The following is a 119,188-nucleotide window of genomic DNA, read 5'->3' as shown; positions in this document are numbered from 1 at the left end:
ATCTTTCCAGCATACTCTTTTATTTATTTTCATTTACTATTTTATCAAATAAACTGGATCATTTGACTTGTAGAGTTTTCCACAGCCTTTATTTAGTTCCTTTTCATTTTTTAGTGCACTTATCTACTTATTTAGTGTGTGTGTGTGTGTGTGTGTGTGTGTGTGTGTGTATGTATTCACCCATGTGCATGCTATATGTGAAGGCCAGAGTAATTCCTTCTATTCTTCCACCATGTTGATCTCCAGTATTAAACTCCAGTTGTCAAGCTTGGTGGCAAGGAGCGTTATCCTCTGAGCCATCTTGCAGGCCAGTAATGTGATATTTTCCTGTCATTCAACACTTTATACCGAATTCTGTCTGTTTCATGTACATCTTTCATTAGATATAGAGACCTGATAACATTCAGAGATTGGCTTTTTTTTTTTTTTTTTTTTTTTTTTTTTTGCATCAAGGTGTGACAAGGCTAAAACAATGTAGGGTGCATCTATTTGAAGGATTAGATGTTTTGCTAGCCATCACTTATGGTTGATGTTACATCTGTCAATCATTAGAATTGTAAGTTGGTGATGGTCTAATTCTGTCATCTATTTTCTTTTTTCAGTTGAAATACTTCTTTAAAGGGAATTTTTCAGCAAGATATAGTGGCACATGTCTGAAAGTGCAACAATAGAAAGACAGAGGCAGGAGGATCAGAAGTTTAAGGCTAGCCTTGGCTATGTGAGACCCTGTCTCAAAACAAACAAAACAACTAGTCAACCAACCAACCAACCAACCAACCAACCAACCAACCAATCAGAAGAATCCCACGTAATTTTTCCTTTTATCAACTATTTTATTAACTCTCAAAATAGAGCACAAAGGAAAGCGTTTCTCTTTAATAGCCACAGTCTTAATATTTATATACGTAAAATACATGATCTATGAAATACATACATAGATATTTTTTGTGTGAGAGATACTGGTGATTGAACCCTGGGCCTTATACATGATAGACAAGTGCTCTACCAGTGATGGGCATCTCCAACTCGCCTGCCCTCTGCTGTAGTGATGAGTATTAAACTCAACCCTTTGCATATCAAGTATTCACGGCCGTGGTAGTTAAACTTCTATCACTGTGACCAAGCACCAGTCACACAAAACTTAAAGGAGGAAAGATTTAATTCCTAGTTTGAGATGGTTCAGTTCACAGTCACCTGGCTCCATCACTCCTGGTCCCTGCATGCTGAGGCAGAACAGCATGGTGAAGAGCATGTGGTGGAGGAAAGTGATTGGCCTCTCCATGGACAGGAGACAGAGTAACAGAAAGGAGCCAGAACTTCATTCTACACAAAGGCATGCTTCCAATGAATCACTTCCTACAACAAGGCTTCACTTCCCACAGTTCTACTGCCTCCCAATAATATATTCAAATTCTGACTCTATCAATGTCCTAAACCATGGGTAGGTGAGAGCCCTCATGATCCAGTTGTCTCTGGCAACTCTCTCAAGTATACATCCAGAGCTGTGCTTGGTAAATCTCCTAGGTGTCTCCCATTGCAATCAAGCGGATACCCAAGATTAACATCACAAACACCGAGACACACTGAGAACTGGCAACCGGTTTTTGAGTTCTGGTTCAGTTTTGTTTAGTCAGTTTGGTTGAATCAGTGAGTTGAGAGGCAGTGCAGTGGAGTTTGTTGGTGAGTGCGGTGCAGCACAGATCAGCAGAGGCAGTTGAAGCCAGAGAATGGCACACACAGAGAAAAAGAGGAGGCAGTTTTACCAGGAGAGTTTTACAGAGACAGGTTGAAGAGAGAACAAATTGTTGGGCTTCAGAACAAGCAGCTGAGGGGTGAGTTTTGATTCCCGTCTCTCTCTTTTCATCTCTTTTCCTGTCTCTTTAACACAACCACATTGTCCTCTATCGCCCCCGTTTTTCTGTTTCCCCCTACATGGCAACTTTGCTGACCCTGTTCTTTGGGACCAGTAAACCCTATGAGAGCTGCTCCCGATAAACCTGCATTTAAATACTTTAACTTGTCTTGGAATTAGCTTGTTTCGCTGGTAGAAGAATGCTTATCACAAGCTAGACACAGGTAAAGACAGAACAAGCCAGAGAATAAGAAGGAGCCAGAAGATTAGAACAGATTGCCAGAGTTAGTTTGAGGCCAAGCAGAACAATTCAGGAGAGGCGGAGAGAGAAGCCAGTGTGAATCAAGTCAGCTTGGAGAGGAGTTTGAGCCAGAACAACTGAGTTGAACCAGCCAGCCAGAGTCCAGAAAGAACAAGAAAGGGGCCTCATCTTAGATAGTTTTAGTTAGTGGGTTTTGGTTAGTTTATGTCAACTTGAAAACAAGTTAGGGTCATTTGGGAAGAGGGACTCTCAGTTGAGAAAAAACGTCTCCATACGATTGGCCTGTAGGCAAGTCTGTAGTGCATATTCTTAATTGGCGATCAACGTGGGAGAGCTCAGCCCAGTTTGAGTACTTCCCTACTTGGGCTCACAGTCCTAGGAGCTGTAAGAAAGCAGCCTGAGCAAGTCATTAGTAAGCAGCACTCCTCCATGGCTTCTATATCAGGTTTTGTGTCCAGGTTTCTGCCTTGAGTGTCTGCCCTGACTTTTTTCAGTGATGAAGTATGAAGTGTGAGTGTAAGTGAAATAAATCCTTTCTTCCCCAAGTTGCTTTTGGTCATGGTGTTTCATCACAGGAATAAATCCTAACTAAGACAGATGCTAATTCTGTGCCTCTGTGCTGACTCCAATAATGTGCTTCCTGGAAGAAGGGGGCTCCATGCATGCAGTGTGCTTGGAGGCCAGAAGAGACGGTCTGATCCCCTTGGACTGAAGTTACAGATGGCTGCTGTGAGCTGCTGTGTGGTGAATATGTAGCTGATATCTATGACAATGATTCTAACTGTTGATTAAAAAAACCCTCCAAAATGTATTGGCTGATAACCCATGCTTATTGCCAAATGTAAGATGTTTATTTCAGAGTTTGGCAAAAGGGGTTTGAGAGACGGTGCCAGAGCCCATTTGCCTCCTGCAGAGATGCCACCACCATGTAGAACCTTTTTTCTCAGGATCTCATCGGCCTCAGCGTGACTCACATTTCCAATTGCCTGTCTCTCCTAGTGAGAGCATCTTTGCCGCCTGCTCTGTCCTTTCCTGACAGCAGAAGGCTGGTATGAGATTTAATTTCCCAAGACAACTAAAAAAAGACACCAAAGTCCCCAGTCTGCATCTCTCATGGGCCCAGCTCTCTGGGTGCAGAAGGTCATCGCAGACAAAGCAGCTCCAATCATTCATGATGATTTTCCTCCCTCTAATTACAGAAAGCATTCATCTATTGTTCTCTAATTGCACATCACAATTGCGTTTGGGCATTGTTTTATTTTCTTTCCCCTCTTTCTTTTCTTCCTTTGGACAAAAGCCTGGCTTCTTTCTTCTTTCTTTCTTCCTTCTTTCTTTCTTTCTTTCTTTCTTTCTTTCTTTCTTTCTTTCTTTCTTTCTTTCTCTCTCTCTCTCTCTCTCTCTCTCTCTTTCTTTCTTTTTATCATTTTTCCCTGTTTTTTGAGATGGGGTTTCTCCGCATAGCCCTGGCTGTTCTGAAATTCACTTTGTGGACCAGGCTGGCCTCAAACTTACACAGAGCCACCTGCCTCTACCTCACCAGTACTGGGATTAAAGGTGTGCACCACCACTCCTCAGAAAAGCCTGGTTTCTGATGCTTCCCATGAAACACCTACCTTTTTTTTCCTCTCCCTCTCTCTTTTCTGCCTTGGTCCATTGCCACACCAGAGACTCATCGTTCTTTTGATGAACAGAAGAACATGGTGTGGCATTTTTTGGAGAAGATACTTTATCTCCTCTTAGTGATTCTCTGTTACTGTGATGGTTACTTTTGACTGTCAACTTGATAGGACTTAAATCACCATGGAAACAAACCTCCAGGGAGGGATTTTGTAGATTAGGTTAATTGAGGTGGGAAGCCCTACTCTAAATATGGGTGGCAGCATCTAATAGGCTGAACAGTAGTGGAAGGAGGAAAATGGGTGGCTTACTGTATTTCTTGCCCCCCCCCCCCCCCACCAGATGGTCATCTTTCTCTGGCATACGGTCCAGTTGCCATGATGTTTTTCATGTAGGTCCCCTACACTGGGAACTGTCTATGGACAGAAGTCTCCAAAATCATGAACCAAAATAAACATTTCTTTCCCTTTTTATGCCTTTGAACACAGCTGTGTTCCAGTTCCGCTCAGGTTTACACTGGACAAGCCCATTTAGAAAACAGAGTCTGCTGAGCCCTGGGCAAGGTGCCTCTATAGAGGCCAGCTTTTCTGGAGCACAGGGAAAGGAAGGATGAAAAAGCCCCTGAGATAAACACAGAGAATATTCAGTTCAGGGGCTTACTTGGCATGGACTCCACACTAGTCTCAATTTTTCAGTGTGTGGGCATCTACAGAAGATCAGAACTTGGTATACATTTGAAAAATCAAATCATGGACTATGAAGCTTGGAAGAGCCCTTAGAATTTTACCTATACAATCTGTTTGCTTTACAAGAGAATCCCCAAGACCCAGTGGTCAATTAGTAGTGTGGGGAGGGTTGGAACTGAATTCTTAAATCTCAACTTGTCACTTAATTTGGGAGATGTTAATGACTGGCTGGTTATAAAGAATTGCCATTCATTATCATCTGCTCAGTTCCTATTAAAATGAGCCGACAGTTACCCTAGGGTGTAACTTTCTTTGGTTTTGGATGTTTGCCTGAAATGTTTTTCTTTTTGAATCCATCACTGGTCCAAGTGGACTTCCCAGTTTCAGAGGGTAGCCTTGGAGTCAGGCTCATGGGGCGTGGCTCATGGCTCAGTTTTGTGTCTATGGCAGCAGTTCTTAACCTGTGGGTTGCTTACATTATGACTCATAATAGTAGCTAAAGTATAGTTATGAAGTAGCAAAATAATTTTATGGTTGGGGTACTGTAGTAAAGGGTTACAGCACTAGGAAGGTTGGTCTATGGGGTGATCTTGGACAATTACTTAAGTCTTTGGACCACAGTTTGCTCAACTGTAAACCCTGAGACAGGGTTTCTCTGTGTAGCCTTGGCTGTCTTGGACTTGCCTAGTAGACCAGGCTGGCCATGAACTCATAGCCATCTGCCTGTCTCTGCCTCCCTGAGTGCTGGGATCACAGGTGTGCACCACCGCTCCCAGCTTACTATGGAGTCTTTAAGTGTATTTTTGCATTTAATCTTCATGTTATATGCAATAGCTGGAAGCCTGTAACTGGGAAAAAGCAAAAAAAGAGAGCTTAGGTTCTCTGGATTGGGGTCAAATGGGGACCACAAGGTAGGAGAGAAAAGAGAAGATGAAGCTGAGGAGGAGGAAGTCCCAAATGGGCATTTTGAACCATGAGCACGTTGGCCATGAGGGCTAGCTTGATGGAACAGAAGCAGCCCAGGCATGAATAATTACGGCAAGTAACTTGGAGTGTGTAGCTAGGAAATAGCAAAATAGCTTAGAGGGTTGATATCTGTCCAGCTATTGTGCCTTAACGCTTTTATAAATCTAAAAGGTCTCTGTCTCAATCATTTGGGAACTAGCTGGGGTAAAGAAGCCCTCTAGAGTCTAATATCCCTTCCACTACATTATCGATCTTCTTATTTCAATGTATATAAACTGCAAACTTGAATTGGTGAGGACTATGTTGGTAAACTCCATGTCTCTGTGCTGGAGTCACCTTCTCTCTCTCTTTTTAGGGTAAGATTTATTTACTTTATTTTATAAGCGTTTTGCTGATATGTTTGTATGTGTATCACATGTATGCTTGATGCCCACAAAGGTCAGAAGATAGCATTGGAGTCCCTGAAACTGAAATTTCAGGAGGCTGTGAGTTGCCTTGTGGGTTCTGGGAACGGAACCTGGGTCCTCTGTAAGAGGAGGAACTCCTCTTGACTAAGAAGCTATCTCTTGAGACAGGGTTGCTTTATGTAATCCTGGCAGTCCTGGAACTTGCTTTGTACACCAGGATAGCCTTGAACTCAGTGTGCCACCACACCCAACCTTGTGGCTTTCTATGCCGCCTTTCAATGAAGCTAAGTTCTTAAATTTAATACAGTTCACTTAAGCCCTGTCTTGAGCTCATGGGAATGTTTTCCTTTATTTTCTTTTAAAAGGTACCTTAATTTTCTTGTTAGAATCTTGACTTGAAATTAGTTTCTACACGTGGAGCTCAAGTGTCCAGCAAATAGCTAGTGTTCAGCTCATGTCCTGAAACCCTCCACCTTCCCACAACGGTCTGGAATGTTTGCCTATCAAGTTTCCAAGGAGATCTGGAGGCTTCTGGGCTGTCTAGAACATTCCACTCCTCTACTCCAGCCTATGTCAATATCACGGTCTTAATTTTCATTGTACATGTGAAGTATGGAAGGCCAAGTCCTTGAAGCATGTTCTTTTTCCATAGTCTTGATTATGCTTTTTCCTGTGTTTCTTTTTAGATTAGCTTGTAAATGGCTAGGTAAAAGCACTGTTTGATTTTTCGATTAGAATTACATTGAACTGAAAGATGAATCTTCCATTCCACTTGTGTCTTCCCACGGCGGGAATCGCTTCTGTTGTTTCTAGAATGGGTGCCTTGTAAATGTTTCAAAGTACATCTTTTAAGTCATCATTTGGTTATTAGAGGTCAATACATCAGGATCATCTAATGCCTACTTACAATCTACAGGTCCACAGTTTCATCCTCCACTAAACACGAATTTATAACTTGACTCCTGAAAAACGTTCTGAGTAGGATTCTGTGTGGGTATCTTAGGCAGAGAAACAGCGAAAGACTCCTCTCAGGCTCAGGGACCTAGAGTGGTGTCAGCAGCTTAAGGAACCGAGAAGAACTACAAGTCCCGGCAGGCTACACGGCACCGGCTTCTGTAGGCACCCGGTGGCGGAGGCACGGTTTCCTGGAGTTTGGGTTCCGGGCTGCGGCGGGGCTGTTTTCCTTCACTCCGGGTGAGTAGCACTTGCGCACAGAGCCCGGGCAGACCCGGCCGCCAGATCGCGCAGCACGTGGAGCGCCGGGAATCTGGTGCAGATGAGCTTCACGCCGCCTGAGCTCAGGCTTTGCAGCTCTGGCGAAGCTGGGAGGAAACTCTGGCGTGTGACCTTGTCACCCTAACAGGCGTGACCACGTGGCTCAGGTGACTCGCAGTGTCCCGCCCTCTCCGCTGTGACTCTCCAGCTCCGTGCCCTAGCGGTTGTTAGCGTGGACTGGGCACTTGGGTGGCCCAATCTTGAGTGCACCGGAGTAGGCGGAGGTGGAGAGGGACTCCGGGTGGCTCCGCCAGAAGCCTTCATACCTTGGTGGCTTTGTGGGCTCCCACGCAGACCTCTGGTGCGGTGAGCGTGGAGTGGTGAAGAGGAGGGGCCTCCCCAGAAATCAGGTCACCTAGGCTTGCAACCGGCGCCAGTCTGCTTTTGATTCCATGTACCTTGCAGATTTCTGGTGCGTCCAGCTGATGTGAGGGGAGAAGCCTGTAGAAGACCCGTAATACAGCTGTCCTAGACTTCAGTGGCGTTTACTTGCCACCAAGTGGGAAGCAGCTTAATGCTTTGTAGGCGCTCAAGAAATAGCTGCTGAGTTGTTAGGAATTAGATTTTGTCCTGTCATAGTTTTTCTTTAAGCGTCTTCTTGTCGCCGCAGTTCTCAGGCTGTATAGTGGGAAGCAGAATTACGTGGAAGGGCCTGTTACTGTACAGAATTCTGCCTACTCCCCTTCAAACTTCTGATTTTAGTATGGTATTTGAACTCTGGAATCAGCACGACCAACATGAATCCAGGAGATGCGATGTAGCTATCCTGGGGACGATAATTTGAATGCTGCTATTTTATAAGAAAAACCATCCATACATTCTTCGTATTTGGTTATGGTTGTGGATTCCCCCCCCCCCCCTTGTTGGCCAGCTTCACCGTTGTAGCTGTACATCCATGGGAATTGCTTTACACAGTGGAACCCACAGTGGAGCCCATTACTTTATATACATCTATCCATGTAGTTTCATCTCTTGTGTTGTTTTGTTCCTGGGTTATATCATGGCTTATTTTGCTGTGTTATTTGATTGGCTGATATTCAACAGGCCTTGTGGTGTGAGATTTTACTTCTCTTGGAAGAATTTGCATTTTCTTTCTTTCCAAATACGCTCCCCCAGCCCCGGAAGGGATTGATGAACGGAAGGCGTGTCTTGTCCCGGAATACAACAGCGAGTGCACTGAGTCACCTAGGTCTCATTGTCCTTGACAGAGAACCATTGGCCTCCAATTACTTGTTCATATGCACCTGTTGCTCTGTTGGTGGCACAGACACACCTGGATCCAAGCAGTTGGCTCCGTTGGCTCCTTTGGGCTGTTCTAGCTCCAATGGTATGTGCCCGAGAATCTAGTTGTGCAAACTGCTTGAGCTATTCTTTTAAGAACTTTTTGAAATCTCACTCATTCATCTGCTGCGTACCCTTTGCTCTTGGCCTTAAGTTGTTAACACTTTCCTGAGATGAGCTGAATGAAAGAAGGTTTATTTTCTGTTCCTAGGTGAGGTTTATTGTCCTTATCTGCTGAGGAACCTTGCCATTGGTCTGGGATTCCTACTATTTAATTAGTATTGATCCGAGTAACCTCTGGCCATTACACACTAAGAAGTGTAGTTAAAACTCACTCTTGCTTTGAACATTACCACTCTCTGCAGGATGGGGAAGACTGTGAGCCTCTTCAGACCAACTGTCCCTGGGTATGGACTCATCTTGTTTACTCTTTCCAAGAGTATATTTGGGTCTTTTCTGGTTTGGAGAACATTCCAGGAAAAGAAATGGTCCCAGTAATCTCTGTTGGAAATGAAAGGAAACTAGGGTGACTTTTGGGGATAAATAGAATTTTCTCCCTAAGTGACTTTCCTCAGAAGTGTTCTCTCTTGTTCACTGAGGGGGTTGGGGTGGGATGTAATTTTGGGCATTCTCAGGAAGGGGCAGCTGGTAGATGGTACTTGGAAAGGCCATTTGCAATAATGCTTTATTTCATACTTAGTTCTATCCTTGAGATGGACTTTTTCTTTTTTCTTTATCTCTTTTTTTTTTTTTTTTTTCCTTTTACATTTTTCTAGATAGGCTTTTTCTGGCTGTCCTGGAACTCTCTTTGTTCCAGGCTGGCCTTTAACTCACAGAGATCTGATCCCCTCTGTCTCATGATTGCTGGGATTAAAGGTGTGCACCGGAACTCCCAGCTCAAGATGGACATTTAAAAAAAAATGATTTATTTATTTTTATTTCATATGTCTGTATGAGGGTGTCAGATCTCCTGAATCTGGAGTTGTGAACAGACACGTGGATTCTCTTAACTGCTGAGCCAGCTCTCCAGGCCCTGAGATGGACATTTTTTTTTTTTTTTTTCTGACCATCAGCTTCCACTTGTCTAGCTTCCTGATGCTCAGTTTCATGATGGACTGGGTGTCTCCTCTGGCCCAGAGACGAAGAGTTCATTCACACTGATTTGATTTGATTTGATGATTAAACAGCCGTACAGTTCTTCAGGCTCAAATGTATTTATTTCTAGTGAGGAATATTGTGTGATCTTTGACATGCTATTGATTTCCAGATCACCAGGCACTGCCTTCTATAGGCTTGGCTCTTCTGGGGCTTGGTAGCAGGTTAGAGATGATAGTTTTCATCTGCAGCAGCTGTATCTGTGTCAAGCCAGTAGTAAGGACCTTAGTGTCTTGACATCCAAGTCCCTTGAGGCCCCCTATCAGAGAGATGTCATTAAAAAAAGATGGTGGGCCTGGACAGATAGCTTTCATATGTGAGCTCAGACTTGTTGCTTATTCAGAGGTCTTGGATTTGGCTCTCAGAACCTAAATTGGGTGGCTCACAAAGGTGTAACTCCAGCTCTAGAAGATCTGATGTTCCCCTTCTTACCTTCATATGGGCACCTGCATATCCATGTGCACATGCATATACACATTTACACAGACACACACATATATACACACATACACATAGACACACAGACAGATAAACACAAATAAAGACACACAGATATAAACACATAGATACAGACACACACAGACACAGATACATGCACACACAGGCCAAAATCAATCTTAAAAAAAAAAAAGACTGACTAAACACTGGCAGTGGGAAGGCCTAATTATGTCATTCTTGGCCACTTTACTAGCTGAGCCACCTGGGGCTGACCACTCACCTTGGTGTCACCTTGGTGTCCTCATTTATACCCGAGAGGAGCATACTTGCCTCATCTCGCTGCTCCGTGTGGAATACTAACAAGGTGAGTGTACTCTGTGCTGGGACTAGAAGTGTGTGCCCCCAGACCCCACAGAGGCTTGTTGGCCTCTGTTCTGGGCGGAGAGACCAGCAAGACAAAAACTCCTGGAGCGTAGTATGTGGCATGTTGGAAAACTAGCAAGTTGGAGTAGATTGAGTAGAAGGCAAAGTGGAAATCTAGAAGGCAGATCTGTTAAGGCCTTGGCTCTTCATGAATGAGTTGACTTTATTAGGATAGCTGAGAGCACAGAGGTGCTTAGCTGGACTTAAGTTTCTACATTAAGAATCAACTCAGGAAATAAATATATAAATAAAATTAAATTAAAAAAAGAAAGAAAATCAACTCAGGGAAGCTGAGGGTGGTGGTAAGTTTGAGGCCAGCCTTGTCTACATAGTGAAATCCAGGCCAGCCAGGGCTATATAGGCTCCATCTCAAATCAGTCAGGCAAGCAAGCAAGCAAGCAAGCAACCAACCAACCAAAAAACCAATTCGGGGAAGAAAATTACTCTTAATAGCTGCCTTACTGTGCTTACCTCTAAATTGGTCTTGAGTTCTTAGAGGAATGTGTATATCTTAGGGTTTCTATTTATGTGAAGGGACACTGTGACCATGGCCACTCTTAAAAAGGATAACATTTATTTGGGGTAGGCTTACAGTTTGTTGTCATCATGGTGGGAAGCATGGAAGCATGCAGGTAGACATGGTGCTAGAGAGGTAGCTGATAGTTCCACATCCAGATTGGCAGGCAGTAGGAACTGGGCTTGGTCTGAGCATTTAAAACCCAAAGCCCAGCTGGAGAGATGGCTCAGCGGTTAAGAGAACTTGGCTGTTCTTCCATAGGTCCTGAGTTCAATTCCCAGCAACCATATGGTGGCCGACAACCATCTGTAATGAGATCTGATGCCCTCTTCTGGCATGTAGGTGTACATGCAGCTAGAGCATTCATATATATAAAAACAAACAAACAAACCAAAAAACAAACCCAAAAAACCCAAAGCCCACCCCCAATGACATACTTCCTCTAACAAGGCCACACCTCCTAAATCTCTCTTAAGTAGTGCTATTCCCTAATACCACACATTCAAATTTATGAGCCCTGTGGGGCCATCCTTATTCAAACCACCACAGGCTATATCATAATAGTTCTTTTCCTCAGTGTTATGTTGTCTGATATAAACAAAAGGAGAAGGAATTTATTTTGCCTATAGTTTCACATCAGGGTCATTTGGCCTCCCATACTCTTGGACAGAGCATCATGGCATGGTGGTAGGAACACGTAGCAGAGGCTGCTCTCCTCTTGGTGGACAGGAAGCAGAGAGTGAGACAGTTGCCTTACTTTTTCCAACTAGGTCCCATCTCCTTGCTTTTTTTAGAACCTCCCAAAATATTGCCGGCAGCTGGGGTCCAGGTGTATGACACATGAGCCTGTAGGGGGACTATTTCTTATTAAAATCCTAACGGTGGCCATAAATTCTACCTTTGACCTGATGGGCATCCAAGAGAGTTGGTGATGGATGTTAACCATTAAGATCTGCTTTTATCTCTAACAGCCTAGCCTCCATCTGCCTCTTCCCCTAGCGGCATTTATCAATAAACAAATTAATAACAAAGTGGAGTGGATGCCTGCACATCCGCTTGGAATGCAGGTAAAGAAGAGTGCTAACTCGAGCTTTTGAGTAACATCACCCACTATCTTATTCACAGACAGAATCTTACCTCAGAGTTGGTGATTTAGTGGCCGTAGGGTGGGATCCAGCAACCTGCTTTTTGAAATGTTACAAAGGCTGACTTTTGTTCAGGTGTTCCGCTGACCATACTTTACAAACGCTGCCCTTGGAGAGCAAGGCTGCTGTTGTGGTTTGAATGAGAACGTCCTGCCTCCCCCATGTAGACTTATCACTTTGAATGTTTGGTTCCCAGTTGGCAGATTGTTCAGGAAGGATTAGGAGGTGTGACCTTGTTGAGGAAGTGTGTCAATGAGGGTAAGCTTTGAGGTTACCCTCAAAAGCCCATGCTAGGTTTGGTCTCTCACTCCCTGACCCCTGTCTGTGGATCAGGATGAAAGCTCTCAGCTAGAGTTCCGGCGCCATGCCTGCGTACCTGCTGCCATGCTCCCAACTATGGTGATCATGGACTAACCCTCTGAAACTGTAAGCAAGGCCCCAATTAAATGCTTTGTCTGGAAGTTGCATTGGTCAGGGTGCCTCTTCACAGTAACTGAGGCAGCAACAAAAGGAAAGATAATAGATCTCAATGGAAAGTATCACCGAGTCCATGAAAAGTCAAGACAGGAGAGAAAGTGGGCTGGAGAGGTGGCTTAGCAGTTAAGAGTGCTTGCTGCTCTTTCAGAGGACTGGATGTGGTTCCCAGCACCCATGTCTAGCAGCTCATAACTGTCTGCAACTCTGGCTCCAGGGACTCTGGCATCATCTTTCGTCTTCCATGGGCATCTGAACACATACAGACTCACACATATATACATAAATAAAATAAAATCTTGAAAAAAAAAAGGAGTGAAGCAGAACAGGCAGGAAAAATAGGAGGGGTTGGAAGAAGGTGGTAAATTTCGATACAGATACATAAGCTATATTTAATATAAATCTAGGAAGCCAACTGCATGCTCTTTAAAGAAATGGTGTTGAAGGTAAAGGAATGGAAAAAGATGTGCTTTGTGTATATTTAAAGAAAAACCAGGTTCTATATTATGAAGCATGAGTCAAAATAGACTGCAGAGAAAATGAAGACAAGGCTGTTTATAGCAGTAGTTTCCATGCAGAGAGGAAATGAAGTGACAGAACAGGGCCAGAGCTGAAACCTCTGAGGTGATGCCCTGCATCTTGCTTGCTGCCTCTCTGAAGGCTTAGCACTGACAGGAGGCTTGGCGATGCTCCTTTCTTTCTGGGGCCTGTCCCTTGGCACTTGCAGCTGAGTCAGGGCTTTCAGTTGGAAACCAAGTACTCAGAGGAGGTAGCTCATTGGATTCATTGTCCCCAAGAATGTCTGTGTAGCCACCTGGTGTCTTGAGGAGGTTTGAGTAAGGAGGGCAGGGTCTTTCTGCCCAGAGGTATGAGTTTGGTACCCAGTAGGACCCCCCAGGACAGTATGTGGACAAAGTAGCATCAGTCACCTTCAAGGAGCACAGGCTAAACTGTCTGACTGTAGTAAACATTTTGACTATCAGCTAGATCCGGAAGAACTACTGGTTGCTTCTGCCCAGCTACCATTTGGTAGGGTCCTGCCTACTTTTGACTGTGTGTCAAGGCTCATGCTGCCTGTGGCTGTTGCTGGTGTAAAACTAGTTACAAGTGCCAACAGTGAGCATGCCTTTCACGCTTTTCCTCTCTAAAAGCACCCTTCATCTGGATCCTTTACCCTTTGACTCTCTGCTTCTGACCACTTATGATAGTGGTTATGTATCTTTTTGCTTCTCTGCCATCCCACCCTAGAGCGTAAGCGTCACATGGGCAAGAACTGTAGGTTGTTCACCTTCTCCACTCCAGCTAGAACAGCACCTGGTGCTGTTGAAGGAAGGACATTGGGAGTTGATTTGTACCAGGTGCTACGCTAAGCACTTTAAGTAATTATTTCACTTCATCTTAATTTTGAGGTAGGCATTATCTTGTTTTATAAATGAAGAAGCTGAGGTCCCATGAGATCAAGAAAATGACAAATGGTCATACCATCTGTGAGTGGCAGAGCTGGGATTTTAATTCTGGATTGACCCACTAGGAAACTCGTAATAGCTAACTTTCCTTGACCTTCTTTTCTTGCACAGGGCCTGGAGACATGGCCAGAAAGGCTCTCAAGCTTGCTTCGTGGACCAGTGTGGCCCTTGCTGCCTCCGGTGTCTACCTCTACAGTAACAACTACTTGGACCCCAATGACTTTGGTGCTGTCAGGATGGGCAGAGCTGTTGCTACGGTGGGTTTTTCTCCTTTGGGGGTGGCAGAGGCATCACAGCATTACCTGTAGGTGTTCCCTAGGTGCGGCAGGTGGGTGTGCTGATGGATATGAAGACACAGGGGTGTCAGCTCTGCAGAGCTGCAGGCACGGATGCACATCCTTACAGACCTTCACCTCTGTTGCCGCTCTGTACTTGAACACAGAGTGCAGGTCCCTGCTCTGAAGCCTTTACATGCTCCGTGTCTTACCGTAGCAATGACTCAGAGGGACAGTGTTCCTCGGAAAATGCCAAGGACGAAAAACTTTGTGGAAAGAAGACTTGGGCAGTTCAGCTCTGTGCTGCCTTTCAGCTTCCTGTCTGCTCTGAGGTGAACTCCTTGGGAGGCCGCCCCTACCACAGATTCCCACCCTCATGATGTTCCAGCAAGAGTATGGGGCTAAGTGAACTCAGACTGAACACTCTGAAGTCACGAGTCAAAAGAAATCCTTCTTTCAAGAAAAACTGTCAGCACACTTGATCTCGCTCCAGAGAGTTAATCTAGAGAGATCTGGATATGGCATTTATATGTGGATTGTCTGGGGCTGGGAGAACTCTGTCGAACTCCAAGTAGAGGATCTGATTTGAATATTTGACTTTAGATATTTTCTCCAGTGGTTCAACAGCAATATTGTCCTGGTGTTATGTCTTTTTAGAAAAAAAAAATTATATTTTATATTTTATGTCTATAAATGTCTTGCCTGCATGTATGTATGCATGCCTGTATATATGTACACCATGTGCATACCTGGTGCCTTTGGAGGTGAGAAAAGGATATCAGCTCCACTGGAACTGGAGTTGCAGATGGCCATGAGCCATAAGGTACGGGAAACTGAACCAGGTTCCTCCACAAGGGCAGTAAGTGCACTTAACTACTGACCATCTCTCCAGCACCCATCATAGCTTCTTTTCTTCTCTCTCTTTTTTCTTTTTCTTTATTATTATTCTTGTTTTATTATTTTTAAAATTATATTATTATTATTATTATTACTACTACTACTATTTTTTGGCTTTTCAAGACAGGGTTTCTCTGTGTAGCCCTGGCTGTCCTGGAACTCAATCTGTAGACTAGGCTGGCCTCGAACTCACAGATAACGCCTGCCTCTGTGTCCTGAGTGCTGGGATTAAAGGCGTGTACCACCACCACCTGGTTTATCATGGCTTTTTTAACTCTATTCACAACTCTTCTCCCAGAAGCTGCTTTACAGTCTTCGAAGAATAGATTGCCAGCCATACACATCATGGCTTCTCTCCATTATTGCTGCTGGGGGGTGGGGTTAACAGTTGCTGCTGGTCCCCTGCCCATGTAGGTGTGCGCCTGTTTACTTCATTTCCTGAGAACTCAGTGTCATCAAGTGTTCTCGGGGAGGCCACTGACACGGCACCTGCCCTTTAGGGTAAGCCGAGCTAAAGAATGGAATAGGCAGATGGGCTTTGGAATAACAGGATCGGAGGATGAAACGGTTTCTGACCACTTACCGGGTGCCTTCCCGGGCCCGCTGTTTTCTTCCAGCTTTGGAGGAGCCCCTGGGTATGGAGTACAAACACTCCATGTGCACACACAGGTGCATTCAAGAGCAGTTTAAAGCCAGACACATGTCAGGACTGCTGCCATGATCAGATGTAAGAGGGAGCACTGGGGCCTGGGAGTCAGGATGAGTATCCTAAGGGAAGCAGGCTTTGAGTGGACCCTTAAGGTCGACTAGCCGGCAGGAAGGCAGGAAGGTATCTGTGGGCACTTTTATAAATCAGTCACTAAGCTGTGATTTTTTTTTTTTTTTCCTTTTCAAGGATGGATATATTAGTGTTTAAAGGAAAAAGTTTGGGTCAGACAAGCTGCTAATCTCAGTAGCTGCCTAGAAGAGAGAGATGGAAAAGGGAAAGACAAACCCATTCCATCTGAGTTAAACTGGCACGGAGTTAGCTACATGGTGCGGAACGGTGCATTAGGAAAAGAGTGCAGTGCGGTGCACGCTTTGATCCCAACACCTGGGAGGCAGAGGCAGGCAGATCTCTGAGTTCTCGGCCAGCCTGATCTACAGAGTGAGTTCCAGGACAGTCAGGGCTATACAGAAAAGCCAAACAAACAAACAATAAATAAATGAGAGAGAGAGAGAGAGACCCCCAACTAACTGAGAAAGCATACTTAGGCTCTGGCTACCATCCAGAAGAAAATGGTGGTAGAGTAGAAAAAGGAAAAGTCTTGAGTTTTTGACACAGAAAGGCGGGCAGATCCAATAGAGGTTTTCCATTCTCTGAAGGCCTATGGCCCTGATCATCCTGGTTCAACACTCAGTGAGCAAACCTTGCTGATAGCTGGTGCTCGGCATGTACAGGTGGAATGGAATTAGGCTTTAGGGGTGCACAAATGAACATTTTTTAATATAAAACTCAGAACTTAGTTTCTAAGGTCCTTAGTTGCTCAGCACTGAAAAGGAAAGTTTGAGCTCAAGGCTCCTCCGTGCTGGAGAGATATGTGGGAAGCCTGTGATTTCTGTTTGACTGTGGATAAGGGTCCCTCACTGGGGTGGGGGTGGGGGGTTGGCTAGAGGATCTAGAATGGAAATTCATGTGTAATAGCATTCATTTAGTTAGTATTTATTGAATGTCCACCTGTTTAGTGTGAAAGATGCTGGAGAACAGTAATAAGCAGGAAGACCCGGTCCTTGAATTCAGACAGTTTACAAACAAGGAAGTAAATGGGAAAGATAAGTTTGGAGGTGTTTGGTTATGATCGATTATTCCTAGTGCATAAGGGCCACCTGAAACTGGGCCTCCCTGGAGGAGTGTTCCTGAAGGTCAGGAGGGAGCATCCAGGTTAAGATCTGGTGGCTGAGCATCCAAGGGGTGGGGCCAGCTACTCCCATAGAGCTTGCGTCTCTTGTATGGGTCTCCTGCTCAGGGCTTTGACAGAGGTACTACTGTTCTCAGTGCTGAACCTTCTCCTCTCTTGCCTCACAGACAGCTGTCATCAGTTATGACTACCTCACCTCCCTTAGGAGTGTCCCGTATGGCTCAGAGGAGTATTTGCAGCGTCGATCCCAGGTAAGCGACCCCCTGGGACCCAAAAGAGCTGGGCCAGAATGGGGCACGTCTGAAGAGCGGGCACAGCCGGTTTACTTCCTATGGAAAGCTGGACTGAGGACAGAGTGGGCACTGAGGTAGTGGCCACTGGTCACGCCTTAGTACCTGTGAGCGGGACTGCCATCTTATGTCAAACTGGGTCTCCTATGCTAGGGCCATTGTCTATGAAGTGCTCCTGGGAAGGCTGCGGTGTGTTTCTGATGGCAGGAGGGATGCAGGCTGCCTCCAGAGGGCTAATAACTTCTCAGCTGTATTGTTAGGCAGAGGTTAATTTTTTTTTTTTTTTTTCCTCTGAGGAGCACTTGGGGCCTCTTGTAGGAGTGCAGCTCTGGACCTCACACACATCCTCAGTCAGAATGTAGTAGTTGCTGTGGCTGCATGAGAGACACTGGGGAGATGGGAGATCAAACACGAGGTCGAACATGGGGAGGTTGACAGTAGACTGGTGCATTTTAACCGTCCATAAAAGTAACAGAAGTAGAGCGAGGAGCAGAGTGTAATGACACCCTTCCCCCGTACAACTGTCCAGCCTGAGGAATGACTGATGTCGTGTGTGCCACTTACTCCCCTCCTTTGTATGCTCCCTCTGAAGGGTCTAAAGGAAACCTCAGGTGCCATATTGTTTCATGTATACATTCTTCGGTTATGTCTCCAACAGGGAAAGGCCTTTGAAAAACCACACCCATGACGCTGTGGTCACATGTAACAAGACAAGCAATCCCACAGTAACTTCTCCCTGAAATGCCTTTTGAAAGTTTTCATTTAGTTGTGAGTATGTAGGAGCTGTGTGTGTGCAAACGTTGGGGTGTCTTTGTCTACCGCTCTCTCTGCTTGTTTTCCTTAAGCCGGGTCTCCCACTGAGCCTGGAGTGACGATGGTGGAAGGCAGGTTCCATCGGGCCTCCCGTCTCCACCACGCTCTCAGTGCTGGGCTTGTAGGTGTTTGACACCGCATCTGCCTTTTCACCTGGAGTCTGGGAATTTGAACCCAGGTCCTCAGGCTGGCCCTTTTACCGCCTGAGCCACCTCCCCAGCCCTGAGATGTTTGCTTATAGTTAGTTTGTCTCAGCCTGGATCCAAATGTGGCATGCGTATTACATTTTATTGATATTTCCTGAGCCTTTTAGAATCTATAACATCCTTCTCTCTTATTTTATTTTATTTTTTATTCAGTTATTCACTTGTTGGAGAACTAGATCATTTACCCTGTAGAATTTCCACATTCAGGATTTGGCTGATTGTGCCCTCAAAGTGCTATTTAATGGGAAATGCATTCAAGCGGCTCACAATTCAACATACACAATATCTGAAACAGACAAAGTGACCCTTGTTCCTCAGGTACCCAATTTCCCTGCCTGGAGACAATCATCATTTCTTGTGTATCTTTCCAGAGCGATCTGCCTGTGATTTAATCACCCTGTCTTTATTCCTGCCATAGATGATAGTCAGTTACACATCTTTCTCTCTGACTGTTGGTTCTCATACATTAGAGATTGGGGCTCTCGTTTTTATATATTTAATCTCCAGCATTAATGCCTAGGATGGAGAGGGTTTAGTGTCAGTTTCAATGTCAGGTTATGCCTTTGCCTTTGGAGAGGCCACAGAAAGAATCTAAGGTTTATATTCAGAAATCCTGATTTTGTGCCTTGGCTTTGGGAAGATCATCTAGCCCTGCGGAGTGGCTGTTTTCCTTGTCCTTGAACCATAGGGATGCTATTGTACTCACCGAGGATTATGTAGACACCACTGGAGTCAGTGAAAGATGAAGCAGATGGTCTTGAAGGTGTGCTTTCATGAGGACAGACCTGGTGTGTCCCGTGAGTTTCCAAGTCTACAGCACTGATACAAGTGTCCCATATGGCTCATACGGGACATAGGTGGTTCTGAATAAAGGCTTGCACAAATAAATGAACGGCATAAAGTGTTCGTTGTAATATCTCAAGGCCCTTGTCTTTGAGGTGTAGTTTCCCCCACCTCCTTTCTCCATATATTTTATGTTGTGGCCCTTGGAATCCTCCAGAGTGTGTTCTTTAGAGATTTCCAGGGCAGCACTAGAGTAAGGTTTGTCTTGGGGACTCTGAGGAGCTGTGGGGCTGTGAAGAGACTTGTTTGCCAGGTGTAAGTGATCTGAGAGGCAGTGGTACCTGGCCCCTCCAGAAGCTGACAGTTCTGGAGATCTGGTGAGGGAGGGCAGCACGTGGTGGCTGTATGTACTGGCTAACAGGGTGTAGGCTGGTTCCCGGGAGTCATGCCTGAGTAGGGATGGCCATTCAGAAAGCATTTTAAGGATCTTAGTTTGCAGAGGAGAACTATATTGATGTGTGGTTCTTCGTGAATACGCTATGAGATGTGGGCACTGTCCTGGCCAAATCATTCTTCTATTCACCCATCACTCTAGCTGACTTGGACTGACCTATGCCAGGTGCTGCATGAAGCTCAGGAGATGTGCAGGGAAGGAGGCAATCTTTGCCTTCCAGTCACTGCTCCTGTGTGCTTGAGGGAGGCGAAACAGACATGGAAGACAGCTTTGTCTTCTTTACAGCTCTGCTCTGTGGTTTGACCCCTGACAAGCCACTGGCTCCCAGCTAGGGGGTGCAGGAGCCCTGCATGGGGGCTAGAATAGGATGTGTGGAGGTGCGTGCTGGAGATAGCCCCATTTGGAGCACGGAGACTGTAATTGTACTGTTCAGTTCCTCCACACAGGCAGTGCCTGTCCACCTGGTGTGGATTGCTTTCAGTGTCTTTTCACACCCTGAACCCCTCAGCCCTCCCTTTCTTGCTTTCCCTTGCTATCATGAGCGTTTGCCTGCAAAATCCTGCATAGAGACGGGAAATTGAATCCTTGCTATCTCTGTGGCTGGCTTTCTCAGAGCCTGTGATAAAGTCTGCAGAGCCTGAGCTGCATGCAGTGTGCTGGGGTGGGGTCACCTGGGGATTGGTTCTCTGGTGTGAGGGAGGCAGTCTGTGATTGAGTTGGTACCTCCTTTCTGGCTGTCTGTGTCCCCAAATTTTCCTGAGCAGCACAAATATATACAGTTCTCTGCAGGAGCCCTAATCTGATTGACAGGAGTGGGCCTGGGTGCAGTCTTGGAGACTTAGGGGCCACTGTCCTCCTTGTGGGAAAGCATGGTGGGACTGCAGTTTTCCCCCTGGAGACTGGACTCCCCTGTGGTGGCCTCTCTGTAGGTCCAAGGACATGCCAGTACCTTCTTACTTGGCAGAGGCTCATTTGTGGCCTATGGACTGTGGCCATTAATAGTGTCCTTTTTTTTTTTTTTTTGTCTTATCTGCATATTGACCTTGTATTTTAAACATTTAAGAACTAATATTGGTGAAATTCCAGTTTTGAAATCTTTTTTCTCTTTAAATAAAATAATAGACATAATCACTTTATCATATGCGTGCATATTTTGCTCCCATGTATGTATGTGTGCCATGTGATTGGTGCCCACTGAGGTTCCAAGAAAAAATAGGATCCCTAGGACTGGTTTCTGTGAACCACCATGTAGGTGCTGCGAATTGAACCCGGGTCTTCTTTAAGAGCAACAAGTACTCTTAACCAGTGAGCCATTTCTCTAGTCCTCTCTTTAAAATTTTAAATAATTACATTTATGTGTGTGTGTGTGTGTGTGTGTGTGTGTGTGTGTGTTTGTGTTTGTGTTTTGCAGGAGTCAGTTCTCTCCTTTCACCATATGGATCCTGGGGATTGAACTTGTGGTCAGCCTTGGCAGTGAACATGTTTACCTGCTGAGCCATCTTGCTGGCCCTCTCTCCTCTTCAGTGCAATGCTAACAGCATTCTGAGCACTACCTACAACTGCCTCTTGCACCCTTTTTTCTCCCACATTGTCACTATCATAGCATCATATTTTGAGAAGCCGGCCCAAGTCATTTGTAGGTGATGCTGGGCCAGACTCTGGCTGGCACCCACCTACCGTGGCCATCTTCTCTCACCTGCTGAGTCTGGCCACTCTCTTTCGACTCTACTCCTGGCCCAGCTTTTTCTTTTTTCCTTTTTAATCTCCTGGGACTGCATCAGGCTCACAGAAACCTGGTGGAATGGGGTTTACTTCCACTGCTCTGAAGCAACATCACTTTCCAAAGGCTGTGGCTGTAGTGATGTGACCAGGTCCCTACACTTGTGGTGGGAAGAGTGCAGCTTCTTTATTACTTTATTATTCTTTATTCTGAATACCTGTATTTGTGCGTCTATAGTTCCACAGCCTGCACCCATGGGGCTGCTTTCAACTTGTCCCTGTCTTCTGACGCCATGGGTGTTGGGGAGGGTGGTGGTCGTGTTCCCCAGAGAACCTCAGAGCCTGCACCTAATGCAAGGCTCTCAGCAGGGCAGGAACTGCGGCAACCCAGCTTCTGCCTGCTTTTGCCATCTTAGATGCATCCCAGCCTAATGAGACAGGTTCTCTGATGCTAAGAACAGGTGTTCACAGGTACTGAACAGCAATTACGAGGCTGGTATGATGCTAAGGACTCTACTATCTGCTAACTCCCTGACAATCTAGCAAGGTTCTCATTTGTGAAGAAACTTAAAAAACAGTTTCCTCGGTCAGAATTCAGAGTGCCATGTCTCCCAATGTCGTCCTCATAGATAGGTCATTATACTTTGTTCCTCTTTGGCCCCTCTCCCACTGAGCTCACCTGTGTCCCTCCTCCACCTGACTCCTTCTTCCCCAGCCAGTCCACTTCCGGTTGAAGAAACTCTGCCATTGGTTAGTGAAGTGACTTGTCTAGGGGTCCATCGCTAATTACCTCCTTGTGACTGTCATACAAATGACTTAAAATTAGTGGCTTAACATGACAGAAACATATTCCCCTATAGTTCTGGAGGCCAGAAGTCCCAGAACTGAAGGACTAACAGGGCTGTGCTGGTTCTGGGGTCCCTAGGGAAGAATCTTTGGTCTCCTGTGGAAGCTCCAGGCAGCCCATCTATGACTGTATCTCTTCAGTTTCTTCCTCCTTCTTCTCTTTCTTGTAAGGACAATTGGGCTTAGACATATCTCCCTCCTCTCCCAGATAATCTAGGCTGATCACATCTGAAAATTCTCAGTAATCTTGACAAAAGACCTCTTTCCAAACAGGTTACTATTGTAGGTCCCAGGGGCTAGGATGTTAGGATGTGATTGCTTTTTTCTTCCCGTGGCAGGCAGGGGAGGGAAGGTCAGCTGCTGGTAAGGAGCTCAAGTAGCTACATGTGCCCACTACTTCTTGGTTGGGAGCTTTCGGGACTCCTTAAGCTAACAGTGATACAGGCATGGATTTCCCTGAATTATCAGAGAGTGTGGGCTTGACATTCTGTACCCTCCCCTACCATTCATGTCTTCAGCTCTTGGCCATTTCTTTTATAGTCTTTTGGACTGTTTATCTTGGATTTAAGAAGAATTGCACCCTAATGTGTTCAGGAAGTCAGGCCTCGGGCTGTGAGGACAGCTTCATACCTGGGCAGGTCTGATGGATGTGGCATTCTTGCCTCAGTGGCCACACCTCTAAAATAGGAGTGTGGGGATGGCTTTCTCTTACTAATGAAGCATGGAGGAAAAGCGCTGCAGCTGCGGAGGTGGTCTGACTGCTCCTTAAGAGTCGTAGTCGAACAGGCTGCTCTTGGTTCCTGCTTCTCAGTGTTGTGGCCCCAAGCAGCTATTTTCTACCAAATTAAAATCCACTCAGCACTCTTCCTGTCCCCAAATAAAAACTCCTCTCCGAGCTCTTGCCTGTTACAGCAAGGCTTTTTAATAGACTCTGCCTCGTAGAACCATGAGACATATGTCCAATTAGCAGAATAATTTTGCTTAAATATACAGATAAACTGTTGACTGACAACAGTGGCACATGTTTGAGGCTAATTTAAGGCAAAGTAGTTTGGGAACTGGAGTATTGCCTCCTCCCCCAGCTCAACCCATTGTTAGGCCTCTCCCTCCCTCCAGACTTTTGCTCAGGGGACGGGTCTCCATCCCACCATCTGTGTGATGGTGAGGGACATCACGCTGTGCTGCATCATTGGGCAGGGTATCCAAGTATGATTTTTCATCCAGGCAGTCGGACAACCGCAGCTCTGTGAACAAACATGGTATGCTGTGTGGAACGCTGGGTATACAGTGGTCCACTCCCCGACCCCCACCCCCACCCTGAGACAGGGTTTCTCTGTGTAGCCCTGACTGCCCTGGAACTCGCTCTGTAGACCAGGCTGGCCTTGAATTCAGAGATATGCCTGCCTCTGCCTCCTGAGTGCTGGGATCAAAGGTGTACACCATCTCTGCCAGGCTACATTTTATTCAATGGTCCATTCTTGAGGGGACAAGAGGTGAGTAAGAGTTGTGGAATTCACAAGAGCATGTGCTCCAAGGGGACAGGGATTTGGTCTCTCTTGCTGCTGTGTTGCAGCAGGAATATATACTCAGCACGGTAGGCTCAGTATATATTCTTAGATGAGTTGTCGGGAAGGAGCAAGAGATTTTGAGCTCTTTCTGGGATAAAATGTAGTCACGGGATAAAGAACAACTGAAAGTGAGATGGAGGATGGCTCTCTGACCTGGATTATGTCTGAGGAGCTGTTTAAGAGTCAGCAAGGAGGGGAGGGGAGGCTCTCAGAAGAGCCAGGGCAGGCTCTGTATTTCCTGGGGCTCTGTTCAAAAGGTGAGCTGGTTTCCTTCCCTGTGTCTATGTTGCTTTGCTAACACCAACAATGGGCACATTCAAGAGCCTGCAGCCCCCATGTTGGTTCATGGTTAGGGTCTGCACCTGAAAGTGGTGCAAAAGCCTTGTCATGTGACCTTTTGACATTGCTACAGTCTTTGTAGCCATGGATGGGGACAGATGCCATATGGCTCTTGTGTGAACCTGATTCTCATCATGCCTATCTATACCAGGCCCCCTGCAGGGCTGCAGGGTAATGGCAGAATTTGACCCATCCTGGGTGGAGGGGTTGCAACCTTCAGGGGTTGCATGGCAGAGGTAGGGAGGCTGGGGTTTGGGATGGCCAGTAAGCTAGAGCTTGCGGAATAGCCTCCAAGAACCCATCCTAAGGGTGAAGAGTGTGTATGGGCTCACCCCCCACAGTGTAGACTCCACTGCACCATCAGATTTCACTTAGAAACATCAATTCTGAAATAAAGCATTTCAAGACAGCCAATATGTTAGTTTCCTGTGGATGCCATAACAAATTACTATTGAACGGTGGCTTGAAACAATACAGACTTAGGGTGCTGGAGGTCAGAAGCCTAGAGTGATTCTGTGTAGACAAAATGAAAGTGTCAGCTGGTGGTGTTCCCAGTGGAGGCTCTGGAGAGAATCCAGTTCCTTGGTTTTTTTTTTTTTTTTAATTTCTATTTACTTTTTTCTATTTGTTTTCCTTCCTTCCTTCCTTCCTTCCTTCCTTCCTTCCTTCCTTCCTTCCTTCCTTCCTTCCTCCCTCCCTCCCTCCCTCCCTCCCTTCCTTCCTCCCTCCATCCTTCCCCTTCTTTCTTCCTTCTTTCCTTCCTTTTTTTGAGACAGGGTCTCACTATGTAATCTTAGCGGGCCTAGAACTCATCATGTAGACCAAGCTGGCCTTGAACTCTTTGAAATCTTCCTGCTCCTGCTTCTGCTGTGATTCAGGGTGAATGCCAGCATACCTGTGGTGGTTTGAAAAATAAACGACCACCCCATAGGCCTATAGTGAGTGGCACTATTAGGAGGTGTGGCCTTGTTCGAGTGGACTTGGCTTTGTAGGAGGAGGTGTGTCACCAAGGGGTGGGCTTTGAAGTCTCAGATGGTCAGGCAGGCATGGTGTCAGTCTTTCTTCCTACTGCCTGTGGATCCCGATGTAGAACTCTCAGTTCCTCTCCAGCACTGTGCCTGCCTGCATGCTGCCGTGCTTCCCACCATGACAATGATGGATTTGAATCTCTGAAACTGAAAACCAGCTCCAATTAAATTCATTCATTCATTCACTCATTCATTCATTTTCCAAGACAGGGTTTCTCTATGTAGTTCTGGCTGTCCTATAACTTGCTCTGTAGACCAGACTGGCCTTGAACTCAGGTATCTACCTGCCTCTGCCTCCCAAGTGCTGGGATTAAAAGCATGTGCCACCACTGTCTAGCAAATGTTTTCCTTTATAAGAGTTGCCATGGTCATGGTGTTTCTTCACAGCAATAGAAATCCTAACTAAGATGCCTGGCTGTTTTTCTGGCTTTTAGAGATGCTGCAGGTTTCTTGGCTCATGGTCCTCTCTTCCCATCTTCAAGGCCAACAGCATCTGGGTCTGTTCTCATGCTGCCGTCTCTCTGGTGCTTCTCTGCCCATGTCAGATTACCAGTGTGCACCTGGGCAGTGCTGCCAACCCCACTGTCTCAAGATCATGACACTGAGCAGACTTCTTTTCTTCTGCAGGGCTGTGAGCTGCTGTTGGATTTGTTGAGAAAACAAATCTCACTATGAAAAATTCCAAATGTCATTACAAAGCACACAGAGTCATAAAATGGATATTATATCTGCCGCCTCCATCTAAAATATGTTGCTGTAATTCTTTTATTTACTTACCACTGAAGAACTTTAAACTGTAATTTCAGTCTACATCTCTAAACCAGGACACTTCTCTAAGGAATCACAGTGTCATTAGTACACGTAATTAGATTAAGAAGTGTTAATGTCATCTGTGTTAGTCAGGATTCTCTACGTTCTGAACTTCCTAATGCTGCGACCCTGTAACTCAGTTCCTCAGGTTGTGGTGACCCCCAGTCATGAAGTTATTTTGTTGCTGCCTCATAACTGTAATTTTGCCACTGTTAGGACTTGTATTATAAGCATCTGATATTCAGGATATCTGATATGTGACCCCCAAAGGGGTTGCGGCCCACAGGCTGAGAACCGCTGCTCTAGAGGAACAGAACGTAGAGCATGAATGTGTGCAAAGTGAAATAATTGGATTGACTGACCTGGACAGGTTGGGTAGTGTAACAGTAGCTGTTTGTTCATGGGAAAGGCTGAGAGCCCCATAGCTTCTCACTGCAGGAGGATGGATGCAGGAGGCACCTAAAGCCCAGAAGATTCCCGGAGACTCACTAATCTTCAGCCTTCACGGAGGGCCTAAGAAGCCGGGTCCCGTGTTAGCGAAGCATGACGGTGGCAGCAGCGTCACCAGCGACAGAGTGGATGGTCTTAACCACAAAGAAGCAAAGGCGGGCAGGCAAAAGCAGCTCTGCCATTTCCTCAGATCTCTTTATATCTGGGCTGCTGTTGGAAGGTACTGTCCACTCTGGGGACCTTCCCCCTCAGATAATTCTTCCGGGAAAGCATGTCTCTTAGTTGATTTCAGACCCAGTCAAGTTGACAGTCACACCATCTAATCGCTACCTGTGGTCAGTTTTCCCTAGCTTCCCTACGTAATGCCTTTTACGTGTCCCCAAACCTGCTGCCCAGCCTTCTCTTTCCAAGAGTGAGGCCTTCTTGCCTGTATCCTTTGTGGTTTTGTTTCGTTTTCTGCTGTCAGCCATGAGAACGCAAGGCTATATAGACATGAAAAGAGACTGTCATTCCATATGCAGGCCAGTATCCCAAACAAGCACAGTGAGACAAGAGGGGAAGTAAGCTGTCTGGGTGTGTTATTCTGCTCGTGGCCTCAACATTTGTTATTCTTGTCTGTAATCGCCATTCCAGAAATGCCCCCACTCTTCCAGTCGCCAGGCAACTGTGAGAACAAATTAATTATGCATCTTCTCACTGTGTGTGATTAAAGGGCAGATGGAGGGAAGGGTTCTCTGTAGCTTTTCTGGCCACGAAGTTCCCAAATGGATACTTTCCAGATTGAAGAGCGCAGGTCCCCAGCTCCTGTGGGCATCTGTGGAGGCAGGCTTGCTCTTTGCCAGGAGGAGCTTCGAGTTGCCAGTAATAATATTAGTCTCTTAAATTTGCAACTCGTTTGCTGTTTGATGAGTGCTTGCAGTCATGACAGCTCATTTGTTGGGATTCCAGGGATTCTGGGGAAACTTTCTTTGTTCCATACCTTCCTAAATCATTGTCGGCAGTTTTGATTTTACCAGTAAAGAGTAATTTCCTTCAGCCTAAAACTCCATTCCCTATTATGATACAGGTATTGGGCTGGGAGGTGGCTCAGGCCATGCCAGCATGAGGACCTAACTTCAGTAATCCATGTTCAAAGAAAGCCAGATAGATGAGGTGGCACACACCTTTAGTCCCAGCACTTGAGAGAAAGAGGCAGGCAGATCTCTGTGTGTATGAGGCCAGCTTGGTCTACATAGTATGTTCCATGCCAGCTGGAGTTACATGGTGAGACTTTTTATTAGTTACTTTTCGGTTGCTGTGATAAAACACCGTTGCCAAGGCAACTTAAAGAGGGAGCACTCTTTGGTCTGGAAACTGTCTTAACTTCTGTTTCTTCTTTAGAAGTATGGTGATATTATGCACTCAGACTTTCCAGCTCCCAATCGTCCTGCCTTGGCTTAGGACTCACTTTATAGTCTAGACAGGTTTTGAACTTGGGATCCTTTTGCCTCTGAGTGCTGGAAATGCAGGCCCGCATCACCAGGTTGGCTTTAATGTTATTCTTTATAACTATAGCCTCAGTTTCAGTTCTGTGTTGATTTTTGATATTTGTCCCTCTTCTCATGGCACATACGGTGTGTGTCATGCTTTCTCCATTCTCTGTATATCTGTTAATTTTCCATTAGTAATGTTACATATTGTATTTTATCATTTTGGGTGTTATATATATTTTTTTGTTTGTTTGTTTTTATTTTTTATTTTTGTAATGAACATTCTTAAAATTTCATCTGGGGCATTGTTAAATTTCTGGGGATAGTCGGATTTTTATTTTTCAGGTCTTGCTTTAATTTTTGTTAGTTGGGAATGAGGTAGTATTTAAGGTATCTCTGTGTAGTGAGGCTGGAACTTCCTGGGTATGAACAGTACCCACACATTATGAGGCTTTTCCAGTCTGGATGGTAAGAACAGTCTATACACGAGTCCTGGTACTCAGCTCTAATCTTCTGGGGTTGTTCTTTCTCTGGACTCAGACACTTTTTGCATGTGTGTGTGCCAATCAGTCTTCAGGTGAACACCAGGGGATGGGCTCTGTGTAGATTGTCAGCTTTTCTTTAGTGTTATTTGTCTTTGCATCTGGCTTCTCTGCTGTGAACTCTTTCTAGACTTAAGTCCACCTCAACTCAAGGGTCCTTTTCACAGAGACTCTGTAGTAAACTGGGGCCACTGTAGGGGTTGTCCTCCTTCTTTCTACCTTCATTGCTGGATGCACAGGGCTTTGGAAACTACTGTTTTATGTTTTGAATGTGGATATGAAGGAAAGAGAAGTTCCTTTTTTTTGGACATTAAGTTTTATGGCCTGGGAGACTCCCAAGTTTAGAGTTGCCACTTCCTAAGATGGGCAACACTGGGGTGGGGGCTGGTATTTTATGGTCATGGGTGTTGCGAGAAGGACATGCTATGTCTAAGGCACTGGTTGGACATGAGTGTGTTGTCAGAGAGGCCATTGGATCTGCAGACAGGGGAGCAGTCTGGGTAGGTGGTGGTGGTGGTTTGTGCGTTCTGGGCGTGTGGAACTGGGGGAGGCTGCTGAGGAAGCAAAGCTAGAGACTCACGTGCACTAGTGTTTAACTTTCTTTTATCTTTGGATGCTTTGAAGTCCTGGGTCCTTGTAGGCATTAGAAAGGCCTTTCCTCTCACTAGCTGATACTGAGAGAGCTAGTATCTCTCCTGGCAGTGTGACTTTCTTATGCAAACCAAGTGAATCCTTATTCCCCAGCCACCTCCATTCAGCTTTTGTACTCAAGGCCTCTTTCCTTAGTGCTAAATGTCCAGGACAGGTCCCAGACAACTAGGCATAGCTCCCTTGCCCCAGAGCCTGCAGTAATGACTCAAGTCAGACAGTCCTGCCTCACCTTGTCTTCCCACAGGGACCCACAACAAAGGCTTTTGCCCATGCTCTCTACCCACCCTGCTAGTTTTCCGTGTAGCCTTATGTGGCACGCCATGACTTCCAGGGATTGATGACTAAAAACTCTTAAACTTTCTTCGTGGTAATTGTGTCTCTGTTCATGCATCTTGCTATACTTGATTAAAATACTACTGAGGCTCCCTTAGAACAAGTGTAGAAATACTTTAGCTTTGGCTAAGAGCAGCTCATATGTGACCTCACTTCCCAGCAACCTCATGAGGTAGGTGTTGTTTATGGAAGAGCAAGTCGAGAGAGCTTCTTTGCCCATGGTGCTGCTGCTATTCATTGTCCTTCTTGTTGCCTTTGTGCTCATTGTCATCTTCTGGCATATACTAATTGTACAGTGTAATGAGTTTATTATGACATGGCCAAACATGAATACAATAAACCTAATCAGATTGAAGACTCAGTCAGCTCTGTTTGGAATCCATGGCCTTGTCTTTCACTGTTCCTATTCCTTTCCATCTTTTGTGGGGCACTTGTGTATCTGTTCCTTTGTCTTATGACATCCCCAAATCTTGCTCAGTTCTGATGCAACTGCTGTGGATTCAGTCAGATGTTGCTTCCTTCCTGCAAGTTTGGGGAGGAAGAACCCCTGCTCTCAGGCGTTCAGACAGAAAGAGAAAATGGTCCTGCTTGGGCCTTTGCTCCTTTGGCTCAAATCAGTAATTAATCGGCACTGAGTTTATCTTATTAGTCATTCATTGTCCCACCTCTCAAACCACAAACCAAGCTGTCTAATAACAATGCTTTTAATTAATATGAGGCAGATTAAAACTCATTACAGCAAGGCTATTGGTAATGAGGTAATCATAAGGCAAGTTATTGAGCTGGGAATGAAAAGGAAGAAGGAGCCTGAGCTGGGGGACCATGCCAGCTGTTCTGTGATGCTCAGTGGGGATGGGAGGCAGGTGTTGGGCTCTCGGTGAGGAGGTGCTGCACCCATACACCCAGCTGATCAGTGAAGCCAGGTACTGGTAAGGGCACAGCTGGGGTCCAGTGAGCAAATGGGTGCCAGGCGGCAAAGGTCAGAGCAGAAATTGAGAGAGCTCTGAGGGGACCCTGAAGTCTGTGTGTGAGTATGTGTATGTGTGCATTTCTATCTTTTTTCTGCCTCCCTTTGTTCCCCCTCCCTTTCTCTCTTCTTTCTTTCCTCCCTGGCACCATCCCTTACTTTTTGTGTGAGGGCCTAGAACTAGCTAGTCCAGATGGGCCTCAAACTCATGAGCCTCCTGCCTCAGCCTGTAAGTGCTGGGATTACAAGGTCTGTGCCACAGGTGCTATTTGCATTTCTTGTATAGTGATGCTTTAAAGTGACAGTCTGTGAAATTAGGATAGTTGCTCTTACGTTGCAGGACACAGGCTTATTAGACTGAACCTAGTATAGGGAGGGGATGGGGATAGCTTTTCTGTTTTTTCTTTTGAGACAAGGTATAGTCTTGGCTGTCCTGGAACTCACTCTGTGCACCAGGCTAACCTGGAACTCACAGAGATCCTCCTGCCTCTGCCTCCTGAGTGCTGGGATTAAAGGCGTGTATCTGGCTGCATTTTGGATCTTAGCCATTCTGACTGGGATGAGATGAAATCTCAAAGTAGTTTTCATTTTCAGTTCCCTGATGGCCACAGATGTTTAACATTTCAAAAATGTTCTCAGCCATTTGTATGTCACCTTTTGGGAACTCTCTGTTTTATTAATTTTTAGGCATTCATTCCCTGGGAAGATTCATTTGTTTTCCCCCTGCCGCTTTCTATTAATTTCTGAGTACTGGCTGTATGCTAGACCAGGCTCGAGGCTTGATTTTATGTATTACTTTACTTAGCCACAGTGATGAGCATAGTTATTGTCCCGTTTCTGCTCAGGAAGAGACCAAGGCTCTGAAGTTTATTAATGAGGTTTGATGACAGGTAAGTAGCAAAATAGGATTTGGGCCCAAGTCCTTCTGACTCTAGTGTCAAGCCATAGACAAGTCACATGACCCTCCCTGTTTGTTCAGGGGTGAACACATCTTTTGGAGCCATCTAAAATGTATACACTGGATCCAACTGTCAGGCCTACCTTTTCCTAACCTGGTGACCATCTAGTACCTACCACGTGGAATGACAGGGCAGTTACCTTTCCTGCCTGCTGTTGCTGGTTTTGGCTCTGTGGCTGTATGTCCACCGCTCAGTGTATATCTGCACTGCAAGCCTAGAACATATAAACCCCGCCACAAAAGTCCATTTCCGTGCACTTGGCACAGAGGATGCAGGGCTGGGAGTCTGGCCAATGAAGGTGTGGACCATTCATCTCCAGGCTGTCAGACTTTGAAATTGTCACTAAACCCTGATATCCTTAATCATTATGGGCATATCAGAGACCTCTGTTCTGGGGCTGGGGAGATGGCTCAGTGAGGTGCTTGCCTTGTGAGTGTGAGGCTCTGGATTTGATCCCCAGAACCCATATGAAAAGGTGAGCATGGTGATGTGAGCTTGTAACCCCAGTGAGGCTCAGATGAGCAGTGGAGATGGGTAGATGCTTGGAGCTCATTGGCTATCCAGCCTACTCTGATTGGTGAGGTTCCAGCCTGGTAAGAGACTATGTCTTAAACAAAAGGGGAAAGGCAACTGAGGAGTGACATCTGAGGTTGTCCTCACACACACACACACACACACACACACACACATACACACACACATACACACACACACACAGGGAGGGAGAGAGGGAAGGAGAGAGAGTGTCAATCAGAGAGCCAGCCAGAGACAAAGACAGCAGAGACAGACAGGGTCACGGGGGAGGGGGAAGGGATACAGAGAGAAAGACACAGGGCTGAGGAGAGAGATACCTGGTTTCTAGAAGTGATACACAGATTAAAAAAAAAAATCTTCATTTGAATGCTTACTGTAGGACAGGTATGTACTTATATCAGGGCACTGGACAAATGCTTTTGCATTTATTATAGCTGCTGCTGTTTGATGGGCCTTAGTACTGTGGCAGCCATTAGCTCCTTAAAATCCAATCACTCATGTAATGATTCATGTTAAGTGATTTAACAGTGCAGTCCCTCAGCCACACTAGCCACATTTCACGTGCACAGTAGCCACTCTGTAGGCAGCAGAGAGAGCATTTCCATGTCACAGGAAGTTCACTGGGCAGTGCGTTGCCAGCTGGCGCTCATCTATCTATCAGTTCATCTTTCGTGTACCCTGTGTGTATGTGTACTCAAGGATGTGTGCTTAAGGACCAGAGCCGAGAGGGAGAAGAGGTCAGGAGATCCTGGAAGCTTTGTCCATCCAGCATACATGTATGGCTGGAAGATGATGCCAGGAAGAGAGAATCGTTCATTCCTCCATGGATTCCGAGCTGTCAGTAGGCTCAGCACCATTTGGTACCAAGTAGAGTGAATGACAGCCAGAGACTTTGTACAAAGTCAGTAACTTTCCCAAATGTTAGAATGAGCCCGGCTTCTGACCTGAAAGGACAGTGGACCTGTGGGAGTTGGAGCAGAGCAGAGAACCTAGAGTCTGCGTGTTACACTGTTAGCCGGCATTTTTATTTTTCACCATAACAAAATATTTTAAGTTTTCACTGTTGATGCTTCTTCTCTCTGAGTATGTCTGTGTGCGTGTGGGCATGTGTATATGACTGTGTGTTAGAAACTGGATGAAGGTGATGTCCATGTGTGCAAATAAAGCCCTAGATTTAGTGTTTTATAGCCTTTCCTTGGACATTCATTTCTATTTTCTAAATAAGACAACTGATTTTCTTATCTTTAAAGGTATCAACTCTGAACTACTTTGTGAGTTAAAAATATGATGTGTATGAGTAGTTATTATTATTTACTACTAGTGCTGTTATTATCCTGTCAGTGGTAGAGCTGCAAACAAACTTGAGGCGTTAGAGGGTCGAGGCGTAGGTGGAAAGAGTAGCAGCTCAGCACACCCTTGAATGCGTCAGTATATTAGTCTCGGTTAATAGCTGTGAATGCGCATTTTTAGGGGATTGAGGCTCCAACCAGTTAAACTTTGACATACTGGGAGGAGACTGGAAGATCAGGCTGTGTGCAGAGGCTAGCTCAGTATGACATTTGTATGGATTGCATTGGGTACCAGGCGAACATTAAAGTAAAAGATGAAAAGGGGCGTGTGTGTGTGTGTGTGTGTGTGTGTGTGTGTGTGTGTGTGCGTGCCCTAGGCACTGGGGAATCAACAAAGGTGTTTGAGCAGACAGGCAGAAGAAGGGAATGCCATCCAGGGAACAGGCTGCACTCACTTCTCTGGCTTGCCTGTCTTCCTGCAGGTGCATCTCCGCTCTGCCAGGCGTCTCTGTGAGCTCTGCTGTGCCAACCGGGGCACCTTCATCAAGGTGGGCCAGCACCTGGGGGCTCTGGACTACCTGCTGCCGGAGGAGTACACCAGCACGCTGAAGGTGTTGCACAGTCAGGCCCCACAGAGCAGCATGCAAGAGGTCCGACAGGTTATCCGAGAAGACCTGGGCAAGGAGGTACCTTGTTGTTCTGGAGCAGGGAGGGACCAGAATGAAAAGTGTGCCTTACAGAGGGCTCGGGCAGAGTTCTCCCTGCCCACGCCTAGGGTTCTGAGGATCTATCACTCACGCAGAATCAAATGTCTCAGCAACGTTCAGTGCTAACCAGGAGCTAGAAGGAGCCTCAGAGACCCAAGAAATACTAGCTGAAATTTGAGATGTCTGTATTCAGCTGTGTTGGCTGGTAACCTAAGAGGTATTCGGCTGCCTCAGTGCAACACGGTCAGCCCCTAGGGCTTACTGCATGCCGGTAACTGTTGTGCGCTACATTGTCACAGTTGGTCCTCACAGCAAGTGTGAGGTGAGAACTATCACTGACTCCATTTTGCAGCTGAGGAATGGAGGCTCGCACATAGTGCTAGAGTGTCATCAGCCTGCCATCCAGCTTACTGAAATGGCTTCTCTGGGTTGTATCTCATAGACACTTACTCAGCCTGTTTGATCTCCTCTCCCCAGGGATGGGCCACTTACTCGTGTCTGCCATCCAAGGTGCTCCATTGTCTATTGTCGGTGACCTCTGTCCCTGCTGGGTATGGTGTGGAATGCCTTTAATCCCAGCTCTTGGGAGGCAGAGGCAGATGGATCTCTGTGAGTCCAAGGCCAGCCTGGTCTACATAGTGAGTTCCAGGACAACCAAAGGTCATATACTGAGACCCTGTCTCAAAAACTATACTAAAAAAAAAAAAAAAAAAAAAAAAAAAGAAAGAGTTCCTTATAGTAGAGGCACTCAAGTCCCAACTTCTCATATCCATTCTGAACCCTGGAGTGACAGAGAAAAGTAGAGAAAGGTGTTACACTTTCCCCCTCAAGCTGGCGACCTGCGGGATGTGGTTTGTTTTTTATCTGGTGCTAAACTGGGTACAGTTGCTTGGACCCTCACTGGCTTGTTCTGGAGATAATGAGGGATTGGAGTGACCGTTGCAGGTGGCCTGAGTGGCAGGTCAGACCCAGCTTCAAGGTGTGCTCAAACGTGCTGCAATTTGCCCCCCCCCCCACTTGAGACCTCTCCTGGACCCTCATTCCCCTCACACAGTGCCTTGTCTCCTAGAGTTTCCTGAGCCACATGATCTGGAAGTCCAGCCTTCAGCAGCTGATGCTTCCCAGCTATCCTTAGGTTAAAAGCCTGGGCTTGGAGGGGCTACTCGGGGCTTGAGAGTGCCTGTAACCCTGCAGGGGTTCACATCGGCTCACTCACAAACACCTTTAGCTTCAGCTCCTGGGATCTGTTGGACTCTTCTGACCTCCATGGGCACCTGTGTACATGTGGCTTGCATGTGAGCATGTGCACATGTAAACACACGCACAGATAGGCAGAGAGAATAAAATAAAGCCCTTAATGAGTCTTTTGATGCCCACCTGCACATCCCACCTGGTCCCCGCCACCTACCTGTTTTAGGACTGCCTCAGTGTGGGAGCGGCTTGGTGGCTAGCATTTGGGCTTTGGAGCCACAACGTATGTGCTTAATGGGCAGCAAATAGAGGGTTGTGTCTTGTGGTCTGCCCATCGTCTCTCTGTGTACCCCTAGCCTTCAGTGCCTGTGGCCTATGGTCCCTGCTCTGCCTGGAATGCTTTTTACTATATACTCTATCTGCCAAGCGACTCTAGGCCAGTTGTCCAACTGTCCGTCCATCAAGCAAATGATAGGCAGAGTGCTAGATGCCGTTATGCCAAATAAACTGCAGCTTCCCTGGGAAGTCCTTGGCCTTCCTAGACCATCTGTATCAGGTCCATGCAACTCAGCGCTCTTCAAGAGTTGCACTGTAGCTTGATTGGAATCAGGCCATTCTGTAGTAAGTCAGAAAACCTTTAGGGAGGAAGACCGTGACAGTCCATTTTCTCCGGACCTGTAGCGCCAGAATAGTAAGGGATATAGTAGGAACCAATGTTTTTTTAATGGGCAGGTGAGCTCTCCTAGGTTATGCAAGGCAAGGCTGAGGATAGGCGAAGAGGTGGGATAGACATCAGTCCCCCAACCCTTTTTTTCCCTCTGATGCGTGGAGCTGACAGTAAGCATGCAGCACCCAGCTAAAGAGATATCCTGCATACCAACAATGGCTTGGCCTACAGAGAGGCTCATGGTACGACTCTGTGGGGTCTGGGTCTGGCACAGATGCTTCCAAGACTCCCTTGCTCCGAGGAACATTTGCTCCAGAAGGAGAGAAGAGGAATGATAGGCAGGTTGACTTAGGGGGAAAGCTGGAGGCTGGAGGAGCAGGGCTCGGGCAGAGGAACCCTGGGCAGCAGGAACAGGGTTGGCATGCTGCTAGCCTGCATGCCAGTTGCTTCAGGCTGAGGCTGTTGGCCTCTGGCTTCCAGCAGCGTGAGCTGCATCCCCCATCCCCTTTCCAACCTAAAACGAAACAAATCACTGTAATAACAGTGCTGAGCACATCACTGCTGGCACGTGGCAGCTCAGCAGGGGTGGATGTGGGGAGGGGTTGGTAGGAAAAGGTTAACCCTTGGAAACATCAGGGTAGGGAGTTCAGTGGCTCCTTCTAGATCCGGCCAGGGCAGAGGGAGGTGAAAAGTCAGAGGTGTCTGCCGTCATGGTGGGCCCACTCAACTGGCTGTAGGATGTTTGGGGTTGGAAGACATCTCCTGTGGATTCAGGGGGTCTTCTCCAGCTGCCTCCAGCTAAGTAGGCCAGTGGCTGTATGGCCATTGCCCCAGTTTGTCTCTAGTCCTCCTGAGAGAGTGAGGCTGTTGTCCAGGTCAGTTCTGCCAGGCTGTCTCTCACTTCTGGAGAGTCTAGAAACCCCCTCCGGTTTCTTACCACAGGCTCCATAGGTACCCAGTCAGAGCGCCCTTCTCCCTTGCCACCCCAGGTGGGTGGCATTTGTTCTCTGGTGACACACTTTTTTCATCTGTGGGTGGAGGGGAGGTGAAAGGAGCTGTGTAGGAGGCAGGGTAGGTGAGTGTGGGGGTGTGAGGGCGGAGGCAATCACTCACTTTGCCCTCCCTCCTCCTCCAGCCCCTCCCATGACACCGCTTGGGAAGAACTGTCTCGCTAAGGACAGGGTTGTTGGGCGGCACCAGTCCCCGCCCCTTCCAGCTGGAGGCCCTTCTGTGGCAGCCAGGCTCAACCCCTAGTTTCCAGGATGTAGTCAGAAGAAACTGAACATCCTGCATCACCATTTCCCTAGCTCTGCAGACCTTGGTTAAGTTCTAAGGTCATTCCAAGTTCAAACTCTGTGTGAGTGCGTCTACGTCTCAGACTACAGGCAGGAGCTTAGGGTGCTACTCTGGCCCTGACGGCCTAGTTCATGTGTTTCTTTAGGACCATTCTCATCCACAGGGTCCGTGAAAGTCTATTGTGTATTCAAGCCATTACCTGTTCCAGATAGTAAGGGTTGGCCCCAGAGGGTGTTCCCACTGTGGGGATGGCGCATAAGATGGAAGCAGCAGCGTTCCTGGACTCTCTGCCTCAGGATTACATTTGGTTCCGGATGCGTCCCAGCCCGTGGACTTCAGGTGGTACTGTCAGTGTAGAGCATAGGGACTGGCTTAGGAGAGTTCTGGGGCCACTTGGCTAAGTGAAGGGCAGCAGACATTAATAGGAGGAGGCCAAAAAGCTCGTCTCTAAAGAGACAGGGACATTTTCTTCTATCTCAGAAGTGACCTTGGTCTGGACTGAGTTGTGTATCAGCTCCATTCCCTGTGAATACCCATAGGGCCACAGGTCCAAATGCAGTACCTGCCTTGGCCAGCAGATGGCACCTAAGTTCACAAGTCAGGGATGTGTGTTGGCGTCCTGGCCCTTTCCTGGCAAGGGGTGCCTGGAAGGATAACATTCGGCCTGTTTTTATTCTTGGCTATGGTATAAGGAGGTCAGACTAACATCTCTTCATCGTGAATGGGGCGGGTGCAGGTCCGAGTCGTGAGGGTGTTGACCATTGCTAGCATTTGAGTAATTGTCAAAGGGTCTGTGTTTCAAAGGCTTGGACTTTGGGGTCATGGCATTCCACCTGTATAGGAAAAGGCCCACTGTGGGGACTTAGGCAGCCTGGAACTGTCACAGTTACTCTTCTTACTGCTGCAGAGAATACGCGATACTAGACAAGGTAAGGAAGGAGGGGTTTACGTGGCTCTCAGTTTGAGGGTACAGCCGACCCCGAAGGCGAAGCATGGCGGCAGGAGTGCGAGGCTGTCACAGTGCCCCTGCAGTCAGGGGGCAGAGGGCAGCCAATGCTGCTGATTAGCGCCATGTCCTTTTTTTTTTTTTCCCCAGTATGACACCCGAGTCTGCCACACACTTTTAAAGTGGAAAGGTGGATCTTCTTTCTCAACTAACACAACGTAGAGAAATTTTGAAGGACACTTGGAGGTTAATTTCTGTGATAATTCCAAATGCTATTCCATTGGCCACTAAGATCGACCGTCAACATTGAAGGGAGTTGTCAGCCCCTTGCTGTCCCTCCTTGCTTCCTGATCATGAGGCAAGCATTCTGAGCCCGCCCCACTTGCCCTCAGTCTTTGGCCTCTGCATGAGGCTTCGGAACAAACATGAGCCTTACATCTTCTTCATGGGGCGAGGACTCTGGACACTCCCACAGTTCTAACAAGCTGTGACTTGGCGGCTCAACACCTTTTCCTTTCTTTTTCCTTCTTTTTCTTGCTTGTAGCAATAGCTGGAATATGTGAAAAAGGAGCAGTTTCTAGACCCTGGATGTGGCCAATCATGGGTTGACGGCCGTGGCAGAAGATAGGCTGATCAAGGTGATGCCTGCCACAGGGGAGCCCGAGGAGCCTGCAGGAGAGAAAGGGGTCCCATTCAAGCAAATAGGGACTTTCTGAAACCCCTGGCATTTTACCCATGTTCTTTAAAGATGGGTGGGATTACAGAGGTTGCAGTTGGGAGGAGGGGGTCCCTGATGGATGAGATGGGCTTAGTGAAGGTGTAGTGGTTAGAGAGACAAAAGCCAACTGAGTTTTTTTGACTAGACTGCAGTATTTAGAGAGGCAAAAGCCAGCTGAGCTTTGTTGACTGGACTGCAGTGTTTAGGAGCCAAAGCGGAGGCTTTTTTTTTTAGTTTTATTTATTTATTATGTATACACTGTTCTGTCTGCCTATATGCCAGCAGGCTAGAAGAGGGCATCAGGTCTTATTATAGATGGTTATGAGCCAACATGTGGTTGCTTGGAATTGAGCTCAGGGCCTACGGCAAGAGCAGCCAGTGCTTTTAACCTCTGAGCCACCTCTCCAGCCCCAAGGCCAAGTTTTGAAGGGCCTACAATGTTTGTTTCAGAATCTGAGCCCAAGGGAGTGAATGAATTGGAGGGGGGCCTGGGCAAAGGAGGGCTGAAGGGACTGACATATAGGTAGTGGAGAAGGCAAGGGCCATCAAGACACGAGCCTGATTTTCTCAGTAATGCAGTGATTTTTGTTTGTTTGTTTTGTTTCTTCTCCGAGTAGCCCTGGCTGTGCTGGAACTCACTGTGTTGACCAGGCTGGTCTCAAACTCACAGAGATCTGCCTGCCTCTGCCTCCTGAGTGCTGGGATTAACTGTGTGTGTCACCATGTCCCACAGATGTGATTATCTTTTATAAGTGGGCAAGTAAGCTAGAAAAGAGTTTAGGGATAGTGGGACTAGGAAGTGATCATAATGGTTGTCAGCTACACTTGGCACAGCCATCTTTGATTACAGATACACACCTGCACATGTCTGCCCACAAACACAAGTAAGTCAGGATGCAACACATTTCAACAAATGACTCCAGCATGTAGATACAGTATGGACATTCATAATCTTAGCTCTCCAGAGGCTGAGCGAGGATCATGAGTTTGAGGCCAGCTTGGGGTATACAAGTGAGACTATGTTGAATAAAAAGGAAAAGACAACAGAGCAAGCAAAAGATAAATGATGGATGGAGGTTTGTTATTGTCATGAAATGTACTTGTGCTGGATGAGATATTCACCTCTGAAATGTTTGAGAAGCTCAATTGAATGAGGTCGCTGGCTAGACTAGTCTGGAGACTCGAGCCCTTGTTAAGGAGAGCACTTGTATGGTTTGTGCCCTCTGAAACATGTTTATGTTAGTCTTTTGCCATTGAACTCACCTACCAGGGCTTCAGGGATATAGAATTAGCTTTATTTTGTGGTTTTCTATAGTTGCCAGGGATGAATGCTATATGTTGCAAGTATTTAGTGTTCTTGGCAGAACACATGGCTGGAGTTTCTATGGAGATTCAGAAGAAATATGGGAATGTCATTGTACCAGTAGATACACCCATTTTTTTAAAATTAAAGTTTTATTTTTTTATATTAATTACAGTTATTCACTTTGTATCCCAGCTGTAGCCCTCTCCCTCAACCCCTCCCACTCTCACCCCTCCTCCCTCATCTCCTCCCATGCCCCTCTCCAAGTTCACTGAGAGGGGAGGTCCTCCTCCCCTTCCATCTGACCCTAGCTTATCTGGTCTCATCAGAACTGGCTGCTTTGTCCTCCTCTGTGGACTGGCAGGGGGAGGCGGTCAAAGAGCTAGCCACTGAGTTCATGTCAGAGACAGCCCCTGTTCCCCTTTCTAGGGAACCTACTTGGAGACTAAGCTGCCATGGGCTCTATCAGAGCAGAGGTTCTAGTTTTTCTCCATGAATGGTCCTTGGTTGGAACATCGGTCTCAGAAAAGGCTGCTGGATGCACCCATTTTTATATGAACCCACAGGGGGGATAATTTGTTTGTCATGTTTTGTTCTGGTTCAAATCAGAAGTTCAGAAAAGGTAAGAAACTCCTGCCCCAAAGATGTCAGTTGCTAGCCTGGCTCCGTGGTACACGCCTGTAATCCCAGCACTCAGGGAGGCAGAGGCAGGTGGATCTCTGTGAATTCAAGGCCAGCTTGGTCTACAAAATGAGTTCCAGGTCAGCCAGGCCTGTTACACAGAGAAACCCTGTCTTGAAAAACCAAGAAAGCTTGGTGGTCCTGGCCAGAAAGACAACACTGTGGGGTACAAGGACCAGCCAGAACAAAGGCCTGAAGGAAGGGGGGTCGGGGAAGGTAGGAGAAGGGTTAGCCTAGGCAGGGGAGCAGACAGGAGTGCTGCTGGCTCAGGGGAACCTTGGTGAGAAGTCAGACAAAATGGCTCCTGCAGGCAGCCTTTCCTCCAGGCTAGTACCTTTTTGCCAAGGCTGGGAACATTTTCATTCCCATGTTACCCTGGGTCATCCAGAGAAACTGAACTAATGAGATAGGGTTATATGTATCTTTATATGTATACATGCATATAAGTATGTACAAAGATGCGTTGTTTTTTAGAAATTGGATTATGTGTTTGTAGAGGCTAGCAAGTTCCAAATCTATAGGGTGACCCTGCCAGAATCCTAGTAAGAGCCCATGCTGTAGTTCAGGTTCAAACATGAAGGCCATTTGCTGGCAGAATTCCCTCTTGCTTCAGGGATATCTAATTGCATATGGAAAGCAACCTGTTTTACTAATAAATTGGATGGGAAGGTCTGTAATCCCAGTGCTGTGGAGGTGGAGACAGGGGGACTGAGGTTTGGAGGCCAGCCTGGTCTACATAGTGAGATGATGTCTTAAAACCCAAGGGCTGGGTTTGGGATTTCCAGTGTAGCTCAGTGGTAGAGTGCTTGCGTAGCTTTCTAAAGGCCCTGGTTTTGACCTCAGCACTGGGCAGAAGCAAAAGGGAAAATCCGGCTGGAGATACTGTAGTATCTCCAGTACTGTACTGGAGTACTGTAGATTCACTGCACGCAGACAAACCACCTCAACCCTCCCTGTGGCCCTTGAGGGGACCTGTGTGTTTGTGCTCTCAGGTCTGTATTGAACTGAGGGACAGGAGCCAAACTCCCTGTTGGCTAATCCGTGTTGTGGGCTTGGGCTTACGGTTTCCCATTTCCTTTTCTGTAGACTCTGTTGCCGGTGGGCTTGCTGTGGGTGAGCACAGGCGGAGTGTTAGAACGCTGGGTTCATCCTCCTGCTGCTCCCTGTCCTGTTATACATATGTATCTGTTGAGCTCCTCCAGTGCAGGTTAGTGTCAGCCCTCAGTCGGGGGGAGGATGGGGAGGTGGAGGAGTCCTTGCTCTTAGGGGCCCTTGTCCCCTTGGTCCTGCTGCTCTTACTCTGGCAGGGGCCTGATGAGGTCAGCTCGCCTGCTTTCACATCTCAGCTTGCCTCACTGGCCTGCAGTCATAGGATCACCTTGTTGGCTTCAGCTGTCCTTTGACCTGCTTCTTCTGGCCTGAATGCTACCTTTGTTTGTCCTGGCACCTGGCTTGTGTCCCCAGATTGTCTCTAAAAAGGCCACCAAGTGAGTGTTCTAGGACTGGAACAGAAGGCTCTGGTAGCCATGCAGCTGGTAGGAGGAAGCGGGTGAGCGGGGAGGGGGAATACCCCTCCTCCTGGCTTGTCCTCATCCTGCCTTTCCAGCAGATCTCAATAAAAAAAAAAAATACATTTATATTAAAAACATAATGAAGGATAAAAAACATTTTCCCCCAATAATGCCAAACATCAAAAGGAGATTCTTATCAATTATGAGAGAGAAAGATTTTGGCCATAAAATGGTAATTTAATGAGTAGGAGATGGATGGTGGGAAGCATAATGTCAGCCACAATGGATGGCCTGCCATTAGTCACTGGAAGAGAGGCGAGGCAAGGCCATGGCCACACAGCCTGGCTGGTCCTTTTTTGATGCCACTGACCCTAGTCCTGGCTTCCTTAATCTGCTCCTCTCTCTGCCTGCTAAGTCTCTGCTCCAGCCTGGGAGGCATTCTGTAGCTCTGCCCTTGCTCAGCCTGTTTCCCTTTCCATGTTCAATTTCTGCTCCGGTCTCCAGGGCATCTTCCCTCTGATTATTATAACTTAAATTTTTTTTTTTTTTTTTTTTTTTTTTTTTTTTTTTTGGGTTTGGTTTTTTTTTTTTTTTTTTTTTTTTTTTAATGTTTGAGGCAGGGTCTCACTATGTAGTTTCTGCTGTCCTGGAACTCACTCTGTAGACCAGACTGGTCTCGAACTCGTAGAGATCCACCTGCCTCTGCCTCTGAGTGTTGGGTTTAAAGGCGTGCACAACCATGCCCTGGTTTTTGTAACTTCTTCATGACTCATGTATACTTACTGTGGCTCTGTGTCTAAAGGAGGCCCCACAGTGAGAAGAGCAGGATCTGCCAGAACCTCTCAGCCTTGCAGCCTCTCCCGCCTCGGCTGTTCCAGGTCTCCTCTGTCTTCTTATTCTTAGGCTTACTTATTTTATTTTATGTGTATGAGTTGTTTCTCTACATGCACGTATGTGCACCATGTACATGCCTGGGCCCAAGTGGTCAGAGGGGAGAGTCAGATCCCCTGAACTGGGTCCAGATGGCTGAGAGCCACCATAAACTGCTGGGAACTGAACTGGGTCCTCTTCTGCAGGATTAGCCAGTGCTCTTCACTGCTGAGCTGTCTCCTGCATCTGTACTGTTTCATTCCATCTGCACTTCCCCTATGTGCTCATTGGACTTGTTCTCATTTTTTGAACCCTGAATCTAAACACCACCACCTACCTGCTACAGGGTAGCCACTATTCCAGGTGGAATCCTGAGGGGCAGCTTCCTGTGACGTTTTCTTATGTGGTTCCCTCAGGTCCCCTAGTCAGGATCAGTGGTCCTTTCTGGCAGTTGTAATTGGTCACTTTCCAATACTGAATCTCTCATGGTGCCCAACCTGGACTTGGTTATACAGCAGGTGTTAATAAATGTTGTCCTACAGAATTCTAGAATTGGGTTACTTCTGCTTCCTTGAAGCCCTCACTGACCTCCCCAGGCAGGTTAGATGGACCTTCTTGTGGATAGGAAGCATGTGACTTGGTCTCCAGTCCTATGCTTTGCCTGGTCAGTCATCTGTTTGTCTCTGCGCTGGCTTATGGTCTCATAGGGCAGGTTGGGATTCACTCAGGGCATGTCACAGGGCTTACATAAAAAAAAAAAAAAAAACCTTAGCAAAGGATTGTTAGGTGAGCAGAGCTTCTGTTTGACTTGGTACTGGAATCCTGCTTGGTACTGGAGTTCCACATACTCTCTGTCATCCTGGGTGTGATCCTTGTAGCCTTGGTTTGCTCGTCTGTAGACAGGAGTGATCAGAGCACCTGTGTATTAATAGGGCTGTGATAAGGACAGAAAGACATAAGGCATATTGGCACGCTTTGCCTGGGAAGTGATGTTTTAGGTAAGACCTCAGAAGCACAGACAAGAACAAAACTATAGACCAACAGAATGAAAAAGCTTCTATGCAGAAAACAGTCAACAGATTGAAGAGACAACCTGCAGAGTGGGAGGAAATATCTGTAAGCTCTCTCTTCAACAAAGGAATAATATCCATGGCTTATCAGAAACAAAACAAAATGAAAAAATCAAATACCCACCCCAATAGAAAAATAAATGACTCATTAAGAATTACATGTGATGGAATCGTCCCTCAATCACAGCACTTGGGAGGCAGTCAGGAAGATCTCTATGAGTTCCAGGCCAGTCTGCTCCACATAGTGAATTCTAGGCTAGCTACATAGTGAGACCCTGTCTCGAAAAACAACAAAAGCAAATAACAACAAGAAATAGGCTAGCCTGGAGTGGTGGGCGCATACCTGTAATCCCAGCACTTTGGGAGGCAGAGGCAGGTGGATTTCTTTGTGTTCGAGTGAGCCCAGGATAGCCAGGGTTTATCTGTAGAAACTCTGTCTCGAAAAACCAGAAAAAAAAAAATAGGACAATGTTCTCAAAAAAAGACATATGCATGGCTAATAAGTATTTGAGAAAAAGGCTCAACATCGCTAGTCAGGGAGATGTACATCTAGGTCACATGAACTGGCCCTGGTGGTATTCACCTGTCAGCCCAGCAGGAGGCCAAGATGGGAGGGTTCCTGCAAGCTGGAGTCTAGCCTGAGACACATAGTGAGTTCAAGAGTAGTCTGGGTTACATAGCAAAAACCCTGTCTTAACCCTCAAGCTCTTCACAGCCCACCTCCTGAAAATGAGATATCTCATATCGACTAAAATGGCTTTTAGCAAAAAGACAAGGATATAGAGGACAGGGAATTTTGCCAACTTTCTTTTTTTCCTTTTGAGATAGGATCTTGCTGTGTAGCCCTGGTTTGCCCGGAACTTGCTACGTGGACTAGACTTGTGGGTTCTCCACGGTTCTGGGATAATTGGCGTGCAGCAGCACTCCCTGCCTCCCCTGCACTTTTTGGTCTACCGTGGAAAACCAGGTGGAGGTTCCTCAGGAAGCCTGGATGAGGCTGCTGCAGGTTTCAGTAGTCTGAAACTGCAGGTTTCAGTAGTTGTACTGTTGGATCCATCTCTAAAGAAATCAGCATGCAAAGAGACATCTGTATGGTCATGCAGTATTCATGATAGCCAAGATACGGTACCCATCTAAGTGCTCAAAAGAAAATGTGACCCATACACAAGAGAGAGGATTATCCAGCAACAAAAAAGAATGAAATTGCAACAACATATCATTGTGAGATCACTGCGTTAGGGGAAATGAGCCGGGTGCTAAGGGGCAAATGCTGGCATGTTTTCTTTCACATATGGAAGCTGAAGAAATCTGCCACCTACAAGCAGCCAATAGAGTACTCGGCAGGGGTCGAGAAGGGTAGTGAGGAGGTAGGGAGATGAAGAGGTTGGGCAGTGGGTTTGGAGTTGCACTTTGATAGGAGGAGAAGACAGAGTGGTTGGGAGGGGAGGTGGGTGAGAGGGTGACCACAGTTTGCAGCACTGTACCGTATATTTCAGAATAGGAGAGAAGATTCAAATGTTCTCAGCCTAAAGAAACAGTGACTGTTCCAGGTGATGGGTCTGCTGACTGTTTTGATTTGATCATTACCTGTTGTATGTGTGTATCAAAGTCTCTGTGCCCTCATAAGTATGCACAATTAGTACATGTCAATTAGAAAAAAAGACAGCCATCTGGAGCACAGGGCCTGCTGTAGAGGAAATGCCAGGAACTGTCAGCTGTGTTTCTGATGTATCGAGTCCTCATAGCATATGCAGGAAGCTCCTAGTTCCGGGTCTTTCTGGGCTTTGACAAACAGCTCTTTCCTTTCAACCTGCTTGTCCATAAGCAAGTGCATTAGGCAGAAGCAACCCATAATAACCCTGGCTTATGTGTCATAAGGACCATTTTAGTTTGGATTTCTATCATTGTGAAGAGGTACCATAACCACAGAAACAGTTTTAGAGGAAAACATTTAACTGGGGGCTGGCTTACGCTTCATGGTTTTAGTTCATTGTCACAATGGCAGGAAGCATGGTGGCACAAAGGCAGACAAAGTGCTGGCGAGGAGCTGAGAGTTCTACGTCTGGCTCCACAGCAGCAGGAAGAGACAATGAGCCACTAGACCTGGCTTGAGCTTCTTAAACTTCAGGGCCCTCCCCCAGTACCACAGTTTCTTCCACTAGGCCACACCTCCTAATAGTGACACTCCCTATGAGCCTTTGGGGGTCATTTTCTTTCAAAGCACCGTAAGGTTCTGCTTCTGGTTCAACCCTGCATATCCTAAGCAAGGAAACTTGCCTGGAGAGGCATATCTGGGCAGTAAAAAGGGGAGTTGAGGCCACGTGTCCCTACTCTTGTATTCTTCTTCCTGGACTGTAATGGGCTAGGGTGGAAGTTTAGTGTCTCTTGGGGGCTGGTCCTGAACAATCAGGCTGGACTCCAGGTTCCAAGAAGCTTCCATTCCTCCCATTGAGGCCTTATGGTTTCCTGTGGACTTTGAAGAAAATATATTTTCATTCACCCATCGCCCAGGACCCTGGAATCCTTGGTGTTTAGGGGTAGGCATCTCCCCTGTGCTGGATGATCATGGGTTTTCACCCCCCTCCTCAGGCTGTAGTTCCTGGTTTGAGAAGAGACATCTCTGTTGTTTTTGTAAGAGCTTCAGTAACTGTCTGCCCAGGCAGGGGCCTTGAAAAGACAGACTCACTCTCTCCTGGTTCCAGAGGCGGCTGGGAATTAGAGGTGGAGCTGGCCTGGGCTGCCTCCTCCCTGCTGCAGGATTTGGGGAGGGCCTGCTCTTCCTTATCTAGCGCCTGCCAGCTGCTGCCAATATTTGGAGTTGGTTTGCAGTGACATGGCCTGAACCTTAGACTTCTTTGTCACTTGGCCTTTTTATAAGGATACTTGTTATTAGACTGAAGGCCCACCTTGTTGCAATGTGTTTGACCTCATCTAACTTAGCTCATTGCAACTCAAGGGTCTTAACATACATGCTGAAGTTTGGGTGGGGGCGGAGCACAGACCTGGAGAGGGGCAGAGGGGGGCTTTGGTACAGTCTTCCCGAGCTCTCAAGTCTCAGTTTCTCTCTGCAAGTCATCCTCACTACAGTTGATTTTCTCCACGACCAGCTGCCCTTGGCCATGCCCCCAGGAAAGAATGAGCCCACCTTGTTTCACTTTGTAACATCATAGATCAGGACTCCTAACTTGGTCTTGTCCGGTGTTCCACAGGGTTGAATAGTGTCCACTGGCATAGGCCACCTTGGGAAAGAAGTCACGACAACAAGAGTGTGAAGCAGCTGGTCACGCTGCACCTGTGGTCGTGGAGCAGCATGAGGCAGAAGTTTGTGCTTAGCTTATTTTCTCCTCTTCTGCTGAGACCTCCTTCGTTGTAAAGGTGCTGTCCGTTAGGATGAATCTTCTCATAACTCAGTCAGTTCAATCAGACACACCCAGATTTGTCTCCTAAGTCATTCTAGACCCTGTCAAGAAGATATCCTCATATTCATACTTCCTAGTTGAAGAATCAGAGGCCCTGAGCCATTAGTGGGGGCCATAGCCACAAGTAAAATATCAACTCAGAGAGGGGGAGAGAGGGAGAGAGACACATAGAGACAGAGAAGAGAGAGGAGAGTGTGTTTGAGTTCTTGACCAGGCACGTGTGCATGCAAAGCCTGGGACCGCTCTGAATATGTTTTAGGCAGAGAACCAACAGTGAAGGACCCAGAGAAGGGACCTGTGCCCTGCCATATGGGGAGGGTCTGTGGAGTGGGGCAGGATTGCTGTTCCTTCCTCCTGCCAACTCTAGATCTCAAGAGTGTGAGTGCCACCAGCTGGGCAGGAGTGGAGGACAGATGGTATGGTCATGCTGACAGCTGTCCCTGGGCCCTCCAGAGCTGTCAGGGGGGCTGCAGCATCCCCATCTCCCAGAACAGAGCCCGTGGCCTCCCTCGTCTCAGTAGCAAGAAGGGGAATGGCCCTGCAGGCTGCTGGGCCCAGAGCTGGTGATTGGCTCTGACGTCTTCCTGTCTCCGTGTGAACCAGAAGTGGCCTTGTTTTTGGTGATGGTTCAAGAAGAGAGGGCCGGGAGGTGGGGTTTAGGCTCTGCCCATCTACCAGCAAAAAACATGGCTGCCAGCATGGACCAAGTGCTTGCTGCGTGGTGGGTATGCATCTCAATTTGGGCACTCCAGGACAAGCCTTCAAGAGAATCTGAGGGAGCTCTGAGCTTGCCATGTGGAAAGTGGTCGTGTGGCTGAGGGAAGAGGAAGCAACTGGTGACCCCACGCTCTTAAACTGGCTGCCACTGTGGGCAGAGGGGGCTTAGTCCTGTGAAGTAACTGGGAGATGGTGCCACACATCCAGGGCAAGGGGAAAGTCTTGGCTCCTAACTCCTACATCCGGTTTCCTGTAGGAGCCCTGTGCTTTTCCACAGGGGTCCTGGCAGGGTAATGCTTTCCTGTGATTCCTGAGAAGAAGGTGGGCAGGCAGGTGAGGGACTCCTATTGCTGCTGCTGCTGCTACTACTGTTTGTTAAGTGCCTCCTCTGTATGAAATGGACAGTGGGTATTTTCAAGCATGCGGTCAGTCCCATTTAGTCCCAGAGCAGCTCAGCAAGGTGTGTGTGTGTGTGTGTGTGTGTGTGTGTGCAGGATCCTTTACTCCAGTGTTCTTAGTTGTGGAAAGTGCATCCAGATACAGAAACATTGGATGACTGAGGGTCACACATCAGTGAATGTGCCAGGGACTGGGCAGATGAGCTTGGTGGGCATGTGACTCCAGAGACACGCCCACTTTAGTTACACAAGCTGCCCCTAAGAAGAGTTGTGCCTGGTTCAAGGTCATGCTGATGAGATGGTGAGGCTGGACTCAGCCAGCACCCAGTCTGCCCATGATGCTTTTCTCCTTGCTCTGATCTCACCTGGATCTGCCATCTTGCCTGCAATGCCAAGCTGCCCTTGGACCTGCTACCTCAAGAGCCAGTCAGCTAAAGACTAAGCAGTGGCTCCAGGGAGTTCAAGGACAGATAGTCAGGCTCTTGTGTGTTCCTCTGGAGAAGTGGCGCCCTGTGCTTGCAAGCTGTGGTGGCTGGGGTGTGCTCTTCCAGGAAGAGCCCCCATCACTGTTTCTCCCCACCGGCTTTCTTCCTGATGCTGCCCTTGGGCAGCAGAGGGAGGTATGTTCGCCATGTCTGGCTAATTTATGTTCACCGCTGAAACAATAATGTTTAATCTGGAAAGGGCTAATCAATTTTTTATGCTGATTATGAATCAGCCAGGTGGGCCTGCTGCTTCATTCATGGAGCTTTGGGAACAATTCCGTTTCCTAGCCTCTATGGTAATACGTGCTGGGGAGATTCTGCTTTAAGGAGAGCCCCTCCGTGGTGCCTGTATATCGGGAAGAGAAAGAGTGTGTGCCTGTATATGTGAATCTTTGTGCATGTACATGCTTACATAAACATATATGTGTATGTACATGTGTAGGTATGTATTTGTGCCTATGCATGGTTGACGGTATGCACCATGTGCATATGTTTGGAGGTGTGTGTCTCTGTGCAAATGTGCAAGTACACACATTTGTGTTTGTATGCACATATATTGCACATGCACACACGTCTATGTATATAAGCATGTCTGTATGTATGCACATGCAGATATCTGTATTTATACATGTGTATTGCATATCTGTTTACATGTATATGTGTGTGTGTGTTTGTGTATTTGTGTGTCCATCTCTATCCAGGAAGGTAACCTGACTCCAGACGGAGAACCAGACTCGGGTATGCATGTGTGTTTGCATAGGTACATACACTCATGTGTCAGCTTATTTGCCTGTGTGCAATAACACCTGTATTTAACCAGGTGTGTAGACTGAATCTGTAGAGTTCCAGGCTTTTGTATACATGCTTGTTGACTATGGGCACATGTATGTTGTTGTGCATAGGTTGGTTGCTGTGGATCCTTGAACATAGTTTGGAAATTGTAAGTTGGAAGGAAAAGGTTACAACATCATGGAATTGGAAAGGTCAGTGAAACATTCTCCGTTTGTAATTTAAGAGTGGAGACCAAAAAAAGGTAAAGCGACTTCCGGAAGTGAGCAGCATGATGACAGTGTAAGTCTACTTTCACCCCTGTACCCTGCAGTGGCTGCACATGCTTCCACGGTCGTGTGCATGGGTGAGAGTCAGAATCTCGACTTTATGAGCTGCTGGGGTTGGCTGGCCCTTTGGCTTTGCAGCCATCCTGACATCTCTGAGAGCCGACACTTCAGGGAACTAGACGAGGTAGTGACACGCCGCAGTATAAGGCCAGTGTGGCGTGAGAGAGAGTTCCCCCGAGCTGCTTCCAGTGCACCTGGATGCCCCAGGAGTGTGTAGAGAGGGATGAGCTAGGGCTTTCTGGAGGAGGGAGTGAGCAGGATGTGGTGTAGAGAGGAGAATGAGCAGGAAGGCTGTGGAGCATCAGTACACGGGTGACATGGCTGAGCTGGCTGACAGCTGAGGCAGGACAGGGTGTCACTTTGGAGGGTCACCCCAGGGAGGTATATGATATTGAGAGAAAGCAGGGAGGACAGTGTCTCTGAGTGTGCACAGCTCAGGTGTCCAAGGCTGGGCACTGGGGTTTGTTGTCTCTGTGTGGGTATTCCGTTACTGCTTAGCACTCCCTGACTCCTCACCTGGAACTTCTGTTGTGTGGCCCTGTGTTATCCAGCTGAGCAAGCTTCCATGAGGGAACTCAGTTTTTGGTTATGGGGATCACAACAATAAAATTTCAATGACACTTGCCCAAGTGTCACAAGGAGAAGCACACAGTGTTCTGGAGAGGAGGCTCAGGAGGTGAAGCTGGGATGTTTGGAAGTTGTTATCCAAGGGTAGTTAAGGGACAGAATGATGTGACATACAACTGAAACTACAGAGGCCTCAGGGCAGAAACAACCTGGCCAGGGACAAGAAGGAGGTGGTGGCTGCAGGCAGGGACTCAAGAAGTGACCTGGGTGTGTTAAGGGAGATCTGAGGCTGGTAGCCATTCGTTGGCCCCATGAAGAGCACAGCGTGGTCTAATTGTGGTTGCTGGTCTACGGAACTGTCTGGGAGACCAGCTAAGTCTCTCTTATAATCATCCAGGCAAGAGGTGATGTTGGTTGGATCATGGCTGGGAAGCAGGAGAGGTTGGGTGGGCATACTTGGTGACTGAATTAAAAGCGGGAGGATGTGGACATTGCAGGAGAGGAAGGCACCAGGATCTACCCTCAGGGTTGGGACATGAACAGTGGGAACCTCAGTACTGAGTCCAGTGCTGACGGGCACAGTATAAAAGGGTGTCACTTGGCCACCTGAGGGAGAGTCTCCTATAGCGCTGGAATTTACAGTTGCTTCCTATCTGCAGGACAGAAACCAGTAGTGAGGGTCTGAGTGACCGGGTTCATGTAGGAATGGATGCTCAAGAGGGCCTGAGGAGATTGCTCAGTCAGTGCAGTGCTTTCTTGCAAGTACGAGGATGTGAGTGTAACACCCAGAACCCGGGAAAAGAGTGAGATGTAGTGCGCTTGTAATCCCAGCGCTAGGCAGGCAGACACTGGAGCTCCCTGGCCAGCCAGTCTAGTTTACTTGGCAAGTGTCAGACCAGTGAGAGACGGTGTCTCAGAAAAGGTGGACGATGCCTGAGCAATGGCACCCAAGGTTTTCCTCTGGACTATGGAGGGCTGTTCACACACATACACTTAGGTGTCAGGATTCTGGATATTTAAGTTGAAACAACACGGTAGCACGCTGGTGCCATGAAAACTTTGGGGCGTTTCCCTGTAGTCAGGTGTGTGGAGGGAGAGACTCCTAACAGCAGCTGGAGAGCCTGTCAGTGGTGTAGTCAAGTGACAGAAGGCTTGTGGGGCTATGGAGCTCTCCATTAGGACCTGAGTTTGGTGGCTGCTGATTACCTGAGAAGCTGGAGAGACAGTGGGCCTCCTGCAAAGGGGGTGGGGTGGGGTGGATGCCACTGAAGCCCCATGGGCTTGGCCTTGGCCCAAGGGCTTGAGAAGGGGAAACCTGAGGAAACAGCTGGCAACAGAAGACCCTACGCCCTGGGAGGGGAAGTGAGCTGGTCCTCTATGTCATGGGTGTCAAGAAAGCTCTGGCATCCCCTCCTGGATCCATTTCATCGGATCCATGTTTAGCCCATGTTGCCCTGGTGTTGTCCCAGTCTGGCTGGTCTGGCACAGCTTTGTCCTGGGCAATGTGACAAAAGGCTAAGAACTGCTTTATACTTTGGAGCTCATATTGTGTGCCAGGGGTCAGCAGACACTGAAAATGGCCTGCATAAGATTCCTGCTGCTGCAGTAACAACTCTGCACATTTAGTGGTTTCAGTCAACACCTGCTTATTGTATTTCTGCTTTGTGGGGTAGAAATCCTAAAATTAAGATGTTGGCCAAGGCACATTCCTTTTGCAGACCCTAGGGGGACTCTTTCTTGTCCTTTTGTAGCTTTTGGAAGCTGGCTACGTGTCTTGGTTTACCGCCTCTTCCTCTAGTGAAAGAACAGCATCTTCAAATCTCAGCCTCTCACCTTCGTTCCTCTCTTTAAATCTGACCCATAAGCACTCCTCCATCCTCTCCTCTCTTCCCTTCTTCCCATCTTCCTCCTTTTCTTCTATTTCCTTTTTTCTTCAGTACTGGGGATTGAATCTAGGGCCTCATGCATGTTTGGCAAGCCCTCTGCCACAGGGTTATACTCTCTCCTCTTTTATATTATTTTTAAAATTACATTGTGTGTGTGTGTGTGTGTGTGTGTGTGTGTGTGTGTGTGTGTACACATGTGGAGGTCAGAGTACAATGTATGGGAGTTGGTGCTCTCCTTTCAGGATGTGGGACCTGGGGATTTAAGTTAACTCGTCTGGCTTGGTAGCCAGCGCCTGTACCTACTGAGCCATTGTGACATTGGGTCCTGGTTGCTCTCCTCACTTCATGATCTCTCACCTCATCTTACCTTGTTCAGAAAACATTGTACCCAGAGGGCCATCTTCCCAGCCCCGTAGCTGTGGTATGCTCTCCTTCCTGTGGCCTCAGTAGATCTGCAGGAATTGAGTTTCCCTTGGCCTTTTAAATTCCTGGGCCCTGCATCATCTTCACGTGGAGAGTGAGTCTAGAAAACTCCTTGCTGCACGCATGTTCTGGATTCATTGCTCTGGGTTCTGAGGCATGGGAGCATGGCTTAAGCATGCTGATACTTCCTGAAGCTCAGGAAGCCTGGCCCAAGAGCAAACCTTAAGTGTACCCACAAGCAAAAGACATCGTTTTGAGTCTAGGGACATCTGAAGATGGGTGGAGAAGGCCTGTGGGGTTTCTGAAGCTGAGCCTGTTAGGTTTCAGACTTCATGAGCGGCACAGAACACCAAGCTTGCTCTCTTGTGATCAGGATCTGTGGTGAGGAGCCAGGAAACCTCAGTTGGTCTGGATTTTGTATTGGGAGCGACTTGCCATCACATCGTTGGCTCTTGTCACTATGTGCCATTGCTCACTTCGTAGTTCTCTCCCTTGGAAGGCTCTTCTTTCTCTCCACTAGCAACTGAGCTGACTTCTCAGTCTTCAGGTCTAATCCTGGTTATGTTCTCAGAGAAGCTCTCTGCCATGTCCAGTTCAATGAGCACTGGCTCTTTGTTCCTCTCCCTTCACAGTGCTCACAAGGACCAGTCATTGCACTGTTCATCTGCCCCCACTTTCCTTTATGTTCTGCTGGTGACTTCAGCAGATGGTGGCTGGATTCATTTTGTACTTACTCCCCCTCGAGTCCTCAGGAGCAGCCACAGTGCCCTGCGCATGTTAGTCATTTAGGAAATTCCTATTCTACGTGTAAAAGAATAATGACTTTTGGTGAATGTGTTGATAATAGCTTCTCTAGATAATCTCCAGAGGGAGCGAGGAATTAGGTAAGGGTGCTTTGAGGACACCAAATATTATGCAATATGACAAGATAACGTGTTACCTGTGGTTGATCTGAACATCCTGTTTCTGAGAAGCTAAGTTCTCGTAATCCTCTCTTGGGCATACCTAGGTTCAGAATCAAGGAGGTGGAAGGCTCTTATGTGTGCCAGCTGGCACTGGAAGGCAGAAAGTTCCAGACTTCTGGTCCTCTGTATTGGGACTACATCTCGGCTCTGTGGTAGAACAAGAGCACTTAGCTTGCCTAGGTGCACTACAGCTTCAAGAGTGGCTCATTGCCTATGCTCTGTCCACCCAGGGGACACCTGCTCCAGCTGTGCCCTGCTGGGGGCTGGGAGGAGTGTCATGATTTCATAATCTTCTTTATCTAGGATCTCTGGTCTCTCATCTCAGAGACCTCTGTCATAGGCAGGAGCATATACACGCCAACCTCGAAGGCTGTAGGAGTTATTAAGATGGGAAAAATTGAAGGATTAGATTTATGACAGGCAATGGTGGATTATGAAGAATAATTTATCAAATGTCAGTGCCTGCAGCCTCCAATTTATAGAAGATTTGCTTAAGCTGAGGAGATCTGATTGGACTGCCCCTCCCCCACCACTAATGAATGACAGCTCTAATGGGCTGGCTTCCCAGACTGGCCAGCCACCTTGGGTGTTTATCTGCCTTTTATTAATCATTATTAACATAAAAAAATCTGTAGAGTTTCTTGAGGCACAGTTCTTAAGATACTCAGTGCCAAGGAGGCTCCCTTGGCTCCCCTGAAGGAACTGTGGTCACTTTTGGGAGGAGTTTCAGCCACCTTGGTCATTGCGAAGGTCCCAAGCCCCTTTTCCATGATGAGTCCAGGGAGCTTAATCTCAGCTTTAGACAGTCACTAGGAAGTACTGACTGAGCATACTTCCGTGTCAGCTACTTGGGGTACAGTGATGGGCAAACCCAGAAACCTCTAGTTCATGGGGGACGCGAAGACTGAGGGAATACAGCAGGAGGCGAATGTTGAGCCATGGCCACTGTTCACAAGGAGGGTGCATGAGCTCTGAGGATGCATTCAGCAGGTTTCTCTGAGGAGGTAGCAGTGAAGGATTGCCAGGGAAGGTGAGCCTTCCAGGTGGAGGGCGTACCACATGCAAAGACCTGTAGGGCGAGGGAGGAGTAATCTGGGTTTAAGAAAGCCTTCTGGTCAGGACAGAGGCAGGAGGTTGAAAAGAGAAGCAGATAGGCCCAGCCCTGGTGCCTCTGCTAGGGATTTGGACCATAGGTAGCTAGTGAGGGAATTTACTGAGAAGTAACACAAACCAGTTGTGTTTGTGGTGGAGGGTAGATCAGAGAAGATAGGAATCTAATTGCATGAGTTGCTTAGGAGGCCAGTGCAGCCTCTGGGCAAATGAAGACCATGGCTTATGTTATGACAGAGCAGGATGGAGACCAGCATCTCTGACTGTCCTGTGCTGTGCATAATACCACTGTGTCCTCAAGGCGGAGCCATCTTGCAGGCACGATGCACTCCTTCTGCAGTTGTTGGGGGCCTAGGGTACCATCTATACCCGATAGGTGATGACATCATGCATCAGCTCTACAAAATCATTTTTCCAGTAAACATTTTATAGGTGAAAAAGGTAGGCAGAGGGGTATGGGACCTGTGTGAGCTGGTACACCATGGAATCAAGATTTAAAGCTGGATATTCATCAGCATTTGTCTTGGAATCTCCTCAGTGCACTGCCTTTCAGGTCTGAGTGTCCTGTCCAGCTGTTGAGCATGTCCCAGCGGCGTGCTCACCGCCATCATGGAGGGTTCCTGTCTCTGTGTCCTTGGTGTTTGCCACCATTCTGCAGGGGGAAAGAAGCTTGGAGATGTAGCTCAGTTGACGTATCGCTCTCCTAGTGTGCAGGAAACCGTTCTGGGTTTGGTCCTCTGCACAAGAGGTACACCTGCAATCTCAGCACTTGGAAGGGGGATTAAAGGAAGATCAGAAGTTCAAGGTCATCCTCAGCTAGGTAGTGAGTTTGGGGCCAGCCCTGACTACCTGAGATCTTGTGTTCAAAATGAAACCAAACGAAACTAGTAAAATTGTAGCCAACCAAGCAAAAACAGAAAAGAAAGAAGAGCAAGCAGTAATAGAAAAGGAAGATGCTTGGCCTGAGTGCGGAGTTCCTTGGGTGAGCCAGGGGGATGGCTGCGTAAGTCTGGAGCCATCAGTGACAGCAGGAGTTGCACTGGGATGGCCTCCTCTCAGAAATATTGGCAAGCTGACCTCAGATTCTGCTGCCGGCTCCTTACTCCCTCTCGGGTCAGTGACAGCAATAGCTAGGGGCTCGGCAGAGCTGACAGGATGATCCCTCAGAACCCCAGGGAGGACATGCCGTGGACTGTGGAGGTCCACATACTCAAGCTGTTCTTGCTGTTGGGATTTTCCTTAGGTTTAGGTGGTGGCTGTGAGTGGGAAGCTGAAAGTGGGGATGTCTCACCTTGAATGCAGAGGTGCAGAGGAAGACTCCTTGATGCCATGTCCTCTTCTTGGTCACCCAGGGTCTGTGTGGCCATACTTGAGGTTTCCTTGCCTCAGCTCACCAGGTGTGGCTTTCAGGATTAGGTGAGTGCAGGTGTGTTGTCTGCTGTAGCAAGCACTAAATCCGAAGTCTCGTTAGGGTCAGAAAGACGTTTTGTTAGCTCAGTGACATAACACTAACATGACTTCTGTCAGGCTACACGTCTGCATTAGGTGGAGGAATGGTGTATTGCCTCTGCTCCATTGGCAGTGGCTGCCTAGAGCACCATGTGCTGAGAGATTGTAAGGGATCACCGGGCTATAGCAACAAATGCCAGGTGGATTAGTGATGTCTGCCATGGGTGTGGTTGGATGTATCACTTGCCTGCTGCAGTGTAAAAGTTAGTCCCAGCACCTTGAAACAATGAGCATTTTTCTTAAAGTTTCTGTGGGTCAGTTGCTGAGGAGTGGCTTACTGGATCGTTCTGGATCAAGGTTATCAAGGTTCTCCACAGAGACAGAACCAGTTGGGTAGATTTCAGTCGAGGTAAACATGCAAGGGAGGATTCATTAGAGGGATTGCTCATGTGATCATGAAGGATGAGAACTCCTAGACAAGCTGCCTGTAAGATGGAGATCTGGGTAGCATTCTGTAGCCAGTCTCAGCTGTTGTCAGAAAGCCTCAGAGCTGGACAACCATCGAGTTGTTTTCCATCTGTGGCCAAAGGCCTGGTCACCCAGGGGTGGGACCTGGGGGAGGCTTCTCGAGGGAGTTCCAGGATCCCTGTGATTCTAAAGTACAGGGCCTGAGGAGGACATGGTCCCAACTGCAGAAGGGAGAAGGAAACTCTGTTTCTGCCTGAACCCTCAGCCAAATGGATGGCAGCCACGTGGAGGACAGATCTCATTTTCCTGACCCCCCAGGTCACCCTTCTCTGGAAACACCCGCACAGACACAGCCAGAGGAGCGCTTTGCCAGGCGCCTCTGAAGGACTTAATCCAGTCAGCTGGCGTTTAGCACTAACAGTCATGCTTAGGGTTTGTCAGGAGGCTTCGGTCATCGGAGGGTCTGTCTGGGACCAGAAGTCTGTGTCTAGGGGTCTCCCTGTGTGCGGAAAGCCCGGCTCCTTGACATGGGAATGACCTTCGGTAGGACAGCTGTTCCCTCCTGAAAAACTTCAAGATGGGGAAGGGGATGAAGGAAGGGAGGGAGGGAGAGAGATTGATTGCAGTGCTTCTGTAGCTTAGGAGTGGGTCATGAATTCCAGTTCACACTTAAGGGAAAGGGGACAGACTCCTCAAGGGGAGGAACATTTAAAAACTTGGAACATATTTTAGAACCTCCATAGGGGGAGTGAGAGTGCCCCGGCAGCCACTCATTTGCTATAGCTGTCAAAAGTGACCTTAGAAGGCAAAGGCATGGCCTTGAAGGTGGGGGTGGGGGAGCTACGAACCAGGATGTGCTCTAGAGGAAGAGGCAGGAATTGCACAAATGGAATCTGCCTCGGTGGAAAGGCACCTGGGGTGTAGAGGTCAGCGAGGTTTAGAGGAGCAGAGGTGGGGATAGGCTCCAGGCAGAAGTGATGAAAGGTGGCGGGAGTGCATTGGTTTGTTTTGTTCATGGCATTTTGCAGAGTCCTGGCTAGCTGGAGCAGTCCTGACTGCCTGAGGCTGAGGCTCATCCTAACTGCTCCATTAGCATAGACTGAGGCTTTGCCCATCAGGTTTGAATGGCTGGCAGCTGGAACCCAGCCAGGTATGGGGTGGGCCAGCTCCACAACAGAGAGCCAGATGTTCTCGGTTGCTGATGCCATGGTAACCTGCCTCCCCCTCTCACCAACAGCCCTGCCGCACCGGTCTGCTCAGGTGCCCATGGCATCTCCCCAGCTCTTAGAGAACTGCCTGGCCTTGGCGTCTAGGGCTGCTTGAGACAGGCTGTCCAGGGCCTGGGAGATGTGTTATGCTGATCCTGCTGAGGCTAAAAATTGATCTGATATGACTGAGTGTGGGGTCCATGGGATGGGATAGCTGAGGCTGGGCCTTATTAGAAAGTCCATCCTCACCCTGCCCTAACCTGTGACCTTGAGCCAGTGTCCATTCAGGGCCTCAGGCTGCCCAGGCCTTCAGACAGTGGCGTGGCTGGCTAAGATACTGAGTTGAAGCAGAACTTTCTAGCTTCTTCAAGGTACCCTGACTCTTGTCTTATTTTGGGCCAAATGAGGCTCTTGGCCAGTGCTTCGCCACTCCATGTGGTATTTTGGAAAAGATGCCCAGTGGTCTCACTTTCTGGGAACCTGCTGGCCTGACTTACTGGAAGTCTCTCTGTATGCCTGAATAGGCACAGTGTTCCTTGGTCTTCAGGTCCTGGGACCCCCTTTCCCCAAGGTAGACAGCTGAGGACTGAGTGGCCAGGGCCCCAGGGAGGATGCTTTTCTTCTTGCCTGGCCAGTGTCTTTCCTCATAGAGACCATCCCCCTTTACATCCATGTTCTGTCTGTCTGTCTATCTGTCGGTCTGTCTCTCTCTCTGTTTCTCTTTGCACAGTGCCAGAACAACTTTTTCTCTGATAATGTTTTCTTTTCTAGATGACCATATCAATATATTTGAATCTCAGACTGATGGTAATTAAAAAGCATACAGCTAGTCATTTTAAAATTCAGCTGTTTTACTTAATTGATTTTGCTGCCAGTCCCAGGGGGACAGAGCTGGGGGGCGGGGGGGAAGAGAGAACAGGAAAGCAAGCCGTAGAAGGAGAGGCAAGTTTCTATGAGGGACTGGAGGCAGCCGAGGGCCCTGCTTGAATCTAATTGCTGAAAACGCTGCAGTTTGTTTCTGCTAATGGTTTTCTGCCGAGAGGGCTATGGAATGAGGCAGGTCCTTGGCGATTGGGAGGGAGGGGTGGCATTTGTTTCTGCTGCATGGGGGTATAATTCTGCTTTCAGGACAGGGTCTATTTTTCCTTACTATCTATCAGCATAAAGTCTTTCACTGAACACTTTGAATTAAAGTTCCATTTAGAGATACTTTATTCATATTTAATTACAGGCTGCAGTACTGATCTTTAATTACCTTTTTTTATAAGCCAGCTAGGAGCATCCACTAGTGATCAATTATTGTGTGTGTGTGTCTGTGTGTTTTCGTGAGCATGGGAGGGAGTAGGAGTTACTTCTAGTTAGAGAAGGAAAGATGTCTGCAGGAATGCTGGGTTTAGGGTGGGACAGGGGTTTGCCTTCTGTGACTCCTTTGCTTCTGTTGGTGAAACTGAGAATTTGGTTAACTCCTTACTGCTGGGGCTGGTTCAGGTGCTGAGTTAGCAGCTGGGGTTAGGTGGTATCTTGGGGGCTTCCTCCATTCCTCCAATGGGAACAGGAGGTTGGGGGTCCTTTCCTGTCCCTATGTGGAATGACAAGCCTGGCTTCCTCTCATCCTGGAGATTCAGATCTGCTTGTCTCAGCCCTTTCCTTCCTCCACTTCCCTGTGGGGTGCTCTTGGCAGCTGTTCTTGTCACACAGCCCTAGAGATGCCATGTCACTCTTTGGTTGCAATGACTCTGCAGTGTCCCCGCAATGACACAGGTTTGAAACTGGTTGTCCTTCTCAGATAAGGAGGTGACATTTTCAGGGCTAGAAAAAGGCTTAGGGTTGGAGAAAGAGGCTGTAGGAAGATTAGGCAAGGTCCACAGCTCCTTCTTGAGAAATGGTTTCCTTGGTGGTCCTCCAGGCACTACTGTTCTCTCCAGGGGTCTGTGTAGATCTCAGTATGCAGTAACATACATACTATAACATATGCCTCATACTGTTCCTGGGTCCTTGTTCCAGCAAGAAGTCAGTGAGGGGCTGAAACCCACAGTCACTGTGTCTCTGAGGGGCCCTGGGCCTGTGTCTCTCTGCCATCTCATGCATACCTGAGAACATGTGGTTAGTCAGAGCCCCTTAGGTTGTCTCTGTCACAAAACTTTGCTCAAATTAACTTATTCAAGCAAGCAGACAGAAAAGGAACTATAGGCTAGGTATTCAGGGATGGTTAGGTCAAAGGGCTAAAAGTAACCTGGATTTATTCTCCATTTCTTGGCTCAGCTCCCTTTGTTTCTATTCTGTGATGCTTGGCGTGCCCGGTGTTGTGTTTTTCTTCTTAGGTCCAATGGAAAGCATGTCTTCTCCCACAGTTTAAATGGACACAGAAAATTGAGTCTGATTGGACTAGTTGGGCCACATGTCTATTTCTGAGCCAATTACAGTGGCTGGGGCTGCTGAAGACTCTGACAGTCCAGCCTGAGGTCTTACTTGGAGTAGCAGGTAGGCTCTGCCCAGGTATAGCCCAGTCATGGTTTTATACTTTCCCCATTCCAGACAGCGATCTGTCGGCGTGTTTGTATTGGTAGCAGTGTGGGAGCAGGAAGGTTGAGTGGTTTCAAGGCGAAGACTAGGTTGATTCTGTTCTCCAGCAGAGAGATACTGGACTTAGCCACTCAACAGACACTTGTTTGACTCTGATCAGTTCCATTCCTGTACTAGTTGCAGGAGTCATAGCAGTGGTCAGAGTAGCAAGCCCCAGCTCACTCGGTACATGGGTTTATGAGGAAGGTAGTCCTCGTGTTCTCCCATCTCAGCACAAGTCCATGATGAAAGTTCTTTAGCTGAGAGACCCAGAGTAAGTGAGTAGATAACACAAGCAGATAACTCATCCTTAGGAAGCCCAGAACTCATAGAGGAGTGTGTTGTTGGGGGAACAAGGAGATTTGGACACCGTGATGGGGAGAAATTATCCATCAGAGAGCTGTCACTCATGACGAACATGGGAAGCCCTTCTCTGATGCCTGGGTCTTGGCTTCTGCAGAATGTTGGAAAATGGAACTTAGTGGAAGGTACAGGAATGGTGGCATGGAGGTGTGGCATGTAATTAACAGGTGTACCATGGCAAACAGGATTGGGATGGTAGCTGTGGGGTCTTTGGTGTCTCAGGTTTGAAGAGAGAAAGGGGCAGTGCTGAGGAGCAGAACAGTGAGGTTGGAAGGTGGGTACAAAAGCAGGAAAGGGGTGAGAAAGAAGACTGAATTGGCCTAGAATAGGATCCTGTGGGGAAACAGGGGCATGCGATTAATTACCGAAAAATATTGGTGTGTATTTGTCTGCAAAAATAGCCAGGCTTTCTGGAACTCTGAGGCTACACAGGGGCTTAAGGAAATGGAGAGGACTTGAACCACAACCTTTGCCAATTTTGAGAAAAGTTTGTGGAGGGTCTCTTTTCGTCTAGTAGGCTATTTGTGTCTTGACCATGTCATGATGAGCAACTAGTCAGAAAGAACCAGTATGGTGGTTCTGAAAGAGAAGGAAGGGAGGAAGAAAGTAGGAGAAGATGCAAGAGTAAGTGCGATTTCTATGTCACGCAGAAAGAAACCGAGGCACAGAAGAGGCAAGGAAAGCCCCAGAGACTCACTTTAGGTGTCTGGCAGCCCTGGGATCCTACTACGGTGTGGCCAGGCGGGCAGTGGCTCAGAAACCCATTTGGAGGCTGCTGCTCAGGCAAAGGCAATTGACAGCCATGATCTGGAGCCTCCAGTTTAAAGGTCCCTGAGCTCTCCAGGTTGGTAGGGTTGGAATATCTTCCATCTGGCCTGTCATGCTGCCCTGGCCCCAGCTCTGTTAACGTTTATGATCTGTGTGTGAAGGTTCTGCAGACGCAGTAGTGGATCATTAAATGGGCAAATGATACACAGTGTTTCTTTGGCCTTTGATGGGAGTTACAGGGCTTCTGTGCTCCTGTGCAAGCATGCCCTCCACATGGTCTTCTGTCCTGTCCTGTCCTGTTCATATGTCTGGAATGGATCCTGACCATGGCAAAAAGGTCAAGCAGGATCCACACAAGTAACTGATAAGCAGTCAATCTGCTGTGGGACACTGAACAGCTCTGGCTCATCTTCTGTCTGGCTTACCCTCACCCCAAATCAGACCACCTTCCTCTCAGTTACTGTTCTCTTTCTACTCCTGACAGATCCATGATTTGTTCCTGAGCTTCGACGACACCCCTCTGGGGGCAGCCTCCCTGGCACAGGTCCATAAGGCAGTGCTTCATGATGGCCGGACAGTGGCAGTGAAGGTCCAGCACCCGAAGGTTCAAGCTCAAAGCTCGAAGGACATTCTTCTGATGGAGGTGGATGATTTCCTCCCACCCCCTTTCTCTTTCCTGTTTCCTAGTTTTGTTTTTCCTCGGGAGCCAGACAGCCTCCCGGATTCTTACTCAGGCTGGTGGGTGGACTGTGGCCCTCTGAGGAGCAGAGTGGGAGAGGAGAGTTGAGACACGACCGAGGCTGTGTCATAAGAACTTGGAATCACACCCTGGCAGGGTTGGTCAGTTCTTGATTTGTCCTGGAAATGCTCTGAGATATGTCTCAGAACACAGTGAGCAAGCTGATGAGGCCAAAGCTGATTCAGGTCCTGATGGGGACTTGAGTCACAGGGAGACCTCCAGGGAGATGCAATGGAAGTGAGAGGAACCAAAGGTGATCTCCTCGAGGGTATACAGAATTGCATCATGATGTGCTAGATTATAGTATATAGAAAGAACATGTTACAAGCCATGGCACAGAAAAATAGTGTGTAGATCACATAGAAATATTTATGCAGATGAATCATTTGCTTATTTGATATTCGTTTTGAATTAACAAGCTTAGATGCTTACAAATGGCCCTGGGGAAATCCTTAGAGGGCCTGTTTACTCCTGGAATCTTCTACATGTGTGTCTAGATCAAGGGAGGGAGAATGTGTGCTCCTACTATCCAGGAGGAAGCTAGTACTCCTACATAGAGGTCAGCAGTCTGTTGCTTCTGCATGTCCCTCTCCTTCCTCTTCCTTTTCTTCTTAATCTAGACTCAACTTCCAACTCATTTTAGACCAAACATGTGCACCGAGGTCTCTTCTCATTATGTGTTACGTGGGTGCTGAGGGCATGTGAGTAAGTGAGCTCTGTTTTCACCCTTCTCATCTAGTGCAGGAGACAGGTATGTAAACAAACCGGGATGCGTGGAGGTGACAAGGGGGCTTTCCCGGAGGGCTAGTGTTCTTGTGCGCTTGAAGGACTCATGAGACTGCTGGGCAGTGCAAGCACAGCTTAGCATGTGGGAGGTTCCAAAGGCTTATAGGAGCAGAGGGAGCTTGGAGAATTATCACTCACTTAGATGCTGGAAGTGATTGGGAATGAGACTGGGAAGCTAGGCAGGGCAAGAGTGGGCCCTCATCCCAGGCGTGGAACAGTACCCACGGCCAACAATGACATACTTGTGAGACTGACAACATCTGATTTTCTCAGTAGTCAGTGGGGAACCATTTAAGAATTCTAATCAGGAGACTGTCATGATCAGATATGCACCAGAAATCAAAGTGTGTTGGCAGTCAGGAGAATGCATTGGGAAAGCACAAAATCTGTATAGCCAGGAGATGAATTGAGGGCTGCTGTGTTGGTGTGAGAGAGGTAAAGTAGGAAGCAAGACGGTATCATGGGGGTAGAGGAGAAAGCTAGGTTCAAGTGGGAGAGTCATCCAGACTTTGTGACCAGCTTTTCGTGGGGAGGGGCCAAGGAGGAGACAGAGATGTATCTCTGATTTCTGGTGTAATTGATTACTATTGGGTGTCTTTACCTATGTATGTCAGCTAGAGTCTAGTTGGGGAAAAAAGAAATTGTTCTAGGTTAGAAAAATAATGAGTATGTGAGGTTCCAGAAGCATCCTGGATTAGGATTATTGTAGCAGCCATTTTAGAAAATAGAGTTTCTTAGAATTATTCAGTATTGTCAAGTGGGAGGTCAAACCAGGCTCAGAAGAGGTTATTTTGGTTCAGGGGATCTTAGAGTTGTTAGGAAGAGAAGCTAGGAAGGTTTGAGGAGTGAAGGAGAATTGAGACCCAAGGAAGCTGGGGCACAGTGTAAAATCCTCTTGCCCAGTGTTCAACCCCGGAAGGCTGGAGAGCATAGGCTTCAGTGCTTCTGAGGTTGGAGCAGGCCTCAGCTGATAGGGAAAGGATGCTAGAGACCCAACTGAGACAGACAATTGAGATGTCAAGTCCAGGAGGAGATTCAAGAGGTTTGGGCACCAAGAACACAAAAGACACTGGCCTTTGATGAGTCTTTGCTCTGAAGGTAGAAAGTAGTAAGGCTAAGTGTGGATGAGTGTGGGGGCCCCTAGAGAGGGGAGGGTATGTGGGCAGCAGAGTGTGTACCAGCCTGATAGCCTCTATTTTTTCTCTGCTGTAGGAGGCCAGACCATCTGCCAAGAATGAGAGGGTAGGAGGTGGCATTGGAGGCTCGAGGGGGTGAAGGTTTGGAATAGCTGCTGCGTGTCTTTCAGAGGGAGCTCATGGGCTAGGGGACCAGGGCTACTGAGTGGCCTTGGTCATGTGCTGCAGACCTGAGGTTTCAGAGACTGTCTTGGTAGCTGAAGGCATGGTCATAGTTGGGAGAAGACAGGAGCCAGGCAGGAACTATGAGTTTCTGATGGCTCTAGAGTCAGACAGAAGCCTATCTTTGCCTGGCAGTGTATCATAGCACCCCTGGGCCAGGAGCACAGCTGTCACTTTGTTCTGTTCAGATCCCCACTGGCTCCCTAAGAAATGGTGGCTATAAAGTCAATGGTGATAAGAACAGTAATAAAGGTCTGGCATCTTTCTTCCTGAGTTAAGTGTCAGATGTTTTTGTTAGGAAGTATGCCTGGCAGGTCCTGTGCAGAGCACACAGTGTCCTCTTGGCAGTGGCTGGGAGGGTTAGGGTTGGGAGCACAGGTAGAGTAGAGATCCAGGAGGGCAGCCGTAGAAGGTCAGGCTACCCACACAGCCATCAGCAGGGGCAGGACCAGGCTTGGTCCTTGTTGGGAAAATCCTATCATGGTTTCCTTTCCCCACTGGAAAACCGGGAAGATCCAGGTAGAAAGCTTAGGTTCTTTGACATTTGAAATGAGGGTTTTGTTTTTGTTTTTTCTCCAAAAGTTCAAATTTAAATATTTTTATTTTAGGGATGACAACTCTAGGAAAGGTGCTCCCGCCTGTATGGCAGGAGGAGGATGAGTTACTTCTAGGGGATGCTGAGGCCACCTTAGGTACCAGAAGCGTATGGACAGGTGTAGTGTCTGGCTTTTCTGCACAGACTGCTGGATTTCCATCCACACCAGTTCCAGCACTGTGTACCTTCAGGCTTGCCTCTTGCCATTGGAAGGTCAATCTGATTAAAGTAATTCCTACTAAATAGAGAGGGCTTAGCCACTGGGTGACTGCCTTTTAGGAAGGCGAGTTTATAAATCTGGCAGTATAATTGTATGAAGATGGAGGACATGGAGGGTCAGGCTTTTGAGAGTGAAGAGTTGAAGACTACCGGCTGGCCCATCTGGGATGCAGTAGAGTGTCCCTAGAGAAATGATGCGGGTGGGATGTCTATATTCTCTCAGGTGTGGAAGCAGCCGCACCAGTTGTCCCCAGGTTGACTGATCTGATACCTCATTGTGGTATGTAAGGACTGAGGTTCTTCCCATCTTTAGTTGTCCAGTAGCTTCCTCACTTTCCTGGTTTGTCCTTCTAATGTAATGTCCCTTGTGTGCCCCAAACAGCTGCACAGCTCTGGTGACATCCAGATGCCAAAGAAGGTTTGCTGTCTCCCTTATATTCTTTCCCCAAAACCAGAGTTTTCTGGGAGCCTTGTCATTTGTTGTTGCTTGAAGTAATGATACCATGACTGTTATGGCACTGCTTCTCCTGGCAAGAGAAATAAGATTACCTTGCCTGGCACAGGCCTTGTCAGCTTTGCCTTCTCAGTAAAGGCCTGTCCTCCCTGATGGGCAGGAGGGCATACTAATATCAGCTTAGCCAGAAAGGCGGGGGGGGGGGGGGACTCCTGGGTTGGAACCCAGGAACACATGCTACCCTAGGGTCCAAACCACGCCCCACCCTTGGACCGTTTCTGGGATACAGTGTAGAGAGGTGTCAGAGGAAGGGAAGTCATTCTGAGCACAGCACCTGACAATCCAGATGACACTGGTGACATTGTCCAGAAGAGAGAAATGCAGCCAGAGATGCTTTCGAGCTTTGTCATTATCACCCGACACTGCTCCTTGAGCAGTTGGGGTAACTCCACTTCTAGATGCACAGCTAGTGACGCTTATTGATTTGTGTGGCTGTTCTGAGCCAGGCTAATTGGGGCCCGAGACTGGAACAGTGATTCAGCAGGAAGGGCTGAGGGGATGGGCACCATCTTTCCACCTGCTGGCCAGCGCTGCACTTCCTTCTTACCCAGGTGGTGACAGTTCAGCAGCCTGTATTTACTGCCATGGTCACCACTGGTGGGCTCTGAGCTGGTGACAAGTCCTTTGTCCCCGGTTCCCACAACACCATCCTTTGTCATTGTCCCCTCCCCCACCCCCACCCACCGCTGTCTGTAGCTGATGAAGAACAGCTCTTGTTCTGTCACTCTCTAAGGAACTAAGTCGTGGCCAGTGCCATGCTGTGCATATGCCAGGGTCCCCAAGGGATCTGATGTATTGAGCCTGAGCTTTCCGGCCTGTGTGCTAATGTCTGATCTATTGCTTGATGTCACTTGGCCTTTCCCAAGGGTCCTTAAAACGAATGGCTTGTGACAGTCCTGTTCTTACTTTTTTGGGTAGCATGTTCACAACCGTCTGTCATCTTGCTTCTTTTCTAAATGTGCTGATTGAATAGTGGGAGGCTAGGTAACTCCTGGATTGGCACAGTATCTAACAGTTGATCCTAGTTAAAAGAAACAGATATGTAAATATGCAGGGTTATAAGCCATCCCATGGGATGTGTTAGGGGATGTGTTCACTCTGTACTTCCATGTTCTAAAAGGCACGAGCTTTAATAACTTACTTGTAAAAAGATAAGCCCAGTGAGTGGCAGGCTGTGTACATACCCTGAACGGACTGGCCGTCCTCGTCAGCACCTATTTCACCAGCTCCGATCAGAGCAGGCCTTCTCTAAGAGGACTGCCTTGCACGGAACAGGTTTCTTTTTACAGCCTTTAGTAACAGTAGCCTCCGCTGCCTTTTGCCCTTTACACAGCTCTTTCTGTGCCTTACCTGAGCCTCCTATTGTATTAGCTCACACTGCCTTGTGTGAAGCAAGACTCTAGAAAGGATGGAGAAAAACCAGGGTCCAGATTCTGGCTGGGCAGTTATGAACTGTTTCAGGGGTGCTCAGGGCTCCCAGAAGCACGTTCCTTCTTTGCAAAGTGGGCAAGATGGTTAAATGAGTGTCTACAAAGTTTCTCATAGCATACAACTGGCACATTGTAGGTGCTAAGCGATGAGTATTTTCAGGTTTCCCCTCCTTCAGCAATCATAAATAGCTGTCACTGTGGAGGGGCGTGAGGGTACACAACTTTAATTCTAGCATTTGGGAGGCAGAGGCAGGAAGATCTCTGTGAGTTTGAGGCCAGAATAGACTACATAACTAGCTCTAGTATATGCAGCTACATAGAGAGACCCTATCTTTAAAAAAACCAATAAGTAAACAAATAAAATAACTCTCTCTGGTTTTCAAACTTCCATGATCCTATTTTTCCATTCTATTTTTGTATGTCTCACAATTGATTTTTCTCTACTGTGAAGCAGAGTTACTGTATAGGGCAATAATTTCATTACCTGTATTTTTCTTTTCTTTTTGATATAGATTCTCAATTTGTGTCCCAGGCTGTTTGTGAACTCACTCCAATCCTTCTGTCTCAACCTCCCTCATGCTGGTGTCACAGGCATTGTCCACAGTGTCTTGCTCTATTTTTCTTACTTTATCTTGAGGGAGGCATTAGTTACCGACTGTACCCTGACTGATAAGGCTGCAGATTTGGAAGCAAATTCTCAGTTATTTTATGGTTCTCAGGAACTCAGGGGTAACCCTTTCCCCACCCAAATCTCCCAAACAAAGCCTAGCCCATTCCCATCACTCAGCTGTGCATGTAATTGTCTCAAGGAGAGGCTGAATACTCTGAAATATTCATGTGTTCATTTTCATATTCACTTCTTCATTCATGTGAGTGTCCAATAAACATCTGCGTGTGTTGAGTAAGTGCTGGCTGCTGGTGAAAATACTGGCTGCTAGGAGAATTTTATGGAGAAAGTGCATTTGGGGGAAAAAATTAAAAAGGCAAACGGAAGACAACACCTGTTTCACTTTAGTTAGCTGCATCTGTTGTCAAAAAGAAACCAAAATGACTCTACTTAGGTTAGGCTCTTGGATGGGTATGCACTGAACATGGACAGTGAAACAGGACTTCCTTTTTCTCCTAAGCCAGGAAAAGTGAGGCATGTCTGCAGCCAAACCCCTGCAACCCCATGACCCTTCCCTTCCTCCTCTTCACCTAACAAATGTCAGAGGTTGGTGAACCCCTGAGTTAGGGGCAAAACCATGCACTTCCTGGGTTTCATAATTGACATCCAGATTTGAAGTTGGCCACCTCACGTAGGGGAAGGATGGACTGCTGTAACTGCAAGACTGCCGACTTCCCCTCAGACAAAAGTATGGGTATGGGGTGTGTGTGTGTGTGTGTGTGTGTGTGTGTGCGCGTGCGCGCGTGCGTGCGTGCCAAGGCGTTGTGAGGAGGTCAGAAGATGATCTTCGGGTCAGGGTCTCCCTTTCCTCTGCGGATTTTGGGGATTGAGCTGGAGTCATCAGGATATGCAGCGAGTGCCTTTCACCCACTGAGCCATCTCAGTGGCACGCAAACCTCTCCTTTTCAAGGACAGAGGCTCCCTTTATTCAACTCTATTTTTCATAGTTTTCCAGGTGTCTGTGGCTCGGTTACCCACAGCCAACCAGTCAGTTTAGCACCGTAAGATATTTTGAGAGACTGCATCTGTGTAACTTCTATTGCAGTATATTACTATAATTGCTTGTTATTTTTTCTTGCTTGCTGTGCCTCACTTATAAATTATAAGTCTTTGTATAAAGGAAAGAACAATAAATATAGGGCTTGGTGTCATCTGCAGCTTCGGATGCCCACAGGACTCTTGTATTCTTCCCTGGTAAGAGGGCCTGGGTAATCACCGAGGGACCCAGCACCCACAGAATGACTTGGAACCCAGATCTGCGAGTGCTGTGAAGGTTTGGGGATATGGATTAATGTAATAATTAGTTCTTAGCAATGAATATTAATAAAGTGTCTGCCTTTGTGACGGATGGCATAGAGTACTAATGGTGACCAATAGCATTAGGATCGGTTAATTATATGAATGATCAGTGATGGAAAAACCTTTAAAATGCCTTTCAGTATGCTTGGCTATTAAGGGAAATTAAAAATTTCATAAATAGCATGAACATACAGAAAGCAGTGAGTAATGGCTGCTTGGTCAGCAGCTTCCTCAACACAGACCTGTGTAGGCTCCCTAGGCCACCCTATGTATGCCCAGGTTTGACCCAAGAGGTCAAGTGCTGATTGTACAGGTAAGGGAGCTCCCTGGGCTGCTTTCCTGAGCCTGCAGCCTGTTTTCTTTTCTTTTTTAATGAACGTGGACCTAGAGAAAGGACTTCAGCTGCTTTCAGTGGCCCTGATGCCCCAGGCTGGGCTTAGGCCTCTGACAGCCATCTTTACTTTCATGTACTTGCTCTGTCCCCACTTCAGTGGCAGCTGAGGGTCATCTGAGGATACTTCATGAGAGGCAGCATCTGTAGGCTGTTAAATTCAGGTTCCTGGGTCTGATGCATAGCACCCTGGCCCGTTGTGGTCACTGCTTCTTTTTTGTTTCATGAGACACAAACAGAAACACAACAGATGAAATGAGTTGGTGAAAGGTCACAGGTCTAGCCCGTGAGTGACTAGGCAATAGCCCAATGTAATTAAAAATGGTTTTGTTAGAAATTGACCATGGTAACCCCATGTGAGGGCTCTTAGAATGGCACCCAGTGTATTACAGAGGAGGTAGGTTTTCAAAACAAAGCAGCAAATGCCTCCTGGGTGCTGGCTTTGCCATAGATTCTGAATTTTCTCTTTTTTACACATGTCTAGAACAGTGTGCATAACCATCACTAACACACGCACAGAACCAGCCAGTCAATGGGGGGGGGGGGGGGGCTTAGTGAGTCCTTCTGGAGGTTGGAAAGGGAAGGTGGGGAGTGAGGGGGCATTGACACTGAGTCCCTCCCTACCATGCCCGTGGGGCCTTGGTGTGTGTTTGGCTTCTCTCATTGCTCTTTTGTTCTCTACCTCTGATCACCAACTCACATCATCAAACTCGCACCCAGATAAAACTTCTAACCCCCATCTTATCATCTCATCAATCAAGAATCCACAGTGAACATAGTGTCAAAATTTAAAATTTTTCATCTAGGTGGGCAAGCCTTTGTCTTGTCAAGCCTGTATACTTCGTTATTCAAATTTTTAAATTATGAAAGGTTTTATTTTATGCAGATAACATATAGAAACTAAGGTAGGGACGGTATATCTCTTATAAAAGAATGCTTGGGATCAGGAGTATTTTAGGCTTTTTTTGGATTACGGAATTTTTGCACCCATATAATGAGGCATCTTGGGCATGGTCCAATGTCTGAAGACAGAATTCATTTACGTCTCATATACGTTTTATGCTCAGAGCCTGAACGTAAATTTTATATAATAATTGTAGTCATGAGGTCACGAGGTGCGGAAGTTTCCATTTGTGATGTCCTGTGGGCACTCAGGAAGTTTCAGATCTTGGGGTGTTCCTGATTCCAGAACTTTAAGGCAGGCATGCTTGGCCTGTATTGCAACTGCTTCAGTCCCAGCCTCTTGGCTTAAGCAAGCGAAGGTGACTACTGCAACGGAAGCACCTCCTCTAGCCTTTGTAAGCTGGTGCAGAACAACCCCAGCCAGGGATTTCAGTCAGCTGTTGAGAGCTTGCCCACCTACCATGTTCAAGGCCCTAGGTTTAGTCCATAGCAACCCAGTCAAACCACCACCAGCAAAACAACAAAGTAAGAACAAATATTGAGTGGCCACAGCACAGGTCATGGAAACTGTCTTGAACAGGTCTTGGGAGCCTGGTAGACCCAAGCTTCCTTGCTGGGCAGATTTGGAAAAAGTCACAGGAACTCCCAGAGCCCTGAATGGTGACATGGCATGTTCCTACATATCTCCCGTAATTGTGTGGATGCAAGGAACATGAGAGCTCAGTGCAATACTGGGGACTCAGCCAGGCAGCACCTAGCCAACAGTCGTCAAGGTTACTTCAGGCTGCTGTTAGCTTCTTATCATCTTGGACTTGGTACAGTTATAGTGACAGAAGCCAGGAGAACAGCTCCCCTTCCCCCACATGTACTTCAGGGGAGACCCAGGCAGGGGCTAGGAAGTGCACCTTCCTTGGTGGGTCCCATGGGCTGACTGACAGGTTGCTTGGTGGATTTCAGGTGCTCGTCCTGGCTGTGAAGCAACTCTTCCCCGATTTTGAATTCATGTGGCTGGTGGACGAAGCCAAGAAGAACCTGCCTCTGGAGTTGGACTTCCTAAATGAAGGGAGGAACGCCGAGAAAGTGGCCCACATGCTCAAGCACTTTGACTTCCTAAAGGTAGGAGGGCAGGGCATTAGGGAGTGAGTGCAGGGGTCTGGATATCCCCACTTAGAGGGCCTGAGCTGGGACATCTCTTTGCCAAAGTTTCTTACTCAAGGTGAGTGATTTGTAATTGGAGACCCATATTAAAGCCCTTGAAGGCAATTACCAAAAGAGTGAACCCCTTCGTTGACCTGCCAGTCAAGTGAACGGATGTTCTTTGCATAATCAACACCAAACACCCCTGTGGGACTGTGTACTGTGGCCCCTGCCTCCATAGACTATGGAGTGATGATGGTGGCGGTGACCGGGTTAGCTAACACTAATGTAATCTGCTCCTATTTATTCCTGCTCCAAAGATACGTATTACATTTGCTCATGTCCTGTTACAACAGTGTTTCTAGCCATCACTCCAGTGTGCAGAACTGTACAACAGAAACCTCAAGGCTCATGAGAGAAAGACATGTGGTCAGTGACACAGAAAAAGAAGCAGAAGGCTGCAGGGCCTCAGATGTGTGTCCACTTGCATGTCCCATTTTTCTTATTTCTTATACTGTATTTATTGTTTCCTTGATCTCTTGCTGTGGTAACCCCTGTAGGATGGCCCTAGAAACTTCCCACTTAACGGGAGCAAGAAGACGCATGTGTTGCCTGTCTTACAAAGCGTTTTGCACACAGTGGACACTTTTTGTTTCGGTGGCTTCCCATGAGGAAGTGACAGAGAGCTCAGAGGGCCTCTGAAAAGTGCTGACTGTGTGGATTAGACAGCTGTGTTCAGGGAGCATTTTAGTGTGTCAGATACTTTTGCACCAACAGTGTGCTGACACATCCTGATGGTGGTCCCTTGTAGCCCATCCCCATGCACAGCTGCGTCTTGGGGAGGTTTCCGGTTCTAGCCCAGGCTCTCCGACTCTGTGTCTGCTACTCAGAGTTCCTGCCACCTTTTACCTGGCAGAGGTGCCCCTCTGTGCCACAGTGCCGAGCCAGACAAACCCAATAATCTCCTCCACTGTTTCCATGGAAACAGCAGAATCATCCCCTGGCTGGATCTAACTAGCAACTGCCAGACTAAGGCATGTAATAATAATAATAAAAACAACACAGATTTTTGAAACAAGGATGCCAAATTGGTAAATAATTAACATACTGATCTGACCTGCTGCTGTCAGAACTCACATACCATTCCTAAGACAACGGAGGAGTGAAGGCTCCTGAGTAATTAATTTCGCCTAAGCACATCATGAGCAGGAAGCAAATTTTGTGCTGTGAACCCAGCTCTCTTTTAAAACTGTAGATAGATTGCTCTTGCATGCTGGCACCCCATCACAACATCTGTGCGTAATTAAGCCTCAGCAAAGAGTTTGCCTCGTGTGTGAGGCCTCTTCCAGTGCTAAAGTGGGGTTTAATAACCTCGACCCTTCACAGTCAATCTCTGGGCCTCAGCCCATCTCTGAGAGGAGGCCTGAAGGAGGTGAAGGGCAGCCAGACTGAGCAGTATGTATCTGAGTGTGCATGGAACAGGGCTGTGCCAGGCAGCTGGGCTTGTGTAACCTAGGGGATGGTTGGGGATAGTCAGGAAGGGGGAAACTGCCTAAGCATAGGTTTGGAACGAGAAGAGATAAGAGCATGCCTCTGGGTAGAGTGGGGATGAGAATGGGCAGGGTCACTCCAGAGTTTCTCTGAAGTCAGGAGCCTGTGTGTTCTTGGAGAAGTGTCATTGCTTACTAGAACTCTCAAAGATGAGCAGCATGTATGATAACATCTGACCTCTTAATGTGTTAGACACTCCTAAAAGTGATGTGGGTGTATTACTCTTTAAGCCTTAGAGCAGCCTCACAAAGGAGGTGTTTTTTTTTTTTGTTTGTTTGTTTGTTTTGTTTTGTTTTGTTTTTTGACTTTTTTTGTTTGTTTTTTGACTTTTGAGACAAGGTTTCTCTGTGTAGCCTTGACTGTCCTAGAGCTCACTCTGTAGGCCAGGCTGGCCTCAAACTTACAAAGATCTGCCTGCTTCTGCCTCCCAAGTGCTGTGTTTAAAGGGATGCGTCACCACCCTTGGCAGGAGGTGGTGTTTTAAATCCCATGTCATCAGTGGGGAAACAGCAGTCATTAGCCTAGGGTTACAAAGTGAACCAGCAAGGGGCAAAAGCAGGTTGGAGACAGCCTTGGCCTAAAAGCCTGCACATCAAACTGCCTTTGTAGTACTTGTGGGAAACATTTCTGAATCACAGAGACACATAAGTTTGCATGAGTGTGTGAGTGTATTGCATCGACTCAGCTCTGAGCTGGATCAGGACCCTCGTGAGTCACTGTGTGGCTGGCTGTCACAGGACACCTGGTGTTTGACCAGCAGGTCAGCATCTGGTCCTGTCCTCTCTCCATGCCAGTGGTAAGTGAGGTGAAGCAGCTTCCTCCATAACTGTAAACACCATCTTACTTGGACTCAGAAAGACTATGCCTGTGTCCACAGTCAAAACAGCAAGGAGGAGGCTGGGCATAGCGAGGCTCTGACTGCAGGAAGATTGTACCTGGGGGATAGCTGAGGGTCTAGATGAGCCACAGCACATGCACAAAGTAGAAGTTCAAGGTCAGGCCCCACCATGAGGCTAAGACTACCCAAGGTCTCAGAACTTTTTATAGTCCACATCTTGGGGTTGGACTGGTCTTGATGTGGAGGTAGGTGGGGCTCTCAAGTGGGCCTCTATGGGGGTGCTGTCCAGGATGATATAGACCATGGGTCAGGGTCCCATAGGCCAGAGGTGGTCCCCCTGGGGCCAATGAGTACCTAGTGAGAGGCCTCCCAGAGCTTGCCTTCTTTATCACCACCTGCCAATGTCGTCTCTCGCTTTTCCCTTCCTGGATGGCAGAAGTAGATGGGCAGTGGTGAGACATAGCCGTTTGGGGACTTGAAGAATAAGTCATACAATTTTGTGATTTTGTGGCCATTTCTATGCAATAACAGCCTACTTTCCAGCCCCCAGTTGCTGAGAAAAAGGGCATGTGATGATCAGGCTGGACTGGCCACACCATAGGGGATGAAGGTATGGGAGAGAGGCCCCCGCCTACCCTGCCCCTGCCCAGGCAGCCCAGAGAGCCTGCAGCCTTGGGCTCTCATTCTACCCTTGGTGCTCTCCTGGCTGTCCTCCAAATTGTTCAGTAGGTCCTCCCGGGGCTCTGCCCTAATGTTTACAGAGCACCAAGGCCCACTGCCAAGCTCTCAGGTTTCCAAATCAATGTAAGAGCTTAACCAAAGGCACCCAAGTAATGTACCTTTCCTCTGGAGACCAGGAACAACTGTAATGACAGACGTGTGCTTGTTTTTAGTCGACAGGTATCTTACATTCAAAATCCAGAGAGGCGCTTTCTTGATCAGCTGATTTCCAAATGGTGAAAACCTAGCTTAGGCTCAGGACTTCTCAGCACAAGGTCTTTGCTTGTGGCTAGCTCCGCCCCCTGCAGGGCCCCTTGCCAGAGAAGGAAACAGGTAAACAGGTATGAGGAGGTAAGAGAACCACCTGTGGTACAACTTTTTCAGAAGAGCGAGGAGAGGTGTATAGCTGGACTTGAGGGCTACCTAGATGAGTCTTGGCTATGGGTTAGAGGAGGGCTCAGTCTTGAATTAGCTGCCCTTGGGCTTTCTCCTAAGAGGAAATAGTCATCAAAATTTTGGAGAAATGGCATGCTGGAAGCATCATAGCTTTGGTGGTGCTGATGCTGTCACGTGCTTATGTGGCATCATGCAGCCTACGGTGCTCCCTGACACCTTGCTGCTCCTGAGGAAACCTGTTCTCTTTTGCTTTTAGGTGTTTCCACAGTCACAGAGAGTAGGAATGTGTCAGTTAGTTTATAATTTGTTTGCAAATAACTGAAAACCCAATCCAACAGGGATTTTTTTTTTGTTTTGTTTTGAATTTTGATCCAGTTTTTTTTTTTTTTTTTTTTTTTTTTTTTTTTTTTTTTTTTTTTTTTTGGTTGTGGTTGTTGTAGTCCTGACTATGCTGAAATGCACTTTGTAGGTCAGGCTGGCCTCAAACTCACAGAGCTCTACCTGCCTCTGCTGGGCCTGTGCCATCACCTCTGGCTTGTTTGTTTGTTTGTTTGTTTTAATGATTATTTTTAGGGCCAGAGGGATGGCTGAGCAGTTAAGAACACGTGTTGTTCTTCCAGAGGACCCAGCTTTGGTTCCCAGCACCCACATCAGGTGTCTTACAATGGCCTGTGGCTCCAACTCCAGGGGAGATGATACCTAGGGCAGCTGTGCCCATGAGCACATTACCTCCCCCCGCCACAATGTACATAGTTCACATGTTTATTATCTCCATAACTTGGGAAGGAGGGCGGTGGTTGGCTGCTGATGGTACTTGGTAGCATAACAACGTCAGAGCTGGCACCTCTGACTTTCTTAGTCCCCCCCACACCCCCATGGTTGCAAGATGGCTGTTACTGTTCCAAGAATTACATTCACTTTCAGGGTGGGAGAGAAAGAGAAGAATAGTACCACAGGCATCCTTTTATGAAGAAAAGACAAACCTTTCCTGAATCCTCTAGTAGACTGCTGCTTACATTTGATGGGCCAGAACTGCATCACGTGACCACTTACTATGGGACAGGCAGGGAAAGGGTTTCAGTTTCTCCCGTGTGGGAAAGAGGAAGATGGGTAATAGACATTGGGTTAAGATCCAGCATTATCTGCCATAGGAGGCTTGTAGGAAACTAGCAGAAAACAGAAATTATCCGCTGGTTCAAACTCAGTTCATTGCTTCAACAGACCTATTTCTCAGATTCGAAAACTGTAGCAGGGTTAGGGCCAAGCAAAGGTCTGATGCAGGCAGAGGCAGAAGGAAACGGCTCCTAACACTGGTGTTAGGTATATGTGAAACATTGACTATAGTAACTGATGGAAACATCCTAAGGAAGAAAAGATCTGTTCTGGCTTACGTCTTCAGAGGGTTTCACTCCATCATGGCAGTGAATTCATTGTGGAGCTTGTGGTTGAGAAGGGAATACTGGAGGCTCTTTCCATCATAGGGACCAGGAAACAGAGAACGTCCACATACAGGCCTGGACTCCTGCACCAGAGGCCTGCCTCTAGTGCGGCCTTCTTCTACCAGCCAGGACCCACCTCACGAAAGTTCTCAAATCTTTCAAAATAGCGCTACCAGCTGGGGATCAGGCCTTAACACATGATGAGCCTGTGGTGGACATTTGCACTTAAAGGCTTAATAGTAGCCTCCAGGTAGGTAGGAAACATTTCTCTCCCAAGTACCCATTTGTGTGGAGGGTGAGGGGTGTAGGGGAGTGGCAGTGAGGGAATGGGGAAGCTGCTCCCACCTTCATGAAACATTTGTGACGGAGTCCTGCAATAAGGGCCACCTGGCTGAGGCACTCTGCTTAGTCCTCACCCCAGTTCTCCTCTGTGGCAATGGCTGCATCCCAAAAGCGGTATGTGCCAGTGCCTGGCTCCCAGAACTGTACCAGGGGCCAGCCCCGACCGCTACCTCCTCCTCTGATGTGACATCTTTTCTTTCTGCAGGTCCCCCAGATCCACTGGGAGCTGTCCACCAAGAGGGTGCTCCTGATGGAATTTGTGGAGGGAGGGCAGGTCAACGACAGGGACTACATGGAGAAGAACCAGATTGACGTGAATGAGGTGAGGCAGGGGCTAGTGCTGGGGACAGAGGGATAGAGGGAAGGGTGGTTGGGGCTGCTTTGTTAGGCCTGGGCTCTGAGGTCTTAGGGCCTGGCCCGCTGCCTTTAAAATAATTCTGCATCCTTCAGGGAGGGTTCTCCCAGGCTTCCCCAGGCAGTGCTGGTCCTATAGTGTGGACAAGGACAAAGCAAGCCTCCCTGGGCACGAGGTTGCTGCTGGCTGCTTTTCTCACAGCAGCTAAGTCCATGCAGCTGAGCAGCAGTCAGTGCGGTCAGGGACTTAGTCTCTCTGTCTCCATGGGGCCTGTTTATCAACTGCCACCCTGCCCTGCTGGGCTACTACTGCAGGACTCAAGGTGTGGAACAAAGGGCACTGTGGCAGTCACCTCGGTCAGTTTCACAGAGCAAGGGAGAAGATGGAACCTCTGTTCCCCTGCTATCAGGGAAACTGGCTAGTGGACCAGGTTCCGTACCTCACCTTCTGCTTGTTGGTCACCACAGGGCCCCTAGGAAAGAGGGAGTTGCTCCTTTTCACCCACACCCATTGTTAATACAGTCCCTTTGCCTTCAGGGTCTGGGTATTCAGAGTGCTCATACTGGAGTCAGATACGATCAGTTAAATCCTCAGTGGGGATTAGAACCAGGATTAGAGCCCAGGTCCTTTCTCCTCCACCTTCTCCATCTCCTTCCCATAGATGCATGTGGGTCTACAGAAGAACTTGTAAGTCCCTTGGATGATGGCTGCATCAGTGATTGTGCCAGGGAATTGGCAGCAGGAGGGCTGAATAGGCACCTTTGTTAGCAGTACACTGGGAACTTCCAACTGCTCCCTTTGCTTTCAGCTCCTATAGTAGGTGCAGGGATGGTGCCTGGGTGGCTCAGAGTCTGGCTGCAGTGGGGAATGCCTGGGCACCGCTGGGAAGTCACCTCTAGAGTCTCCCCAAAAGGAAGCAGAGCCCTGGCTGCTAATCAGGAAACCCAACATCTTTTCCCTGTGTCGTCACTGGAAGAGATGGACTTCCAGCCTGGGGCCACTTTCATCCATTTATATCTCTGGATCCAGCAAGCTACGGCTGGAACGGCATCTCTTCAGAAGTGCTCTGATTTTCCAAGGCGAGTGTAAACACAGAAACATGTGCGCTGAATTTGTGGCTTGCTTGTGACTGAGCCAGCTAGAGGGCAGGGTGGACCCTCTGAGCCTGGGCCCACTTGTTCCTGCCATCATCTTACCTATATGTGTGGGAAAAGCCAGTATCCAGACAGAGACCTCAATTTTCTGAGTGAGGTGATAGGCCAGCTGACCTCTAACTAGGGATCCTTTGCATTTGAATATTTTATAGACCATTGACTCAGTGGCTTAGTGAGCACCGACTGGCTCAAGTGCCATCTATTTCAGAACCATCAGAGGAGCGGGTGTATCTATGCAGATCCTTGGGAAGTATCCCAGGGTACACATGAGACTGGGGTAGAAAGGGGTGCAGAGTCTCCAGTGAGTCTACAGAATGTCTCACCCAGTATAAAACCCTTAGGCGGTCAGCGCTCACCTGCATTTGTACCTGCAGCACAGGTGAACCTCCCCACCTGTGCTCACCTTCTGGAAGGCATGAGCCTGCCAAGTCCCCTCTGTTTATGTCCCTGAGCCTTGGCAACATGTATATCCAGGGATGATATTTGCTAGCAACTTTATGTGCTGGTGACAGCAATTGTCATTGATCTCATTGAAAGCAAAAGTCATGTGGGAGTCTTCTGCAGGCAGACGGGGCTGCTTCTAGCCACAGAAGGAATATTGATTGTAAGACCTTTATCGAAGGTTAATTGAATTTCAGTGAGTGTGTGTTGAAGACCCTTCCTGGGCTGAGGCCTGGCTTAATTGGCATGAAATTAGCCAAGAGTAAGGTGGCCGAGTTCGTCAGTACAGGGCAGCAGGGACAGATGCAGGAGACCTGGTGGGCAGATGTTACCTGGTTTTGAGGGCTGACTAGATTCAGGGGCCTTGAGGAGAGACACCAGCAAGGTACTTCCTTAGGGAGAGAGCCAGGTGGAAAACAGGGCCATAGTTACACAGTCTTGGATTCAGCCCTGGTTGCTAGGATCAGCAGGCAGAGGAGGAGAACTGTGGCATCTGCTCCTTCACTCTCCAAGGTGCAAACTTCTGTTAGAATGGGAATGGATTTAGGACTTGGCTGAAACTTCTATATCTTCTACCTAATCTTTTCTTTTAGGATCCTTAGAACCTGTTTCTAGAGATGCCAGGTACTGAGCCTCCTTGGAGCTGATGTCATAGTGCAGAGCACCTCTAGCTGGCTCAAGGCTCCTCAGCCTTTGCTCTGTTGCTATCTTTCTCCAGATCATGGCCCTGCTTTCTCATGTTTGCTGCTGTGGTTACTCCTTCTGCTCTTATTGTGCTGGGGGTGTTGCCTCCTCTTTCCTGCTGAAGTCATTTTAGAGGGGTTTGCAAGGGAGAGGACCCCATGGCTTTGTTCTCCATGTAGCCAGAAGTACTTGCTGTGTTTTCTTCTTGCAGTACCAAAATCCATTCCTGTCATTGCAGGAACAGTGAAGGATCTCGGTCACCTTTCAGCATGTGTTTGAGCACCTACTATGTGTAGGCACTACTTTTGTGTACGAGATAGAAATGTGAACAGAACCGAACATGAGACTTCCAAGAGGCCTGGTGTTGGACAGGCTGTGCACCCAAGGTTGTTCAGATCTGCCATTTATTCTCCTGCCCTTGGTCCAAGTGCTTGAGACAGGAGTCCAAGTCCTTTTTGCTGTGGGACAGATGCCAGCATGTGAGTTTTATAAGCAACAGGGCCATGTAAAAACATGTTCTGCCATTTATAATTCATGAGGGTATTAACTCAAGGAGACATCTCTTCCTCCAAAGGATCTTTGAGAACCTTTGTTTCCTTCTGGTCCAGTCTTTGGCCTTCACAGTGAGCGCATTCATTTGGATGTACTTGGTTGCCAGGCACTGCTGTCATTTCAGAAAAGCCAGGCTGAAGTCTCTCTCTACCTTTCCCCTGATCACCTTTGTTTCTGTCACTACCCATGTGGACAGAAAAGGACCTCTTCACTTTTGCTCAGTATCATTCTAACCTCCCGGCCCTCTTGGCTGGTATCTGAAGACACTGAAGACTCGATTCCTAAAGTCATTAGAGAAAACACAGTTTTTTTTTCTCTCTAACCCCCATCACTTTTGGATGCTCTCGGATGTTAGCGGAGTCCCAGGTAGTACCCAGGGACTTGTTTTCTCCAAGCACAGTTATCGTTTGAGCCAAAGGCGTTTTCTGAAGTCACTGTCTTTGGAGTCTAGTTCTGGCTCTGTCATCTGTCAGTTTGTTCTGCTGTGAGGTTGCTATTCTTTAGGAATTTTGGTTTCCTGTGTGCAGTAGACCACGGGTGACCTACAGGATCCTTTGACAACTGAAGCACAGCACACTGGGCCCACTGCTCAGCCTGGTCTGTAGGCTCAGTACACCATGACACTGAAACGCTCTGATTTCCTTGGTGCCACCAGGACGGTGTTTATCAAAGGGCAGGGGAATAGGGAGGGATGAATTCTTTCCCTGGCTTTTTACATTGACCCAAGCAAGGTGGAAGGGTATGGGGTCTGTGTGGGGTGAGTTGCCACCCTAGAGAGGAGACACCAGAAGCCAACAGCAGTTTCTTTGTCTCACACATGTTCTGATGGTGATGACCCCTTGGACTCACTTTGCCTCCTCTGGACTGGGGTGGCTTGCAGAGCATCTCTGGTAGAGATAGGAAAGCTCTCTTGCCTCACAGATGCTTGTGTCTGATGCTCATGTGAAGCCTGGAAAGGTCTAATTAAAGAAGCTGTATTGATTTTCTTTTTGTGATAAAATACTTATGGTTGTTAGAGAAGTAACTTGAGGATGAATATATTTTGGCTCATGGTTTCAAAAGGTTCGTCTGTCATGGCAGGAAAGCCATGCTTATGGAGTGGCCCTGTCTATGGACGGGGCCATGACATGGCGGTCTTCATATGGCCAGAGATCAGAAAGCAGCAGTCTCAGCCAGAATCAGGAGCAGGTATCACCTGAAATGACCTACTTTCATCAGCCAGGCTCCACTTCAGATAATCTCCATCACCTTCCAATTGATGCCACAAGCTGAGGACCAAGTACTGAAAGCATCAGTGTGTGTGTGTGTGTGTGTGTGTGTGTGTGTGTGTGTGTGTGTTTCCAAGTGCCACCATCAGATCCACCATCAGTTTCCTGTGACCCACTGGCACCTCTGCTTCCTGTCCCCACTGTCCCTGAGTGAGGCTGAGGACTTCATAGCGACAGGGTGGTCAGGGACATTATCTTACAGCTCATCCAAGATCACTGTGTGCCATGAACACGTGAACTGCAGCAGCAGTGGGCAGCTGGAGTGCTCTGCAGTTTCTAGATTTCGGGTTTTGTTCATGGAGACGGGAGGGGGTGGTGGTGATATATCCCCGGCAGCAGGCTCTGGGGACAGATGCCACAACAGCAGCCTTGCCTTCCTCTCCGAGATGTTGGCCTTGCTTTGGAGACACCCCCATCCAAGAACATACATAGACTTTTCCTTGGGGGTAGGAATGAATTAATTCACACAATTATAGACCAATTAAACCACTTTCAGCCAATTCAGGCCTTGAGAAAAGTCCCAAAATAACTCCTTGATTTAAATATTATTTACTCAATTAATTCTTTACTCAGCCTTTTTATGGAGTCCTGGTTTATCCCTCTTCCCTACTGTTAGAGAATAAAGGCATTTGTAATTAGCGAAATCACGTATGAGTGGCACGTTCTTTTCACAAGAAACAATTCAGACTTCTTGGTGGCTTTTCAGTAAAGAGCACTGTCCTGAGTCTTGCTTAGAGGTGGGCCAGGATTTTCTACCAATATCCTGTTCTTCAGACAGACACCTTTCTGGATGCCAAGGTTCCTCAGAAGTCAGCTCGTGGGAGAGCCTCCCTGGAGTGGAGAGGCAAACGGGCTGGTCAGTGAGCACCTCCTCTCAGGCATCAGGCCACCTGAGGGATTAATGTCTCTGCTGAGCAAGTGCTCAGGTTTCTTCCTGTCTTTGTATCCTCCCCACTTCAGCTGTTCCCTGCAAAGAATGGGTAGGTATCTGGAGCAGGGCTTAGTCAGTCATGGGCTACTTAAAAAAACATTCTTCTAAAAACACAAAACAAAACAATAAACATACTGCTGCCAATTATCGTGTTTATACCGTAACACTGTGGATAGGGCAAAAACAGCACTGGGGACGTTCTCTGTTGAGGACATAGTAGCTAAAGTAATATGGAAGCAGCAAGAGAGGGACTCTGGAATATCAGACTGACTTCTGGCATGTGACTGGCCCAACAAAGGCCTGGGACGTCTCCATGACCCTGAGTACCTGTGTAGATAGATAGGGAAGGCCTAACTGCCCTGTGGAAAGACTGATTCCCAGAGAGGCTGTTTTGCAAGATGCAAAGAAAATTCAAATCTAAGAAAATAGGACCACGAGAGTAGTGTGCCCTTTCAAAGTCATTCCTAGGTGCAGTTGAACCAGCGCAGTTCCAACTCCCCCCCTCCCCAGCCCCCAGGATTTTGATATCTAGGGAAATGGACTTTTCCTCATCTTTGTTATCAAGAATTATGAGCTCAGACTGAAGTCGTGCATCAACTTGAAGCTCTTTCCAGTTGAGATGCAAATAGTCACTTTCCGTGAGAAAAGATAGTCCTAAAGCAGTGGTTCTCAACCTTCTCCATGCTGTGACCCTTTAATACAGTTCTTCATGTTGTGCTAACCGCCCCTTCCCACCTCCCCAACGCCACTCCCCTGCCATAAGCTTATTTTCATTGCTACTTCAGAGCTGTAATTTGGTACTGTTAGGAAGCGTAATGTAAATACCCGTTTTCTAATGGTTTTAGATGACCTCTGTAAAAGGGTCATTTGACCCCCAAAGGGGTCATGACCCACAGGTTGAGAACTGCTGTTTTAAAGATAGATTTTTTTTTTTTTTTTTAAATTTCTCATTAAGACTCCTTAAGACAAGAAGTACTTCACATTTCATTTCCAGGAATTCTCTCCACTCAAATGCTCTGAGTAAGACTCAGCTTCCTCACAGTTGTTTTCAAAGCAGGTCTACCCTTTTACCTGCTTCCTAACTGTTGAGCTGAAAGTCTTGGGCACTTCATTCTCTGTGTGTTTGCGAGCTGAGTTTATAACTCTGACAGTTACAGTTAGTATTAACAGGTACGCCTTTTCCTCCACGTATCATACAAGGTACAGCGTTGAAAAACCAAAGCGGTGACATTTGTGTGTCTAACATTGAGTAATGGCTTTCGCCTGGGTAATGGTACTTGACTTTGTATCATGAGGTTGCCCTATGAGGGGGTCGGACAGAACACCTAACTGCTAATGGAGATGGAGGACCAGGGTGGCTTATCTCTCAGGCCACCCGTGCCCAAAGCGGCAGCACCAAGACGGCTTCAGTGCTGAGCTCTGGGCACCAGCCAGCTCCTGCTCCTTGCTCTGCCTTCTACACCTGTCGGGCCTAGTGACATCTGGCTGAACTGAGCATCCAGAGCAGCTCCCAAGGAGGAAAGTCTGCAACTGGCAGCTGCCTGGTATGGGTTAAAATGGCGTGTGTACGTGTGCGTGCTGTCTGTGGGGGCGCCACTCATGTATGTGGTAGTAGCTGCAGCACCTCCGCCTGCCCACGGAAGATCAGTCCTCACTCCGAGTCCCCACGCCCCTGGGGGTCATCTTTCATTGTAGAAATAAGGGGCCCAGAGCGATTAACAATATTTCAGAAAGCTTAAGGGAGATCATACATCTCCCTGTGACAGGTTTGCCCAGACTAAATGAAATGTCACTTCTCCACATTCTGACTAGAATTCTGTCAGCTCAGTCTGGCTGCGCTGCTTATCTGGGGCTCATCAGGAGCCCTGATTGGGCTTTATATGCATCCTTGACAAATAGAAATGAATGATTACTTAATAAATGGAATCGGTTTGTCAGATACGGCTTTCTGAAGCGTGGCTCTGAGCTCCAAGGAGCCTAAAAATATAATAATAATAATAATAATAATAATAATAATAATAATAATAATAATAATAATACAGGTTCTTGATGGCACAGAGGTGGAGAACTGGCTGGCTTATCCAGGACCTGCTGTGACTGAGGCCCTGGGTCCCCTGCCGTCTCAGCATGAGTCTGAGATTTGACCTGGGTCAAAAGTTCCTAACGAGAATGACAGGGTCCCAAAGTATGTTTCACCTGAGGCAAATCTCAGGAGTGGAGTACTGGTGTGGTAGGATGCGCCTTTCACATCTTCATCTCCACAGAGACTTGTGAGGGCTACCACAGTGGCATCTACAAGAGGTTTTAGGTCCCAAGCCCTGTGACATGCTCTCTCACTTCTGCAGCCTCCCTTGAGAGTCATTAGTTACCAAAGCCAGAAGTATAAGCAGCTGGTTCAAGATCTCAAGGGAGAGGTCCAAAAGTAGGTGTGAGCTGTATAGAAGGTCATAGCCTAGGCAGCTGGGGGTCATACCTGCTTTGAACAAACAGGTCTCTGCCGTGAGCAGCTTTAACCTCCTTGCTCTCAGTCTCTTGTCTGGAAAGTGAGGGCATGGGGGTCATAACTATAAGGAAGACGGCTATTGTTCAAGTGCAGGATTCTTCTTTTAGTCAAGTCTTTTGTAGCCCAGGTTAGCCCTGGACTTGAACCCTCCTATCTCAGGTTCCCAAGTGCTGTAATTATAGATCTATGCCAGCATACTTGACCATTAGGTCATTCTTGATCTTTTAACTTGGTGCTGATTATAACTGCTTGGGGATTAGTGGAGACTGATAGGTTTAGGATAAACTCCGGAGGTGGGAAATAGCGTCTTCAAAGACCAGGGAGAGCGCACTTGCTGGGTGCAGACTCTTACTGTACCTGTCTGGTGCTGTTTCAAGCAAGTGCATGCATAATAGAGCCAGTATGTAGCACATCAATTACACCTCAATAAAGCCATTTAATAAAATGGAGCCAGTCGCTACTGTCCTAGGAGTTTACAATAGTGAACCAGAGGGTCATTTGTCAAATAATCACAAGAGTGATTTCAAGTGCTGTAAAAGGCAAAGCCTGCTACCTTTTAGGAGTGTGTGGTGAGAGCACTCTTCCAGCCCTGGGTAAGAAGATAGGGGGCCTGTATCTAGAGATGGGGGGATGGCAAGAGAGCCTGTGGCAGTGGGAACAGTTTCCCCAAAAAGCCTGAGGTAGGAAGGCACGGGGATCATTGAAGGAGAGAAAACTGATGGCTAGAGAATGAGTGTGTGTGTGTAATCTTAATCTTGAGGCCCCTGTCCCACGACCACCAGCTTCTTCCTGTTTGCTGTTGTTCATTTCTTAATTACCGTGAGGTTCAACTGAGGCTGGAAGGAATGCCAAGGACAGCCGGTGTCCTGGGGCGTCTACTTGCCGGCTGAGCATCTTTGTCCCCTGGACATCCGTCGACAGATCGTCTGGGGGCTCAGGTCTGCTTCTGTTGAGCAGCTGCTCCCGAGCAGGGATGAGGCTTTTAGCTTTAATAAAAAAGGGAGTAGAGATAAGGAGGCTGCTTTGGCAGGGCACACAGAAGTGACAGAATGATTTAAATGGCCTCTCCAGCGTCGTTTCTTCTTCACAGACATCATAAATCAGATTAGCACTGGGCTCTGGGGGATGGGGAGAGAAGAGCAGGGCCTGGACTCTGGGTCTGTCTAGGATTGGCCTGGTAGCAGGGCAGCTCCAGAGGAGGATCACTGTGTCTGTCACCTGTTTCTGACCCAGCCTGGTTCTTCAAAGGAGTGGGTGGATTGTTCCCACAACCTACTCTCACCTTTGGGAAAGAGTGAAGAGGGGCTGATAAGAAAGCAGGGAGGAGAGAAGTGGGTGGAGTGGGCAGGGCAGCCATTCTCCTCCCTTACTGAAGGAAATCACCTTGGGAACTCAGAGAACCCTGGAGGCTAGGCCTGGCCCAGCACGTCTGAGTTCCAGGTGGTTCTAACATGTGGTTGGATTGGAGCTGAGTTCTCTGATGTGAGAACTGCATCGTCTCATACTGCTGGGGCCCAACAGCGCCTATCATCTCTTGAAAGTGACTAGACTGGGTGATGAGAGAATCCCCTGGAGCAAGTGTGGGCCGGGCAGAGCTCCCACCGGATCCTGTCTCTTTCAGATCTCCTGCCACCTGAGCAAGATGTACAGTGAGATGATCTTTGTCAACGGCTTCGTGCACTGCGACCCCCACCCAGGCAACGTGCTGGTGCGGAAGCGTCCCGACACGGGCAAGGCTGAGATTGTCCTCTTAGACCACGGGCTTTACCAGGTGGGAGAAAACTCGCTCCTTCATGGGATTGGAGCCTGCTGATGTCCTCCAGAAGCCCTGAGGCCAGGAGGCAGGTAGCTGAGGTAGCTGGGGAGGGTCACCCTCCTCCAGGAGCTGTCATTTTTGTGTGTAACACTATCCTGAGAGTTTCCTCAGTGTCCCTGCAACAAAGTGTAGAGGCTGAGGCCATTGTGAGGGGCAGGTAGAAGTGTGCCAATGTGGCTGTGTCTTCCCAGGGGACCAAAGGTCACCTTCGACTTCTGTGTTTGAGCTGGATCCTCAGGAGACAGGTGACAGCACATTTAGCCTTAGGAAAACAGGGTTGGGACTTTGGGGGCTGAAGGCTCCAGACTTTGTCTTCTGGAAGTTGGGATTGAGGTTTAGTATGAATGAGCCACAACCAGCACCATCCAAGTGGGACATTCACTATGAACCTGGGACCGTGGCCTGACTTGATTCCACGAGGCAGATGGCCCTGAAGACATCCCTCGTTCACCCCTGCTCCTTCCTCGGGCCTTGATACCACATCCCTAATTTCAGCCTCCTCTGAAAGGCTCGGTAAAACAGGGTGCAGGCCAAATTAGGCCAGCCATTGTTACATGGAGCCCCAGTGACAGATGGCCCAGACACAAGAGAAGTTCACTGGCTTACGTGCAAGTCCTGGGCACGGTGGTTAGAGCCCACAGGGCTCTGCTCCCTAGGCCTGGCAGGAGGTGATAGCAGAGGAGAGGACTAGGAATGTGGGCGAGAGCTTTGCAGGAGGTGGGATTTCTGCCTCCGTGCTTGCGGGAGGCCAGGAAGTAGCCTGTACCTAAAAAGAAGATGAAAATACAGACTTTGGAGGGCAGTTAGTAGTCTCTGCCAGTTAGGACCAAGGTTTGCTAGTACAGTCGGAGTATCCCTAATCCAGAAATCTTCAGTCCCAGTCGTGGGAAATTCTATGCCACATGACTTTGTCTCATGCCCAAAATTGTTGAACACATTGTATAAAACTACCTTTAGGCCATGTGTATAAAGCATGTATGAAACAAATGAATTTCATGCTTAGATGTGTGATCCAGCCCCAAGATATTATGTATATGCAAATCTGAGAAAGAAAGACTGAGATCTACAACATTTCTGGTCCCAGGAATTTGAGATTCATGATATGTAAGCTCTATTAGCTTTGAACTTGGGCCCCTAGGAGTGGCTAAGTGTTGGGGGAGCTATAGCCCCCTTTATTCCTCTGTGTAGTGGGGGCTCAGGCCTTGGACCCCGAGAGACTCAGTTGCTGCCTGCATTGCCCTGGCTGCAGGTGCTCACGGAGGAGTTCCGCCTGGACTACTGCCATCTGTGGCAGTCTCTGATCTGGACTGACATGGAGAGGGTGAAACTGTACAGCCAGCGCCTGGGGGCTGCCGAGCTCTACCCACTGTTTGCCTGTATGTTGACAGCCCGATCCTGGGACTCGGTCAAAAGGGGCATTGGCCAAGCCCCAGTCACTGCCACTGAGGTAGGTGACCCTCTCCCAGATGCAAGGATCAGGGCCTGGGGAACCCTGCCAACCCAGTGTCCAGGTTCATGATTGTCTGTGTCTCTGTATGGAGGACTGAATTGGAGCCACATAGGATGAGAAGTAGCATGAGAATAGAAACTAGGACACTGGGGTGAGGAGGACAGGGGAGGGCTAGCCTATTGTGTTCTCTGGGACCTTATCAGGCTGGAGTAGGATAAGGCTAGTGGACTTAAAACCCCAGGCTCCAGAAGTTTAGTGAGATGCCAGGCTACCTTCAGAACCTCTCAGGGGCCATCATACCTGTGCAGCCCCTGTACTTCTTTTGCTTACTGGGCACAGGGTGCCCGAGTCCTCTCTGGTTTCATGATAAGGGAGAGGAGACCCTTCACTTCCTCCCCATCCACAAATGGCAGTGTCAAAGTGAAACCCCCTTTCTGTACTTGCCTCACCTAGTTCATGGACTTTGACTCTTCAGACAGGACACAGACTTTAGGGAGCTCCTGCTCCCCATAGCATTGTCCACTTCTACTTGCCTGCCCAGGCCCACGGAGTTTATTTGCTTATTTCTCAGTGCTGGGCAGACTCAGGCCCCACTGAGGCCTCTGCTCACTGTATGTAGATATGAGGAAAGAGATGCCTTTGGGAAGCCTGGACACTGCTTCCAGCACCTTCTCTTCCTGGTACCATGACCTCGGGTGTTCCTATCACTCAAAGGCCTCAGGGCCCTTTCCTGCAAGTCGCACTTCTAGCAAAGGCTGGATCCAGAGTCTTAAATGATGTCTTAAAGAGTCTGTCTCTCACCACTCATTGTCTCTATTTTCCTTTGAATGGACATATCTCTCTAGCAGGCCTACAGGCAGTGATGAGCACCTGCTATTCCAGGCTCCGCAGCCACAGAGTGATATTGAAAGAGGGGGCAACTAGGGCTGGTAGGAGCTATGCTTTCTGTTTTACTGTCAATGCATGTATAGTGCCTGCCTACTCACAGTTCTTGGAGTCTATTCATTCAATAAACATTTGCTTTAGTTGGCCCCTGAGCATGTTTCAAGGATCCTGCGACCAACAGACAGATAGGCCTTCTGTGTAATTTATACTTTGGTTGAGAGAGACAGACAGTAAACAACTGAGCAAACAGGCAAGAGGGATAATTGCAGGTTACAGGTACCTAGAGGAAACAAGTAAAGTGATGTGAGGAAGGCCTTGGGAGCCTGGCTCAGAGAGCTGGGGTAGTGGGTGACATTTGAGCTGAGGTGTGAAGGACGAGGAGGACACCAGCCTAAGCAGTGCCTGATGGATGAACTCCTGGAATACTGAGCACACCAAGGCCCAGGGCAAAAGCATTTGGTGTGGTCTAGAGGGTGGAGGGCCAAAGAGAACGAACACCACACAGGGCTTTATGTGCTGTGGAAAGAGGTCTGGACTCAGCTCCCAGGAGGAAGCGAAGCCCTTGGCAGGCCTTGGGAAGAAGATGCTCAGACCTGTTGTCTTAAGGGTTAGGTACAATGAGCCAGTCACTGAGGAAGGGAGTAGGTGCTCAGAGCCCTCACTGCCTGAAAATGGACAAGATACCTACAGTAGCCTGGGGCAACTAGCAAGTAACTCTTCAGATAAACAGACCTGGAACTGCTTTAATAAAGGAGGTGGGGGCTGGCTGGTGGGCAGGTGCCCACCGTCAGGACCCAGGCAGTGGTAGAGTACTGGGAACAGCCGATCTGAATGAAGTACTGTGAGGCTGGCATGGGGCCTGGGAGTTCTGTCTACGGACTTACAGTGCTGGGATTGGTTACGGATAGTGCTGCTTCCAGGCCTGGCTTGAAACTGGTGTCCACTAAAGAAGCCTTGGAGAGTCCTTGGCCCTTTCCAGTGTACACTAGTGCTGTTTCCAGGGCTTGCCTGGGAGCCAGGCTGAGACCTCCATCTGGGTGGTTAGCTCACAGGGCCCAATGCTTTTCTTTTCTTTGGGTGGGGGGCTCCACACGGTGCCAAGGAAGCTGTGCTAGCAGCCCCCAGTTGGTGTGTTCTTGGTCATAGGCTACCAATAATCCTGGCACACTGATCTTCACACACCATACCAACCGTTCTCATGTCTCCTTGCTGCTGTTAGGACTCAGAGATCCGCAATAACGCGGCCAGCTACCTGCCTGAGATCAACAAGCTCCTCAACCATGTGCCGCGCCAGATGCTGCTCATCCTGAAGACCAACGAACTCCTCCGAAGCATCGAGACCACCCTGGGCACCCGCTCCAGTGCCAGCTCCTTTCTCAACATGTCCCGGTGTTGTATCAGGGCACTAGCTAAGTGAGTATGCTTTGATCTTGGTCTCCCAGCTTCAGGGCCTGTCCCATGGGCTCTGCTCTCCCCACCATCCAGTCCTTAGGGCCCTATCTTAGCTTCTCAAGCTCTAGATGTCCCTTCAGGGAACCATAGGGGCAAAACCAGCTGTGGTAACTCAGCAGGTGCCTTGAGGCAATGTCTTTGAGTGGCCCAGAATGCCTGTACTTTGCCAAATGACAGAATCTGGGCTCCCACCCTCCCAGTCCAGCTTTTCCAATGATTCTTTCCCTCAAAAAAGTTTGAAGTTATTTTTTTGAGCATCTCAAACCATCCAGATGTCTCCTGGACAGGAAGCTTCAATATGACCCTATTTCCAATTGGTTCTGGGATTTGGCTACCAGGACCAGCCCAGGCAGTGAGACCATTGCTCTTTATCTTCGCTGTGACTTGGGAAGGTTAGTAGGCTCTCTCAGGGTCACAGATCTTCCTAGGTACCTTAGCATCCTTAAGGCATTGATAATAAAGAAACCATGCTTCTTTAGCAAGATCTAGGCCTCCAGTTGAGTACTGTGAATGCTCTGGCAGAATGTTCTCAGCCTAGAGAAGAGGAAGCCTAGTTTGTGGTCACGTCCCAGCCTGTCTATCCTGGGGAAGGAATGGCTCATTCTAGAAAAATAACAGATTTGGCCACATAAATCACGTATTCACTTGCAAATATGTGGTTGGACTACAGCAGAAATACTGTGACCAATGAAGAGCAGAATGTGATTTATCTTTTCCATGAGGCTAAGGAAGCCAAGTCTTTAGTAGTGAAAGGTCCAGGTTTGGAGCTTAATGGGGTCTTGGGCGGTAGATTGCCATTTGGGTTGAGAAATTCTTTCGAAGATAAGCAGGTCGACAGCAGCATGGTGGAGGCTCCAAGGAGGGTTCAGGCCCATGTAGCAGAGGGGAGTTCCTTCCTGCAGGTTTCAGAGGAAGAGGCAGGTTTCATGCCATATAGTTGACCAGTATTCCACAGAGACTGTCTTGGCTCTCCCTGATTATCAGGCAGCAGGGGTTGTGGGGATGCTATACTTCTGAAAGGATGTGTGACTCTGAGGATGTGAGGGAAGAAAGACACATTTAGTTGAGGTAAACCCATATGATGGAGAATGTGCCTTCTGACGTCTTGGACTCTGGTAACCTGGGTTAATAAACTTCCTTGGGGATATGAGAATTATGGAGCCTGCAAATCTGCTGAGATCCAGACACCTGGGGAGTCTATTAGGGGTCTATAGATTCACAGGCAGGCTCCTGATATGGGTCGTGCCATTTCTTTTAAAGCAGCTGTGAGAATGAGACTTCTGTGGCTTGATTAACTCTTAGCCCCAAACCTGACAAGAAGCTGTTATCATAAATCCCAGTTTTTACTGTGTCTTGTTTTTTGTACAGAGAGTCTGAGGCTGGGTTGATGTGTAAAGTGCCTAGCCTCCCTGAGTCACCTAACCTTCAGGGGATTCGTATCCTCAGGAATTTGCAAAGGTCTTGACTCTATTTGAGTCAGGGTGAGACACGAGTTGGCACATATTTCCTGTACTTTTGGAAAGAGAAGCCATGGAATGTTCTCCTGTGTGAGGGGATCAGAGCCTTGATGTCTTGTTATTTACTGCTTTGAAAATCTTTGGTAATCTGAGTCCCTTTGGCCCCTCACTGGACAGTGGTATGGTCGGGTAACCAAGTGGTCCCCAGGATCAGGAAGCTGGTGAGTTGTCCTGCTGTCTTGTATTTTTCCCCATCGTTCTGAGCCGGTGTTTTCTCACCTCCATTTCTTTTCTTTCCTCCTCCTTTCTCACCCTTCCTCTAGGCACAGGAAGAGGGATGCCTGCTCGTTCTTCAGAAGGACCCAGATCTCCTTCAGTGAGGCCTTTAGCCTGTGGCAGATCAGTCTTCATGAACTTCTGCTTCGAGTGAAGGGCTTGAGGCTAGCTTGCTGGGTGTCAGCGCTCCTGGGCTGGCTGACTCAGGCTCCACGCTGAGTGGGACTGTCGTTCCCTGCCCTGTCCTAGTGTTTTCCCACACTTCATTCTTCCCTTTATGCTCTGACTATCCACTGACCCATGTCTGCCTACGGTTAGCCTGTGGTCCCAGGGTGCTCTTCCATGGCACCATCGAGCTCTGCTGTTGGAGCCCCCTGCTTCAGCCTTGTGTGGGGCCCTGAAATGTACTAGAGAGTGAGTTCGTCTCCTCTAGGGAGGGGATAAAACAACCTCCGTCCAGTCTCCTGTGTGTGCCATTGGCTTGGTCATCCCTGCTTTCATGGGCATTGTCACAATGGACCAACCATATGTGCCACAGAGGCACCTTTAGCTTATAGGACATAAGCAGGGTCTCGGAACTTGCTAGACAACAGACTTTGTGTCTTTGCCATATCACTCCCAAAGGTGTCCCATCTCAGTGAAGAAGGGTGCATCTAAGAGTAAACTGTGCAGCTATTGTCATGGTGAAACCTTCAGTATTGTATGCATTGTGTTTCAATAAACCCTTTCAAGGTTGCAGGGACTTTACCTTCTGACTCAGTGGCTCCATTTGGACTTTCAGTTGTTCTTGGTAGCTGCTTCCTTGGGAAACCCTAGAGAGTGAAGTCTGGATTGGTTTTAGAGTTTATTTACTAGGTTGGGTGCAAATCCACATGGCCGACAAATCCACATAAACACTATGTACGCTGGGACCTTGTCCCCTTGAGCCATGAGGCTGTAAGACTCCTTCCTGCTGCCACAGGGTCACATCCTACTCCTTGGAGGTGTCTTCTGATTTCTACATCCCACACCTTAGTTGGAGGTGTTATGAAGCCCAAAGCTTGGCCCTAGAGGCAGGCAGAGGTGGGTTCCCACTTGTTTCCTATGCCTGAGGAACCTGCCTCGTTCAGCTGGTTACGTCCCGACTTACCCTCTGATTCTCAGTTTAGTATTGTACTTGGTCCTTCCTGGTCTTTGGAGACATCAACCTTTCTGATGAAACCACAAGTCACTGTGGCGGTGTCCATTCTGACACAGCCATGTCACCTGTTCAAATCCTGTTTCTAATTTATTGCCTGGACAGCATTCACCTCTCCCAAATCTATCGTCTGTTTCTGAGTCTCTATGGTCTCTGGGTCCCTGAGACCCCACATATGGCAGGCCCTGCCTCTGTGATTACCCATGCTTGCAGATGGGTAACTGTCTGATCAGAAAATTCCAAATCTGAGCCTTATTTCTGTTGTCTTTGTTAATGATACAACAAGCAGATTTTCTAGTGATCAGAGATTATTTGCATTCTTTTGTTTTCTGAGAGAATTGTTTTTGGTGACCAGTTGGGTGTACCCAGGGACCTGGGAGAATAATTCCCAAGCTCTGTTATTAATCATGAGGATCCATGCTGAATATTCTATTTTATGGTGTCTTTCACAGCCAGGGAAGTAACTATAAATGTCCTTTCTGTCCCCTCCAGGTCTTTCATCTCCCCCTTCGTTCATAAGTTCCCTGCACTCTGCCAAGAGTTTGGCTATGAATCTCAGCATCTGCTTTAATACCCTGTTGGGCAGAGTCTTTCAGAGGCTCTCTGTGGTAGGCTCCTGTCCTGTTCCCTGTTTTCTCCCTCTTCCGATGTCCATCCTGTTTGTCTTTCTGAATGAGGATTGATCATCTTACCCAGGGTCCTCCTTCTTGCTTAGCTTCTTTAGGTGTACAGATTTTAGTATGTTTATCTTATATTATATTTATAATATTCACTTATAAGTGAGTATATACCATGTGTGTCTTTCTGCTTCTGGGTTACCTCACTCAGGATGATGCAAGGAGAGCAACAGAACCAAAAAATCTGGCACAGGGGTCTTTCTGAGACTGATCCTCCAACCAAGGACCATGCATGGAGATAACCTAGATCCCCTGCACAGATGCAGCCCATGGCAGCTCAGTGTTCAGGTGGGTTCCTTAGTAAGGGGAACAGGGGCCATCTTTGACATGAACTCAGTGGCTGGCTCTTTGATCACCTCCCCCTGAGGCGGGGGGAGCAGCCTTACCAGACCACAGAGGAAGAAAATGCAGCCAGTCCTGATGAGACCTGATAGGCTAGGGTCAGATGGAAGGGGAGGAGGACCTCCCTATCAGTGGACTAGGGAGGGGCATGGGAGGAGAAGAGGGAACAAGGGTAGGATTGAGAGGGGATGAGGGAGAGGGCTATAGCTGAGATACAAAATGAATAAATTGTAATTAAAAAAATAAAATTTAAAATGTCCTTTCTGTTCAAGATAATGGTCATTTGCTTTTCACTTTGGATGTAATGGTTGGCTTACTGTGGGGTTTAAAACATCAGCTTGTTGCCTGTAGGTCCAACACCTAAAACAGTTTCCAGGGATAGGAGGGGTAAAAACAGAGTTGGGAGTACAGGGCAGTTTGATACTAGGCATAGGCTGGTGCTTATGAGTGACTTCCCACAGTTCTGCAGATGAGGACTATGCTTGCCCCTTGAATTGTCTTGTGTGCCAGAGCTGAGTGCCTGTAAGTACCGAGTTCACAGATGTTGTAGCCTTTCCTTAGTGCTCTGTAAGCAGCTATTGGGAGACTGTGGTTCTCAGGGAGGTTGAACTCGTTTTGAGGAGCTGCATATACACCCAGTGGCTCACAAGAGGGGCTGGCTACAAGGATGGCCAGGTTAATATCAGCGGTGTACTTCTTCACAGCAGGATCAGAGCTGGTCAGCCTCAGCATCGCAGTCTGCAGGGGCTTTCTTGCCACCAGCCAGGGATACCCTAGAAAGACAGAGCTGCTCTAAGAGGCCCCCAAGCAGATGCTGGGTAGCTGGGCTGATGGAAAGTTTATAGCACCTCTTAGCACGTGGGAAAAGTGATGATAATGGCAGGTGTGGCTGGAGCGAGAGAGATGGGTTCTGAGTCAGGCTGTGACCTGCAAGTTCAGAACTCGAAGGATGAATTAAAACCAGAGTATGGTGCATTCCTGGCAGTGAGGACATGGCTCATTGGCTGCATGGGAGGGGCCGCCATATTTAACAGGAGACCTTGAACACCAGGTAACCTACTGTTCCTGCTTTGTGCACTGAGAGAGGGCCCTACAGCCATGTTTGGCAAACTGCTGCCTCTGCTGTCCCCTCTGCACGTTTCCCTCCTTTCCATTTTCTTTTGTTCCTGTCCCCACTCCTTCTTCTTTGCCCTACTCCACGAAGCAAAGCCCGGAGGGTCAGGCTGTCTTTACCTGACGGAAGCAGGGCTCAGCTCGGAGGAGAGTCAGTGGGAGCCCTGCGCTGTGCCTACCACTGCTGTCTTCCAGGGTCACTGCCTTCTGGTCATGCCCGGCTGCTCCTGGAGGTGCCGTGGCCGCCCAGCACCAGCCTGCTTCCCCTCTGTGCCAGGTTGCTGTCATTGGCCAAACTTGATCGGGAGGCACTTCCCTTGGACTCTGCTGTTGTACGTGCAGAGCTGTCTTTGTATGTGCAGAGCTGTCTTTTCTTCCCATTCCCTTCCCCCTCGGAAGGATCAGGCTGCTGAGACCAGCACAGTGGTGGGCATTCGGTACCCCCGCCCCTACCTCTGCTTTCCGAGCCCTGCCTTTTCAGCTGCTCCTTTACCCCCCTCCCTGCCTTATGCATAATTTGTTATAGATTTTCCTGTGTAAACCAGCCACGCGGGGTCCTATTAAATCCTGAATTTTGCCTCTGTGAGCCTGGGTGGGGCCCAAGACACCTAACTGGTAATCTGCCTCCAGGGGATTGTGGTTTTGTTGAGCCGGGGACTGCACTGAGTTGCAAGGATGTTTTTGGGGTGTGGTCCCAGGGCAGCTACCTGTCCATCCGCTGGGAACTTGTTAGGGATATAGACTCTCAGGTCCCTGTCCAGACTCACTGAACCAAACCCTGGCCTGCGGCAACCAGTTGCTTTAATAATTCTTCCAGGGTTTTCTGATGCATGCTCACCTCTGTAGTTCCGCCTGGATGGCTCCCAGAGCTTCCTGCATGACAGAATTCCCAGAGAGCGTCATGTGCCCGAGATTCTGAGTTGGTTGGTTTGAACGCAGACTGAACGCTTCCCCAAAGTTGTTATTTATTTATTTATTTTTTTACTGTGAAATAATTTTAGATTTCCAATGGATTTGCAAATCCATCACCTTCCCTTTCCTCAGTGTCAACATCTCAGGTGACCTGGCTGCCTTGACTAATTAGACAGATGTTCACTTTAGTGCAGTGTTAGTGACCAGAGTGACCAGATCAGGCGGTACTGACCTAGCCAGGTTCCTCAATCATGTCCTCTCTGCATTGGGGAGCCTGTCTATTACCACATTTCATTATCCCAGCTCCTCGGAGTCCGCTGATCTGTGACAGCCCAGCCTCTCAAACCCGCCTCTAGTCTGAGGCCTTGACTCTTGGGAAGAACACTGGTTCGGGACTTTGTAGAATGGCTTTGTCTGGTGGTGTTTTTTGGTGACTAGACTTTGTTGAGGGGTTTTAATTAGGGGCTCACCAGGGGAAATACCCTCATTATCCCATCCTACCATGGGAACACAATGCTAATGTAATGTGGTTTTTTGAAGCTCCCAGCTTCCTTCTACAGAAGGAAGACATAGCTTATGAACTCCTTGTGGCTTTAATGCTCACATTAACCACAAATTAACTCTTTAACCATTCCTAATTATATGGCCAGTGAACTTAGCACTGCCAGAATCCTAAAAATTCATCTGCATCCTCCCCAAGAGGCAGACTCAGTGCTGGGAGTTTTGTCCAGGGGCACTGGCAGTTTTAGAATGGAATCACCTGCAAGCTTCATAGGGAGCAATGAGCCGGTCAGGCAAGCTGTGTCTGACCTGGCAGCCATTTCTCAGTGCTTGCCACTCTAGCAGGGATAAAAGAGAGCCTCACCTGGGCTGTGGCCAGTTGTATCAAGATCTGCTGGTCACGAATGATGGAGGAGACCAGTGGGTCTGTCCTCAGGGTGATAATAGAGAGGGGTGGCAGCAGCAGAGACTTTTCGTCCCTTCAAGACAGACACCAGGTGACCATGAAGCCCTTTTAGACTCACCAAACTGGTGAACAGGGTCCAAAACAAGGCTGTTTCTTCTCTCATAGAGCTTCTAGCAGGCACAGCTCAGTTGTCAGGGCTATTCAGCTGGTTAGAGCTTTTTCCCTGCCCTAAGCAAGCATGTGCACACCAGATGGATACAAATATCCACAGGCGGTGGCTGCGCCATCACAAGGCCAGACAGTGTAGAAGAGCACTGAAGGGCAAGGGTAGGAGTTGGCGAAAGTTCAAGCCTGTTTTCCATATATTTACCCTATATTGCCAATATGCTCTCGGGCAAGTAAATCAAGCTATCTGAGCCACAATTTTCCACTTAGAAAAATAAGAGCTACAGCTGGTTATAAGTGTAGGGTGGTGCATGCCTTTAATCCCCGTACTAGGGAGGCAGAGGCAGGTTGGTCTCTAAGTTTGAGGCCAGCCTGGTCTATAGAGTGAGTTTCGGGACTTGTAGCCAGGGCTACACAGAGAAACCCTGTCTGAAAAACAACAAAAGGGGTGGTGGTGGTGGCTGGAGAGATGGCTCAGTGGTTAAGAGCACTGGCTGCTCTTCTCTCTAGAAGATCCTGAGTTCAATTCCCAGCAACCACATGGTGGCTCACAACCATCTATAATGGGATCTGACGCCCTCTTCTCTATGATGTTCTCTTCTGCCATGCACACAGAAATGCAAATAGAGTGCTCACATGCACAAATAAATAAATCTTAAAAAACAAAGAAAGAAAGAAAGTAGAGATAATAATGCATACCTTTTATAATTACTGACAGGATCAGGTTATATAAATGATAAAGTGTTCTTGGAGAAGAAAGCCACCCAGTAAATGAGCAGAAAATACTTACTATTAACTCCAGTGGATTAAAAAGACATGGATCCATTCATTTGCCTGCAAATTTCATGATGTTCTTGTTTTTAATAACTGAGTAGTATTTCATTGTGTAGATGTACTGCAGTTTCTTTATCCAATCTTTGGTTGAGGGACATCTGGGTTATTTTTAGTTTCTGGCTATTATGGATAAAGCATCTATGAACACTGTTGAGCAAGTGTCTTTGTATGGTGGAGCATCTTTTGGTTATATGCCCAGGAGTGGTATAGCTGGGTCTTGGGTAGAGCTGTTACCAATTTTCTAAGAAAGCACCAGATTGATTTCCAAAGTGGCTGTTTAAGTTTGCACTCCCACCAGCAATGGAAAAGTGTTCCCCTTTCTTCAACCTTGCCAGCATGTGCTGTCACTTGAATTTTTGATCTTAGGTGTTCTGATAGGTGTAAGATGGAATCTCAAAGAGCTTTTCTTTAAGTGTTTCTTTGCCATTTGATATTACTCTTCTGAGAATTCTGTTTAGCTCTGTACCCCATTTTTTATTGGTTTATTTGGTTTGTTGGTATTTAATTTCTTGAGCTCTTTATATATTCTGGATATTAACCCTTTATCAGATATTGGATTGGTGAAGATCTTTTCCCAATCTGTAGACTACCTTTCATTCTGTTGATAATGTCCTTTGCTTTACAGAAGCTTTTCAGTTTCATGAGGTCCCATTTATTAATTGTTGATCTTAGAGCCTGAGCTGTTGGTGTTCTGTCCAGGAAGTTGTCTCCTGTGCCACTGAGTTCAAGGCTCGGCCCTTCTTTTTCTTCTAATAGATTGTGTTTCTGGTTTATGTTGAGGTCTTTGATCTACTTGGATTTTAGTTTTGTGTAGGGTGATAGATATGGATCTATTTGCATTTTTCTATGTGTAGACATGCAGTTACACCAGCACCATTTATTGAAGATGCTATCATTTTTCCATTGTATGGTTTTGCCTCCTTTGTCAAAAGTCAAATGTATATAGGTGTGTGGGTTTATTTCTAGGTCTTTGATTTGATTCCATTGATCAACCAGTCTGTTTCTATGCTAGTACTATGAAGTTTTTATTGCTATTGCTCTATACTACAGCTTGAGATCAAGGATGAGATTCCTCCTAAAGATCTTTTATTGTACAGGATTGTTTTAGCAAGTCTGGGTTTTTTTTTGTCTTTCCATATGAAGTGGATAATTGTTCTTTCAAGTTCTGTAAAGATTTGTGTTGGTATTTTGGTGGGGATTGCATTGAATCTGTAGATTGGATTGATCTGGAAAAGATCACCCTGAGTGAGGTAACCCAGACCCAGAAAGACATGCATGATATATATTCACTTACAAGTGGATCTTAGCCATATAATACAGGATAATCATAGTGCAATCCACAGACCTAAAGAAGCTAAGTTAAAAGGAACACCCTAGACAGGATGCTTAATTCTTATTCAGAAGGGCAAATAGAATAGACACTGGAAGCAGTTGAAGAGAGGGATCAGGACAGGAGCCTACATAGATGTCCTCTGAAAGAAAGACTGCACCTACCAGAGGATCAAAGCAGATGCTGAGACTCGCAGCCAAACTTTGGGCAGAATGCAGGGAGAATTATGGAAGAGTAGGGGGATTGAGGGACCCAGAGGGAACAGGAGCTCCACAAGGGAACCAATGGAGTCAACAAATGTGGGCCCAGGGTGCCCTGCAGAGACTGATACACCAACCAAGGATGATGCATGGAGAGGACCTAGGCTCCCTGCTCAGATGTAGCCTATAGGCAACTCAGTCTTCATGTGGGTGCCCTAGTAAGGGGAGCAGGGGCTGTCTCTCACATGGACTCTGTTGCCTCTTTTTAATCACTTTCCCCTGGTGGGCACAGCCTTGCAGGCCACAGGGGAAGAGGATTCAGTCAGTCCTAATGAATTTTGGTAGGCTGGGGTCAGTTGGTAGGGGAGCAGGGCTCCCCCTTTTTGAGGACTAGGGGAGGGGGAGGGGGAAGAAGAAGGGAGGGTGGGACTGGGATGAGACAAGGGAGGACTATGATTAGGATATAAAGTGAATAAATTAAAAAATTAATTTGAGAAAGAAAGAAATAAAGAAAAAGATGTGGGTATAGTTCACAGCACCCACATGGTAGTTTACAATCACCAGTAACTCCAGTCTCAGAGGATCTAATGCCCTCTTCTGACCTCTGTGGGCACAAGGCATTCATGTGGTACACATACATAGATGCAGGCAAAACACACCCATAAAATAAATAAATAAATAAATAAATAAATAAATAAATAAATAAATGAATGAATAATATATAAAAGAAATTAAAAACGGAGACCTGCTTTTGCAGCTTCCCTTGCAGCAAAACACACCCATAAAATAAATAAATAAATAAATAAATAAATAAATAAATAAATAAATAAATAATATATAAAAGAAATTAAAAACGGAGACCTGCTTTTGCAGCTTCCCTTGCAGCTAGGTTGACTAATGACATGAGTAGTGAAGTGGGTAATCTTAGGAAAGTGGGAAATTTTTTCTTTAGAAAAATGTTAAGAGCTTGACTTGTGTGTGTTGCCTCTTTCTTTCAGCATGGGAGACTGGTATGTAGTTTGGAATGTCTGCATCTGTAGCAGCTATTTTATGACCTTGAGACAATTGAGCATAATATGTTATTTTAGTGGCATATTGCTATGGACTGAGTTCTGTACCTCCTTCTGATTCTTAAGTTGAACCCTTACCTTCAGTTTGACCATTTGATAGTAGAGATAGTATCTCAATCTCAACAAAATCTTGATGATAAAGTTCTAACCTATAGGGCTGGTATCCTAACAAGATGAGGAAGAGATACCAGAGCTCCCTCTACCCACCCAGAGACATGAGACTGTGAGATGGCAGCTACTTGCCATCTCACTGAACCCCAACAGTGCTTCCCCTTGTTGGACTTCAGCATTCAGAAGTGTGAGAGATTAGTTCATTGTTTGAAGCAACAAGTCTGTGGCAGTGAAACATGGCAGCCTTGGTGAGTACAGGCACCAAGCCTCCACTACCAAATGCTGGGCAGCCTCATGTCAGAACCTGATTTTTGCTAGACCAATACCACCCTGAACTTGTAGATTTTAAAGTAAAGCTCATTACACATGTCATGCAAGGTAGAAGGATTTCTGTGAGAAAGGGCCCAGGTTTCTGGGACTCAAGTAAGAGACAGATAGTTGATTTTTACTGTGGTTGTGGTTGGGACCATGACTATTTGTGAGAGTAGACACAGGATGCATATCTGTTGTGGAAAATGGGACTAGGGGGCTTTTAGAGCACCAGGAGAACCTCATGTCTGTTCATCAGATGTCCCTAATCTTGTGGTTTGTGGTTGGCATCAGGATACATAAGTTAGAGCTCTTAAGATTCTGGCAGTTTGTATTAGGTGTGGCTTGTTTAGCTGCTATTACAAGTTCCTGTAAACTTTGGGAGTGGCATACACATCATAGCTTTAGTTTCTTGTGGCTCCAGAGGTCAGAAGTCTGAAACCACACATTAGTCAAGCTACAGAGAATGAAGGGAAGGAATGTGCTGTTTGGCCTTTTCTGGTCATGGAGGCTGTCTGCATCCCCTAACCCAGAGGAAACTGCTGCTGTCAAGAACCTTGATAGGGTCCCATCTGCAAAGTGCTCTGACCATCATATAGGGTGCTAACTATTTGTGGACATCTTTGAGGGCCAAGAGCAGTAGTGCTCTCCCTTCTACAGTCCTAAGTGTTAAGCTAGCTATGTTCCTTGTGGAAGACTTAGCTGTCAGTAAATACTTTTTCAAAAAAGCAATAAAGATAATTGTAATAACTAACACTGAGCACTGATCACATGTTGTCCCTGCCTGGATCCAGCTTATGTGACAACTCTACATAGTCACTACAGCGCCACCGTCAGCTCTGGACAGATGAACATGCTGCACAGAGGGTGTATGTCACTGTGGGAGGCAGCCAGGAACCAAACTGAGGTGGTCCACAATTGGAATGTGGGCTCAGCCCTTTGTTGCATGATACATTGCTTTGACTTTCTGTTTTCTTCCACTGAAATGCACATCTTGACCTGAGCTTGCTGCTGGAGGTGATACCCTCCCTGCTTTCCAAAGCCTCCTCAGACTTCCCCTCCATCACCTCTATCCCGTCCATTCTCTCCATTCCAGGAATTCAGGGAGGGGCAACTGGAATGTGAGGTGATTAGGAAGGAAACCACATCCATTCAGGAGATTTGGAGATGCTGAGTGAGTTCTGTTACGAAGTAGCTCTGATCCATAAATATGATGGCAGCTGTGCCAAGAGCAGGCTCTGGTTCTTTGTCTCCCTTTGGCCTGGCTCCAAGACTCTGGTGGTGGCCAGCAGCAGCACCCTGGGTCAGACAGCTCGAGGTTAGGCTGGACTTCTTAGTTCTTCTGTCACCAGGCCTCTGAGCTGCAGCTTCTCGGCTGAGGGAAGCTGCCTTCCCCAGTGCTCTTCTTGACAAGTTATAGTGACTCTGAACAGAGCTGCCGAAGGCAACAAGGAAAAGCAATGGTGTAAACCCACTGGCTGCTTGTCTACCAGGAACCCTGCTGGTAGACCCATCCTTACGAATGTACAGGCTCCTGCCCAAGCCACGGAGGTAGACACACAACCACCCTCGGGCTACAGATGGCTTCCAGTACCAGTGATGCCCCTGAGCAAACTGCTGGGAGCTGTGGAGAATGACCACTTTCCTCAGGCCTCAGCTCCAGTAGCTAATTCTGGATCCTGCCATTCTTGCAGGACAGACCATTCCTTGAGTGTTCTCAAGTGTATGAACCAACTGCATTCTGACACTTTGTTATTTTACATAAATTACTTTAAGTTGGTTATTTGTGTTTGGAAGGAAGAAGTCCCGATCATTTTCCTAGGGTTCCTGGATCTGTGTTAGAAGCTAAGCCTAGAGAAGTCTAGATGTGAACCCCTGTACAGGGGTGGAAAACGAATTCCCAGGCTGGGCGCTCTGCTGAGAGCTGAGCAAGAGCAGACAGTTAAGTAGCCACACATTCTTGCTGTCATTGCTGCCGCTGAAGGTACAAGTCAGGGCTACTGACTGCTTCACACAGCATCTGTGACCCTTGTCACATTAGATGCCAGCTTTGTATGCTGGCTACGTCTCTGTTTCTCATAACCCAGTCTGGGGGGAAGGGAGTTAGAATTCGCTATTTGGCTTAATTTTCCCTATTGATTTTGCTTGCTGGTGTCTACACAGGTGATCCCCAGAGACTGGCAGTGGCTAGTGCTTTAATCACTGCATTATTTGATACAGACATCCTTGGGAACACTTAGGACAAGGACAGACTCCCACAGGCACTCCTGGCCCTACTGCTGTGTACTAGGCTGGTTAATTCATAGGACCTGGCTGCATCCTGCATGAGTGAGGACACTGGGCTTGTGTGCAGGCTGCCTCCCACCATTCTTCATTCCCTATGTCTGACTGCCTTAAGTAGCACTCACTGGGGAGCTGTCCCCTCTCTCCTTGTCTGCCTGTGTCCTTGTTGATAGATTCATAAAAAGTCCATCTTGGCCTTCCCAGATGGCAGGCTCACCCCAAATTCATGACCTGACTCTGCTTTTCAGGTCGGTTCAAGCCTTTTGCTTCCTGCTTTGGTGACAAGTCTCAAGTCCTGCCTTCTTGTGGGGACTGCTCTAGGTCACTGCCCCTTCTGACCCGCCCGTCTCAGTCCCTCTGACTCTCTGCTCCATTCCAATCATCTGCCCCTCAATTTCTTCCCTGCCCATATTGTTCCCAGACAATAGGCTCATGATGGCTTTCCCTCAGGCCTTTCCACCCCAAGACAGCAGAGGCATAAGTCAGTTCATTTACATGTGGCTGTCTGTCTACACTTGCTGTGGCCTCAGTGCCAGTGTCCTGGTTGGGAGAAGCCAGGTTAGTAGAATCGGTGCTGTCCTGGATCTTTGGACAGGAGCTGGCTTTGGCCCTTTCTGGAGGGAGCAGTGATAGGTGGGTCTTAGGATATTGAGAGAGAAAGGTATTTGGACACGTCATGGGGGTCAATAATTCCTGTTGTCAGCCCTTCCAGGAAGGGAGATTTAAGATCATCTCTGTGGGACCAGAATGTCTCAGAATTTCATTATGAACAAAGGGCATGCATTCACTGGCTTGTTGTAATAAATGGGTTTATCAGTAGCCGTTTGCCCAAAGGCCAGGGGTCAGGTCTCAGGCTTTGTCCCCTCTTGACCTTCACATTGTATCCCTGTACCACCCCACCCCCGCCACTACCTTTTTCTACCTCTTTTATCCACCAGCTTTCCATTATCTTTTGTCCCCTCATCATGTAGTTCAGAACTGGCACCCCTGTGGCCTCACTTCTTGTATTTCTCCTCCTTACCTCCATCCTTCTCCTCACTGAATTGCTCACTGACCTATAGGTTGCTCTAGGTTATAATTGGCTACAACCTGCCTGTAGGCACAGAACCCCAAACCTATTTGTTTGAGAATTTTTGCAAAGACCATTTTACCTAAAATTAAATACTCTTGACTGTTTTCAGAGTCATTTGACCTTTCTGTTAATTCCTTGCCTATTTTTTTTTTATTTTAAAGATTTTTATGGTCAATTTATGAAAGATCATTTGACTTAATTTTGTATTTCTAACAAGTATTTATTACATGTACAGATTTGGTGAATGATTATCTCGTGTTCTCATGGATATATTTTTCCAGGTTACCTACTTTCATTAACTTTAAAGATAACCAATATTGCACCCAAAGATGCTTTTCTCAGGATATTGCTGCCCTAGCAGTAAATACTTAGGACATTAATTATAATCAATTTTTATGCTCAGTGTCATAAAAGCCCCTTAACTAAGGGCACATTAATTTCCAAAAAAGGGGGGGAAGATTAGTATCATCCTTGAGTTTTGTGGTTCATACTGTGTCAAGAATTAGAGAACTTGAGAATGATGATTCTTGTGTGCAATACAGCAAGTTTGATAGCCCTTCTTGTAACCGGTGAGTGGCATAGAGTGTGGGCTCAGCTTGTGTGGACTGAACCAGTAAGAAGTGACAGGGTTGCGACAGCTCTAAGGAAGGAGATGGCCTCACGTTTTATACAAGGGCATGGATGGAATGAAATAGACCACCAGCATGGAGAGAATGTGTCACCACATTTGTCTGGCCCTCTAAAACAGTTATAACAAATAGCAGCATGGTACTGCCCCTTCCCGTTATGGGCAATGGCGACTCCAGAGACTGATGACCGCATCCTTTCATACAAAACTGGGCTGTGGCCCCAGAATCCTCCCTGTCGCAGCATGCCAGTTCCCTGCTGTTGATGGAGCAGGGTGAAACTTGTGCTCAGTCAAGGCTTTTCTCACTCAGAGCCTTTCTATGCTGGGACTAAACTTAGGGCTCTCTGAAAGGACGATGGCCTGATTAACTTCTCTGCTATGCCAGAACATTCCTGTCTTTCTGTGATGAGGAGTCAGTCTCATTTGAGGAGACTGATTTAAAGGCACTGGTGACATTCCGTAGTTTAGAAAATGATGCCGCTAATGCTTTGTGGCTGTATCTTCTTCAGGGAGTTTTCTCTTCTGAGGTGTGAGAACCCATCTGCCCTATCTATTATTATGTCAACTTGACACAAGCTAGAGGGAACCTCTGCTGAGAAAATGTCCCTTCCAGATTGGCCTGTGGGTAAGATTTTCTTGATGGATGTTTGCTGTGTCGGGGCCCAGCTCACTGTGGGTGCTTCGGTCCCTGAGCTGGTGGTCCTGGGCTGTATAACAAAACAGGCTGAGCTTTCCTGAGGCTTGAGGAGCACGATAAAAGCAGTCCTCCTCCATGGCCCTTCTTTACCTGCCCTGACTTCTTTCAGTGATGGACTGTGATATGAAACTGTAGATGGAAGTAAACCCTTTTCAACCCAAGTTGCTTTGGGTCATGGTGTTTTTTTTCCACAGCAATAGATACTCTAACTAAGACATCATCCTGAGTCCTTCGCACTGGAGCCCAAAGGAGTTCTGAAAGAGCCCATCTCCTGTGGGGCTGGGGAGGGCCATTTTTGTAAGTCAGACCTGTGGGTGCCCATCAGCTTGGGACCAGGGAAAATGTGCTCCCCACCGTTCCTCTCATTTGTTACCTGTCAACTAAGGAGCCCCATTGCATCAGTGGTTCCTGCTGGAGTCAGGGAACCTTTTAGGGGCCTTCTGGAGATGTTTGCACACATGTTTGTTTACCACAATTATTTGACCATTTCTACTGGCATCGATAGACTGGGGGTCACAGACACTGGATGTCTTTCTGTGACAAGTGTGATTCCCAGATGCTACTTAGCATACTCCTGAAGCAAGCGTCATGCTTATACCCGACTCTGTTTGAAACCTACAGGCAAAACATTCTCTGCATGACTTTAATACGTGTTGAGCTTTCCAGGAAATCAATGATCATGAGGGTAGAGGGCTGGATTGTTTCTTTGGGAATCATTGCTCACTGTTTTGGGAGACCAGTGGCTACATGGAACCGATATTTGAATGGCTAGTGCAACCTACCTGTATCAGTATGACTTTGAAAGATGTGTGTGGGTGGCCCATAAGTTTTATAAGTGTCACTTCAGGGCTGTGAAGGGACACTACTAAACAAACATATGTTATAAAAACATTGTGATGGGTTTCCTTAGGCTAAAAAGCATTAGTCTAAAGATTCCTTTTTGCTCTGAAACCTTCTCAGTCTGTGAGAGTTGAGACAGCATGAAGAACTGAAAACACACAGCCATAGAAATAGGCCAAAACTGGGCAGTGTTCATGGCTGAGCCAGAACTCTGTGTACAACCCCGGGTACTATAGAAAAGCACTTAATTTTCAACTCTGACTCCAAATGGAAATTAAGACCAGAACCTGCTAGTTGTGTAAATGTGATTTTTTAAAAAGAAATTTTAAGTATTTTATTGTGATTAAAAAAATGTTAAGTGTTTGTAGCAGCCTTATTTGTAATAGCCAGAAGCTGGAAACAGCCCAGTTGCCCCTCAGTGGAGGAATGGATGCACAAATTGTGGTGTATCTACACAATGGAATATTACTCAGCAATAAAATACAAGGAAATCATGACATTTGCAGGTAAATGGTTGGATCTGGAAAAGATCATCCTGAATGAGCTATCCCAGAAGCAGAAAGATGCACACGGTATATACTCACTCATATAGACATATAATATAGGATAAACCTACTAAAATCTGTACACCTAAAGAAACTAATCAAGAGGGAGGACTCTTGCTAAAATGCTCAATTCCTATCCAGAAAGATAAAGAGGCTGGACATCAGAAGAAGGAGAAAAGAGGGGACAAGTCAGGAGCCTGACACAGAGGACCTCTGAAAGGCTCTGCCCTGCAGACTATCAATGTAGATGCTGAGACTTATGGGCAACCTTTGGGCAGAGTGCAGGGAATCTTATGAAAGAAGTGGGAAACAGTAAGATCTGGAAAGGACAGGAACTCCACAAGGAGAGCAACAGAACCAAAAAATCTGAGCACAGGGGTCTTTCCTGAGACTGATATTCCAACCAAGGACCATGCATGGAGATAACCTAAGACCCCTGCACAGATGTAGCCCATGGCAGTTCAGTATCCAAGTGGGTTCCATTGTAATAGGAACAGGGACTGTCTCTGACATGAACTGATTGGCCTGCTCTTTGATTACCACCCCCTGAGGGGAAGCAGCCTTACCAGGCCACAGAAGAAGACAATGCAGCCACTCCTGATGAGACCTAATTGACTAGGATCAGAAGGAAGGAAAAAAAGTCTTCCCCTATCAGTGGACTTGGGAGGGGCATGCATGAGGAGGGTGGAGGAAGGGAGGGATTGGGACGAGAGGAGGAGGGAACCACAGGGGGGGATACAAAGTGAATAAAGTGTAATTAATAAAGAAAATTATTAAATAAAAAAAGAGTAAAAAAAATGTTAAGTGTTATAGACTGAATGTTTTTGCCTCTGGCTCCAATTATATATGTTGAAATCTAAGTCTATAGTGTGATGGTGTTTGGATGTGGGGTCTTGGGAGCATAATGATAATTAGGTCATGAGTGTAGAGCCTGTCAATAGGATTAGTGCTTTTATTAACAAATAAAAAAAGAGGTGAATTCTTGTAGGCTTGTAGGGACATAGGAGAAGGTGTCTGTTAGTTAGGAAACAGGTTTCCCTAGCTATGCTGGTGCCTTGATCTTGGACCTCTCAACCTCCAATGACCATGAGAAACATGAGTCTGTTTCTTCTACTCAGTCTATTTTTGTCTTCATAGGTTGACCTCATCAGAACTTCCAACTCAAAATGTGTGTCCTCTGTTGATGGAAGCATTGCACGTGGTGCCTTGCCTTTTATTCGTAGTCTTTCCTCATGCCTTGTTTTCATGATGCAATTTGAATGGAATTAAACTTGAACAGCTCCAAATTATATAATTAATTACATTCAACTTCAATTACAATCACTAATTGATCCAACCCTGCTAGCACAACACTTTCATCATTTGGCACACAATTATTGAGCGCCTACTTTGTGTTAGGAATAGAGTAGGAATTGGTCAATTTCTCATGGGAAGGGGAAGTGGAGAGAAGAGAGGATGCTGAGAAACGCCACCTAGGGAGAGCTGGCTGTAGTCAAGGATTTGGTGGGGAAATAGGGGCTAGCAAATCCTGCTGGACTTTGAGGTCACCTCTGAATGTTTGTACACCGAAAACCTCAAGCGGACCGCACTCTGGGACTGGGCAGGCTGGTCTTGGCACCAGATAACACATGGTGTAATCCAGGTCTCTCTGGTTTTCACTTTCACTAACTCAAATAATTAGCTAAAATATTAATAGACACAACTTAGGCATGATGGTTGTACCTGTAGTCCTGGCAAGGCAGGACACTGAAGCAAGAGGACCATTTGAGGCTGGCGTTCAAACCCATCCTCGGTAAAATGATGAGATGCTGTCCCAAGATTTAAAACACAAATGAATATATGCGATGAACGTTTGCCACCCCCGGTGCTCTGGATCTCTTCTCTAATCTTCCTTCTCCTAAACATCTGTTTTCTCTTCCCACCACCACACTCTAACCTGAACATGCGTTTGGGTCTCCGATTCACCCAAGAGTCTTTTTCATCAATGGTGTCCAGCTGGTGTTGATGTAACTGGCCTGTAGGGAGCATTTGAAGTTGTTAGCTTCCCTCAGCTGTTGTTCCTGAAGGGAGAGGCCAGAGAGAAGCTGTTGAGCGCTGAATCTTTGTTTGAACTATGACAACATCACACCAGGAACTGAATGGAGGGATCAACATAGACCCTTGTTTCTTACGGCTCTGGAGGCCAAGAAGCCCCAGATCACGGCGCCGGCACGTTCAACCGCGAGAGCCTCTTTCCTGATCCGTGAATTCTGCTCTCTCGCTCTTGCCTGGTAGGAGTCAGTCTCTCTCTTTCTTTTTTGCTTCCCCTCTTCCCTAGCCCTCCCCTTCCTTCTCAGGATAGTCCGGAATGCATTACTCCCTACTTCTGAGATTACAGATGTCATTTTGAGGTCTCTTTTACATGGACATGCCTTTCAGTCATGAGGGTGGAGCAGTCTCCACTTTCTAATGCAGCCGTGTTAGGAGTTAGGGCTTTAACTCTATTTGTGGGGGCGGGGCACAAACATTCCGGACCCTTGCTCAAGGGGCTCAGCAAGGAGATTGCTGCGTCACGGCTTCAGTTACTGCCTGCTTGCTCTGGGAGATTACTTCCCTGTCCTGTGTTCTTATTCGAGGTCAAGGGATGTCTTTATTTCTTCTAGTAGTACTTGTACTAAGTAGGTCACGAAAGTTTGCATGAGTTTGGATGAGGTAAGAAAGATGACCTGTTCCAGAAGCAGGTTAGGCATTTGTTGAGTGACTGACTTACTGTTTTGTTCTTTCTGTCCACCCTTGAAGAACTGGCCCCACAAAGGAAGAAGACACAGGTAAAAACAAAGATGAAAGGTGGGGATGAAAAGGCAGCTTTTGTGCTATTACTGGTGTTATCGCACTCTCCATGGAACAAGCTGAGCCATTCCTGTTTCAAAGCACACCCAGCGCTCTGTCAGGGCTGGTGATACCATGGGCTGCTCAGGAGTCAGAAGGCTCTCAGAAACTCACTCAGACCAACGGGGAGGGCTTCATTCTGCAAGTTCTACCCCTTCTGCTGGTGTCTCCTTTCCCGCTCAAAAGCATAAACACCACTGCTTTAAAAACAAACCAAACCAACAACAACTACATGTATTTTTTTTTTCTCCTCTGTTTCCTTCTTTGGTTCAGAGAGGCCCTTGAATCTCCATACAAGCCTTTTTTTTTTTTTTTTTTTTTTTCCCAGTTCATTTCTTGAATGACAGAAAAATGAGTCCTGCTCTTGGTGTTTCCAGCTGTAAAAGCATCCACGGGCAAAGCCTGGTCCTCTGCCACCTGGGTCTAGTTTTTACCTGTCCTGGAGAGTTGTGACAGTAAACCTCTAACACCGTGTGCTTGGGTGGCAGTTCTCATTACTCTCCCATTCAGTGTTTTCAGGTAGTTTGTGACTTTTGTGCACAACAGTCCCAGGATCTGGTATGCCATAGCCATGCTGAAGCTCTGAGACCCCAAACCTGTCTGAGCTGTGTGACTATTTGTTGTCTGAAGGCTTGGCTTACAGTCAGAAGCCTACACGGGTCTATTGTCTCTTCCTATTATCTGTCAATCATCTACCTGTCTCTGTTCCCTCTCTATTGTCTATTTATGTATATGCAGTTCAAATTGGAATGGGGTGGTGGCAGGAGAGGTAGGTAGAAGCTGGGAATGCTACTTTTACTTATGCTGTTTTTCTCTTCTTTGCTAATAATATTGTGTAAACACCCCATTCTTTTAAGAAAGATCCGGGTACCTGGCATTTTGATACCAAATGCTACTCACTGCTGCCCACTGTTTTCCCTTAACTTCTGCATCTCATGGTCTCGTCTCTTCCCTGAAGTGAATGTGAAGAAAAGCCTGGTTTGTTGGCTGGGATGGGGAAGAAGGAACTGGAAAGGAAAATGGTGAGAGTGGAGGGATTTCATCACAGAATAGTGAAAAACTATTCACTTGCCGTGAGTGAATAATGTCTCCCATTTGCTGAGGAACTAACTCTACGGTGAGGTATTTCAGATTGTTTTGAGTGGTGGGAGTTTCCTTTTAAACTCCCATTCTCCACTAGAAGCCCTGCTCTGCTTGGATCTAGCAGAAGGTGTACTGATTTGTTTTGTTTCTCCTTTTCTGTTTTTGCCCTCTTTCAGGATTGCCCCAAAGGGCAGGTCTTAGTTCTGTGGCTGGCTGTCCCTTTTCGTGTCGGGTCGCCGTGTTCCCCAGACCTGCTTGTGCTCACAGTGATGATCTGTGGGTTGAGGCAGGATGTGTGTGAAGGCTCTTTGGGAGTTTTTGTTTGTTTGTTTGTTTTACTTTTTAGTTATTTTGAAAATGTGGTATCATCCATCTTCAGGTTATGCTGAGGATGTGGAGTACGAGAAGCTGCCGTCATGTTGGAAAATGGGAGGGAGAGCTGCAGGGGTAGAAGGGGCAATAAACAAAAAGAGGCTATTCAATATCCCACCAGACAAAACAGAGCCCCCGGTCAGGGAGCATGTAACTCCCACTGTTGCCTGTGCTCTGCTATACTGCACTGGCAGAAAAAGGCTTCAGGAACTAGGAATCTGTTGAATTGTACAGAGACTCCCAAAACGAACAGGGCACAATGAATAAACTCATGCAATTATTATCAGAATTAGCAAACTCTGTCCAGAGTACCTCAGTGGATAAAAAAAAATGACTCCCTGAATAAAGCACCATGAGGCAGAAGGAATCTGTAAGACCGTTCTCCACACTGAATTAAAAAGGCTCGGACCAGCATGGGGGAATGAAACTCCCCACCAGGAAGAAAAATTCAAAAGCTAGGAACAAAACCTGGTAGTACTAGAATCTGTACAGCTCCGATTTGTGGGATCGTGACGTCTCATAGAATGCCAGATAATTCAAACCAGCTTGCATGTGGGGGAAGTCAAAATGTGATACAAACAGAAACAAATGAATTTTACTGTACAACTGAATAACACAACCACACTGAAGGGTGGTGGACAGAGGTTTAAAAACAGAATTGGAGCTTGTATTTTAAAGCCACAGATAAAGAACTATACATATATATTGTGCTCTAGTCAATAGCTTAATTTTACACAGGGCATTTGGATTAGCAATGCTGAAGCCACTGTGATTGAACAAGTAAACGCTTTATGGACAAAGAGAGTCAGGCTTCTCATTGTTACAGAAGAATGTTACAAATGAGGCAAGGGGGATATTAAAATGAACTCTGCAATTGATTAGAGGTGTCAATGTAATTAATAGTTAATGCTTAAGTAGATAGGTAGGTTAATCTATGCATATATGCACATAGAGTTCCTAATCATGTTAAGGAGGCCTAGAAGCCTTGAAACCTTAAGTCTACAATCTCAGCTCTTCAAAGGCTGAGGCAGGAGAATAGTGATTTCAGGCTATGATAAATAATTGATTGAACAAATAAGTGAGAGAAGCTTCTGGTAGAATTTTAATTATTATGTACTTTAGGCTTATGTCATTTTAAAATTTATATGTTGAAATTTAACATCCATGGTGGTGTTAGGGGGTGATCAAATTTATATGAGGTCATGAGGGTGAAGCCCAATGACAGTATTCCTGCCTTCCTAAGAAGGTGGGCTAAAGATGCCTTTTTCTACTCTACCATGTGAGGATACGGTAAGAAAACAACGATCTTCACACCACGAAAGACCCCATCATCCCCAAGATCTGTTTGTTTCTTGATCTCGGGCTTTTGAGCTACAAGAACTGTGAGAAGCGAATGGTTGCCTTTACCATTCAGCCCATGATATTCTATCGCAGCAGCCAGAAGCAACTTGGACATGAATGTAGAAGAAATGATGGAAACTAAAAAAAGTTTTAAAAAAATCACTCTTTTTCCAGTGGATGACTGATGGGTATCTACATGGATGATCTTACAAACAATGCGAACTGAGTGAGAAAAGATAGAAGAATCTCAGTGTACAGAGATGTTGGGGGAGGAGCAGTTCTTGGATAGAGGAGAAAAGGGGGGTGTTGATTAGCAGGAATAAGAGGGAAGCTTCTGGAGAACACATAATATCCTATCTTTATATAGGCGCAGTTTCATAAATTTATGAAAATCACCTGTTTAAAAAATTTACCATTTGGAAAATAGTAGTAATTGTTGAGGACAGAGATCATCACTAGATGCTAATATCAGGGAATGCATGAGGAAAAATAGATATTCGAATGTTTTCAAAGTATTATCTAAAAGGTAAAAAAAAATTACATTAGTACAGAAACTCCTCATGTTATCCTAGTGATCTAGGTTAATATCATCATGTCTCCAGTCATGAGACATGAACACAATGTACCTTTTGATAGGGATGTCCAGAGAAGGATACAACATTGATTGAGATGTTCTTACCCAAATTGCACAATGGAAATTTAGTTATGAGGAAACATTATGGGCTCAAATAGAAATACATTCTGCCAGGTGAATGGCTAACATTCAAGTCAGAAATGGCTAAGTATTCAAGTCAGAAAACACTTGACCCTTAAGGAATGAAAACCTGTCACAGAATGGAGGTTAAGCATAGTATGGGATCCTGGATTGGATCATTGATTAGTAAAAACAAGGGCAATCATATGTGCAAACTGCAACACAGAAATAGAAATATGGAAAATGAAGGCACCAGAATTTCTGCAAAGGTTCGTGAATGTTCAATAACTGAATCCAAATACATGGAAATGGGTAAAATGCTAATCAAAGAATTCAAAAGTAATTCTAAAACATCAATGGCTTCAAAGATGATTCAAGTAAATATATGTGAGGATTAAAGAAGTTAACCCAAGTCTTGGACAAGAAGTTTAACAATGTGGATGAGAAATTTAACAAAAGAAATAGAGATTCTGAAAAAAAAATATTGGAAATAAAAAGCTCAATAAATGACACTTAAAAATGGAATGGAAACTATTATCAATAGGCTAGACCAAGTTTGCGAAATACTTGCAGTCAGGCAGAAATTAAAAAAAATCAAGTATTACTACACTTTTAAGATCTCTTAAGATGTGATTAAAAGAAAACCAGTGAGTCTGGTGTATAAGAAGAAATGGATGAAGCCTACTTGGTCATAGTGGATGATATCTTTGATGTGTTCTTGGATTTGGTTTGTGAGTATTTTTTTGAGTATTTTTTGCATCAATGTTCATAAGGGAGATTGGCCTGAAATTCTCACATGGTATATACTCACTTATAAGTGGATATTAGACATATAATATGGGATAGTCATACTAAAATCTGTACACCTAAAGAAGCTAAGCAAGAAGGAGGACCCTGGGTAAGATGCTTAATCTTCATTCAGAAAGGCAAATGGGATAGACATCGGAAGAAAGTGAAAATAAGAAACAAGACAGGAGCCTACCACAGAGGGCCTCTGAAAGACTCTAACCAGCAGAGTATTAAAGCAGATGCTGAGACTCATAGCCAAACTTTGGGCAGAGTGCAGGGAATCTTATGAAAGAAGAAAGAGATAGAAAGACCTGGAAGGGTCTGGAGCTCCATAAGGAGAGCAACAGAACCAAAAAAAATCTAGGCCTAAGGGTCTTTTCTGAGACTGATACTCCAACCAAGTACCATTCATGGAGATAACCTAGAACCCCTGCACAGAGGTAGCCCCTGGCAGCTCAGTCTCCAAATGGGCTCCTTGGTAAGGGGAACAGGGGCTGTCTCTGACAAGAACTCAGTGGCTAGCTTTTTGATCACCTCCCCCTGAGTGGGGAGCAGCCTTACCAGGCCACAGAGGAAGGCTATGAAAGAGTCCTGATGAGACCTGATGGGCTAGGGTTAGAAGGAAAGGGAGGAGGTCCTTCAATAAAAGTGGACTGGGGAAGGGGCATGGGAAGAGATGAAGGAGGGAGAGTGGGATTGGGAGGGGTTGAGGGTGGGGCTACAGCTGTGCTACAAAGTGAATAAATAAAAAAAAGATATTAAAAAAAGAGGAAATGGAGAGAAGACCGAAGGCACAGAAAAATTTACTGGATAAAATCTACAGAAGAAAACGCCTCAAGTCTAGGGTAAGATGAAGACACCTAAATGCAGGAAACATTTTAAACCTCAAGTAGATGTAACTGTAAAATAAAAAACAAAAACAGGAAACCCTTTCCACCTTATAGGTAAAATGCTAAGAGTACAGACTAAAGACTGAAATCTTGAAAGCAGTAAGAGAAAAGTATGAAGTTACTTAAGAGGAAAAGCTATTAGAATACCTGCAGACTTCAAAATAGCAACCCCAGAAGCCAGAGCTATGTGCCTGAAGCTCTGAAAGAAATGCCAACCACGGCGATTCTGTTCAGCAGGGTGATCTCTTAAAGCTTGAAGGTGAATGCTGATCTATGACAAGCAATGTAAAGCAATTCCGGATCACTAAGTCAGTGCTCTGGAAGACACTTAAGAGGATGCTGCACACAGAAAAACAGAGCAAGATACACAGAAGCACAAGTGTTTGGGAAAGATCAATTCTCACTACGGTAAACAAATGAGAATTGAGAAAGAAGCAATGTTAACTCGGTAAATCAGCAACCCTCTAAGATAAAGAGGGAAGAAATTAGTATGTGACGTGCAATGATAACACCAATTGTAAATGGTCACAACTCTCCAATTAAAAGATGTGGATTGACTTAACAGATGGTTTAAAGTCCTGCTTGTTTGCTATCTTGAAAAAAAAAAAAACTCACCTGTGAGGCAAAAGCATGAACCAAAAATGAACAGATGGAAAATGATATTCCAAGAAAATAGAATCTGAAAGCCAGCAGGAGTAGCTACACATGACAAAGTAGACATCAAGTCAAAATGACAAGGAATGAATAGGGCTGCTGCATATTAATAAAAGAAATCTATCAAGAAGATATAATCATGAATATATATACACTGAACATTGGTGACACTCATTTCATAGAACAAAACTGCTGTACATTAAGACACAGTTTGGTCCAGCTACAACGTAGTGAGTTACTTTAATGCTCACTATTGATCCATTCTTTTATAATAGATACCAATGAAACCCAGAAGATCAATAGAGAATATTATGAATACTTATATTCTAATTAATTGCAAATTAGAATAAATGGATAAAGCCCAGAATCAACTATATTTACTCATGAATTCTACCAAGTCTTTAAAGAGGAACTAGTACTAATGCTCCTCAGAATGTTCCATAAAATAGAAAAAGAAGGGGAGCTTCCTAATTCATTCTACAGAACCAGCACCTCCTCAATACCAAAGCCAAATAATTATACCACAAAAGACAGAAACCATAGGAACATTCCCTTGATGAGTAGGCACAGAATTTCCCAGAAGGTGTTTAACAACAGTGAGACTGGACACCCTGGCCTACACAGGGCTAGAAAACAACAACAAAAATAATAGAGTATCCAGAATTAAATCCACAAAGCTGTAACTTTTGATTCTTGACAAAAATATGTATTGTAGAAAAGACAGTCTCTCTAACACATGGTGATGAGAAAAATGAGATCTCCACATGTGGATGATGGGAAATACAATTTCTATTTCTCATTCTGTACAGAAATAAAACCAACATGATAAAATGAAGACAGGAAAACCAAAACTTTTATTTATTTTTTTTAGTGGCTAATTTTTTAGAAATTAAAATATAATTCCCCCCCCCCCCATCCCTCTACTCTCTTCAAAACCTCCCAGGTTCCCTCTTGACCACGCCCTATCAAAGCCATGGCCTCTTTAAAGAAATTATTGTTTTATAAATATATAAATATAACCTGATGAGTCTGTTTAATGTTAATTGTATGTACAGGTTTTAGGATTACCGATTGGATAACCAATTGGTAGGCTTATCCCTGGAGAAGACTTTGTTAGCTTTGTTAACTCTTTATCAGCTTTGTTAACTGCTCGTAGTTCTTCATCTAGGGGTGATTCCCCAGGGATGTCCCCCACTCGTGCTGGGATGCCAACTTGTGTTCACATTGTTCAGGTCTTGTTTAGTCAGCCATATTGCTGAGATTTTATGAGCGTCGATTCCCTATCTAATCTAGAAGAAACAATCTTGCTTCCAGACACCTGACTTCCTGCTCCTGACTTCCTAGCTCTTCATCTTCCTGCCCTCTTCTGTAGTGTTCCCCGAGGGCAGGAGTTGTGTTGGAGGCAGGAGTTGTATTTTGCTGTATGCTGTAGGTGTAGTGGGGCTGGCCCCCCACCAGTAGTTCCCTGCATTTGACCAGTTGTGACTTTCTGTGATGGTGTTTGTTACAAAAAGAAGCTTCTTTGATGAGGGGTACCATTCTTTGATGAGGGGTACCAGACATGATTTCTTTCCCATTTGGCAGGCCTTAATTCCAATTAGACAGCTCTTGGTTACCACCAATATATAAGTGCTATTGTTGTACCTTTAGGTATATCTGGCTCTGCTGGCCGATCTTAAAGTTCATAGGCATCACAGATTAGTAGGACTATTGATTGTTTTCTTTCCTTGGTGCCTGCCACTGTAGCCTACACGGCTAGCCAGAGCCAGCCTGCTGCCTACATGTCCCTTGCATTTATCACTTATACACTGTTTTTTTCCATATACAACATGAAAGCAGTTAAACTGAAAGCAAGAAAATGGGAATGTGTTTGGGTCCCTTGGCTGTGTATCCATCCCTCAGATTTTTTTTTTTTTTTTCAGGACTGGGTTTCTTTATGTAGCCTTGGCTGTCCTAAAGCTAGCTCTGTAGACCAGGCTGGCCTTGAGCTCATGGAGATCCACTTGCCTCTGCCTCCTGAGTGCTGGGATTAAAGGCGTGTGCCACCACAGTACAGCTATTCCTCAGATTTTTTATTTTTTAGCCAAATTCATTACCCCTTTCCTGAAACCAAGGGCATGCCTCCAAAACAGAGTCCAAGAACCAATGAAGCTGCAATGTCTCCAGCTCAATTCCAAGGTTTACTCAAATCTTCCTCAAAGCACCAACATCTCGCCAACTAGATCTAGATTCTACCTACCCCACAAATCTTAACATATAGCTGCCTAACTCTAGAGTCTAACCGCCTGTCTCTATTCTACTTGTCTCAGTGTTTTATACCCATTGCTTAGAACCTTGCTCTCCTTTATTTTTCTTTCTTTCTTTCTTTCTTTCTTTCTTTCTTTCTTTCTTTCTTTCTTTCTTTCTTTCTCTCTCTCTCTCCCTCCCCCCTCTCTCTTTCTTTCTTTCCTTTTGTTTCTTCCTTCCTCTTTATTTCCTTTTCATTATTTTTTTTCTTTTTCCTGTGTAAGTATTCATTTCTTGGGAGCATTCCCTCATCTGACCAATGAGAGTTCCTCATAGCCAGTGTCCTTGTTCTGGTCTGTGTTCAGGTGTCAATTTATCATGTTCTTGCATGGCTCCAGGGACTTGACATGATTGGGCCAGGGAGAGAATGAAGGAAAGACAAACATAGATAGACACACACTGGGGTCTGGTGGCCTGAGGTCTCTGATGGAGAAACCACAGCACCTGGAAGTTTTGTGTGTGTGTGTGTGTGTGTGTGTGTGTGTGTGTGTGTGTGTGTGT

General features: G+C 46.9%; 1 protein-coding gene across 10 annotated transcripts; it reads left to right on the top strand.

Moving 5' to 3' along the window:
- Window positions 1–6,925: 6,925 nt before the first annotated feature.
- Window positions 6,926–93,245, top strand: Adck1 (aarF domain containing kinase 1). Of its 10 annotated transcripts, XM_055593032.1 has the most exons (13): window positions 7,210–7,477; window positions 8,274–8,392; window positions 10,193–10,303; window positions 14,076–14,221; window positions 17,202–17,285; window positions 33,567–33,770; window positions 62,435–62,593; window positions 71,809–71,967; window positions 77,480–77,596; window positions 86,784–86,933; window positions 88,228–88,425; window positions 90,533–90,726; window positions 92,546–93,245. In XM_055593032.1, exons 4-13 carry the CDS (start codon window positions 14,087–14,089, stop codon window positions 92,715–92,717), a joined length of 1,572 nt encoding a protein of 523 aa, XP_055449007.1. In that variant the 5' UTR covers window positions 7,210–7,477; window positions 8,274–8,392; window positions 10,193–10,303; window positions 14,076–14,086; the 3' UTR covers window positions 92,718–93,245. The 10 variants fall into 10 exon arrangements, with proteins under 10 accessions (XP_055449010.1, XP_055449011.1, XP_055449007.1 ...); XM_055593037.1 differs by lacking the exon at window positions 8,274–8,392 and having other exon boundaries at window positions 7,210–7,371; XM_055593041.1 differs by lacking the exon at window positions 10,193–10,303 and having other exon boundaries at window positions 7,210–7,371.
- The last annotated feature ends 25,943 nt before the right edge of the window (window positions 93,246–119,188 follow it).

This window comes from Psammomys obesus, unplaced genomic scaffold (genome assembly GCF_907164565.1).
Source record: "Psammomys obesus unplaced genomic scaffold, mPsaObe1.curated_primary_1811, whole genome shotgun sequence".
Taxonomy (NCBI): Eukaryota; Metazoa; Chordata; class Mammalia; order Rodentia; family Muridae; genus Psammomys; species Psammomys obesus.
Note: the sequence above shows the minus strand (reverse complement) of the source record. Positions and strands in the feature narration are given on the sequence as shown.

Coding starts and splice junctions, on each gene's coding strand:
- Adck1 (XM_055593035.1), top strand. CDS start 14,087: ATGGCCAGAAAGGCTCTCAAGCTTGCTTCGTGGACCAGTGTGGCCCTT. Junction 17,286..33,566: donor ATTTGCAGCGTCGATCCCAG/GTAAGCGACCCC, acceptor GTCTTCCTGCAG/GTGCATCTCCGCTCTGCCAG. Junction 33,771..62,434: donor GAGAAGACCTGGGCAAGGAG/GTACCTTGTTGT, acceptor TACTCCTGACAG/ATCCATGATTTGTTCCTGAG.